Source organism: Odontesthes bonariensis, chromosome 10, assembly GCF_027942865.1.
Source record: "Odontesthes bonariensis isolate fOdoBon6 chromosome 10, fOdoBon6.hap1, whole genome shotgun sequence".
Taxonomy (NCBI): Eukaryota; Metazoa; Chordata; class Actinopteri; order Atheriniformes; family Atherinopsidae; genus Odontesthes; species Odontesthes bonariensis.
The window spans coordinates 11168768-11291845 of record NC_134515.1 but is presented as its reverse complement, the minus strand read 5'-3'; the positions used below and the strand labels follow the sequence as shown (position 1 = coordinate 11291845).

Below are 123078 nucleotides of genomic sequence, written 5' to 3'. Positions count from 1 at the left end.
GTACACTGGTATACTGGGAAAATGTGAGAGGTCTGTTACCTTTGAGTACTGATTCTAAAGCATATGCAGTGCCTAAGAAATCTGTAAAGTTGAAATATTAAATATTGGCTGATATCATACAAAGTCTCAAATGTGCAAAGAAAGCGGTGCTTGCTTCACTTAATGTGTAAACACGTGTGAGATAAATAGAGTAAAAACCCTGCACATGCCATTCAATCTCCTGAAAGAGCACAATTTAAGAGTCCCTTGCCTCTTGAGAAACATTACTATAATTCACCCACCCTCATATACCCACACATTCACGAGATTCCATGACCAGGGAATGTGCACTTTATTAGCAGACGGAGAAGTTCCCCCTGTGTGCTGCTGGGCCATCAGCCTCTCACTGAATGGCTTTTATGATGACGTATTGGCTTGGGCCAAGGCCTGTCACATCAGCACAGTAACAGATGAAAAATTACTGGGCCTCACACTGTAAAGACTATGCATTTGTTAAGTAATAATGGGATAGTTTGCCGATTTTCCACCCTCAGGGCATCACGTCTATAGAGCCGCTCGTGTTTTGTGCATTACTAAAGCAGCTTACTTTACTTGTCTGAGGCTGGAGGAACATCGGGGAGCTGAACTGCTAAGATGAGGTTTGTTTTTCTCTCTAGTCTGCAGTGTGCCATTCAGTAAGTGACGTCTCAGCAGGGTTGCAGTGTAATTAATCACAATCCATCACTGTGACTGACAAGGTTATACATTCTGCCAATTCATTCTTATCCATCATATTCATTTTCATGTTTGCACACAATACACATACTTGTTTTTAATTGCATTCAGACATGTGTGAATTGTAATAGCTTTACTGTATTATAGATGCCCTTTAAAGTGACCTAGCTCAACAGAAATGCAAAAGTTGTGATCCAGTCATTCTGAATGCTTGTATAGATGCTTTATATCTCAAGTACAGTCGTAAATTACAGTTCTGCTGAATTTGTACATGTGAATTTCCAATATATGGTGCTTAATGCTTTTTCCTTACTAGGTTTATCAACATTTTTATTTCGTATTTAGACTCACAAGTTTACACAGAAATATATCATTCATGATCAGAAAATATGCATAAGTATGCATAAGACTTAAATACCCACTCTGTGGAATATCTAAAACTGGCTCCATCTCAATCAGTATTACCATTGAAATCATTGGTGTAAGATACATTCAAATTCTAAGGTATTTGTACTTTATGTTAAACAGATTTCTTAAGATTTCAAATGGAAATGTTGTAATTTGACTTTCATTTTCAATAAATGCTATGGAAATGCAATAATTTGTTGGACAGAAAATAAGCCATCTAACATATATGCTGGACCAGTGAAACAAAAACAAAAAAAAAACATGGCACAGCAGAATTGTAGAACTGCATATTAATAATAAATAAGCTATCAGTAAACTATGAAACTATGTAGTATGACTTGTCATCAGGTACACCAAGTCACATTTCCATCTGTATAAAACAAGTAATAGTACTGAACCAAATCTGGTTATTCCATTTCCAGTTATATGGCAAATATCTGGATAAGAAATGCTCCTATTTCCATAGCAATAATAAATTCTAAAACATACAGAGTCAATTCAAAAGGCATGCAAGAATGCTAAAGCATTCCCTGGTGAAAAAAATCATTGCAGTGAAGATTTGTTACCAATTTTCTTTATGGGTAAAGCCAGATCTACCTCAGGCAGCTGCGACATTCAAATATTCAAGGAGTGCTTCCATGTTAATGCATTCATAGTGTAATCATGTAATTTAGAAACATACTTGTACCCCATTCTTTTTTAATAGTGATGTAAAATATCTCAGTACTCCTTCCACTGCTGGTAAACATGTTGCTTACACTGCTTATAGAAATCCAACAAAAACAGATGTCTTTTGATAGGCATTTTGCTCAGCTTAGACAATTCTGCTTCTATTATTTTGGATATTTTGTTTGAAGCAGCTATGTAAACACAATGACCCCCTGGAGAACAACTGGATGGGATGTTTTTTTATATCCTTCAGCTCATTGCATAGGTTTTCCAAATGTATGTTTTTGCATTTGCTTTCATGGTTTCATTTTTTGGCAGGAGAGTAAATTCTGGGCTTCAGTCTCTTTGCCATATAAACAAAATATTATTAGATGTTAGTGTTATATTCGCAGCTTTATAATGTAGGCTCAATTTAAGATTTAGAAGTTACTTGTGATAAAATATTAAAACTGGTAAAATAGTTAAAGGTGTTGCTGGTTCTCAGTTGTTCCTTATCTACTAAAGCCCATGATGTTGGCGTGCATCTCATGTGCTTTGACTGAAGCTTTGTGCTTATTAGCTTGTGTGATTGGCTGCCAGTTGCACAGCTCAAACAATCAACATGACTCTGGACCAAGTAAATTTCCCAAATACATATTGACCTGCTTGTTTGGTTTAGCATCTGTGAAGCTTCATATTAACTCAGTCACGCTGTCTTGTCAGCCTGCCTATCTGCAGGAATGCCTTTGGCTGGAAAACAGTTTAGTTCCACCTAGGACATGTGGCATGTGTTCACAGGGAAACACAGGTGTGCAGAATCAAATGAATGATTTGTCCCTCTCGGTTTGGGTCCTGGTATTGTGCATGTTGGGTTACTGTTAAAACTAAATGGGACAGTTGAATAGAAGAGCTGTTGTTAGTGTCATTTGTAACTACAGTGCTTTTCCCCTTTTTTCATCTACATGACAAGTAAAAATTACAGATTTGAAAATGTTCTATTTTGTGAACTTATATTATGTGTGATCCTGCTGATGTACCAGCAGTTTGGTCACATCAGAGTCATGGATGAATTAGAATTATATACAAATATGCATATATACATACATATGTGTGTGTGTGTGTGTGTGTGTGTGTATGCACATTGTGCTATATTGGATGTACTAATGCAGCTATCATTATGTAGATTTTTATTAGAAACTGCAACAAAGTAGGTTAGAGATTTAGACTGCAGCGTCTCACCAAAGTGTATAGGGAGTTCAAAACAAGAGACAGAAGGCCATAAAAAGTAAGTTAGATCACTTCAAACAAAAGTGATTAACCAAGTGTTTCTATAATCTGATAACACATTCATTAACACTTTTGGGAGATGCTTTTGTGAGATAAAAACTTTTATGGGAGTATTTACGCTTGGTGTTTGGGCAGTTTAGAAGGGCTGGTGGAATTTGTTTTTTACAGAAACAAATAGAGTTTTCCATTTCATATACACACTTGCTGTGCATGAAATACCTCATGCGTCCACATTTGACAAGCAAACAGTTGCTGTTGTGGGCAGTTCTGGTCTGTGTGTGAGATTATTGTAGCTGCGGTTTAGAAAAGGGAATTCTTAAAAGGGAGGTCAGACATGTGGTTCAACTACAGAGAAAGCAGCTAAATTTGGTAAGAGTCAATATTTTGCTTAAGGATACCTCAGCAGGGATACAGTGGGAAGTACAAATTTGCCATTTTCACTTTCCAAAAACTCCCACTCCCACAGTGCAGCGATTTTCTCGTTTTGTTAATCATGCCTGCACAAAGTTTTCCCATCAACATAGTTTTACTGGAACAGGTGGAGAATTTGTCACAGTTAATTTGCAACATTTGTTTGGGGAAAGAGCAAATTAGTGCCCCCAGAATTTATGAGAATAAACTGTGGTATATGCAAGCGGCAATGAGATTTGTAAGCTTGTATCAAACCAAGACAGGCCACAAATATTGTTGACTCGTGTTTCCAACCCTTGCTTTCCAGCCACTGGCTGTTCACTGTTAAATGCCAGCGATGAGCATGTGGTGCCTCAAAGCATCTGCTTAAATGGACCTTTTCTTCTGCAAACTATTCCAACAGTGGGTTTATACTTCTTCTACTTTACATACTGTGTAATTATCAGAATTAAAACCTTTACACTAAACAGCGGCTACTTTGTTCTTGCATCAGGAACTTAATAAGTCCCCATAACATATATCTTTTTAGCTGCGAGATATCAGCACCAGTAAGCTTGAAAGGAGGCTCTGACATGTTGTAGCCTGCTAATTTGTGGCTGTTTTCTGCTTGGACTCACAGCAGTTTTTTCTCTGCTGCTGACCCAGTGTCACAATAGAAAACAAGATCAAAACCTCGCATCTGCTCCTCCACCGAGTCCCTGTGTACACACTGTGTTCACACATACTGATTATTTCACAGGCCTTGGCTTCATATACAACTTTTATTTTCTACAAGTGAAAACAGAGGGTTTCAGCTTTGGGTTTTGCTGCTGATTTCATTCTAATTAAAAACTCATCAGGAAGCTAAAGTAAATAATTATGTCCACACTGACTCAGATTAAATGGAAGCTTGCTGTGATGGCCGCAAATTCTATGTATGCTGGCATGAAGAACAGCATGATGATTTTTACTGTCAATGATGAGGAATAACAGAATAGATTGGATGATAAAAGAATGACACCAACCTGTCACACTGGAGATTTGTGCAAGGCGATAACTTTAAGGTAGCAGGATTACACTGTCAGGTGCGTAATGGCAATTATAGTATTAATGGTTAGTTGTTAACTGAATTATTGACACAATAATTAATTTGATTTAAGATGTATTGGCTGACATTGCAGAGGAAGATGGCGACTGTCAGAAAAGGATGCTGTTGACTGAAAAAAACTTTTCTCCAGTGTTTCTGTTGTGATGATGTTGGGAAACAAAATGAAAATTGCTCTATATATTGTTAGAAAATGATTGGTGAGAGTATTACTCTGCTGCTGACAAACATGTAGACGAGCAACTTTAGATGTAGACTAGAAAAACTGCCCCACAAGTCACAATGCTGATGCACAGAAGTAGGTACAGACTCGCTTACTTATTATTCCTGACTCACACAAACTAATGCCACGGCTACCATGTAGTGACATGTAATTTTGATGATCTGAGATCACATTTAATCCAGGTTCCTTACTATCTCTGACATTTTCGCCAAAATCTTCCCGACAGTTTCTGAGGAGGATTCTTTTTCAGGGTATATTTTAAGACTTAAGCTACTGTGCTGGACTTTCATCTCTGAAAACAGATTTATTGTACGTTTCACATTTACATGCATATTTAATGGAATTCTTATGATGACTTGGAGAAGACTGCCATGCCATATTGATAATGCCAGCTGTAATGGTCTATTTAATAGGTCTCAGTTACCAGTGCTGTTACTTCCTCCATCTTTGTTTAGTCATTATTCATCATGTCTGTTTTTTTGCTTCAAGTTTCTCCCATCATCTGGATGTCTGCTCTTTCTTGAACATAGACTGCCCTAACTCTAGGTTCTTTGTTGATATTAAATCTTAGAAGTTACCCTCATCCATCATCCTCTTCTGAATCTATTCTTGAATGTAAGCTTTGCTTGTCAATAGCATCTCTTTTGTTTCAATCTTGAGGGAGTCTGTCATCAATCATGGCATCATTTTCTGCATCAAAGACCTCCGTCTCCATTTGTTGTTCCTCATGTTCTTTGTTGTAAGTTTCTGTTTTCCTTGATCATATTTTTTGTCTCCACACCCTATGGACGATTACCTTTTCTTGGATACTTTGAATGACCACATATCCTCTGTCTAATCCTTTACTGCTTTAAGCACCATCCTTTCCTGACATTGAAGGCATTCCTTCTCTTATGTTTAACTCTGAGTTCTTTATAGTCGCATTTTCTTTTGTTTTCTTTTCTTTTTCATCAACCAAACAGCTTTTCTCGCCCTTTCCTTCAATGTAAATCTTCTTGATCATTACCACCTCTTCCTTTTTAGTCTTGAAGGACTCTGTCATCAGCCATAACATCATTGTCTGCATCAAAGGCGTCCCTCTTCATTCCTTTGTTGTAGCTGAAGTTCTTTGTTGAAAATGTGTGTTTCTTTTTGAGTTCTCCTCCAACTGTTTGGCCTCACCACGCATGCAGGTGTCTGCCCTTTCTTGAAGATTGAAACTCTTGTTTATAATCCATTTCTTTTCTGCACAGAGAGTCAGAACATATATGCATCTTCCTTCTTTTTCAGTCTAACTTGCCTTGACTTTTGTCTTAGAGATTTTCTCTCTTTGTATCTTCTCTGTCTCCAAGTGTAAAGTATTCCTTATTTCAATCATTTGGGTCGAAAGAACTCTTCCTCTCTGAAGTCAATCATAGCTTTTCCATCTCCACCTCATTATTCTTTGTGTTTATGTATGAAACAGAGGTTTTATTTGTGTTTGTTCAACAGAGAGTATTTTGGCTTCTGCCTCTGTCTGGTCCTCTAACCTGCTTTTCTGAGCAAAATGAAAATATCCTGTTGTTCCATGCAAAAATATCCTCTCTCTTTTGTTCTGGTTGGGTTACAAAGTTTACTTTGATAACCTCAGTGTTGACGGGATGATATACATACATCACAATGAATGGGAATGTTCTTGAAAAAAGTTATAATCCATGTGCTTTAAATCTTTTATGTCCTGTACTCCTTCAAGAATATCCATTTTACAAGATACAATTTAACATTTACAGTTAGTAAAAATAGTTATTCACAATTGATGTTCTCCTTGTTCTCCATAGTATACTCTATGTGGGAGAGGAGTTACAATCATCCCAGTTGTTTAAATATCATCCAATTCTCAAGCATTTTGTGCCAATCAGTTTGTCCTGTGCTTGTTCTTAATGTAATGCAGAAAATTAATCTAGAATTACAAAAGCACAGTTTTATGAGCAACTGGTTAAAGTAACCTAAACTGTTTTGTTTGCATCATACAAACTGTCTGTAGAGTCATGTGATATTATTTTAGGTACCTTTTCATCACACAATACAATCACAGCCACTTTCATTCGTCTGCAATCACAATAGTCCCAGTAAATTATAGGGACTATTTCCAGCAACAAGAAACAACTTAGAAAAATAAATATAGCAACAGATATCACCCCTACATCACCCCAGCCTTAATGATTCTATACTAATACAGTATTCATCATCATCATATTCCAAAAAGCATTACATTGAGTTTCTTTAGTATTTTGAGAAATTATATTTATTCCCATCTTTTACAGCTTCAGAAGATCTATTTATTTATTTTAAACATGTATAAAGTATAAGTTTGGACACCCTGCATGGTCATTACTTAGCAACACCAGTTTCTCAAGTATCTTCTAAACATTTTTGTTGCAGCTTACAGGTTTTGTTGGAAGGATTTTTGCTTTCTTTTCTGCAAAAAGCACCAAATTCTGTGACGATCATAGGCAATCAACCAAATTATTTTAAAGTCTATACACATATTTCTAATAGGGTTTATGAGGGCCACTGCAAAATCTTTTCTTTAAAAAAAAAAATCTACTGGGGATATTATTTTTATTTCCAAAATTAGCTCGTACTTAATTGAATCCCATTCTCTCCTCTTCCAGTGAAATTACCCCTGTGTCAGTGGTGGCAACAGTAGCCCAAAGCATGAAATTATACACCTATTTTTCCCATTTATGTCATAGCTCATTGTTACTAAAAAGTGCTTTTTTATCTTCTTAAGTCCACTGGACTTTTTCCCAAATTCCATCAGAGGTGTTTAGAGGTTGATTTTTCAAACCTTTGATGCTGTTGGCTTGTTGATCAAAAGGACATAACCTTTTATATTTTCAGTTGTTCAAAGTCAGTTGGGAGGATGAGCTGGATGAGAAATAGGGACATAGCCTATATTTTCTTTCTTTTTGTGTGTATGTCTGGACTAACCTCAAGACAAAAGATGTGAACATTCCATTAATGCAGGGAAAAACCATTATGATGGAACAGAGTGGCGCGAGATGCTAATACATCACACCAGTCATGTGTGATGTATATGTGGCGACACATTCGCCATTATTGTTTACGGTTTGCGGCTCTGGGACTCACAGGGATTGTTGGATAGAATCTGAGCTCGAACACAATCTGTTTAAACAACTAAACAGATTTAAGAGGGATGGTAATGGCAGGAAAAATTCTCATATTTAGAACTTGCATTCAGTTAATCTGACAACACAAGATGGCAGATTCTATTCTGTTGTATTGTCTTCCTCATAAATAGAGATTGAATTAGCATTTACCCACATATGCATCAGCCAGATGACAACCTTAGAACATATAAAAAAAAGCGTATATAATGCATTTCATAACAGCTTACACTGATGATGATCCCTTTTTTTCTTTTATCTTTTTTTTATTCAAAGTATGCTGCCTAAATATTTTGTAGAAAAGTTTCTGGTTTGGCCTCACAGGATTATCTAGCTGCTCGAATGCCTGAACACAAACACAAAAATACAGAAGTATGTCTGCTTTATTCATGGTCACTGTTCTGTAATCATGCTGCAGCAAGTAATTTAGTTTTGAGGAATAATTTCTCTTATAATGGAGGTTTGTTTTGACAATATATTTAAATGTGTGATATTTATGTATTTGATGCATATTATATGCATTAGAGAATGTACTCCTATTTGTCTGTCATTAGTTTTCTTACACGGTTTGATGTTTCAAGCAGTGTGACAGATCAGAAACAACTATCAAATTGGCCCCTTTTCTTCTTCTGGATTCCTGCAGCTGGTGCTACCCCCAGCAGCTGAGTAGGTGACAAAGTGTGTGCCAATAAGTGTCCTAAGGTAAAAGATTGAATATGTTTGTTGACCATCTATGGAGGGCAAACAAAGTGTAAAACAAATCTACCATCGAGGTGAGGTGCTCTCTTCAATTGCTAACACAGCAGGAATGCAGTGTGATAGCAGCTAATATTGCTATAGATTTTTTTAGATGCATGCTTTCAATTTTTTTCATTATTATTAACCTGTTGATCAAAATATAATTTATATGGCAAACAAGTGTTTAAACCCCCCCTCCTAATGTAGCAAGGTGTGCAAAATTGTTGTTCTCTGAAGGGTCATATGGAGCTGGCTCTAAAGCTATTCCCCATAGACTTCCATGTAAAAAGGTCCAAGCTAACAGCAAAAACAAATACAGTTTAGTACAAAGAAAAGAAGTGGTTTCTCTAGCTCTCACATGATGGGGTGAATTTCTGCATAACTTATTTAGTTTGTATTAAAACGAATGCATACTGCTAGTTGAGGCCCTTTTCAGTGTCAAGTGTCGGCTGTGGATGCTGTCAAAATAGATGAGCATTGTGCACGTGGCTTCTTAGTCAAATCCATCTCTTGCAAGTAACTTCCAGGTGCCAAAGCACATACTGGAATGCCTATGACAAACTACAAGCTTAAAACAGAAGGGATGGGAGAGATAATCAAATCTTAAAGGGGATAGAGAATCAAAATCGTCTTTTTCTCGTTTTTGGTGTTAGTTCTGAGTCTCCCCGCTGTGGGGAGTACACACGAAGTGCCAGCAAGTGTCAGAACCTCTGTTTCACGTACTCCCCTTTTTTGAATATCCCCCAGAAAAAGTGCCAATCTGTTTTTGTGAAAAAGTGATGTCACTTTTTCAGCAATCGCCCCCCCCCCCACCCAAATCCACAGCCAGCCCGTTTCAGACACGCCCCTTCGGCGAGAAACAGGAACAGGTGAGCCTTCCAAGGCTGTGAAAGCGGACTACGGTCGTTACATATTCTTCCCCCGGAAAGCAATGTTCGCGATCAATGGCTTTTATTTATTTTTAACAGCATCCCCAGTACATACAACCGCCGACTTTTCCTTTGCGCTGCGCATTTCACGGAGTACAGTTTCACAAAGCTTGCACGATTCCGAGCAGGCTTCAGGCGGAATTTTGCTCAGTAGATGGTCAGTTCCGACAGGGACAGACAGACTGCAGCGAGCTGTGCGCTCCGCTGAGAAGCTGATCGGCTGCAGCCTCCCATCTATCCATGACCTGCACGTCTCCAGGACTATGGGGCGAGCAGGTCGGATCACAGCTGACCCTTCTCTATTTGCACCACTCCCCTCGGGCAGGAGGCTTCGGTCCCTTCGGACCAGAACCTCCCGTCACAAAAACAGTTTTTTCCCCCTTGCAGTTGGACTTATGAACACTTCATAATCACCTCATAACCTGCCCCAGTCACTTTACCATCATTAAAATTGCACTAATGAAGCTGCACTGTTGTTGCTCTGTATATTGGATACTGTGTATTGTTGTACACACCTTGTACATTTTATATTCATATATTTTTATTCTTTATTTTTTATTATTATATCCTATGTTACATGTTTGCACCTTACACCGCAGCAAATTCCTAGTTAGTGAACACTGTTCACTAACAATGGCAATAAAACAAATTCTGATTCTGATGAGCTTTCTTTTCAGTCAGTGTATTACTCTATTGCTCTGTTTTCAGTGAGAGCAAGGGCAGCCAATCAAGCAACGGCAACCGAATAGCGCCAACACCGACCTGCATTTCATAATGAGGTTGCCAGATAAGCTCTGAAACGACGCCAATAAGGGAAACCGACGCATTCTAAACCCAGCATAGTAACATAGCTGTTTCAGAGAGCCTTTTAGGGAGGTTCTGAGCCATTACAGACCCAACCAATTTTTTTTGGGCTACATATCACATCACAGAACAAGGATTAATACCCCATTCAACCATTCTCTAGCACCTTTAAATGCATCAAAACGCAGATGTGGAAGATTCTGATTTCATTCACAAATGTCAAAAAATGGACGTAAAGGGAGGGAGAGGGAGTTTGGAAAAAGTATTAGTGAAACACTTTGAAAGTCTATGGTATACACAAGTTGGCTGAGTAAGTAATAGGCACCCTTTGCATTTAAGATCACTTTGGTTCAGAGGTGTGACCAGAATGGCATGTGTGGGTGGGCAGTTAGCTCATCTGGGGGGGGCAGAAAACAATACCTGAAAAAAAATCGGTGGAAAACCACTACTACAACTTCAAGCATAATAATAATAAAAATAATAATAATAATAATAATAGTAATAATTCAATTCGGTATTGAAAATATGGTCACACTAGCATAAATCATGACCGTCAATTTTGTTAATAGTGTGGAATTTTTTTACGAAGTTTTTTTTTTTGTTTGTTTTTGTAAAGAAATGTAGAACTTGTATGATGCATGCAAACGCACCATTACAACGCCATCAGGGTCACAAGAAATGTGTTCACCAAGTAACTGCTAAAGAGAAGAAATAAAGCTGAGAGTACCAGAATACTATTACCCTCCAGTCCTGTTGTATACCAGAACTAAAATCTGCATTCATTGTCCAGCAGAAGAACAAAGTGTTCAACACTCAGAGGCATGGTTAAGGTAAGAGAGGATGAAACCCAACTACCACTCTATCTAGGCAATTTCAAGACAGTCACATCCATCTGGAATACTTTTGTGGCTCAGTGGAATTTTTTTTATGAAGTTTTCTCAGGGGGGCAGGACTTGTTCCTGGGGGGGCAGTGCCCCCCCGGCCCCCTCCGTAGCCACCCCCCTGCTTTGGTTTCTATGGACTAAAATATTTTGGATCGTGAGAAACAACTTTCATTTCAGAAAGCATTGAGAATCGCTCTAATGGTGATGTCATGCTGACAATCTTCTCTCTGTAGTCTTTGATGAGCAATAGAACAAAAAATGAACAGAGTGGAGCTTTAACACTTTACCCACTATGTAATGCGTCTGCTCTGTTTAGCTGGAAATCCTTTGCTCACTTCAATTTAAAATAATTTCCTGTTAAGGTTAGATAAACAAGACCCCACTGTACATGTGTCCTAGTAACCAATTTAAGAAATATTCGGTAAGTAGCCACGGTGTTGACAGAGGCCAGAGTATTTGCAGTGTAATGAGCATGCATTCAATCAAATCAATTTTTTTTTGTCCCAGTTCAAACATTTTCTTCTCATACATTTGTGACTTACATTGGGGCAGATCATCCCTGGTAAATTTGAGTCTAATTGTATTTTTCTATAAATTCTGTGTGCAATCACCCAGCCTTTAAAATTTGCATAATTTTCTGCCTGAACACAGACTAAAATATGAACAACATGACTTTGAAGAAATCTACATAAAATAAATAACTATGCAAAGAAGGCAGAGACTGCATTTTGTATCTTTTGTATCAAAATTTATAAACATAAGTCCATGGCATTTTAATAAACATTTAGTCACAAAAAAGAAAAAAAAAACAGGCTACCAATTAAAATCAATGTCATGGTTGACATTGTTTGCAGTGCTCATACAGTGCAAGTATACAGAAAGAGCCTCCAACCCATTAAAATGAGTAAAACATGCAAAACATGCAAGCCCTAAGGACCCTGACAGCGTGATCCTGGCGTGTGACCTGCGGATAGTCACAGCAGCCCTCAGCTCTGCCTTCTGAAATAACTCTCCATATTCCATATGAATGTCTGCTTGGTTTTTACAAGCAGAACTCTCATCTCCCTTCCTTCATCCGAAAAATGCGAGTGCCATGCCAGTCAGAGGGGACATGGACTGGACCCCTTTTCCTGCTCTGCTGGACAGGGAGTCATGTTGACAAGTTGCTATAGAAAGGCGAAGGAGCATCTGTCCTTTTAAGGTGTAGCGGACCTTGAAGGAACAAACTCAAACAAAATTGAGTGGAACATCAAGGCTTCATGGGTAGTTATTGAAGGTGCAACATGCCCCCTTATAATGATTAGGTGTGAAAAGATTTTGCCTCTTCTTATTTATCATCTCTACATGACACCAAGAAGTACTAATCTGCAGCCACGCTCACAGACTGCACGTCTGCATGTACCTCCTAAAAAAAAGAATTTAAAAAATCAAAGGGTTATTTAATGAGGACGTTTTCAGAAGTGTAAACATCTGTTTTTCAGTCTCTTATACAACACTGACAGAAACAAAACACAACATGCCCTGCTACAAAAACTTGGGGGCAATAATCTGTTCAGAATAGCAGAAGTTTTACAGGTTCACATAGTTTTGCATATGATAATATTTGCATGCATTAAAATACTTATGTGCTTTGGCATGAGTAATGTGGGAATAAGAATTGCGCAGTTGATTATGAATTATACAGGCTGATGTAATGAAGCAATTAGATATGTTGGTTAGCAACAAGATAAAATAATCAAACAGCTATCCGGCAGTTATTCCAACAATGTTACAGTACCCACCCTTTTAAATACTGTTGTTGTCTCATGTTGTCCCATTTTGATGAGATTATTCTGAATATTTTAATAAAATGTCAAAGGGCCGTGAACAAAAAGAGAAAGCAGAAACAAAAGTTCCCTAACTGTTTAATAATACAACACAAAATGTACATTAGACACAACTATTTTTCTTCATCACTAACATTTGATTTCAGACCCTATAAAAACTTATACTTATGGTAGTATTTTCTGCCACTCTCCCAATGCTATGCATTGAAGCTCCTTATGCATTCAACTCAACTTTATTTATAAAGCCCTTTAAAAACAGCCGTTGCTGAAACCTAAGTGCTGAACATGAATAACGACACGAATTATAAGACATAAAACATAAGAACAATATAAAAACAATATAAAAACAATAACAAACGATAACAATATTAAAACAGTAAAGCAAAACAGAAACAAAGTCTCATGTTGGGTTATAAGCCAGGAAATAAAAATGGGTTTTAAGACGAGTTTTAAAAATGGAGAGTGAATTGCCCATTTAAAGATTTAAAAACAAATGAAAGAATCTTAAAATGGACTCTAAAATGCACAGGCAGTCAGTGAAGGGAGGCTAAAATGGGAGTAATGTGCTCCCTCTTATGTGTTCCAGTTAGGAGGTGAGCGGCAGCAATTTGGACTAACTGGAGACGTGCGAGGGAGGACTGGCTGTTACACAGTTTTTATGTGAGACTACTTTGCCTAAAAGCAGCAGAGCAGCCCCTCAGTATGATAGATCTTCCACCATGTTTTAGTGTAGTTAGTGTCCTTTCCCTCATTGTACCCAAGCCCCCCAAAAAAGCAGGGCACTGCATTTCAAAGAGTTCTGTTTTAATTCCTTATATCCATATTTAATCATTATTCCAGAAAGACTGTGACTTAGTCGCACATTTCTCTGCCTTCTTTTTAACAATCATGTCCTCTTTGGCTGTCCTCCATGAAGCTTGACTTTGTTCACCCTGTGATACAGGCTACACTCCAAACTGCTCCAGGTCAGCCTGAAGCTTTTTAAATTCCTTCTGTAATATTTTGTTTTAACCTTAAGACTTATCTAAATTAGTTTCTTAATAGTGCTGCATGCTTGAAGCATCCTCTAAGCTTAATGATGAATTTTTGAAAAATAATCTTGACAATGAACTGTTGAAACAGGGATTCCTGTTGTCACGCTGTTAAATAGCAATGTGCTCCAACAATTAAATTAAAAGAAAATAATGAAAAGGGTGCCAATATTTGAAGCACACATTTTAATCCATATACATAATAAATGTAACATTCCACTGTATGCAAATATTGTCTGTTATCAAAATATCAAGATTATAGATAATTGGTTGATCAGCATTTATTTATGCAGATATCTGTGCTTACAACTCAGGGATGGCAGTAAATCCGACCAGGACTGTACACTCATATTGACAAGTGATCTCAGTAATATAAACATGACAGTAAAATCCAGAGATAAAGGATTTTGTTGGATCTACACAAATCCATTTCAACTTGACATAGAGCCTGTTATTACCCCCATCGGTCCACAGGGCTCAGACAGAGGTTGTTCAGGGTTAGAATTGTTAACTAGTAATATTGACCTTCTGACTCCATATGAGTTGTGGTGATGTGGGGTGTCAGATCAATAGCTCTGAGTCAATGAAGGGACAGTGATTTCCAACACCACCCCACAGTTACTGTTTGTGATTTACTGACCTGATTGCATGTGGAATAGAGCCTCTGAGAACATTTCAATTACTGTGTTTTTTCTTATCTGTCCCCTCTCACTTAGTTTGGAGCTAAACACAAACTTTGGAAATTCAATACTATGCCATGTCCTGAGAAATTCAGCTATTTTCTGGTCTGTCAAATTCTGAACTGTTAGCACTGATAGCCCAATAAAAAGGAAAGAAAAAAAAAGATGAGGCAAGATGTGGAGCTCTTTTATTTTCAGGCTCCACCAACTGTGCACCCATTGTTGATGCTACTTATTGTTCTACAGGAACTGTGGCTTTGGAGTGTTTATTTTTGATTAGGAATGTTTAATGGCCTCAGCACATTCAATTATCAGCAGTCTGCTCCACCAGTCGATAGTCTTTCTCTCATTAATGGCCCAGAACTGATTACCAAGGACAGAGAGAGAAAACTGTGAGATGTTATTCATTCAAAGCGCTAATTAAATCCTGCTAGGTGGGACTTCCAATCCCACTAGAAACTCTTTACAACATTTCACTAAGCGCAACCAATAGTGACAATATGCTTAAAAATAGAAATTGCAGGGAAAAAAAAAAGAATATGCCTCTCAGTTTCTCTTCTTCCTCGTATAAACAGCTCTCTGTGCTGTTGTCACTGACAGAGAACATAGTGAGTTATGGCTGCACTTTTTAAATGTAACTCAGATACAAACCTCTCAGACAAAAACTTTGTATCAAGGAGCACGGCTCAAATTGTAGAGCAAACAGAGTCGAACTTTTGTCTTGTTGCTTTAGTTCTTTTTGCTGAACACAGCATTGAGGAGGAAACGGTTCAAAAATATTTTCATGTCATTGCTTTTCAAGTAAAGGGTGTGCAGCTCTTTCTTGTTCTTCTTTATTCTTGCCGGAATAACAGAACTCACTACACTAAGGAAAAAAGAAACAAGCTGAAAGATCATTGCTAATTAACACATTCCTCTCTGTCCTGGATCAAAAGGCTTTCTGCACATCTTCGTAGAGCATTCCTGCTAAAAGTAGTCATGTTGCCAGTGATCTAATAATCTGGGTGTCTTAATTTGAGCGTTTTTTACCAACACGGGAAGGAGAGGATTCACATGGGCATGCATACAAAATGTCTATTTATAAATGAATGCTGGCAGAAGTAGTACAAACATTTTTGTACCTACTGGCAAACAAAAGTTTACCTTACTGCCATGACACACCAACAGTTTAAGCTATAGAAGGTAATAAAGGACATTCAACTACAGTCATTTTCCCTCCCCAATTAACAGGCTCTTCCATCTTTGTGGCTTTTTTTGTCCCCTTCATTTCAACTTAATTGAAACATGAGAAGAGATGTTCTATACCTATAGAGGATGCTATAATTGCTTTGCATGTTTAGATGATTCATTAAACATGAAATATTTAATACAATTAAAGGAAGCAAAAAAGAGACCAAGAAGAAAACATAGTAAAGAATCTATCAGGATTTTGCATCTCAGTCCATGAACGGATAACTGAGCATATCAAGTCCAGGTTAGTGTGCACAAATTTTCAGATGTGACAATTTTAATTCAGAAATTCAAAACACTGCGTACAAATTGTGGAGAAGTTTCACAATAATCTACAGTACGTATTGTCATCAAAAGATTCAGAGAAAAAGTCTCTGTGCAAAGGGACAGAGCTGAAAGTCAATACCGGATGTCTGTGATCTTTGGGCCCTCAGGCAGCACTGCATTAAAAACAGACATGATTCTGACATGAAAATCACTGCATGGGCTGAGGAACACTTCCAGAAATCAATGTCTGTGAACACAGTTCACAGTGCTATCCATAAATGCAGGTTAAAGCTATATCATGCAAAGAAGAAGACTTATGTGAACATGATCCAGAAACACATCCATCTTCTCTGAGCCAAAGTAAATTTAAAATGAACTGAGAAAAGGCAGAAAACTGTTATGCGGACAGACAAATTCAAATTTGAAATCCTTTTTTAAAATTGTGGATGTCACAGCTTGGAGACCGAAGAGGAGAGGAATCATCCAGCTTGTTGTCAGTGCTCACTTAAAAAAAATGTCCCAACTTTTTTTTTGACATGTTACTGCCATCAAATTCAAGATGTGCTAAAATTTTTCATGAAATGGTAAAATAACATCCTGCTCTTTTCTATTGATAATAATTGCAGTGGATTAATGGGCCTCCATAAAAAGGCTTCAACATTCAGTATGGGTTAAATGTCATAGCTTGGTATTTATCTAAGAGCACAGTAAAATTTAATAAACAGAAGATAAAGGAGTGAACTGGGAGTCGTATTATGGCAGAGAAACCAACCACCCACAAACTATTTCACAATGAAAAATGGATGAACTCCAAGCACGCTGACCACACCTGTGACTAGAGGCCACCACAAGCTGCAGTGCAAGAAGCGAGAGATTTAGGCTCCGATGAATAATACAAATGACCAGATAAATAAGGGTAAAATGCTCTTTTTTGCACCAAAAGAAAGATTAAAATAAAAAGCAGTCAGTGCTATGTGTACTGACAGAATGAAAGTGGTCCTGATCTAGTTTCAGTGTCCCAATCATGAATCTTTAAAAAGTTTAATACCATAGAAAGTTGCAGCCTTAATTTACATAAATGATAAGATGATAAAAAGAATATGGAATGATCAAGGATCATGAGTGACAATGAAAAAACATATGCTTGGCGTATCACAGGCACAAGCACAGAGAGGGCTGCCTGTCATACAATATGAAAGAGCTGAGCCTCTTTATGTTTTGCATGAATACTGTAAAGAAACCAGCGGGTCAAGAACTGGAGCTCATATATTGTAAATGAGAGTGGAAATCATGTCTGATGGAGCACATTTTATTCTTCTCTGACAGCACTGAGACTGGACCTCATCATGATGAATGATGCAGACATGTCAATGTACATATGTCCAAAGTCTGCAAAGACTCAGTAAGTCAGTCAGTGCTGACAGAAACCAGCGAAGCACAAGTAAAGAAGACTCAAATAATGACTTTGTAGTGTCTGTTACACAGCTTTGATAGTTTATGTTGATACTGGCCACCGGATCAGGACAAGTTAACTGTGGCAGCGATGCCCCTCAGTATAATTTAATTTAATTTAATTCATTGCTTGTGCATCTTTTTCAAATTTGTAAGACAACTATGTGTAATTTAATATTTCACAAGACACAGCCTCACCTTTAAAATGGACATATCATCAAAAATGTCACAAAGGGATCTTTTTGTTGTACAGTACTTCTGTTCTATTCTGTTCCAGTTTGACCAAAGCATGCCACAGACATTTCATGTAAACATCACGAAATTGAGTCGACTTACAAAAGAATATTAATGCATAAAACGTCTACTCTGATGTCACATTTGAGTGATATTGTGCTGTGTACAGTTATGGCCGCATACATGTCTAATAAAAATAGGAAACACATGTTTTGACATCACATAACTGCTTCAGGCAAAGCATCTAGACATCAACGGCACCCTGTAAATGTTTGAGATTCGCAGGTTTACTTTGCAGTCTAGAATTTCCATGGACTGATCAAACACAACTGAAAGAATAAACATCATTTCTAAACTTCCAAACTAGATTCTTCTACGGGTGCTCTGTTTACTGTGGAGGAGATGTTGTGACAGTCAGCAGTAGTTGCTGCTGCATGTGCACCGGTATCACTTACTCGCAACCCTGAAACATTTACTGCCTTATGTCTACAAGGCAGCCGTGACCGCATCCTCTGCCCATCTCTACCCCATAGAAACATGCCACTTTGGATTTCCATCAGGGCTGCATTTAATGGGAGCCGTTGTAATCACCGCCTGTAGGCCTACGGGCGTCTCTGGTTTAATCTTGGTTCAAAACTTCTCAGGCCCCAGGCTCCCTTGTGTGTCAGTCCTGTTTTCATCACACAAGGAATACTCAACATGGGGCAGTGAATACTTACAAAACCACTGAAATATGTATAAGCATACCCTGAAACCGACAAATGTTTTTGGTTTGTGCAAGCTGAGTGGGGGACTTGAGCGCCTTGAATTTCAACTCCGTGCAACAGCACCTACATGCTGTGTTCCACTTTGGTCTTTACCTCCAACAGAAGGGGAAAGAGATGTGTGACAGCGCTTACCGTCATAGCTGAGAAAAGCAACAGAGACAATCAAGAGTGCAACAGTACGGTAACAAAGTGTCTCTGGCTTGTTTTTTTTCCCTCCGTCTCTCTCGTTTCTGTCTATCTTTCCTTTGATGCGTTTCCATGAGAACAGCGAGACAGAGCAGGTAGGTGTTGTTGCCCCTGGTGTAAAACAACCAAACTAAAGTCTAAAGAAGTGCTGGAAGATTTTTGTTGTCTGACTCTTTCCAGCATAAGCAGTACAAAGCAATTCAATGCTGGGCTTTATTTGAGTATACAACTGGCATTGTACATGCACAAAGTCCAAGGAGATAAATGCACCCCCTGAAATGATGCACATATCAAAGATGATTTCTTCATATTGATTATGCATGTTTGGTCTCAATATTTACGTCCTCCTGTGATTGTGAAAGTCAAATGAGACGCATGCAAATATTTCTTCTCTGAATGTCAAGCAAGCAACAGTACCCACAAGAGACTTTAAAACTCATGGGAATGTTTGCATCTGACTACTTTTAAAGATTCAGCTTGTTTTGTACATATTAGGTTACACAAGGCTGCTGAGATCCTATTTATGAGAGCCTGAGAGTCTCTCAATGCCATTTAGAGCCTTCTTCGACACCATGACAAAGTGGAGTTGTGCAGCAACATTCATCTTCCAGCTGTGGCCAGGAGCCTCTGACACCCAAGCAGACAGAGGGAAATGAAAAGAGGCTGCAGCAGCCAATGGCACCGTACTTTATCTACTGAACGACTTGGCTTATCCCCCAGCTGTGTGGGCACTGCCTTTGAATCCAAACAATATGGCTGCAGAATGTAGGGCAGACAAGAAAAGAGGCTTGCATGGTTAAGATGTGGTTGCCTTAATGGGTTTTGCTAACAAACTCTCCAACAGAGGATTTAGAGGTGGGGATATCTTTAAATTGGTGGCATTTGCTCGACTGAACTTAGTGTTAAGAATCATCATTTTAAAGGATAAATCTGGTTTTATTACAAGCTGGCTTTGGTCATATTCCTATTGGTTATCATGTAGACCACCAAAAATAAGAAGAGGTAAGAAACACAAGCATCCTTGCAAATTATATATAATTATATATAATTGTATAAGTATCTGATTTAAGTAGAGATTTGTCTTTTATTTTAAAGCTAACTTCCACAATGAAGGTACACAGTGTAATGAGCCAGAATTATCTTTCAAGAAGCCTGCATTGACCAACAATGTTCCACAAGGCAATCACTATGCAAAGTCACTCCTGTCACTGTGAAACTCATTTTTAATTTCCATCAGGCAAAGACAAGCCTGTATTTCCTCCACAGCGTGATTAGCCAGCAGGTAGGCGCTCACTCCTTCAGACTTCAAGTAACAAGTGGAATTGATAGGCTACACTGAATCATTTCTCCAGTAAAAGTGTGAATTACAAAGATCACTTTTTGATGATCTTCTACAGCAATTTAAATCCTATCTGTCTATGTAAAAGCTGCTGAAATGATAGGCAGTAATTTAATCTGTGCTCCTGAAACTGCACTTTGAGAGAGACAGAGAGGAGGAGAGGGATAAGCACAGGGCATCTCATAGGACATATGTTGGCTTTGAAATGAGTTGAATCAAAGTCCCCCAAATGTGCTACTCATGTTTGTTGTAGTCAGACATTAATGTTGTAATACATGGAAATGAGAAAACTTGCACAGGCTGTTCAATACCCTGTGGTACCACTGCACTCAGTACCTCTGATCTGCAAAACTTAAAAAGCGGATATGCTTTTGGGGTATGTGCCTTCCCTGCAATGTGTTAAATATATTCTTTGTGCAAAGTCCCCAGAAAAAAAGGGAGTTGTTCTCTCTCTCTCTCAGAAGTCACTGCTCCTGCTCCTTATAGGCATCTTGTCTAGTCTCTTCTTCAGTTACTCATTACTGGGATTGATGTAAAGAGAAAACCTACGCTATCGGGCTTCAACAGACTTTAACCAAGTATTGTCCTATATTAGAGACATAGAGATACGGTTCAGATGATAAAACGACCGTCTCCCCGATGCAATGATTTTGATTACCTTTTTAAGACACAGAAGTACGGTTTACAAAATAACAGACTGTTCATATGAAAGGGAAAAAATGCACAAACGATTAGTAGGTGAAAAATCTGAATGAAAAATGTTTGTTCAACCTGTCGCAGCATCCACAGTCTTCACTTAAAAAAACACAGGAAAAACTATATTCTCTCAGAATATAACTATAATATGCCCAACTGCCCCATAAAATCCAGTATAAAAGAGAAAACCAAAAGAAGTTTTTTACTTGCCTGTATGTCTGCTGTACGTTTTCTGTTTTTTAGAAACACAAATAGCCCACCGATGTATGCGGGTATCCTCTGTGGTGCTGACGGTGGCAAAATTATATCAATAGGAGTTACAAGTTGTTGTTTTTTTTAAATGCACGAATTCAAGAAAGTTTTAGCAAATTTTCAGTCTGGGTTGAAAAGTAGGCTGCACTTCACGTCACCATGGCAACCTCAACTGCATCTTGGAACTCACAGCTGATGAGCTGAAAGACATTTTTCAAACAAGAGTTTTTCTGTTCACACTGAATTCGATAGATTCAGCTTAATGTTTTTAGCCATTAGCAATAGACAAGAAACAAGTAGTTTCATCACCGCAAATTTCCCCTGAAACTAAACATTATTCTACAAGTCTGAGAGAGATAAATAACCTAAGTTTAAAATACAACTGCTATAAAACTTTCCTGACAGAGAGAGCACATCTCAAACGTGAATCTAATAAAACCACGTCAGCTGGTGAAAAAACACAAGGTGAGAGATACAGGAGTGTAGTATTTCATGTTGATCTTTTCACACCAGAAACTATGTGAGGGCTCTGTCGTTAGTATAATCTTTCTCTATACGTGCCCACTGTAATTACTTTGTTTATTTTCAGCCATGGAGTTAAACTGTAGTGTGGCAGCCAGCCAGGCGCACAGGCACAGTAGGAAGTTTGTATTTGCTTGTCAAGCAGTCAGAGGGAAAGTGACTCAACCGTCCTGCAACAGCAGTCTCTGCAGCTCCCCCTCATGTTGTCTAGCTCTCTGCAGCGCACATTAACATTTTATGGAGGAGCAGTCGATGCATCTGCAAATTAAAAGAAAAAAAAATCTAATTGGAATCTGTAGTGGAAATTTTTTTGCCATGGTGACGTTTGCCATTCATGCTCATTTCACCTCCCTCAGGAGCTTGTGCTCTATTGTTGCAGAAATCACAGCGCTGTCCACTTAAATGTCGGACGGCTGAATCCTTTACTTTGTATAGAGATTATAATGACTCATCCTCTCTCAGAAGAGCTAATCTTAGCCTCCATTTAGCAAAGAAGTGTTTCACCATTATGACAAGTGACCCCTATTTCTTTTCATGGAAACGACTGCTTCCTGCCTGAATCAGAATGGCCAGAAGGCACATAATTCAAATAATGTCCAGAAAAGTGCTGTGGCAGCAGATTACAAAGGAGGCCTTGAACTGCATGAAATATTAAAGCATAAAGATTAGATGGGGAATAATGGCACAAGATCTCACCAAACTGGTGACAGAGGTGGCTGGCCTTCCTCTGTGATAGGGGACTCTGTATAAACTGCAGAGAGTGGAGACTGCATTTAAAGATTTATTTAGAGATTTGGAGGCAGATGGCAACAGGCTGAGCAGCACAAATGTAGGAAGGGCCCGTTGCAAATAAGACATTATATAGTCTGTTATTACATTCTTTGAAAAAAAAAAAAAAAAAAACATAAGGATATAAATGAAGAAAAGAAGGAGAGAAATAAAGCTAAAGAGATTAAATGAAAAAAGGCACAAAGTGTAGCAATAAAAAGGTGGGGGAGCAAAAACTCAGATCACGGGTAATCAAGCATGAGGCAGTTGTGCAAAATTTACAGCTGTAATTTGGAATCCCACACTCATGGCATCTGGATGAAAAGGGAGGTGCAACAGATTCTCATTTGCCAGAAATGGTCCACGCTCGGTGGGCATTTCTGTCACTGCCTCCCTCTCCCCCTCCTCCTCTGCTCTCTCCGTCTCTGGAGTGCTTTTCCTTCCTGCACGGAGCACAAATGAAACCTGCGTCAAATGATAGGCAGCATATCTCCTCTGTACCTGAGCAGTCAGCCTTGAAGACTACACCGTGAGGGATTATTTCAATTGTAGGGGACAAAATGAAAATGTGAATTGATTGACCCAAAAGACAAAGAGAAGGACATGTTTGGTCCTGTTCAAAGGGCAGTGCTATTTTAGGCTTTTATTTTAAGTATAACAGTCGGAAATATCTTTACATCCATCCAACATATAAATATGCTCACGGGAATATTTTTCTCCTTTTTCAGGGGCCCTATGAGTGCATGGAATGGCCAGGGATTTTCAATATGCACTATTTCGGGGCCCAAAGAGAACCATTTCCATGGGGCCAAGACTTACTAGCAGTATCCCTGGAGGAAGAGTGCACAAGATAGAGAAAGCCAGTGACCACTGTGGTAATTCATTCTTCTGTTTAATTTCCCAGAGGGGCGCTGTAGAATCCAAGAGATAAAGTGCATTTTTTATACCTGCATTTATAAAAATGAACTGCCTAATGAACTCTCCTAGTAGATGACATTTACCTGCACTAAAACAGAATTCATTCATAGTCGCTTGCTTGCACATGTCTTCGTACGGCCTCTGGAAGAGTTTCCAGGTCATATAGGATGCATGGATTCTAACTCTGAGCTTGGTTTCTACGTCAGCCCTCCTCGCAGGTGATTAAGGACCTTTGGATTCCCAAGAGCCAAGTTATGTCAGAAACATAATACTTCTCCTCTGATCTTTTCAGAAGTATTTAAAATGGATCTGACCGTAAAGGTGAAGCGAAAAGTCAAGCGACATTGAGAGTAGGAGATGGCATACAGTAAGGACAATAAGTATTTGATACACCACCGATTTTACAAGCTTTTCCCACTTACAAAGAATGGAGAGGTCTGTAATTTTCATCATAGGTACACTTCAACTGTTAGAGACAGAATCTAAAAAAAATCCAGAAAAATCAAATTGTATGATTATAATATAATTTAATTTGTATTACATAATTAATATGTATCACAGTCGAAGTATACTTACGATGAAAATTACAGACCTCTCCATTCTTTGTAAGTGGGAAAACTTGCAAAATCGGCGGTGTATCAAATACTTATTTTCCCCATTGTATGTATTCAAATGCAGTACCAATAATCTCTTTTCAACTGGAATTATTGTGTTGCTCTTGTTTAGTTAAACAAAAGTGATAAAACTATTGTAATCTGTATGAAATCAGCATGGATCTGTGTTAATATCATATTAACATAATATTAATATAAGATAAACAGTACAATATTAAAATGGTGCTGCAGTAGTGGCAGCCTGCTGCAAACAAAGCTTTTAAAAACATTTTTTCTATGCTGCTTTGGGTGCTGTGTTGCTGGAGGGATTTCTGTTGGTGACTCTGGCAACTCTTTACATCCGTTATGATGCATAATCTTGGCAACAGGAAAAATGTTTGAAAGTGGGAGAAGCTGATTGAGCATCCCAAAGCCCAAGTAATGCCTGTATAAGACCCCAAATCCAGAAGAATAGAAGAGAAGATGTCAAGGATTCAGAGTAGGAACCAAACGTAGAAAAAATGAGAAAGTCTGAATAATTTAGTTTTCAGCCGATTTTTATTCTATTTTGTTATTTTATCTATTGTTATCTAGCTATTCCAATGGCTTATCTTTGATAATAATTTATAATGCAGCAATATAATTTCCCTTTGGCGATTAACAAAGTTTTATTGAATTACTTCATTTCATTTCAGTTGAGTTGAATTAAATTATATTGAATTGAATTAGTGACAGATCTGGTTTTGGCAAGTTACAGAGAATGAGATCAAAACAGAATTCTGATGCCTTAAAGCACCTCATCTAGCTCTTCTTAAACAAAGCATGACACCAGCTGTGTAGCATAGTGGTGACTGCAGTGTTGCTATGTGGTCAGCTCTCTTTTGGCAGCACTGAGAGCTCAATAAACAATCAACACACATAAGTTTAATTTAAGAAGAAAAGCGGGTGATGCACAAACCGTTAATACGACTGGTTTAGACAGTTGTAAACTGACAGGCCAAAAGATTATGATCTACTGCCAAATATAGAGCAGTATCATATACAGCTGGTGCAAATGGGCTTTTTATCTTTTTATAATAAAAAGGGCTTGTGTGATCTTTGCTTGTGAAGTACATTATTTGGATATACAGTATATATTGTATTAAATTGCAAATAACTATGAGCAAGACCTTAAGGCACTAAAAGTCATTCCATTCTTGAGCAGCAATATAATAAAAAAATAAATAAAACAAAGAGAGGGTAGTTTTTCCAGATAGCTGGCCACATCTGCAGAGCAGTAACCCAGGCACTGCTTGATGAGGCCAAAGAACTCCATCTTCAGCAAAAAAGAGCGATTCAGTGCAACGGTCAAGAATCTGGATGCTTTCCAATCCTCAAGCACACAAAACTGTCAAATCACAATCTTACCTGTACAGTCTAAAAATACGGAGCAAACCTTTAGTGTTCTCAACAGCGTTTTTGGCTTCAGCTACCACAAAAAAGTGTCTGTCATTTGCATTTCAAATACTGCACAGGGTCTTGTGAGACTGACTGCAACAGAGCAGAAAAACAAAAATCAGTCACTATTCTTTTCAACAGCTTCAAGTTGCTATGAGAATTTAAGGAGTCTGAGCCACAGGATATAAGCCAAAGTTATTTGACAAGAAAGTTTTTATCGTATCCATGTTGCTCTGAAAAACTTTTTGTATTGGACAATACAGCGATCTCCATATGCTTTCACTTCTAATCTGTCAGAGCATTTGATCATGACTTATTACTTTAAAGTTATTTTTCTCTTGCATCTCATGAATATAACAGCAAGGTCATTTGTAAAGTACGACAACCTACATAGGAACAAAGTCTGCTGTCGATAACATTTAAATAAAATAAAAAAAACAACAGCTAAACTGGGGGCACATTTCATTACCACACCAGTGATATTCATTTAAATTAATGGCTAAGTGCTGCATATTCACTTCACAGCTTTCAAATTCTGGTTACTCAGAAGAACAGCCAGCAGTTTAATTAGAAAGCTTTTGGCTCCATTGTGGGGAGGGGAGGGTGGATAAGGGAGAAGGAGGAGGAGGAGGTAGTAGTCACTGATTGAGCATTCTGGCTTTGAACTTATTTAGAAGTCAAGAACTCTGGAAGAAAGCTGAAGGAGGCCAAACAAAGGAGGATGCGGGGAGGTGAAAAAGTAGAAGCTGGGGTCATTGAATACCTGTAAGGGGAGAGGATGGGCAGTCTTCTTCTTAAGTAAGAAGCTCCATCCAAGTAGAAGATTTCAGTCATTAGTCTTATTGGTCTTGAAGTGAATTAAAATCCCAGATCTCTGCCACTGTTTCACGTGCAGCCAAACCTGCCAGTACATCACACTTGGCTTGCAGCAATTCAAATAAGGTGCATATGTTGACTGCTCTGTGTGGCTGTGTTGCCCCATGGATAACAAGCCCAGCGATTGGCACCTATGCCACCACTGTCCTCACTGGACCTGCAGGAGTATCGAGTAAATGCCATAATGCTTCCATGATGTCTTCCTATGGAGGGAGTGGGCCACCGCTGCCTGCCCGCCTGTGGTTTTGCTGTGTAATGAAATATGTCTCCCTTGATGTATGGCTGCAGGAGAAGCCCAAATCGAAGATTGAATCACACTAACTTAATTTGTGGTTGGGGCAATCAAATTACTTGTTTTGGCTTCAGTGCTGACGATGAATTCATCTTTGTGACAAAGCTGTCGCGGCAGCGTAAAAGGGGGGCGGAGAAAATGGAGTGAATATGTGTGTGTATGTACTGTACTGGGTAATGGTGAAAATAAACAAGCGGAGGAATTTGCCACGAGTGCTAATGTGTGCTGTACTCTGCCAGTGGGGTGAATTTGCTGTCAGTAAAAAGCATGAAGTTTTCAGAAATGTTGATAATACCAACAATACAACTTTTGTAAGCAGCAAATGTAAGCAGCTTAAACAGGCTTGGGTTTCCCTGTGGAGTGGTTACAAGAAAAAGTGTCAGAAAATGCTGGCATCCAGAGTACGTGTTCATTTCTACTGCAGCTGAACAGCTTGACATCAGTGCCTTAAGACCCAAAACTTCACATGGCTGCAGTAAGGCTGAGCTCAGATTCTCATTAAAGGATCAGTTCATGGAAAAGGCAAGAAAGACCATATCCTCACTTACTCTTTGCTTGGCACTACATAAATATCTGCCCAGCATGTGATGGCATCAATCTCCAATTTACAATGGAGTCTAATTAAAGCCCAAAACATGGGTATTGCTAGCTTTTTAATTAGAAGTCAAGGCCTTCATAATATTCTAAGAGGGGTGGACAAGTGGGAACACAATAGTGAAGGATGCAAAGTGGTCAGCCAGCCAATGGGAGCAACTTTGGGTTCAGTATCTTGGCAAACAGACTTTAACAGGTGGAGGGTCCTGGGATTGAACAGCCAATTTTGCAAATACTGGACAAGCTGCTATTACACCTGAGAAACAAATACCCCATAACTGCAATTACTTTGGCAGGTCATAAACCAAAGTATTGGAAAAACTGCACTAAAAACATTATCCGATAATTTATGTAGTTATTATTCGAGGAAGATCAATGTTGGAGCCACATTTCCCTGGAATCCATTTAATATATTGTTAAGACATATGTCTCTGAAGCACAAACATCAATTTGTTGGTGGAGCTAGAGATTGAAAGTCAAGGGATGACCAAAGTCATCCTCTGGGGAGCTTGAAAGTCTGCGGAGAATTTGGATTGTCCTTGCGTCCATCCATTGACTGATGAGTTACTTTTTTTGTGAGCCAAAGTGATTAAGAACCTTTGAAGCCATCTTCCCAACAGGCTGTTCATGTTGAAGAAATGTATGGTGATGATAGTGATGCGTTGTACCTTTAACAGGTCATTTTATGAGCTGTTTGGGGTCAGTCTGGCAGGTTCAAACTCAGCAGTAAACTTTTTCTGGAAATGAGGTTGACAAGAAGAGACACAGAAAGGTGTGGGCAGTGTTCGTTTCACTCCATCTTCGTTCCCTTCACTTCACACATTGAGAAAACAAATGCCGCAGGCACAGAATAGTTCCACACTGAATAATTCCCATAAAAGCAGAAATAACAGGGTTTTTTTTTTCCATTCACTGAGGTGAACACGCAGAGCAGAATTAACGAGTTGCAAAATTTGTCCTGTGTTCAACCAATTTCCTCAATTCCAAATGAGTGTGTGATGGGCCGGTGAAACTAAAGCTTGTGCATGCATTTACGTTTACTTCACATACGGACTATGCAATAAACATAAGAACTTTCAAAAGGACGGATACCCTTTTATTTTGATCCTCGGGGAGTAAATGATGACCAAGCAGAAAATATGCAAAATGACTCGATGGTCAAACTCACTGTGATGGATAAACATGCTTGTATCCAAACTGTTTCATAAGTTCAAACTCAACACAAACAAGGCACATCAACATCCATAAAGCATACTCGCATGCTCTACTACATGTAGTTGGGAAGGAGACATTGCGGGGCGTGTTGCAGTAAGGGGTTGTGGAGGCATATCTTTAAAACTAGTATGCATATCTGATCATTCCAGGAGGATTTTTTATTTTTCATGCATTAAATTTTCCAGAGACTGAATGTTACTTCAACCTTACTTCTTACTTAATTTGCTAAACCAGTTTATGGTCTCAGACATTAGTTTGATGTCCTCCTCGATGCAGCATGACATTTATGTAGTAATCTGTGGCTTTATTTTGAATGAAGTAGACAATGAAGTGAGGTATACCTTAGCATCTAAAACCAAAGGTTAAGAATGGCAGTTTTTAATTCCAGTCACAAGACTCAAACTTTGATTTGTTAGTGTGAAGTTATGTGGCAAGTTAAGAGTGAGAGAATGTCCAAATTACACTAGTAAAAATAATTCTTATGTTTGTCAGACCAAAATTGGTCGCACTATTTTCTTAGCGGTGGCGGAGTAATATCAACGAACATCCAGTACAAAATGTCAAATAAAACACGACAGAAGCAACTTTTCGCCACGAAATTTGATATGGATTACCAGTGCACACCAGTAACCACTCCGGTGAGTTGATGATTTTGAAAACTGACGTTTATGGTGCTTTTACGGACCTTTTAAGCAGGTTGAGATGAATCAAAATTAGGCAAATACCGGAGACAGCAGTAACATCAAAAAAGCGGCGAGGGGGGTTCTAAAACATTGCAGACGACTCAGAAAAGAGGCTTAATGTTGAAAATACCGCAGTTCCCCTTTAAACATGTCAGTTCACCTGAAATCATATGACATCAAACTTATCAAAACGTATCCAGTTGGGCACTGAATCTCTCTCCCTGCACATGTTCAAAAGTTTCCTCTTTTTGAATTTTTTTTAAAGACATTAAAGAATAATGAATATTAATAGAGCCAAATTCCCAATAAAGCCGCTCTCATTCACATATTGACTTTTATTTGTCAAACTGCTAAACATGTCAGATCCTGCGACTGAAAATCAGCCCATTAAGACTACATGTCAACTTGTGTTTACTTAAAGCATTTCCAGGGTTTTGCTCTGCTCTAATAAAATCCTAATTTTATAACCAAAGTTTCATCTGACAAAATCCCCACTGAAGACAACATCTGTACAGTGAATTAATCTATACTTACATGTTGCATGATCTCCCACAGAGAGAAATAGAAGCAGCAGAATGTCTTGAACATTTTCTCACACAGTCCACAGCGTACTTCACTCAATAATTAGATTTCTCTTTCCATGCATGTATTCAGGGACAAGGATGGTGGTCCAATTGACTGGCCTTGTTGAGCTATAACTGTGGCTCCACTTAGCTGAGCATGTAACCATAGAGATTGAAAATGTGTTACCAATTGTCTACAAGGTCATCGCAAAAGCAACCTTTTTCAGACGCTGAAAACTTCTATTATTTACTGCTAAGTAGAAGTGATTTCTAGTGAATGGGATCAAATACACAGAATATCTGATATGGTCCATTCAAATGTATTCAATAAGTTATAACAGGATGCCACAGCAGAAACAGTGTAGCCTCCTTTTTACGCAACACCTGACATATCATTACACCTGATGGAAATTGGCTCCCAGCAGCACACACTTTCATCCAAACCACCCACAAGTCTCATTATCCGCCCCAGCATAATAAAACAGTCCTCTCAACAGCTTGATTTTGCACTCATACACAGCAACCACACTGCTTTTGGTTTCTTAAGGACAGACAACAGCAACCCCAAAATAGTTCTTGTTTACCCTCCTGTGCTTTGTTGGCCTTGTGTCCTGCTGTGACTCTCTATGACAGCGCCCTCTTTTTGCATTGCCTGTGTCACCTTCAATCACCTTAAGAGGATTGCACGGAGATGAGCTGTGACTGGAGGGAAAAGGGTGGATGCGAATGACTCGACATGGGTGACACTTAGAGATGGAGAGATTTAAAATGAAATAAAGAAAAAGTAGGGAAATGGAGAGGAGACTGCAGCAGAGTCAAACATGAAAGAAAACATTTGGACGGGTGAGGGGAGGACTTTGGAGGTTTAAAAAGAGACAGCTTTTAGAAAGTGAAAGGGATAGAGGTCGAGACTGAGAGGGAAAATCGCTCCTGGGAGAGCACAGAGATGGAGTTTTACTGGAGAGAGAGAGAGAGAGAGAGAGAGAGAGAGAGAGAGAGAGAGAGAGAGAGAGAGAGAGAGAGAGAGAGAGAAGTTGGAGGAGGTGGGGTATATAAAAAAAAAAGGCAATGCTCTTTTTAGAGCTCTCTTCATGTTCCGGTAGGGCACCACTCTGCTGTCAGGTCCACCTTCCCCGGACAAGAACTGCTTGTCACGTTAATGGCCTGGAAGGAAGACTGTGTCACTTTATCACCTCGCTACAACACCAACATGGCCGTGTCTTTGTCTCCTCAGCTCCCTCTCTGCTACACAACTCCCTGGAAGTGACTAATTGATCCTGGGAGACAGTCTTTTTTGTGTCTTGCGGGCTGATGAACAATGTGAGAAAAAGCCGCTGATAAAGGGGTAGAAAAAAGAAAAAAGAAAGCAGGATGTGCGCTCAGCTCTGGATAATGTAGCCCACTGTCTGCTGCAGTGCTATCTCATTTCCTCACACAAAAGTAACATCGGCACTTTGTAAATGAAAGCCAGTCAGGCGAAAGATGCCCCTCACGCTCTGGCAGCCTCTTCTTGAGATAATGGGCGCATGCACATTATTTCTGTAGACACAAAATCAGCTCAGAAAAAGCAGTATGTGAGTAGTAAATGAAATTAATTCAAGTGTGTGTGTGGCTCCTGTATCCAACCCTTTTACAGTAGCATTCCAAAGTATTCTTAGTGCAATGATGAGAATGAGTGGTGGGCTTATACCCTGAAACATGCATCCAACTGTTTCACAGTGCGACTCCCTATCTCTTCCCTTCTGGATCCCATTCCTTCTTGTCTGAGGCTACTACAGGAGTTATTGTTTACTTTGCCTGCATGATGTTGTTAAATGCCTTGGGATGCAGACAAGCAGGGTAGAAAGAAATGGTTGAGCAAACAATGGAAAAACACATGGAAAAAAATTGAAAGAAGAAACAGCTCCATTTCTACAGGGAGGGGGCTTAGGCCACGGAGCGCCTGTGGAAATAAGCCAAGAGAACAGAAGGGTGGAAAGCTATCTAAAGGAGGTGAGAATTCTCCCCCTTCCTTCAATAGCCCTGGCCTTGTCAGATATGGTTATGCTTATTGGAGACACGGGCGAGGGGGGTCACTGCACCAGCATGCCTCAGAACATCACTGTGCCCAGGCTATGATAAGAATAGTGCACTGAATCATAGCTTACTGTGCACTTATGTGTATTTCCACAACAATTCTCTACGTGTATGGATGATGCATGGTGAACCAATTGAAGATAAGACCAAGGAGCTCTATGGGCTGGACAAAGCTACTCTTCTCTACAAAGCAGTGTGTCAATGAAGATCTATTCAGCTTCAGGAATCATTGGGAGACTGATTTACACATAAAAGGGATTTTAGTTTTATTTAATCCCTTACTCTCCTTATGTTCCCAAATCAAAACGTAGGGGCAATGAGAAAAAGACTGTAGACTGCTGTTTTAAAGCTGCAAGTTCAGCACTTACCTCACACCACATTCAGCTTTTGCTGCCTGAAATTAGGTATAAGGAATGGACCGGTTCTCTAAGTGAGAATCAGTAGACATGTCCATCTATTTAGTTACTCACCTGAGGCCCACAGCATACTCACCCATAATGAAGAAGTTTAAGCCTAGACTTCCATGTTATAGTAGCCTATTATAACACAGTCTGTGCATGACATGTTTGGAGCTCACCTCGTGTGGTCATTCAAGAAGCTGCATATCTGCTTTGACTTCATCTCTCAGTCTGGGGGGCTGTTACTTCCAAGTTTGTTTTATGGAACTTAAAAGGATTTTGAAAAAAACAAAAAAATGTATTTCTTTTCTTCAACCCTAACTGAGTATTTTGTTGCAAGAAGGTCTGCAACATGTATCACCATCTCTCCAACCTCCAAATGAATTTTTGTTTACCGTGTAAGGCACCTGCTCGTGCAGGGCAAGGCGCACAATCGCATTGGTTGCTTGCAAAATGGTTGCTCATATGAGACAAAATAGCATTGCAAAAAACTTTGACATTATATGTATCGTTAGTGTCCACAAATGTAAAATGGCAATATTTTACTCTGATGACAAAGTTGGAATGGGCCGAGGAAGCAAACAACAAATGCGTAAGTACTTAAGATTTATGTCCAACATTTAGGGCAAACTATTGACAGAAATGCTATATGACCATCATTATCCTATTATTTTTCACAAAAAGAAGCGCAAATGAAGTCTACAAATTACCATCAGAGATCGACATGTAACTTCAGTGTTTCCATCATCGCCCCGAATGCACAATTCAAAAACTAATGGGGAGAATTCATCGTTGGTTATGATCATTTTAAGGGATTTGAAGACATAGAACATCTGGAATGATTTTGAGTTTTTATTTAGTTTTCAAAATCTTTGTTTGTGAGCTTCACGGTTAGTTTTACTTCTGCCTGTCCTCTTAACGTTGCCTTTTGCAACTTTTTTTTTTGTTGACTGCCTTCACATCTTTTCGACTGCTTTTATGGAATTCATCTTTTGGACTTTTTTTTTTTAAACTTCAAGTTGTTGAATGTCTCTGTTTCTGGTTCCTTTGCCTCTAAAATCATCACATCCCATTAACAAAACTGTTGGACTGACATTTTCTGTCAGATGATGAGCATTGAATGAACTTAGTTATCTTGGAAGATGCAGCTCGACACAGGCACCAGGAAAAGTACCTGGAACAGGTCAGTAAGTTACAGCAGTCAGCCAGCGTGAACGCCACCAGAGCCTTGGGAAGTCTGCAGAGTCTGCCAGAGTCTACAGTGAGAAAGGCTTTTTTTTCATTGACTTCAGTGACTCTTGGTCCTCAGTGTTTTAGCTCACATTTCAGTCTGAGCTGAGAGTTCTCCTTTTGTGAGACACTGATTGGTGCAACCTGCAGCGACCCTTTAGAGCAACTTCAGCAATGACTGCAGATTGAAGAAAAATAAGCAAAAAGGTCAGATCAACAGTCGTGAACCCACATTAACTTCTCATCTATTTCCTACTATTGCTTCATCACACTTCATCCCATCCCCACCCTACCCTCACTCCCTTGTTCACACCCTAATCACTGAGACTTACAGAAAAATCCATTTCCACTACCCGGTGGAAAAGCCCAATGTTTCACCAGTGTGTCTGATTGATGATGCGCAGACGCCATCTCACACCCCACTGCTTTTTATAGCGCCTCGCAGTTGGTCAGCATTCAGCACATTTTTATGTCAAATAATAACAGGAGATGTAATAGCTATTCCCTCTGGTGAGTAAATCTGAGCAGGGAGACAAGTGGATGGCCCACCCAGACAGTTGGAGGTCTGTCCCACGTCAACAAGTTACTTAGCCTGAATGATTGTGTACATGGCTGAGAAGGGCTGTGGAGAGCCCAACAATCAAATGTGAAGGTTGGGTCTGAGATCACGGACATGAAATCTGAGCTTTCAGCTCTGTCGAGGGACAACGATGTTCGTGGCTTTAATGATGAAGAATGGCCATTTTATCAGGTGCACCTTAGATACCTCAGTTTCATTAATAACAGGGCTTACGGATGCTTCTAAGAAGAAGCTCTATGAAGACACAAGGAGAGGACATGTGACTGAAATGGGCTCAAGTGTTTCTCAGAAAGATCCACTCCAGAGATTTGCACATATCCCCTGAACATGGTGTGAAAACAACAACATGCATACTGTGACAGCTATGAGGAAGGTGAAACCTTGTCTGTGAGACAAGTAAGAGAATGACCAGACACAAGTACAAGCCCAAAGGAATGCTGATCAGGGACTGCGACCAATAAATTATCTTGCAAAGGAAGAATAAATCAGTTTGACATTATGATATGAGTTATGACCATTTACTTATTGCACAATGACCTGTCAAACCAAAATCTACTTTATCGTATCATCCAGTGTTGTTCAGCTTTACTCTTCTGAATGAATGCAAACCGAGAGCTGGAAGTAATAAACGGTGGAACCATAATTTCCGGATTCTGATCCAGACATGAGAAAACCTTTTTAAACCCTCACTGAAGACTTTTCTATCAAAGAATTATCTGTGAGAGCATATGGCCATGCTGAAAAATAAGAATAAAAAAGGTTTGGTGTACAAGTTCACTTGAACTGAAACTTACAAAAGTAACAGCTGGAAACTATAACTTTACTTTACTTAAAATTTAGATATTTCCATCAGATTTACCACACATATTTGAACATTTCTTGTCATTTATTTCAGTAGTCTTCAGGGATAGTTCTGATGTTGAGGTCTGGGCTCTGGAAAGTATTCATCACTCCGTAAGACATGTTGCCACTGAGTTTCTGTCCAGTTCTTATGTCATTGGGCAAACCTTAGCCTTTTCTCCGCAATTTCCCTCCAAATATGGCTTCTTTCCATGGAGGCTTCACTGAACAGTAGATGGACCAGCTGAAGGGTCAGATGCATTTCTCAGATCCTGCGTCGTCTTTAATGGATTTTTTCCTTTCAGATGCCGTTAATTTGCTGTAGATATTTTTATTAGGTTTGACGGTTCTTCTTTTGTCCTCCACTTGTCCAGTTTCCAGTTGCTGAAATATGCCAAGTTTTCGAGTACAAGGATTGGACTCAGAATAAGTGGAAAAGCAGCCAATGTTAAAAGCAAATCTTTGAAAGACCTTTGGAAAGCCTGGAGAACTGTTGCTCAAAACCACTTTGAAGACTACAAGAAATTCTGGCTCCTTGAAGGATGATGGATGGATGACCTTGGAGTTCCATAGCAAAGGAGCGGATAATCAGAGCAATTATTTGTTCTAGTTTGACAAAGTCCTGATATTTGCATAACAGCAGTGGACAGATACCTTGAATAAGTGCTGTGATAGTCTAGTTCAGTTTTTCAAGACATTTGGATGGAGTCTAGTTGTTGTTAGGATAGAGAGATAATATAGGGAGCATCTTTTTTTTTTTTTTTTCAGAAAGACTGAGAAAGGGAATTGTCATTAAACTACTAATTTAGCCACAAAGTGTTTTAGCTAAAAGATTGATCTATTTCTGGTGACTTGGGTTCATTTTCCTGAACCAGTTGTAGAAATTTACTGGGAAAGAACAGGAAGGCAAAGCTTACTCCTTCTTCTTCAACATCACTGAAGTGTTAAGTGAGCAAGGCACTCAATCTCACTTGTTCGTTGAGCTTCTTGGAGGGGAAAGAAAGGAGCCTCGACCTCAGTGAAGTTACCCATGTTACAAAAAAACACTTGAAAATTTAAAGGGAGAATAAAAAAGTAAACCCACAACATTTAGATGTGTGCTTGAGCTGCTGTGTTGGAGACACAAGCTGGTGAACTGGTGAGTGCAGTGATGTCTTGGCTCCCCTGATGCAATTTGTTCTTAATTGTACCTCAAAATTAAGATTTGAACCCTGTAGCATACACAGGTTCATGATTGATAACATCATAACTGATTAACAAACTGGTTAAGCCGTAGCCATGCACTTGTAGTCTGTGTACATTCTATTGTCACAGTGTTCTGCTCTGGTCTGATTCTCTGCTGCAGTCGTTTACTTTATTTTTTTACACAGTGAAAATGGGTTTTTAAAGTGTCAGGCGAGGCGTCTGTCTCCTATCTCTCTGCAATCTTATAAAGTTGAAACGCAATAGAAATGTCAAATTGAATAGCGTCAGTCGCCGCCGCGACCGGCAGCGCGACTGCATCTACAGCCAGTACTGAGACAAACAATGCTTTAACAATCTTTATTTATCCTGGGAAAGATTCTGCTGAGCGTGCAGCCTCTCTGAACACATTCATACATTTCCAAACACTCACACCTGGGAGCTGTCACACACAGCTGCAGACGGCTGCTTGCACAGTGCTGCATTCAGCTCAGGAAAATACAAAACACTGAGATCAGAGAGTCTACAACTGAATCAAATTTAGAGTAATATTATTAGCCTTACAGTCCTTTGACTGCTGTACAACAACATAGCCTATGTCTGTGTTTCTGCCCAATATACCACAGTGTTGACACTACAGTGTGACTCAAGCTCCAGTCTCACGGCTAATGCAGACCTTTACCTTTCTGTGACCTGCCCCGTGTCACCAGGGTATGCATGCGTAAGTGGGAGGAAATGTTGGTCCGTTACCAAGATGCAATCAAATACTAGCTAGCATCAAGAAAGAATTGGTCTGTCTTTGCTTTGACCTCTAAATGAAATGGTGACCTGATTATCTGACCATCTGGTGCTGGAAACACCGCTGCATCTCCAGATCTCAAAGTACAAAACAATACATAAACTTTTATATCTATCAAAGTAGGCCTAGTATGACTAATAGCGGATCTGAACTATCTTCATAGATAGTTTATGGTTTCAAGACTCTATTTCAGATTATGTATTCAGCATCCTTTGCTTTCTACTCTGTTTAGGTGTGTCTAACCAGAGCCTGCTCACACATCATCGCAAAATAGCTCTGCTCAGAAAAGGTCTACCTACTTCTGGTACCAATCTTTGTATTTCTATATGCAGATTTACCTTCATAGAGATTAAAATGCGTCAAGAAATTTAGTAAATGTCTTTAAAGAGAGAAAAAAAAAAAGGAAGAAGACCTAAAGAAAACCAAAGTCCACACTGTTGGACTTAAAAAACATACACACTGAACTTTGATGAACATGACTTTTGTTTGTAAAACCTGTTTCCACCACATCCAGCATCACTGCTTGATGCGATGACTCGGAAGCATTCATGGCCGCTCATGGAGCCACACCCACCAGTGGCATTATGGTGCCCCTGAGTATGCTCACACATCATGGTAGCAAGTTGAGAAGTTTAAACATGGAGAGTCAGCAAAAACAGGATTTTCAGTGGATGGGGTGTCTTTCACAGCAGGATCTGCCAGTCAGAAGCTCCAAACTCCTGCCCTGTTGTGCTGTTTCTATACCCACACTTGCTACATTTGTGTGGATTTTCAAGCACCATCAGGGAAGTTGTCTTTTGTTTTCCGCCTTATCTTATTTGTTAAGGCATCCAATGAAAAGATCAAAACAGACAAATCTGGATCAATATGAGGTATTTCCTATATTTCAACCACCCTTAAAAATAGTAGCCATACGTCTCTAATCCGTTTCAATGTTATTCAAAAGTAAGGGGACCATTGTGAGTTTTTTTCTTTGTTTTCAGAAATTTCAATAAAAATTGTGGGAAGATTTAAATAATATATGGCCTTTGTTAATTTTGAAACAGTTTTAAATAATTACAAAATTATAATAAATAAATGAAATGCCGATCATATAAACTATATCCTCTTAGCTAAAGGTCAGCGCTTTCCATTACAAATATATTCAGCTGAAGACAAAGCGTCAGCGAAAAGTGTTGCCCATCTAGGTGGATTATTCAGAAGAAAAGGTACATTGTTCATGCAAGGTACCACTTGAAGTAAATGCCAAGATTTGCATCATCTTTTCCCAGAGCTCTGCTCTTCATGACATCACAGTTTAAACTCTACAGTACTTACCAGCAATGACAAAGAATAACAATTTAAAGGTGAACTCCAATCAGTAAATTTGCACAAATACACAATGTAAGACTGCACATGTCCTGATCAGCAGACATTTATCATGTTGTTGTTAAATAGAATATTTAATAATATTTTAATATACAATCATTGTAAATGTTAATAATAATAAAGTTTTTTGAGCTACTTGACTAATTTGAATTTCCCTCATTGGGGGATGAATAAAGTATTTTTCTATTCTATTCTATTTAGGTGTAAATGGAGAAAAGGGAAACTTGTACTCACCAGTTAAAGCTGTGCCTCTGAATGTAATAGAAAGCATTACAAACAAGTGGATTTGGTCAACACAAACAAACAAAAGCACACGGTGTGCCATTTAAGGACGTCACCGAGTATTAAACTTGTAATTTTTCAACTAGTTAGCAACAGCACGGTGCATAGATTGTATGCAGAGCGTCATTTGGAGCTGGCAACATGCAAAACACCCAGTGCAAGCTGACTTTGAACTGTCCTAGTTTTTCCATCTTCCTTATCCTTGACCTGCTTCTATTTTAACGGTAGTTTAACAATTTTTAGAGAAAAATTATATTTCTTTCTCCATCTATACAGCTTACTTTCACACACTCATCCAAATAAGCCATAATGCATTTGTCAATTACTTCCATAACACATGGATTTTAGGAACAGATCTCTAGAAAAACAGATAAACTTTCCTCAGGCGTTTCTGATGTCCCAGCTCTGAGCAACATTAACAGTCAGGGTAAACAAGGCTAAAGCTGGCAGGAGAATGCCTCTGAACTGTCCTCTGAGAGCAGCAGATCTCAGACGGGCTAAACTGCTGTCAAGTTCATCGATACTGGCTTTTACACCACAGTGCACAGAGACAGAGACTGGCTGCAGGCTCCAGCTTTCAACAACTCCAGAGCCTGCTATCGAACTGCTCTGGTTGCCTGTCAATATCGCCTCTGTCCCTCTTCACAGCTGTTAGCCATGCCAAAGATGGAGTTGGAGGGGTGTTGTGTAGCATGAGAGGCAAAGTGTTCTCATAACAATATGCAGAAGGTGTTTTTTTTTTTTTTTGGTAAGTCAGGAGCATGGAGTTGACTTGTTCTGGACTCTAACTTAAACTTCTTACGAAAGCTCGACTCCTTCACGCCTGATTAACACAACTATAAAAGAGCTCCACATTAACACGACACCTTAATTAGATCCAGTGCAGTCGTCAAGCTGAAGCAGAGGCCTGTGCTCCGTCCCACATCACCTGCGATCCCTGAAGAGAAAATTAATTGTGTCCCTGATTGAGAGGTTCACACTCGACTGTCTGCACATTAATTCTTCTGTTACTCTGCATTTCTGAAAACCATTAGTCTTAAAAGGGAACAAAACTTTTTAAAATTAGGATCACTTTGGAGGTTTGAAGAGAATCTATAGGCCTGATGTCATATCTCTGCTCTTCACTTCTGGGGATGAGGTCTCACTGAGGGTTTTTCTGAGGTCTCCCATTCTGTTAAGGTTTCATGGCCTCCTTTTCATGTCAGAGTATTGATCATTTACTGTATTTTGCTTTTTTTGCATGTGCATAGTGTAGACTCAGATATTTAAAGTGCAGTGTTTACCTTCGTGTGTAATTTATGGCTTTCATATGATCATAGTGAGAATTTTAATGAAATGTTATGCTTTTACTAAGAAACCAGAAAGCTCCTCGTTGTAGGTGCGTGTTCTGCTATGTGCGACTGCACTCGAGACACGGCAAGAGTCGGATGGAGCGTTTATCAAATCTCGAGGGGTTATGCGAAGCTAAAGATGGATGTGGAATGGATGTGCATGGATGTGGAATAACATCCGGAGGGGAGCTCTTGTGGAGAAACACAAGATCAAGGATGGAGAAAAGACTTACACGCTAGAGAAAAAGACTTGGATCCCAGCGGGGGAGCAAATAGTAGAAAAAGTATCGCGATAACCCATCTTTCTTAATGTCTTGGCTCAGGTTGCCGGGCCCGGTCGGCTTCATGTGACAACCTGAAAGGCTGATGGAGCGAGTCCCCCTGCATCCCTAGCCTCCACTGCCAAGCCTTTCACCTTCCCTCATTTTGGGGGCATTGTCTGCCAATGAGTATCATTTGTCACCATTGACCTGCTTCACAGAGACACCTCGGCTGTTTTTCTATGGCCCAAGCCCATTTCCACAGTTGGTAAACAGCTAAATCCCTCTCCCAATCAATGCAGCCTATTTAACTTGAGCTATCGACTTACCTGCTCCTCACCAGACTTGAGGCTGAAAAAAAGTACAAACAAATTAGATGAGAGAGAAGGAACAACAGAAATGGTGGCCCTGACTATGAAAAGTCACATTTTCGATAATGAGGTTTCGGTAGCAGGAGGGAAGAAAATGATAGAGTAGAGCCATATGAAGGAAAGAAAGGGAAAAAGAGAGGGAAAACAGAGGAGGAATCGATCGATATGAACAGATAATCACCAGACCTCTGTTCCAATGTGTAAATAGTGTGACATTGCAGAGGTGGGCACGGCAGGGAAGAGATCAATGGGCTGCTTTTTGTTGATCCCTAATCCTTAACTATCTATAAGTAATTAACCTTCAGAGGAGAATGCAGGGGAGAAATAAATGGATAAATAAGTGTGGGAATAAAAATTAGCACAAATAAAACAGAAGCTACCCTGAACTCACCAGATAACTGCGCAGGCAACTGAATTATTAGTTGTCTCCAGTGCTGCCTCTGCAATTTGCAACATCTGAATCAATTTAGCTTCTATCAAAGACTACAGTCGCTGAAATGTATGCACCTCACTGTAGCCGAGAGATGACAATGAACATAGTAGTTGATGTAAGAACAAGCAATCTCATTTCTGTTCAAGAGCACATGTTCACAATCCAGTATTCCATTCTGGTTTTAGGATCTAATCTGCTCTTGTGTCACCGTCTCCGGCCTCCCGAGAGCATGTTCGCCCGAAGGCTTGCTTGAGAAGATGGAGGAAAACCCATTTTATCAGGAGTCAAGAGTGCCCTCTGTGGGTGTCAGAGGAAAAACAAGGAAAGACGGAACAAAAAGCCTGTCTGACTACATTTTTCCAAATAATGCATGTCCCTTTTTATTGTTAACTGCTTAACAAGCGAAGCCAAATGAAGGACCTGCTCGGTTAAATGAACACAGTAAAATCACAGTGGTATCTGTACAGAGTTTAATGGCACACAGGTGCCCTTACAGCACATTATGATCATCTCACATCGACTTTTTCTCATGTCTGTTCACGGACAATCTTTAAAGGATGTTTAACTTAGAGACGGGCAAACAATATAATTGAAATTTTCACGTTAATACACAATGATACAACAGTGTGGTGGGTTTGTAAGAAGCGTACAGTGTGCATGAAGTAAGAAATATCTTCAGTTATTACAATATGGCCACTGTAGAAAAGCTTTTAGCAAGTATTTATGATGTTAAAAATGAGGACAGTTGGTTTTAGCAGTGACTACAGCGTGCAGCACTAAATCATGATGATCAGTGGAAACAGAGCGCTCAAGGTACATGTTACCGGTAAAGTTACAACAAAAAGAAACAAACAAAACATAAAACAAAGTAATTCTCTTGAGGTTCTGCACAATTAAGGACATTTTTTCAGTCAGTTACTACGTGAGTTGAGTGCTCTGTCTTTGTTTATCAGAGAGAAAGAATTTCAAGTGTAACCTTGGATGAAAGAGACTGTTCTTCACCAAAATGGGCACCTGGAAATAAAAAGCAAAGTTTAAGTCAAATAAAGATTTGTGCAGTGATAAATAAAAGAGAGCTGGCATCATAACTACTCTTATCTCATGATGACATAATGCATATATAAGTCAGATCTGAAGCAACTACGAAGCAGAAAGAAGTACTGACCATCCGATGTAGCACTGGCACAGGTTTTCATGTGATGTGGCCTGCTTGATGAGGAGCTCCACTTGTGTTGGCACATCTAGCGTCTCATCATGAGAGAAGTCTCGACCTTTGGGAAACAACGCTCATTACAACGTTTGACATTTTATCTAAATTCCTTCATATTTTGAAAAATGTTATCAGTAAAGATTCTGATGCTGCTTTTTACAGAAAATGATGGTGTGTTGGCCTACATTCTTTTGTTTTAGTCAAACATCTGGCCATTTTTAGATTTGTATTTCAACAGCAGCCTACAATAACATGGTATCTCTGTGGGCAACATCGAAAAGCACAATTCAGGTTTATCATGTGCATCGTTCATGAAACAATTTGAATTTAGTTTAGAACCCACTTGACAAGCAGGTATACCTTAAAACCTTTCCACTTTAACCAGGTCATCTATATTTCCTGCAGCAGCTTGTGGAGGAAGACTGAAAAGCAATACAACTGCGTGTCCTGTTGAGAGCTGCAAAACATACCTGTAAGTTTGTCCCGCACTCTGTTGATAATCTGAATAGCTTTCTTGTTGAGAGCCTCAGGCTGCACTAGACCGTCTCCAACTAACAAAACACAGACAACGGCATCAACATCAACAACTACTGACAATTTCAGAAAAACAAATTGTGCCCTCTCCCTATAGCAAGCCTCTCTGCAGCAGAAGAAAATCAAAGCAGATGTAAGTGCTGTCTTATAAGACTGCTGCACCAATCATCATGTCATCATTTATGACAAGACACAAGCTTGGCACTGTTGTGGTAAAGTGAGCAGAGAAAAAACAAAAGGTCTTGTAGAAAAACATTTACACCAAGAGAGGCCAAACAAAAAAAAAAAAAAAGGTAACTCACTGAAGGAGTGAATGGATTCAGGCACTGTGGTTCCTGCTTTCTTGTGAGTGGTCTCTCCAAGGTCTATTCCCTCAAGTGCTTCTGCAGGTGACACCACACGGTCGCATGATTAAACATGTATTTGTGTTGAATATAAAACAGGAAAAAGTTTGGGCTGAAGTTTGTGCTGCAGACTGACCCACTGACTGTCCAGCGGTGTAGGAGTCCGTCCTGGTGCGGGAACGCTTGGTGCCTTTGGTGTTTGCTGTGTGTGAGACAGACAAAGTGCGTGAGATGTAGTATTTTCCATGATATCACGGAATCATCATTATAGATTTCTTTCATCACATGAGGCAGCAGCATTATTCTGATCTTTATAAAGACAGAAAAAAAGGAATAAATCTTAAAAATGGCCTCCCGGGTTGCATTTCCTTCTGCACGAGACATACTGTCGGCATACTTTATTTTAATTAAGGTCTTCTAGTGCTGTTGACACTATAGAAAATAATTACAGTAGTACAACAGACTTACAAAACACTAATGAGCTTCTTACTCAGCAGCCGGTGCGGGATTCCTGGATAATTTCTTATTATTTAAATGAAATCATTTTAATGAAACCCGCCGTGTTCTATTGTTGTGAAATGAATGTGTTGCTGAAGGGAAACTGAGCAGCATTAGCTGTCTGAATGCCACAGAGATTCATTTAACACTTGAAACTGGCAACCTCCTTTTACTTTGTCTCGTCAGACTCTTCAGGTTCACTTCCAGCTGAAAATTTAACCAAGAACATGTAATGCCCACAATACTATTGTAACCGTTTGGTCAGTTCCTTTCCATACCAATGAAATAGAAGTCTGACACGACTGACTGCACTGAGCCGCATGAAATTATCTTAAAAGTCTGAGCTAGCAAAAGGCCAACTTATTACGAGGTCACCGAGTGACATTCTTCATGAGGATACCTTAAAGCTGCAGTCTGCAACTCTTTTTCAAGCATAATGCCTGGAACTGTCCGGGGATTCTGAAAGTAGTACATTAAATACCCCAATACAAAAAAAAAAGAGTTCTCTAGGTCTGCTGGTTTGTTTACAAAATTGCAGACCGGACCGGTAAAAGGTAACCAATCAGGTTTACGAGCTGGGCTCTGCTGCCTGTCAATCACCGATTGTGCACGCGCGATACAAGGTAGACTCGTCCCCACGCTTATTTATCTAGACTATTGAACTTCATTACGGGCTAGTCTACTTACTGTGTCTTCCATGATCGCAAATGACAGGTGAGTTGATGAATGAGGAGTCGTGTGGGCGCATCTGGCGTGCACGTAGATGTGCACGAGTTCTCATGTGTTTTGATGGGGCGGGACAGGAAGTTGAATAACTTTTTATTTTTCGGTTAAAAAATAAGCATTTCTTGCATTTTGCGACTACGGAGGTCACCGTTTTCAACTTCAAGCGTTCTGATAGATCATGTAAACTCTTAAAATGCCAAAAATTAGGACTTTACGTATGACAACAACAAATCCTGCAGACTGCAGCTTTAAGTAGTAATACATATATAAACTCAGTTGTATGTGTGCTTTGAAACGGACTGAAACAGAGAACAACAGCTTACTGTCCATGAGCCTCCAGTTGAGCAGGGGGTCGTAGACGAAGGCCTCCAGCACAGCCATGACGCTGTCCCTGTGCTCCCTCAACACTTCCATCACTGTGTGGCAAGTGATCCTGTAGTTACCATCCAGGCCCGTGACCTGCCACACAACCACACACAGACATTTTACAACCTCAGATAATCAGCCTTCTGTCTTTATTTCACTGGTAGTTAAAAGCAGGATTCACTGCATTTCTTTTTTTTCTTGCATAGTGGTGGTAAGGCCCTCTGCTTTAAATTTAGATCACAGATTTTTGCTTTAAGAGACTATTTAAACATATCCCTGACTTAAAAGAACACTTCTTCCCGTAGCTTAAGAGATGACTCAGTTTAAAGCTCTCACAAAGTTGAACTTTATTTATTCATGCTTTCATTTTTAATTCCTTTAATCCTTTGCTCATTACGTACAAGATGCAGTGAGTCATGTCTTCTGATAAAAATTCAGAACGCTTGAAAAAGCCTCGTAATTATTTTGTTCAAAGGACAAAGAAGAAGCAGCTCAGAAATGATTCTTGGACAACAGAGAGCTATTTGTGGAGATTAGACTGCGGACACTTGTGTAACTGGCTTTGCAAGATGAGGCAAACAGCCTAACTGGTTTTAGCAAATCCACACACATTAATAATGCACACGTATGTAAATCCAAGCATTGGAAAGAGTTCCGCACCTCCATAGCATTGGTCAGCATTCTCGTCAGTCGGAACGGGATCTTTTCAGGGAACTTTTCTCTGGTCATGGCCACCTGTTGAACATTTATGTAAGGTTCAGATAAATCATGGAAAAGTGAAGGTTAAGAAAAGTTGATGATGTGCAGAAGGAAAATTTACACTCACTTCAAAACAGTCTCCAAAATCAATGTGGAGAATCTTGCCACTTAACCGGTCTAACATCAAGTTGGAAGGATGCCTGGAGAGTTAGAACATTATCTTCTTATCAATATTTATGATGTGTATTGTCATCATTCTAACAGTCAGTGTATTAAAGACCATGCGAGACTTCCTCTTTTGCGGTGAGGAGCTCACCTGTCACCCAAGCCGAGGATGTAGCCCACCATGGACATCACAGCCAGGGAGCGAGTGTAGTTGGTCCTCCTGTCAAACCACACCTGAAGGAGAAATCACATTTGTATCATGAAAGGTTTTTTTCTTCATAATAACTGAACAGAATAGTGTAGAAAACTGAACTGGATATCTGCTGTATGCTGTTGAAAACAATCTTTCCAGACACTGCGACATGTAGAACACGAGGTACTTATGTTTCTAAAATAATTAGTCATGGTCCGTGGAGGAAATACAACCCCCCCCCCTCCAAATAAAAGCGTTCTATGGGGAAAATAAAAAGAGTTCTATTATTGAGAACTCTTGACATTTTTCCCAGAAACTACTGAAATATGAGGCTGGGTACAGAAAAGATCAAGTACCCTCAATCATCATCCCCAGAGAAAAGAAGTGGAGCATCTCACCTCAGAGCTCGGGCTCTTGAGCCACAAGAGCTTGGCCAGGTCGTCTCCGGCGGTGTTGTTGACAGCGTGCTCAAAGACCTCCACCTTTTCCATCAGCGTCAGGTGGTCGTAGTCTGGGGCCATCTAAAATAGGCACATTTCAAACTCACTCACCTCTATCCAAATTCAGTTCAAAGTGAAGGTGCTGAAGTGCAGCAGCATAAAAACACAAAAATAAATGGAAGAGCTCAAGGGAGTCATTAAAAAAAAAAACAGCTATTCTTATATTAACTTGAGCTGTCACCTCATTGCAATTGTGTCATCACTTACTTCACAGCAGGGTGTGATGTCATTTCACTTAGAAGAAGCTCTGCTGAGACTATGCACCCTGAGGGCATATGCCATTTCAAAAGGAAATCAAAAAACTTTTCTTCACTATTTTTTGTCTGCATATATTTAGCTAGCTGCTGAATTACATTTTGATACTTAGTTGGTTGACTTCCCTTTGCCATATATTACTAAATATGTTGACATATGTACTACTTGTGAAATATAAGCGAGATATGCCACAAAATATATTGGTCCAAACATATCCCTACATGGTCTGCATATCAAAATAAGTGCAAGTGATGAAGACGGCTGTGTGCACACTGTAACTATTCATGATTTCCGTTAGTTTTTCATTATGGACTCTGTTTCTAAACAAAAGGCACAGGCTTTTATTTAAAACCTTGTATTACCTTGAATATGGGACAAACACAGTGTGCCAAAGGTTGAAACTGAGAAATGTTACTGTATGATATGTTAGGACATGTTACTGTATGACGTGTGAGACAAATATTTTCAATGACAGGTCTGGCCTGCAGTTGAACCAACTCACAACCTGGATTATTTAGCACAGAGCCATGCTGTTAAAATAACTACATAATGCAGTGTGGCATTGTCTTGCTGTAACAAATGAGGCCATCTCTGTAAAACAAGGCGTCTGAGTGGCAGCGTTTGTCACTCCAAAACCTTTACATATCATTCATCAGTAAGAGTGCCTTCACAGAAATGCAACATATCCATATCATGTGCACTAAAGCTGCCTTATGTCATCACATCACATATGCTGGCTTTTAAACGTGCACTGACAACAAGCCAGACAATCCCTGTTATTAGTACTAACACTGTCTTCTCTAAGCATTACTTACACTGGAGTCACTCATTGTTGCACTCTGATCATCTAGCTGAGGTCAACATACATATCATAACATAACATATCTTATTTTGGAAGGGTTTAACAGAACGAAACATATCATCAATAACAAACTTAAGCGATCCAAAAACATGCAGTGTTATAGATGCCTGTTATTTTCCTGTTTGTCTACTCACAGTTAGACAAAGGGTAGTTTTTTCCTCCACTATGCTAGTACATCATACTCATGGCAAATCATGGTGTAATCTTTCTTCTTTTTCATTGTTGTGATGCTTTTTCGAGTGTAAAGTTTCAATCAAAGCACTCGCTCCTGACCTTTGCAGGGCTAATGTAAAGGTCTCTTTCCTCAAATTTCATCGAAGACATTTCTTTTACTTGCTGTGTGGTACAATATAGTAAAGCATAATGTTTGAATTATGTTTGTTCTCTGACTAACTGGGAACTCGGAGGAAGAAATATGTAGTTAATTTGCAGCAATCAAGGCCCTGTGAATGTGTTTTGATTAAGGAGAGATTGGCACTCTGCGATATAATTACTGAAAACAGATGTTTTCAGTAGACTCAATGAATTCATTTAGTGTGGATGATTTTTATATGAAAACCACAAGTTTAGAAATATTTTCCGAGCGAGACCAACTGCTAGCACAAATCAGTAGATAATATGTGACTAAATAAGCTCATTTACATCTGAATCTGCATGATCCATCATGGGAATGTGATTGTTTCTACCATTTAGATATTACTAAGAAATCTAATTGACCAAAAGTGAAACAACTGTGCTCTAACAATGGAAATAAACACAACCGTAGTGAGTAAAAACATATTCTTTCTCTTTTCACTCATCTAAATGGTAGAAGTATAAACCTATTGAATCTTAGTGGTGATCTCTCACCCTGAGCATGATGCGATGTTCAATGTTGAGCAAAATCTTCTTCTTCTCTCTGTAGTCTCTGATGAGGGCATGGAGGGTGTCACAGTGGGGCACCCAGCCAATCAGGCCTGAGTTGGTGGACAAGGGGATCACTGCATAGCGCTGAATGCTGAAAGAGCCAAAGCACAGCCAAGAAAAGCACAAACACACACACACACACAAACACACACATTTCTTTGTTAGCAGTGCATGCTTAAGATGTGTAAAACCTAGTCATCTACAATCAAAAGCTATGTCTAGACATTACTTGGAGGGTCTGTAAACAAACATAAATGTTCAAGTAAGTCTGAGCAGACGACATGCAGAGGTTAGCCAACCAGCTCCCTGGTATAAAGTGGATAGTGTTCAAATGAGCCCATTTATGAATGGAGCATCTGCTGCTTTTCTCTGACCTGCCTGTTTATCACGCATACGTTGGTATCCATTCTTGCTGTACAGATAAACATTGCAATTTCTACAGTCTATGTTTTGCACCAAGCACTCAAAACAAGCATCATTTTGGAATATTTCCAAGTGGTGAGAATGCATGTCAAACAGAAATGTTCTTGTCTCATAAATATGAGAAAGTCCAGAAGATTCTCAGAACATTGCCCGGGCATCATGGGTGGAATTGGCTTGTGCAAATGTGTGATGTTTGTGTGTGTTGACTTGATTGCGACTGTGTGTCTACCTCAGATTCTTGCGCAAGGACGCAGGGTCGTTAGCCAGCAGTGTGTTGACCAAACCAAACAGCTGCATGACTCTCTCATCCTGCCTCAGGTCCTCATGGCCCTTCAACAGGAACATGAACTCATGGCCATTACTACCTGTAGATGGAGCCATAAAATACAGAATTGATGCATTTCTCAAAGCATCGTGTCAAGACCATTACATGGTTGAATTTGTGCTGCTCTGCAGCTGCATCTCAATCATCATTACCCGAGGCGAGTTTCAGCGGAAAATAAATGATATTATATGAACCATGTTATTCCTGAAGCAGGGTTTATGGAAACACTCTCACATTACTGGAATTCATAACAAGGAAACAATAACTCGAAAAACATCAATATTCCAATACGATTTCTGATACTTCAAGGACAACCTGTCACAAAAATGTGGGCACTGAATTCAATGATATTCTAGATATTTAACAAAAGACAAGCAGCGCTGGTGCATTTTTTTCTCCATTATCTCCAAAACAAGTGATGAGAGAAAGAAAACACTGCAACTGAGCGATGGAAGGCGGAGCTACACTGCGCCGTGCGTGACAATACCCTGTCAAAGCAAATGGAGCGTTAGAGCACAACTGGTGTCTTTGAATGAATACTAAGAAAAGCAGGAATGAAACAATCTTAAACATTCAAGCATGACATGTACTTCAAAGTAAATACATAAACCTGAGTTTGGATAACTGTCCAAAATTACCTTACGACTGAAAGAATCTGGCCGTAATTTATCATTTTGGCAAGTGCTTTGTTAAGTTCGTCGGACGATTATGACCGAGGAATATTTTCAGTTTTCATTATGACAGAGAGAAGGTACAGATGATGTCACTCACCTGATTATTACACTACTTCAGTACTGTAACTGCCAAATGACCTTTCATGGCCTACATTTATATCTTTAGTGGAAACAGTAAAGCAGCGTCCCTGCTCCACCTCAGGTCTGCCTCTAAAGATAATCCCAGTAAGCAACATGTTGAGTGCCACAAAGAGGACAAAGCCCCAACAGTAAATCTAAGCTGCCTGCAGAGGATGACAGGTCTTAATCTGAAGTCTTGCTCCAGAGGTCAGCTGATTTATTGGCTATCATCTCTTACACTGTGGGTTGTGTAACACTGATGGGATAGATCAGAACAAGGTATTGCCCTATCCAGTGATAGAGAGTGTGAAGCAGAGCGAACCATTATTGATTGATAATGTGTGGATTTGGCTTCAAGACAAGGTGACTTTATAGTGCAGTGCCATTTCAGAAACTCTTCACCGTCATATTCCATTTCGCACAGCAGAGTCGGTCATAAAGTGAAAGAATTCTTTATTTCTATTCAATTCAATGCCAAAGCAGAATGTAAGGAGGGTTCTTGACAAATCAATCTGTGGGACAGAAAATGAAAAATACATTACTTCTTTGGTGCAGAGCTGACTGAACACCGAGCCTGGTTCTTCTGTGGGGACTGGGATTCAGTTTTGGATTTAATTCATCACTGTTTTGATCTCGCCTCAAATGGTGAGGAGGATTCTTATTCTCATGTATGACCACACACAGATCTTTGGCTTGACTGATGAATTCTAAATAAATCCCAACCCTGAGGCTATTTGTCATTTTGACAAAGTTCCTATTGATACTGAATCTTCTCTAATAGCATGGGCCACCCCTACTGAAAGCTTAACACTAGAACTATTGTTTTATCCATTTTTCTCACATAATAGAATCAGAGCCTCAAGGCCTGTGCAGTATTCTTTTTTTCTTACCCATGATAGTCAGTTTGCGAGGGCGCTGCTTGGAGGTGATGACCTGCAGGGAGGCGGCGATGGACTGGATGCGAATGATTGGCTGGTTGGGGTCATAAGTGCCAGGAACGGCGAGCTCCAGGTCCCGACACATGAGCAACTTTGGAGACACATATTGGAGCTCCAGGGAGGTCAGCTGTGTGGAGAGTTGATGAGGTGAGGATGTTGCACAGAAAGAGACAATTAGTTTTTAGTGTGCTGTTTAAAAAAAAAAACACAGCCTAAAGCAATATGCAGATTGTACAAGAGACTGGCTTACACCCAAATCAAGGTTTTGTCTGGCAAAAGTGATAAATAGGAAACCCTCGACTAACCACTCTGAAACCTTATTAATCCATTTACCTCCTGTCTACATCCAGCCATCTGAAAGATTCATATTTGATATAAAGATTTTTATGGTCTTAATGTTGATGCATGGTGACTATGCGTGGTTACAGCCCGAGCCGGCTCTATATCTGCTGTGTGGGTGCATCCTGGAGATGATTTATTTCTATGTTAATGCCCTGTGGAGGAATATTTGCACTGCTCTCAGCATGTTATTATATTGCTGTGTATTTCATGCTGCGTACTGTAATATTCCCGCAAGCACGGCCACGTCACCACGCCAAATAGCATTACCATCTCCATTTATTACATGGAATACGAGCTGCTGACAGAACTATTTTTACTGTCCCTTCAACAACGTGATGATAGCTGAGGGAAATGACATCTATAAGTTGAGTTTCATCCTCACTCCAGAAGCAAAAAGACACCTGGTATTTAAGTTTTATTCCTCGACTCAAGATGATGAACAAAATCAATGAAGACACAGACCATGTGCTCAGTATCTACATCACTAACAATATACAGTTTCAATATTTGTTTACCCGTAAAAGATAAGCACACTTTATATGCACGTGGCTCGACATATGCAAACAAAAAGTAGTAATTGAGGATGAAAGAAAATGTGGGGAAAAAAAGAAAACAGTTTGAGCTTATATCATAGTATCATAAGACAGGGTGTGACAACAATTTTAAATGATGTTCTGCCTTTCTTCCATTCCTCACTGTCTCATCACATGCTTTCACCACTATTTTGGCGTGTTGTTTCATGACTTCATCCAGACACGTGAGACCAAAGGGAGTTTTTAGTTTCTAAACCATCTTTCATTCAGTTATTTTTCCAATATTCTTTTTTTCCCTAATTCTGCCGACAGAAAACACTGCGCTCCACTTTCGCATCGCTTCTCCATTATGCCGACATGACTAAGAGAGTGTGTTTCATCAGTGTGTCACATTTACTCGTCACAAGATCAAAGACTCAGTGAGGAAATCTCTCCTCACATCTGATGAGAGACTGGAGCGGACAAAGAAACCAAGAAGTGGTTGGATATAAGCTCCAAATTTCTCAAGAGCCATTCAAATATGTGCCGCTTCAGTGGATTTTTTTTTCAATGATATTTGTCTGATTTTAATTAGTTTGCAAAGATGAGATTCAATAGTTTAGGTTGATTTCTCTTTCTATTATGCTGAAGAATACCCTGCTTTCATATCACTACGGTATATTTTTATATACCTGCAGGTATATATTCCTACCTGAGCCGTACTTTAATGACTATGAACAAGGTGGTTTATACAGAAAGAAGAAAGGGAAAAAAAATGAAAAAAAAGGCAGTGTAGACTGATTGCAGTGGCGACATTCTCACTCACCTGAGGTAGCTGTTTGGAAATGCGTCTGAATACATGGTAGTAGAGGTCCCAGGCCTGGGTCAGGTCTTTTACATTTCCAGAGCGCATGTACTTCCTGCACCAGTCTTGAGCCTCCATCAAATCCCTGCCGTAAGCCTACGACAAATACATGTGCGAGGACATTCATGAGGAGCTAAATGCTGACTTCGTGTATTTGTCTTTTCCATTACATGGCAGCAGCAAAAACTGCCGTTGTCAAGATAAATAAGATCAATTTGTGGCTAAATCTTCTCACACAAGATGACAAACTATCAGGCAAATCCACATTGGAGCTCACAGTTTTCTGCTGCTGTACTCATCAAAATCTCATAATTACATGACACGCACCTGGTTAAAAGAGGTCTCTTTGAGGGTCTGCGGGCCCCTCTCCATCATGGCATGTAAAGGTTCCAACACGGCAAACATGCCCTTGACGTTGCGCTCGCCAAAGTAAAGACGTGAAGCTTCCTCAAGTCCCTCATGCCACATTTCATGCCACAGGATGGCCACTCGGATAAGCTCTTCACTCACCTGGGTAAAGAAAGATGAGAGATAAAAGGTAAGACTGCAATCTTAAGCCTTATGACACATATTTGAGCCTTTTAAACAACAGCAACACCTAATTCTATCATTTCGGGCAGATTCTTACAAATCGTACCAAAAATGATTTTAAATTGGATGAAAAGGTGGTTGAAAATGAAAGGGTAAGGGTGTTAGATTAGCTGATCCAGCCACACAAAGAAGAAACAACACTTTTTTCTGGTGGGGCATTACAGACTGAAGAGCTTTATATTTGTTACAGTAAATCTTAATAATCGAATCACTCTACCATCATGGCTTGCTGAACCAGAGTGTTGCAATGTTCACACATGTTCTTCAGGATCTTGTTCGCAGCATTATGGCGGGCGGTGGTGGTAGACTTGGATGCCACAGTCAGTGGGTAGATCAAAGCCTGAAGGTGAACAGACAGAGAGAACACTGATTAACTGCTTAATTACCCTAAGATACCTTAAAAGTGGGGTCTTGGCTCTGCTCTGCATGGCTGATGAAAACCTGTGGCAGATGTACCTGGGGATGATACCGTCCAATGTCTGTTAGGAGTTGGTGGATGAGACGACCCACCAGGGCTCGAGGGGTGTCGATTCGAGCTATAAGCTGAGGAATAACCTGCAAAGAGAGAGAAAAAAAAAGATACAAAGAGAAAAATAGAGTAAAACTGGGTTAGCGTGAAAATTATACAAAATAACTTTTCATAGGTATTTATTAATTCCACTTCTCAGCCACTACCACATCAAATATGCTTGTGTGTGCATTACCTGCAGCCAAGTGTCTATTTGAATGGTCTTGATGCCCTCCACCAATGCCTCATTCACCTCAGGCCAATGACCGTAGTCAAACCATAGAGTCAAAACCCTGAGCAGTTTAAAAAAAAAACCCAACAAAACAACAAAAGCAAGATCAGAATCTATCTATCAGATTAACATGGACCATTTTTGCTAGAAACCCCATCAGCCACTAGAGGTCCTCCTAGACTCAAATAGCAAATCTGCAAGATTTTCATAAATATGGGTGAAGTTGGGGTCCTTCGACTACTCGCCCAGTGTGTTACAGTCATTTAACTCACCTAAGTGTGTCCTGCAGGTTGTTTCCTCTGGATAGGGAAATGGAGCGGAAGAAACCTTGAACGGCAGGTACAGTGTATAGGAGCAAAGTCTTTGAGAGATCCTGCAGAGGACAGCATACAACATGTGCTGTTTAAATTCATCGAGAGGAGAAATAGATTTCTGTGGTGGCTAAACTAAAAAAAAAAGATTTTCTGCGACTCTCACCTCATTGTACTTTTTCTGGCCCGGGGAGGGTACAGGACTGTGATCAGTGCTGTCGACCTCACTGTCACTGTTGCTGGCTTCACTATTAGCACTGGCGCCGCTTGCATGCCGCAGCTTCTTCTTCTCATCACGTCCTTGGTTCTGGTGTTTGTAATGCAGCACCGCCTCAAAATTCATCACAGCCCAGGCGTGCCAGGCCTACCGAGAGATGGCACAAAGTGGGTAAAATTGCCTCTAATAGCTAGTAATTTGAAATCACTTTCACATTTGTTTGTGTGGTAATTTTCCAGTTTCTATTGGACAAATATTTCCCAGGGGGATGAAATGTAAGATCCACACATATGAGTTTGATGTTTGCTGTGTTACACAGCCAGCTACTCAAAAGTTGAAAGCTAAAAAGAGTGGGTGAACATAGACAGAGAGAGGATAAGAACAGTTACATTTGTAGTTTGCAGCACAAAGGCAGAGATGTTATCAGCTTTATTACCACCTGATACCTTAGAGGCAGACAGAACAGGAACCCAAATTACAGCCACCTAATGAGCAATAAAATGATCCACAAAGACAAAAAAAAACAGAAACTAAAATTTGACTTTACAACCACCAAAACATTTCTGTTTGATATACAGTAAAATGGGAGTCTGGATGGTTTCCTAATGACATGTCACTGCGGGGGCTATCTCTTGCTGAGACAGCTGGAATTTAACTGCAGCCAGAGAGAAGTCAAAAGTGAAAGGTTAGATTTGAGAGGGAGGCACTGACCTTGTACCAGTTGCGGTCATGCTCAGTCGAATTGCTGTAATACTGCAGAACCTTGGGGATGGTGCTCTCATTGATGCCCTGCAGACTGAGCTGCCACTCCCCCAGCTTCAAGAAACATCTGCATGATCAAAAAGTAATCCCCAAAAGGGGGAGATTTAGTCTGATAAGAAATACATGCTCGCATACTGTCTTTATTTACAGAAAAAAAAATGGTGCAGCACAGACGAAAAGGCTTATGTGAGCCATAAAACTTTGTGTGGTAGAAAGAAAGAAAAACATTTTCTAGCTTTCAGTGGAAAAAAACATGAAACATTTTCGTGGACTATTAAAGTTACTGATGTCAGAGGTCAACGTCATTAACGGCAGTTTTGTTGAGGAAAGTCTTTCAATGACTACATTAGTAGGCAGGAAACAACTGCTCTATTGGGTCAGTTGGAGTTTCTATGCATCCTCATGTTGTCATTCTGGTAAAAGGTTTGCAGTGGTTTTCGGTAACTCCAAGGGCAGCTCACTAAGAAGTCATATAATGATATAAGACTTGGAAATCTTACAGCCATTTATCAAAACTATTGCTACTTAAGTCAGCAGAGCATTTATCTGCTGACAAGTGGTGGGATTACATGTGGAGTTTTTCAATTATCCAATCCAATTTTCCTTCCACTTAAGCGACAGTGAGCATCCCTGAGGAAGACTTGGCTCGATCCATCACCTACAAACACAGATGCTTACAGGCAAAAGTCAAACCAGCAATGCTTGGCAGGGCCAGGAGTTACAACTCATACAGCTACACTAAAAAGTGTAAATGGCAAACACTATTGTTGATCAATCCATCCATCAATAGTCCAAATACTGTTTGCAGATCATCTCCTATAAATCTTATTCTGCCATTACGTCATTTCCAGTGAGCACTTCTCCATGCGAAAGTACAGTTTGGGTTCAGAGCAAACAGTGCACGCTGTTTTCAAAATCTGTTAACGAGTTCAACTTTTCTCAGATGACGTGTAAAAGCTGGAGGACAGGGTGTCTAACGGCTCTCGAGACAACAAAAAGCAGAGTTGTTTATCCCATTTAAAGCCTCTGTTGAATTACCCTGGATTCTTTTAGGAGAGAGTGGAGGTGTCTGTGCGACTGTGTTAAGAGTCTAACTGTGCAGTCCAGGTGTGCTCCATTCCATGTAGCTGACCTGTATTCATGAAAGTGTGTGAAAATGTCTGGAGAGAACCCGTCCCGACTGACACTATACAGGTGTTTTCTCTCAAACGCATTCCTTAGACTGCCAGAGTCATCGTGTGGAAGATGCAAAAATGAAAGAAGCCCCTTCTGCCTGTTGTCACGCTTGTGTCTAGTCACGTTTGATTTATGAGATGGGAGGGTACACATGATTGCTGTATGTTGGTGCATATGGCCAGATGACACTCCTGTATGATTTAGCGTACCTGGGATTTTACATGTCTGATCTTATGTTGGAGTTGTCTAACCTACATGAAAAACAGTGCAATGCAGAATTTGTCTGCATTGCATCCCGTTTTCAGAACAGGAAAGTAGCTGACTTTTAAAAAAAAAAATCAAAAATATTTTGATGAGAAAAAATAGAGCACTTAAACCACTTGTTTTAGGACTTTGATGACATTCGAGTCATTTTTGTGAACATCAAATTTTCCATTTGCTAATACACTGACTCATAAAACATGCATTAGTTATTAGAATGCCAACTTCTTTTCTTTTTTAAATCTGTAGTTGTGTTGATAAGTGTTTAAACAGACTTCATACTGTATCTTTTCCAACAGTGAGGTGAGGTGATAGTAATGGAAAATTGTCATGGCTGTGCCAAGAATGAAGAGTGCAACACCCACAGGAGGAGGTATTGGAGCAAACCACCAGCACTGTGGAGGAGACACACCTGGTGATACCTTTATTGGCACATTTACGACCAAAAGGATTGTTTTATTGAGAAGTTTGAGGTGAGAAATGCAGAAAAGCTGGGCAGTCTTGAGAAAGACCACAGGACATCAGTGGACTTGTAAAAGATGCTATGCCACAATGGGTCATTCTCATGGAAAAGAGGCAAAATGCACTGCACATGAACCCTGTGTGTTCGCATCACGAGTGAATAAAATACATGAGGCTACTTTTTCCTTGCTTCTGCATGTTGCTAAGTGTTTTCTCTGCCATGCCAAAGGGAGTCAATAGACTAACAAAACATACAATAAAGTCTTAGCTTGACCATTGGTTAAATGTAATGACATAGCACAATAAATGTACATTAAAAATACACGTACACTAACAAAATGTAACTTTCAGGACTTCCTTTTCATTCCCCTCCTCCTCCACATATCTGTAAAGAGACCTGTGTTCCACTGACATTTGCATTGGGCCATCACGTGATAAAATAATTCACACCCACTGTAGGGCAGGTGTTAGGAATAACATTGATGAAGCCTCTGAGCAATTAACTGTCAGAGTGAGTCATGGCAGAGAACCAGACTGCTAAAGACCGTGCAGGTGAACAAAAAAAAAAAATCAAAAAAATCAATACAGAATTGATCCATAATGGATTTTATTGTTTGCGCCTGCAATTTTCCTCTTTGACACGTCTCTTGCTCCTCTTCATTAGTGTCGCTTGCAGTAGAAAGATGAGAAAAGTTAAACTTTATTTCAAATCGGTAGCAGAGATGCCAGCCTGTGAAATTGCCCGACTAATCGTGTGTCTGATCTTGTGATTGATTGTAGCTACAGTTCCAATGCCCACTCGCCCGTCACTAAAGGGTTGAGTCTGTACGAATCCTGCCTAAGAGTTTTATTAAGCTGTTACAACAGCTGCTGTTATTGTGGTTCCAAAAAGAGACCGACCTGGCCATCAGTTTGTGGAGCTCCTGCTTGCTCTGATGGTCCTCTGCTGCGATGGCATGTTGCGCTTGCTGCTGCACCCCCTGAACAAAATGCTGCATGTGCTGGAAGGCATCGATCTGGAGGGATACAACACAATCACCAAAACTAAGAAATCTGTTTGTCTGTGGTGGTTTGGACCTTCATGATATCACTTTACACATTCTGCACACTTTAGCATGGGTCTGTAGTAAGAGTCCAAGTGCTAACCGGCCTGCCCACAGTCCAGACCTCACACCCACTGAAAGAAATAGTGCATTATGGAGCAACAGTAAGACTAACTACCTAGCATTAGCAAGATTTTTTTTAATTGCTAAAAAGCTAACATCCCATATCAAGCCAAAATGGAATTGATATATTCGTTGTGCTGTTTTCAATTAAATATCGGGTTTAAAATCATTTACTTATCACTGCTTTCCCCATTTTTAAGTTGCATTAAAACTTGAGGCTGGAAGCAAATACGGATCTCATCTCAAATAAACCAGCTCGTTTCAACTCAAGTTACTGATGCTGGGCTTTGTTTCCTTCAGCTGTGCCAAATTTAGCAGACAATTTGCAGACTTAACCTGTAACATAATAATGTCCCCACACCTATGATTACAATAATGAAACTAGTTTGGAAAAGATGTATTAGCCTATCTGAAGACTAAATTACCTCCAGGCTGGCTGCCTCCAATGGCTATTGTAGGAATTCGCCAATCAATGTAACAGCAAGAGGTCATTAGATTGTTAATAAAAAGCAGTTTTAAACATCCAATTGCTGATTTTTTGGCTAGTAGATAATTATCCAGTAATCATGAGAAACATGATCATTTATTTGGAATTACGTGCCAAGAGTGTACACACATCATTCAACTCTTTCAGCATTAGTCTTTGGTCTCCACCTACTCATTTGAGAACATTCTGGATCTTTAGGTGCTATATATACCACAATAATCACAAAGTGTTCTTACTTAAATTATAAACAATCTGCTTGAGGCAATGTATTTCAGGCTCTTTCCTTTGCTAAATTTAAAGTAAGTAAAAGTTATTTTTTCTGCAATATGTATTTTATTTATATCTATTATTCAATTTAAACAGAAATAATGTTACTCGTGTGACATAAAGATCACTGTAATCCAAGTCCTCCTTGAAAGTTGGACCACTGCCTCATGTTGCGTACAAAGGTGATCATCAGACTCTGGAATCTCAACCATCTACAGAAACCTGGATTTTTCCTACCTTGCGGGCGCTCTTCCACATGTACTTCATATATGCGTATGTGACGTGTGGATGGGTGGTTGGCAGTGGGTGATCAAGCTGCTTGGAGGGGTCAACGCCCAGAAGAAGCACCAATGTCTTATGGGCCAGTGCCTAGAGGGATGAGATTAGCAACAAAGGGATAAGGAGTAACTGAACTGTAACAGACTTCATTTCTCAGGAGGAACTCAGATTCTGAATAGAGGTTGCTCACACTGACCTTCATTCTCCCTTTGGAATAAAAGATTAAAAGAAGTAAAAGCATGAATACATACTTAAAATTTTATGAATGAAGCATGTTTAAAAGTGCAAAAGACAAAGAAGGAAACTCATATGATATTGTGAAGGATTTTTCAATGTATGATAAGGTTAACTAAAGCTGAACATATGTATTAGGGGTTAGAGCGGTAATCTATTTGATCTATTTTGTTTTGGGAACTGTTAGATGGAAAGAAGGCAGTTTTGTATAATCAGGACAAGCCGACCCCAGAGAGATAATCTGAAGAGGGAGGCGGCATGTTTTCCATTGCTGAGACAGGGAGTGTGTTGACATGCAGACAGTCAGCTTTCACAGGACAGAGGAGGCTGTCTACATCTGAATATGAGTGAACTTTACACACACGACCTGGCAGAAGTTAGTGTGCAGTTCTTATGTGTGGCCTTCCATGCTTCTCCCCAGCTAGGCAGCTGTAATGTAACCAAAGAGTTTTCCCCTCAGCCCTGATCTCCCAAATTAGATTTTCCAGCTTTAGCAAAAATTCCAAAACACATATCAATCAACAAGGTGCAATTTTTTCATCTCCTGCACATCACATGTCCTGCCACGTTTGCTGGTTTCCAGTCACATCGCTCTCTCCCCCCCAGTTCCAGCAGTGGTGGGGATTTGTGGCACCCTGAATGTTTGTGCTTAAATACAACATGAGTCTTAGCCATCTTCTGCAACCAATTAGAATAACAGTGAGGTTTAGATGGAAAAACTGAACTGGAGTGCTTTAATTGAGCAGATTTGCAGGTTCAGGTTTCTAAACAGTGTGATTTAGGATGAGGTGTTAATTACATTAGTGGCAGCTAGAAACGGGGTGAAATGAAGTTTCAATCATGGCTGCACACAGCTTTCCTTTCTGGACTGACAAAACTGATTTAATCAGACACGAAAGATTAATCCTGAATGCAATGGAATTCTAATCAATAAGGAGAATCCTGAGAAGCTTTATACAAATGTGTTAATGTACTGACCAGGCGTCCACTCTTTCCACAAAGGCTGGCATATTTCAACCAGGTCCTCATGTCCTCATGGGGGCTGATAACCAGAGACCGAACCATCAGGATCCTTTGCCAGTCCTCTACAATACGCTGACAACCCTGGAGAAAAACATACAAAAAAACGAATTATTCTATTGTTCACCTCTTAAAAAAAAAAGAAAGAAAAGAAAAAAGAGGCACCTACTTGTGAAACTAAAGAATGAACACATAGAGGAGAGGTACTCTTTAACCCTGGAGGCTACTGTTCCTACCAAATGTCCATCTTTTTAACATACCCATATATGAGTACAGGCTCACAAACTAGTGAAAAGAGGCACACACAGATTAGTAATCTCTGCTAAATAATCTCATCACCTAGATATCATAACATAACACATACTAAGAGACGGTAGTATCATAAAAAAATGACACAAAATATTGTGTATAATCCTGATTTAAGGCAAACCTAGAGGGGTCAGACAGAGTAACATAATCTGATTACAATTTACAGCAAAGACTGATTATTATTAAGATATTGGGATATTTGCCACCTAGCAATTACAATTTTTTACAAAGTCCTGTTTCTGACATCTTTCAACTTTCCTCAGAGGGTAAAAGTATGTTGGGACCGGTCCAGTCTTACACTCAGGTGTATGGACACTTAAGTTTCTAAAGTAATGTTAGCATGACGGGATGACGGGCCAATTGCAGTTATTATCTGGCAGAAGCTATGCTAGATGATTACAATGACAAGAGCCTATTTCACAAAGATTGCACTACAACACCACAAAGAAGATTCCTGTTAAACCTTTCTCCTTCACAGTGTCAAAGCACAGCATGCCATATTGTGAAATCACAGCCATGATTAGTGTAATTACACCAGTGCAGATGTCTAATGTCTGCCATGCTGGCTCTACTATTCATGAACACACTGCTTCAGCTCAGTGGCTGCTTCTGCTGCTGGCGCAGCGACGGAACCAAAAATTTCTTCCCTAAAAATGTCTCTCCGTAAACTTAGACACAGAACAGCAAGGTGCAACACTCCTGCCTGGAACACGCTGTGTGAATGAAGATTAAGACGTTTTTCACAGGGTTTAACTGCAAGAAATAGTTGATTCTGCTGTGAAAGTACACAAACATAGCAAGAAATAATAGTCCAGTTATTTTGGTTTTGCTAACGGGATCAAATCCATATCAATGGGGGGCGTCATTGTGGGTGTATGGTGTAAGATATGTACCTCATTCCTCTCTCTTAGGAAAAGAGTTAACTTTTATTTTCTAAAGCACAAATATTAAACACATCCACAACAGAAACCAGCAGGAAGAAGAAGCATACATATTTCTTTTAATCCAATTCCCTTTTCATTTAACCAGTGTCTTTACTGTATATAACATAACAAGACAAAGCAGAGAGAGTAAACACTTTTTTAAGGGGGTTGCTATGTTTTAATAGAGCTCATAACCAAATATTTGCTCATGGCTACACATTCATTGTCCAAAGGTTGGAGTCCAGAAACAGATTTGTACAAATTTGTAGAAAAAGATGATAATATGAAAACAAAGGCAAAGCTCTGGCAGGGTGCTTGCTCTTTTTCCAAATTAAAATTCCAGACTTTTTCCAGACTTTTTTAAAACTGATACTTTTTTCCCCCCCCAAGACCTTAACTTTATGTACTTGTAACTTGTGTGCCTACTGCCTACTTCATTGGTTGAGATTGTACCAACTGTGTTTATTAGAAATGTTCATTTTTTTAGGCTAGTATTCAATGAACAAATGCATTATTCACAGTAAATTATGCTTTTACATATGAAAACATTTCAAAACATGAAAATCACAAGTACATGAATTTCACATCAAACAAGTGTCACAAAAAATCTTTAAAAAAAAAATGAATGGATGGATGAATGTATGTAGAATTCAGTCTCTTCACTCACATCTCATCCCATTAGGCTAATACAGTACGTGACCAGTTAGTAAAATTATAGTTTTATAGCCTACCTTCCTATTTCTCATTTCACAATGCCTTTGAGGATACTGTAAAATTCTACCATACATTTATTTTCCATACTTTATTAAGACTTTCACACAAAATTCAAGACTTTTCAAGGTCTGGAAAACAAAATTCCATACTTATTAAGACTTTCAAGACTTGCGCAAGCACCCTGTCTGGGTCTCTGCAGACTAAGTAGTGCCTCAAAGTTTCAGAACCCCGGAGACTTGTCTATGTTTCAGCACTGATATAACCTAAATATGTATTAGAATTTCATATGCAAGTTCTAGTAAAATTAGATATGGAGAATCTAAAAAAGTAAGGAGATTTCTAAAAACACTTGTTTAATCTCAATGAGGGGAAAACGGGGCCAAAAAATTTGGATTCCACCAATCCACAGTCAGAGATTGTTAAATGAAATGGTAGTAGCATCATAATTTGAGCCATCTTTGGTTTTTATGAGCTAGTATAACTCATCTATAAAGATTAGCTATCCTATGGCTTTTTTGTTGGTTTGTTTTAAGGAAAATTCTGCTTGTTTTGTTTTCTATAATTAATTTGAACAACTTTTCAAGTGTTAGTAACATAACTTTTTACTACTTTTGATGGACAAAGAGCCCCTTGAGGTCTAATAATATAAACCACCTTCAAACAATAATTATAAATACTTTAAAGAGCAGATTGCTTAAATTAGCAAGGGAAAAAGTTATACTGTAAGTTCGGGAAATTGGCAAAATAAATAATGCACATTAATTTCTGAAGTATTTTCTACAAAGAATATTAAAACAGTTGATGATCCGTTTGTTCACAGCAGTGCAAGAAATCACTGGGATGCATTTAAAGAGAGACAGTGGGGCACTGAGCTTCCATGTGCCCTTTGCCATTTATCCAGATTGTTAAAGGAAGAAAGGAGAAGTAAGGGGGCAGGACAGTGTGTCCTCCTGCAGATGTGTGAAGTTAACCTCCAATAAATCACAACTGGGAAACACAGCCTATTGGGCATTGCTCCCCCTGCTCTGACAGGCCATTATGAGGCCGGCCTGTTTGTTCAGAAAAGCTCCGCTTGATTCCAAATATTTCCCCTGACCAACCTATATCATGACTTTTACAATGCAAAAGTCATTGTGATTAAGAGTATCTTAATTTTTACTGCGTAGTAAAATGAAAGGTCAAGTTAATTTCATGGAAACCTTAGAAAAAAAGAAGTAGTTTCAGTTAGGTGCATTACAGGAGACACCAGTTATTCATCTTTAAGGAAATATTAAGTCAAAAAATGTATTGCACTTCATAAAACCACAACGCAAAGATTCTCAATTAAACTCTTGATCTACATTCATATGCAACAGCTGTTCCTAAGATTTTTAAAATTTTGTTTCCTGGTTTTCGGGAATAAAGAACCAATTCATTTTTATCCAAGGGATAATGCATTTTTATAATATCAATTGTCTTCTATTACATACAGCTCGGGCACTTCTTGTTTTGTTTTTTTTCCTCACATAATCTCACATTGTGGCCTTCTGCAGTGGGTCGACCTACCTTGTGAGTCTACGGTCCCTAGAAACAATTTGCCAAAGCTTTTTGAAGAGTGCTCCTGCATTTGAAAGTTTTTGCCACATGGTCACATGGATTGCATGTAATGGACGCAATGAAAAACATAAATATGTTATCCTAATGTTTGGCTGCGTCATGTATTCGCATGTTTTGTCTGAAGACGTAGTGTGTCGAGCTCTCTTGGCCTCTTTATAAGTCAGAAGATTCACAATATCATGATCAAGATAAAGTCCATCTTGCAAGGATGAAGCTGTATGGCAACAGTCCACAGTATCAGAATCCTACACTGGCAGCTGCTAATAAGTCTTCAAGTGTGACTGCAGTGGTTACCCTTTGTTTGCCCATAATTAAGTTGTGCAGGTTAACAGAAATAACATAATTATGTGGTTTTGCTACAAAGAGCAAGAGCTATTTATATATTTGATAAATTGAAGATTTGGAGCAACCCAATGCTGGCTCCAAAGACCCAAAATGGCTCCAGACAATGACAAACAACTCAGCTGGCATTACCACCGTATTCAACACTGTGTTAGACTAAACCAAATGTCATACACAGCAACAACAGTCTGTGGTTTGGGTAAACAATGATATAGGTTTTCCTTTTCTGATGAAGAAAGCAGGGCTGCAGGGGAAGAAATGTAAGCTGGGTCTGACCTTAATTAACCTCACACATGCTGCATTAAACTGACCGGCTTGTTCATGGTGTAAAAAGTCAGGACTGGGGCACCACAAATCAAAAGCGGAACAGTTTATATCCTTCACTGCGTTTTTTCCTTCAACATGCACATAAAAGGCTGAGGCGCATTTTGATTCAGTACTAATGGCAATATGGAAAAACTAATTGGATGGTAATGACTTCAATTTCCAAAGACTTGGCAGATGATAAATATTCCTCGACTTGATGTGGAATTAATGTTCTTCAACATTTACCCATTTCTCATTCAAATGCAAAACATATAGATTGTGTAAAACTATAATCCCAATTAATAACAATAACTGGAACCATAATCTCAAAGAAAACAAACAAAACAAAGCTCTTTTACATACTTACATCCTTCTCTTTTCAAGTATGTAAGCGTGTTTGATGGTCAATTTATTCCGGTAAGACTAAGCTCATGACTGAGTCCATGTGCTGAAGGTTAAACTACTGTGAAATTTAAACGCTTTGACTATGAACTACAAATAGACTTGTTTTTGCTGAGAGTGGAATGTGTAAAACATCTTTAACTTTACTGCTGTTGACCGTCTTCTTAATGTTTAGTGCAAACACAGAAAAGGTCAATTTACCCGGGTACCCTTTCCATATTTATTGTTGCTTCCTTCAAATGACTTTCCCATTTAGAAACGGGCACTAAGGGGGCCTTTGTTACTTGGTGTGTGTCTCTGCATGCCCTCATAGTGGTTGTTTTCCATTAGTTACAGTAGCTTTTCCAACATCTGCTCTACATTGCATTTGCACACGTGAGAGAGTGTCCACACACGTGTGTGTGTGTGTGTGTGTATTTGTGGGTCCATACATCATGTGTTATATTTACCTGAAGTCTCTCCCACCACGTTTCCATGATGATGTCCCTCCTCTCTGGCACCAGCTTATACTGTATTACTTCCTCTAGCTCTGACAGCATCTGACAAGATACCATGGCCTTGGAAACAAACGCACACAGACTCACATTATCCACACATTATCCACACATTCATTATAAAAGTTGCAACATTTATATTTCCCAAATGAAGCAAAAGTCTCATCTGGACTATGTAAAAGAATCATTAAAATCTGTAAATTAATCAGAATCTGCAAAGAACACATTGAACATCCCACTGGACTCACTCGCATGGTATCGGGTGCAAAAGGTTAGTTCTCTCCATCTCAAGAATTTGTTTACATTTTTGCCATTTTAAAGACCAACTCTCAGAATCTAAATCCCAGTTGAGATGTGCCTGATGTTAGTCTTTATAGACGTCAGCATTGTGCATTAATATACTTGTATCAATGGTTCTCGTGAGAATGTTGTTCTAAGACATGTGTGTTAGAAGAACATTGCTGCTTTTCATTTTAAGCTGTTGATTTGAGTCGAGTTTGGATATCCACACATGCATCTGATTGTAAGAAAGAAACACAGACCGTTGTTTAGACTTCCAGTGAATGGGGGTTAGAGACTTTATATAATCACCAACAATATTTTGTTGCTATGAAATAATCTCAGCACACATGAATGCTAGGAAAAGTGAGATGTGCAAGTGAAGCCAGACGTTGGTTTTTTTTTCAGCTGTCTCGGAGGAACACTTACCCCATAAGCACGACTGTAGCTCTCTCCAGCCATGGCCGTCAGCTCAGCATCCAGAAGGTCTCTCGCTTTATCAATACACTACATAAAAAACACATTTATATTGTATTCTTAAATCAAAAGACTTTATCATCATTTATATCGTCTTTTTTTCCCCTTTTACGAGTCACCCTTAGTGCAACTGAGCCTCTTCATTCCCTTTAAATCTATGTCATCAGTAAAACTACTTTGACACTTTTAACTCAAAGGTAAAGCCAACTATCATTATTTCCTCAGGTTAGCAGAATGTCCCCAGAATGTACCGTTACACAACATCAAGGTACCTCTTAAAACTACCTCATCGGAACGAGCCCCGTTCGGACCAATGCCAGCGAATAAAACACTTTGTACAAATAAATGTAGGTGTGTTGCTGCTCGTCGCTCACACCCTTTTCACTCAGGAGCTGCCAGACACTAGGACTTAGAATGCCTGCTTGTTTAGGGAAAGCATTTGACGTATTACTGTATGCCAAATGTTTTATGATGAGAGGGAAATTATGCGTTGAGAGCAACAGGGCAAGAGTTATGTAAGAGTCGGAAGAGCTTCAGAAAACAACTTAAAATAAATGCAGAGAGACAGAGAGAGGAAGTGGAGGGGGACAAAGAAGAATTCATAATGGGACCTGTTAGTCGCTGCTCCTGCCTTCTCCCGTTTTTCAGTGCCAATGCTACCAACTCATTTGCATGGTTCCAGGTCTCTGACATTTCCTGTCAGAACTACATTTCTCTAAATTCCCAGATACGGTAGACATTCCATCACCAGTCAGTACCCGGAGGGTCGGAAAAACAGTAACAGAGAAAGAGCTGATACAAAGTAGTAAAAGGGACAAACAGGGACACCAGCAGTGCAGCTGAAAGTGCACCAATTTCTTGGGCTTCTTCAGTCAGTGCTTTTGGGAACTGTTATTAGTGGGATGGTAAAATGAGGGAGAAGAGTGAGGAAGCTCTCCGAGGCCAGGACACACAGCTGTTTCAGACAGACTCCCACCAATTATTTTTTTTCAAGGGGGGGGGTATGGCGTGCCAAAACACCTCCTGAAGCACGCACAACTAGAGGTGGGGTTATGGAAGGGTGGTTGCTACGAGGTGACAATGAGGCTGCTTCTTTATAGTCTCCACACAGTTATAGTCCTGTTTACTCGTGAATTACTGAGCTGGGGCCTCACTGGAAATGTGCAGTCCAGACGACTCCTGATAAATGCAGTGTCTGGTTTCTGGCAGCACAAACAACAAGCAACCCAATCTTCTATTCTCTTATGTAAAGATTACACTTATGTACAAAGGCTCCATTGATATCACTTTATAATTGCAGTGTGGCATGGAGGCCTGTTTGTTAATGGTTAGGCCCAAGCTTTAATTATAGAGAACATGAAACAAAGATAAAATATAGTGCGAAGTCAAAAGACCCATCAAACACTTTGCAAATCAAGCACAAACCGGAGGACTGGATGTATTATAAATCTTGGCAAAGCAAACTGCCTCACTGACAGGGAGCATGTCTATATGCCATCAGTGAAACAGTTCAAACATTGAGATTTATAAAGTAAAGCAATCTAAGACCATTTACACAGACCCACGCCAAGACTCACTGAGCACATGTCTCGTTGTTAGATGTATAGAGGAAAGAAAGAACCAGCCCTATGGAGTCAGAAGGACTTAAGTGTTATTATCAACCACATCCGGAAGACCAGACTGAGCTCATGTTGACATTTAAGCTTTAACCCTCGCTCCATCTGCTTCATATTCTTCTTCATCCATTGTGAGTAGTCTATTGTCTGCAAGAGTCACAAGTCGGATTTTTGCACTTAATCCAGAAATTAGAGGGTGGGAGCAAGAGAGCAAGTCTCTGGGGCTTTAAAGAGAAAAGATGACTAAGAGGATGAGTACAAGGCAATCGGATGAGCAGGTGTTTACTATTGTCATCGCTGATGGGCTGGCACAGAGCATGAACAGATCAAGCTCCAGGGACTGAGCTCATCTACAATTCCCAAACTTCATCAAATGAGGAAACTATTACGATGACCTCAACCAGACCTTGTTGAAAGGCAGACGGGAGGAGAAACAGGCTCTTGATGTGTTTAAGGCTTAATGCTTCAGCGATTCACAATTTAAAATGTTACATAACATTTCCACACCAAGGAGGTACCGCATTTTGAAAGACAAAAACAAACAAACCTAGTGCCTTTTATTACTTTTAATGAGAAGCAAGAGCCGACGACGGGAATTCAATCCTCTCTGGAATAGTTGTAAAGCCATTTTATGCTGCTTTACAGTATTGGCTTACAGTAGACTTCAACTTCTCATATTTTGCTGTGAAGACTAATAAAACTTCCAGGAGCTAGAAGAACAGGCCAAATGCCACAGATTATGTCTTTAACGAGTTGCTGACTAAGAATATAAACATTCTATGTACATTTTCTCCATTGTGTATATTGCTGAGTAATGATGTAACCCACCTGCTGGGCCAATGAGAAGAGGTCCTGATGTAAAGCTAGCACTGCTCTATAAAAAGCCCCATCATGTGTGTCTCTTGGGATCATACATGTGTACTCCTCCATGCTGTCCCAGTGTCCTTGAGAAAGAAACATCAAGTAAAGGAAAAGAACATGGACAGGATTAAGCTCACATATGTCAACATGTGTTGTGCCACCTACTAAATTACTTACGATAGAACTCTATCATGGTTGATTTGAACCATACTTCACCCCAGCAAGCTTCAATATAAATAATTGCAACTTTATCATTTTGCTTTCACACATATTCAGACAGGTAGGCCTGCCGGTCAGGTGTCACTTCAATGTTTACGACTGAGCTTAAAAAGTTAAAGCCAGAGACTACACACATCTAAGGCAGCCTCTGCAATCTAGCCCCTGCTTTTATCCACCATTGCACATTACGGTATGTCAGTGTTATGACTGGACACCATTCACATCTGGTTATGCAAGGGAGACTTGGCGAGAGCTTTCAGTGTTTTCACAGCTTCATTGTGACTCTGAGTCAGAGAAATGCCCAAATGCTCCGTGCCCATCTTTTGATGCGACGCACTGCTATACCATTGCTCACTGTTAGCAATTTCCTAAAATTAGTCATTTTTGATCAGTCATTTATAAAACTAGTCATATGAGGCTTAGTAATGCTTACCTAGCCCCCAGGCAGCAGCAGCAGCCATACGAGCCATTTTGGCCTGGGTTTCCTCACTGACCAGCGTCCACTCTTCACAGCACTGCTGGTGCAGCTGACCCCTGGAAAACATTAACAGCACTCTTGAGATGGTAGAGAAAGCAAATTTGGAGTTTTTCTGTGCCATGTTCACACAGATGACCTCAGATAGTCCAAAGTGATTATTAGTTTAATTTCAGTTGGTCTTATTGATCAGATAACTTGATGCAGATATTATTACTGTTGACTATAGTATTGGCACAGAGACTTCATAGACACTGAACCACAGAGGCACAAACAAACATCAACTGTGTACTTTTTTGGTACATTTTGATAATAATTGCATATCACACTGTGTCTAAACGTCATGTGAAAAATGACTTTTACTTGAAATATAAAAGAAAATAAGGGTTAAACTGGCTGACAGGTTAAGATGAGTAATGGTTTCATCCGGACCAAATGGACAGCTGCTTTAAAACATTCCCAATAGTGATGTTATATCATACTGGTCTTCCTCACTGATGCTGCCACATTTGTGAATCTGGGACATATTAAAAGCGACACATATTCTGAGCTCATCTGACGCCTATGAATTAAAACATACAATTTTGCTTCTCTTTTTTTTTTCCTCACCAGAACAGCAAAGAACTTTTGGCCAAGGATGAAAAGGAAGCTGACCGGAGATAAGAACAGCTTTCTGTAACATCTGCAGTTATTTATTTATTCATTTATTCTTACAGATGAACATCTTACATCAGTGTACTACTTCATATGGATCTGATACAATCAAGTATTCCAGAAAACAGATGAATGTTCCCATAGGGGACAAATGTGTCTAACCAAGACTAATTCTTCATTGACAGAAATCAATGCATTGTGCAGGGGAAGATCAAACCCACTGCATGTGTTTACCAGGCAGGATGCTGGAACTCGTTTAGACGAGAAAAAGCCAGTGGGGGTTAGTGAAGTCATTTTCCATCTGTCTACTGAATAAAAAAACTCTGGTACACTGGCATGCATGTCTACAGCAGAGCATCAAAGTCCAGGAGAAGGAAAACTGTGAGCTGAGAGACACTATTTAGCAATGAAACTCATTTTAAAAGATAAACTACATTTTCTGATTTGTATAGTACGAAATGCACAGGAGATAAATGATGGTTAGATTTGATCAATTCTTCCAGAAATCCATGTCAATGATCCAGTTTAAAGTTTTTAAATTTTGGTGGGTGTGCCGACTAATCAAAGTAACATACTTCCAACCACAGGCTGGTCATAGACAAGTCATAAGATGGACATAACTACCAGGTCAGAGGTAAAACCAATGCATAAGCTTCCTAAAATGCAATGCAGTCTAGTCACTGATTAAATCTTCTGATGAATATGCAACTGGTCATTTATAATATTATCTATAACTGAGTCTACATTTGGCCTAAAAGAAATGTATACTTGTACGGTGAGCCTTTAATTACCACTTTCTACTTTTAAGCTCTTGATCTAAAAGAACATCTAGATCAAAACAGCAATAGTCTAATACCAAAGTCAAGGCTTCACAGTCATACTCCTTAAACAGTTATTTACCATTAAGCATGAGGCAAAATACCTTTAAATCAATAAGAACCAACCCGACTCAAAATCTGTCCATGAAAACAATGAACAGAAACATGTAAAATATGACATGGCACTGTAGCAGTGATAGGTTATTTACGTCTAAAGAGTTTGATAATGTTTGATAATGGTCTGGCTCGATGGAAGAATTTTTTTTTTAAATGGTGCCAACTCTCCACTTAGATTTGAGTTGGACTCTAAATGACATGAAATGCACTTTGAACAATCTCTCCAACCAGTTTTGGATGAGTCCAAGGTGCACCTGTACAATGGGAGTTAAGTAAAAACGCCTTGTCTGTACTTTCTTGGCTGCGGCTGAATCGTCTTCTTGTGAAATGAATCATTGAGTCCACAACAATGACACAAAGATGACAGGTTACATAATAAAATTAACATCTGCTTTGCGTCATGAGTTCTGTTGTGATCCAGAAATTTGGACACTTTGGACATCCTGTGACTTCCTTTTTCCTTAAAATGTTCTTTGAAAGTGGGCGGTTGTTCTGAAGTTGAGCCTCAGCTGTGGGGAGGTTTCACTTAAGTGGCGGCGCCTCTTTCTGGCGTTGGACGTGAGTTCATGCATTTCCCAGTTAAAATGCTTCAGTCAACTCAGAGGAATCAAAAGACAGAGCTGTCAGGATTCATTGGAATAGGCTACATATGCATAGAGCAGAAGTAAAAGTGGGAAACAGAAGAGCTTGCAGTCTTTATTCATTTCAACCGAGGTTAAAAACTGAAAACCCCCAAAAAGGTATTCATTCATGGGCCAAAATGTGTTAGACAAAACAAATTATGGTAAGGTAAAAAGTAGTCAATGCAAATTCTGACTCTATCCATCTACTATCAGTGAAATGACAAAATATATCAATGTAACAGTAACTTAAAAGAATTTCAGATACCATACTGACACTACTGAAAGTAGAATAGATATGACTAAGGACGTACCACTCTCCCAGGGCCTCTAAGCAGCGCATTCTGCCCAGGATGAGCTCTGGATCTTCTTTGTTCATGTCGATCTTCTTGTCATATGCCACCAGGGCGTCCTCCCACTCATGAAGCTTCTCGTACCAGGTGGCTTGGATTTCCTAATTGCAAAAAAAACAAAAGAAGAATAAAAGGGTTTGTGCTTCATGTCTACACAAATGCACAGCAGTACAGATGCAGAGACATCGGTATGTTTAATTTAACATAAAGATGATATTTATACTGTCGTCCAGACATCCAGCCATGCCTGATGCTTTATACTGATTTTATATTGTTCTTATTTCTTTCTTTTTGTTTACAATTTAAATCATGCTTTTTATTTCTCTGATTTTATCTATTTTTTTATTTTTATTATTTTATTATTTCTTTTTAATGCCTTCTTGTGATTTTATATAGCTGTGAAGCACTTTGAATTGCATTGTGTATGAATTGTGCTCTATAAATAAAATTGCCTTGCCTTGCCTTGCCTTTATGTACGCATCAACGTAGCTTACACACAAACATATGTCAAAGTTCTGAAGTTTTTCCAATGCTAACCAAAGCCAAAAGTTTGACTAAATTAAGCTTTTTAGCTTGTTTAGAGTGAATGTCACTTTCTCTGGAACAGAGTAGGGTTGTGAACATTGAAAAGAATTCAATTAATTTCAGTTCATTCATAAAGCACAAACTCACAGCAAAAGCCATCTCGGCGCACTTTAAAGAGAAAGTTAACAAGTTCAATACGAGTCCAGTTAAGCCTGATTCTTACTCGGCGCAACCGCGCAACTGTTCTGGCTCGAGAACCATTAATGACGTCATCGAAAGCGCCAGCCCCTTCACAGTTCCTTCAGCTCATAAGCGCAGTTTGCGCCGAGTATGCGTCACATTTGCAGTTCTCTCCAGACCAGCGGGCGTCACTGTTGAGGAAACAAGCTGAAAAGCATACGAAGAAAGCATACACAATGCCACCTGTGGTGTCACGAGGCTGGCACATCTGATGCGGATGCGGAATGAATTTACTCTGGGTGTAGAACTGTATATGTATCTCAGAGCTAAGCGGCTGCGGCAAAAACAGAAGAGAAGGTGGAATGTTCGTCCTTTGCAACAAGACGAACTTTGTCAAACGTTGTCCCAGTGTAACTTCATAGACGTGTCGTACAGATGTTTGTAGAGGCGCACCCTCTCGGTCACCGCGGTCTCTGCAGTGTTCATGTTTCCTTTCTCTCGGTCAGCTGTTTCCGGTTGAGCTCGCGCGAAGTCAGAAAAAAAAGTTGTGTGCACGACCTTGCGACGCGCGAGGATTTTTTTAGCTTGCGACGGGGGGCGTGGCGGAATTTTGGGTCACATGACCGTTTGCGCCATTTGCGACCAGCTAGTAAGAATGGGTCAAAGCGAGGTTGCGCCGAGTAAGAATCAGGCTTTAGATGTTTCATTGTTGCTGTGGAACCATTTGCTCATTCCAACTTGAGTTGCATTTCATTTTGAGTCATTGAAAGAAATGTCTGACTAAAGTAGTTATGTAATGTATTCAGTGCAGAAGCAGAGGCCCGCAGGACAAATTACAACAGTGCTGCTTTCTTTCCCTGCACATTTGTTCTGATATCAAAGCACAGCATCAATTCTCTAACAACGTTTTTGCTCCATTGTTTTTCTCTCAAGCTGAACAGTTCAACAATTTAGTAAATCATTTTTCTTTTTAAGAGATTTGAAGCAATATTCCTTGTCCATTTCTATCCTAATTAAAACTTTGGGAACTGACTTGGATGACTTAAGATTTCCAACCTCATTGACTCATCCTCAACATGTTGCATCTAACTGACTTATTTAGGTAACCATCAACCAATGACTGACAGCACAGTTTCCCTTCCGTTGCTTTTGATTCTTAATAGTTAAGTTAACTAAACGAGAAAACCCTGCATCATCACACAACATAGGTTTTTTTATTTCAAATGGTCACATCATTTCCCTTATTCACCTTATAATATATATTACACACACACACATATATAGATATACAAAATCAGGAAATAGATAGGTAAATATGAAAAGACATTAATATACAAGCCTAAATAATTCAGTCTGGTTGATTTTACAGGGTAAACAAAAAACACATTTAGTAATGATGTCATTTTGGTAAAAGAGAGGGAGACAGATGTTACAAAATAACAAAACTTTATTTTCGCCTGATGTAATCAGTCTGGAAATTCTGTGTAATTATGTCCACTGTTTGACATTTATTTGATATGTGGACCAGGTCCATCTACTGTTAACTCAAAATAACCCAGTCTGCAGTAATATTAAAGAGCTGCAGTTCTCTCTGTCAACAGGAAAAAAAAAAATCAAGAGACAAAAACTTATATGAATAATATGAAAGATTCAGACTGCGAGGTAGCTAACAGGTTTGCTACACTGACCTCAGGTCAAAAACTGACCGAGTAAACCCTTAGAATCATTGTTAAGATAGAGAGACTGTTTGTGTTTGTTGGGATGAAGAATTACGTCCTTTTACATCAGTGGAAACCTCCCCGTAGTCCAAAGCAAGATTTGAAAAATACACAGCTGAGAAACATAAAGGCTGTGCAAAATGTAGGAAAATCCAAACATCCTGTCAATTAAACAAGAAAGGTCCATAATTCTCCTCCTAGCCCTTGACTTCCGATCAGTGTAGCAGATGGCTTTACCACATGCTGCACGTTGAGAACAGTGTGTTCTTAATGCTTGGCATGTGGAAAAGCAAATAACCTCAAATAACCATCGTCTCCATGGTAAAAAATGTATATCAGGAGAGGATACCTGGACAGGCGTACGCAGACGAGAAATCTTATATAATGCAGCCAAATAGGAACATATTTAGTCGATATATGTATAGGGAAATGCAAGGGTCTGAGCACTTGTGGGCCCGTGTTAGTTTCTAAAGACAGAATGAGATAACAACCCATGAGTGCCATCTAAAAAAAAAAAAAATCCAGAAAAGAGTAGCTCCACCACAAAGACACTATAAAGACTCTATAAAAAAAAAAAACATCCATCCATTTTATACCATCCATATTCTATACCCGTTTAATCCAACTGTAGGGTTGTGTGTCCTACGCATACACGGGGAGAACATGCAAACTCCACACAAGAAGGTCCCAGCCGGGAACCCAGCCGGGAACCCAGCCGGGAACCCAGCCGGGAACCCAGCCGGGAACCCAGCCGGGAACCCAGCCGGGAATCCTCTTGCTGTGAGGCGGCAGTGCTAACCACCACTCCACCGTGCAGCCCGTGAAAAAAAACTCTCAGCTGTGTGCACAAGTAAAACTTGGGATACTGTTTGCTTGCTATGGTTGGAGTAAAAAAAAAAACAAAAAAAAACCAACAACAAAAAACTGACAAACAAAAACAAAGGGGGTATGAAAAAAAAAATGAAAAAAAAGGACTCACCAATTCACCAAAATGCTTCATGGCATATTCCAGCACTCCCGATGCCGCCTCTGGCTGCTGCAATTTATTGTTGATGCTGCAAAATGTGGCAAAAAAAACAATGACAGAATATTAGGTTTATTTGTAGACAAATCCAGGAGCACTGTTTCACAGGAGATCCATGGAGGACAATATATGAATGTAGTAACCACTGTGAAGTAGAAAAGAATTTAGGCAAGATGTATGGATAAAAAGATGCCAAATTAAAGAGAAAAAAACAATGTTAAATCACGACAGAAATATTTTACCACTCGACTCTGCAGAATGCATTCATCTGCCTTCTGACTGTAAAAACCAGGACATTTGAGGCACAGATTGCTTACAAAGTCACTTCCATATTTTCTTGTGACCTTGATTTAAAAATCAGAACAAGCTGGGTCTGATCAGCAGTTCTTATAAAAGCCAACAACAATGATGTTATTTACTTAATTATGACTCGTAGCACACCTGTCCAGACGATTCTGCTTTTTTGTTGCGTCTCCCCTCATTCAGTTGGGTTTTTTGTTTTACTTGCCATCTGTTTGTATGTCTAAAAAGGGCCATTTATTGTTCAATTAAAGATCCTGCTTTGAAACTTTATGACTGAACAAGGATTTGCACAACCTCCTTATGAGTTCATTTATGTTGGTATGAGGTTGAGTAGGTGTTAAAAGTCTAAAAATCTTTTGAAACCTTGAATGTGTTCTCAAAGCTACAGCTAAAATGAGTTTTTATGACTTATCGTGCGATACTGTTAACACCACCTTTCACCTGAGGAGGGTGTTGGGACCTGGTCATCAGCCAGTACAGTCACAACGAACCACTCAGAACTGACCGGTTGGAGTGAGCAGAGCTGAGACAGGGCTGGGATTCCTCACTTCCTTCCCAACCACAAACAGTGCTGACTAATCCTCAGGGCAATAGAAACACCTTCAAACTGAAGTCCCTGTTTCCACATGACATCCATGTTCCTTCAAGGAAACGCATTCGCAAAACAACGAGGCTCTCTTTCCATGATCAGTCAACTAAAAACCTGCCTCAATAAATTCTGAGCACAGAAAATAAATGTTTCATCTACCTGTGAAGGTGTTTATTGTGAAAGGTAAATGCTCCTCGTTTGAGAAATGATGCGTTATCTGTCACGACACAGTTCCCGTTTGTGCACCTTCCACTCACCCGCACCGCCAGAACATCTGGAAACACTCGTATGAATCACAAGTCTATTATATTTCCTCAACTGCAAAACCCCTGTGCAGCCCCAGCCAATACATCTGTAAAATGTAGCGTTTGAGGAGCACTGGTATGCAGTTGAGTTCCTGAGGACAGCAGAAAAAAGTTGATACAGGACATTTGAGCAAATGCGTCAGACTCCTGGTTGGACGTAGAGTAAAGGCTAAGAATGTGATGAAATGGCACCGCAAGAGGTCATGCTAAAGGTGACACATATCTGCAGGATAATAAAAAAGAAATGATAATAAATTTATAAGTTTTAATAAATAAAGTTGTTTTTTTTTTTAATCACAAATGGAAGTATCATATACATTAGTTGAAAACAAGAGACAAAGTGCACTTCATGACAGTGGCCACTAGGTGCCTGAAGTTGCTAAAACAAATTAAATGAGCCAGAGCATTAGCACAACTTGTTCCACATTTTTGCAGTTTGGTGGTAAAAGGTTAGGACTTTATCTTGTTGGACTGCACAAACAGAATGGGATCCATCAGAAAATGTAAATAATTCATGCCCACAAAGCTAGAAAAGGATAGTAGAGGATATCAATTTTCTGCAGGCAGTGGTTTCTTTCAAGAAGTAGTAGAAGGTCGAGCTGATGCCCGAAAGACAAAATCAAACTTTCTTAGGAAACTATTTGTGGGATTGCAACAAAAATTGTTCAAATGTCCCTTTTGCCACAAAGACCATCAAGAAGATTGCGCAGACTCTAGAATGGCAGTGTGATGTTCTTCTGCACATCAGCATCTGCACAAATATGGTCTTTGTGGCGGGGGGTGTAGGTATCAAGTCACCTACAGCATATCCGAAACATACAGTCAAATCATGAAGTTAAAACATTTAGGCCACCACAAGGAGAGTTTAGAGGGAAAAAAAATGATATGCACCTTAATTATAAGAGCATCTTTACAGCGGTTAGGCATGGGGGTGGAAGTATCATACTTTGAGCTTGTGGTGCAGCACAAAACAACAAAAACTGAGCTTAAAACATTAAAGATGTGTCATGTTTAACTTTGGGCCTTTGGTGAATCATGTCAGCTTTAACTTGGAGTTACAGAAACGCTGACCAGTGGCGCCCAAACTTGTGTATGCTGCTGTCCAACAAAGAAAATGTTGTTTCCAAATAAAAGGTATCGGCCCATAATAGTATTACTGAAGTGCTTATCCTTAGAACTTCCAGAAGAATAAATCCTGTTGTTTGGCACACAAAGTGTAAGAGTAAATTACCTCAAGGAAATCAAACCGGACAAAGTGTGATCGCATGACATGAGAAAATGAGCTAAATTTAGTAAATGACCATTTGTATGTGACTGTCACGGAGCATGATGGAGTGCCTTGCTCCGTTTCAGCACTCAATTAAATAACTATCCCAAAGACTCCAATAAACACAACTTCCATCGGGCCATCTGACTAACACTGACAATATGACATGGGTGTGTTGTGTATATTTGAGCATTGAAATCAGACAGACAAACAACTTTGTCTGTGGTGAAATAATCAACTTTCAAACACCATATGCCACCATCTCCCACCACACAAACGCTGCACAAGCATGCTGAAGCTGCCCAGATGTGGTTTTATCTGAGCGGACTCATCAGAATAAGGGTGCTATCATCTGCAGACCCAGGAGATTTCATTGTCCCTCAGCTGAAGCCATCTGGCTACCAGTTCCAAGCACACAGAATCTAAATATATCCAGATGACAAGCCCCACGGAACGTTCTCCTCAAGTAAAAAATTATTAGCTTGCAGAAAACCTATTTAAATCACTATCAAGGCTGAGTTCATCAGCAGGGCCACAAGTATCACTTCCTAACTTTTCCCCGGTCGCCAAAAGAGCTCGAGCGGGGGTTCGCAACTGTAAAAACTGTCAGTATTTATTACATCTTACCGTGAAATTTAGACAATCTGCTGTGCACCCTGACCCATTTTTTATGTTTAATTGTAAACCCTGAAGGAGGTTAGCAGATTCTTCCACAGTAGTTCAGGGAGAAATATACCAGTCGTTTCATACACAAGGCCTGCAATTGACTTCATAATCTGAACATTTAAAACTACTGTTGTATGAAAGTGGTATAATTTCTTTTCTTCTTTTTTTTTTATCATATATTAAAACAGAAATGTTGTTACTCAAAATGGAAACAAGTGTAATTACATATTTGTTTAGTTAGATATCCTGTGAAATATCAGTAGAGGTTATCAATGGAAATTTATTTTTATATACAAAATCATCACTCAAGTCAGATATACTGACATGTGTGCTGTAAAAGAAAGCTCAATGTTCATGAGATCTGACAAGCCCAATGATACTGTAGAGGGATGCAAAACCTGAAGAACTTTTGAATTAGACTACACAGGTCAGGCCTAATATGGGCAAGTCACATATAGGCCGTAAGGTGAACCTCGAAAACTCCTTCAGAACACCAGGCTTGTTCCGCGCTCTCCGAACCAAACACGCTTCAGCTCATAAAAAGATTTGAGTTATGTTGAGGTTTAAAAAAAAGTTTCGCCGCTCAGAACACAGTACTTTTTTAGTTCGCAACGTTTAAAGGAATAACTAGTGCCTGTCAAGGCGTATGTACATATTCGGCAGGCGTAATAACAGTTTGGCTCGCGAGAGGTGCCACGGTTGAGACGTCATCAGAATGGACGAATCGGATAGCTGGTATGTCAGCTGAGCTGGTAAACAGAAGCAGTACCGCAGTGGAAGCGCGATCATCCAGCAGTACCGAAGAAGACGAAATTTCGATTGAAAATGTTATAAAAAAGAAATCTTCCAAACGTAATATTTGTTACATGCACATATCTTCTGTTAAGCATGAGGAAACACAGAATTTCACCTGCACAAGGTGGAATGGAAGGAATCAGAAGGAACAAATAAAGAAGCACTTGCTGAGTTCTTATACGATGCGTGGCTGATCTTACAGCAGTGGGAAGAAACCTCAGCTGTACATAGCACAGCAACATGTCACTGTGTGACTGTACTGGAAGGTGTGCAGTCTGTTCATGCTGTGGAAGACCTGCAGTGTGACCACGAAGAATGTGACACTGGTGTTTTTGCATGCACAACATGCTGCACAGGAACATAAGACTGTCATTATTAAGAGCCCTGACACTGATGTAGCAGTCATTGCTGTGAGTCTGCAGAAAGATTTGCCATGCAGCTTGTACTTTTTCACAGGGACGGGCAACAGAACACGCATAATGGACATTACCAAGGTGTCATCAGCTCTCGGAGCCAGTGTGTGTTCAGCCTTGATTGGGATCCATACATTCACTGGGTGTGACACCACAAGGCAAAAAGAAGACATTTGCTGTGGCATGCGAGAAAGATGTCTACCTGAACTTTCAGAAATCTGGGGACTGAATTTAACTTGGACCACTCTACATTTGCATTACTTTGCAAATATGTATGCCATTTATACCATCAGCCAACCGCAGAAAACATCAATGAGGCTAGGTACAAAGCTTTCTGTGTGGCATCATCAGCCTTGCCAGAATTATCTATCCCCCCAACAAGTGATGCCCTCCACCAGCACTGCAAAAGGGCAAATTATCAGGCTAAAATAATGAGGTCATGTGTAAAGCAAAAGATTGGACTCATTTGAATCGGTGGTGGAGAGGAGGACACTGAACAAACTGTTATCCATCATGGATAACCCCACCCATCCTCTCCACCAGCTGCTGGTTAACCAGCAGAGCTCCTTTTCCAACAGGCTCATCCAGCTCCACTGTGACAAGGACCGTTTCAGGAAATCCTTCCTACCAGCAGCCATCACCATATACAACACCTCCCCTCTGGCTGGAAGAGAACTTCAACCTCAATAGGCTTGAAGTCTCTCCTAAAAAACAATAACAAAAAACAAAAAATACTGTAGATTTGTACATAGCAAATGTTTATTCACTATTTTATATTATTTTATTTTATTTTATATTTATTTTATTCTATTCTATTTGCTTGTTTTTTACTACTTTAATTGTTTTCATATACTGTATGCTGCTGCAACAAAACAATTTCCCAAATTGGGATTAATAAAGTATTATTAAAGTAGACTTGTGCAGGTGTTCCAGCTGTTCAAACACCACAAAGGAAACAGAGGATAAAGAAGATGACAGCTGCCCTGACACTGACAGTGAGCAATAGTGTATGTGTGTGCGCGCGCGTTTTTTTTTTTTTTTTTACCTTTATTCTATTCCATTTCCTTTTATTATGGTTATGTATATAAGTTTATGCCGGTTGATGTGTATGCCCTACTTGTTTTGATTTTGTTATGTGTTGTATAGTTATTAGTGAATAAATCAGTAAATGAATACCTGAATGGTAAATGGCTAAATTGGCTCAATTCAGAAATACATGAATGAGCATTATCGTTGATAATTATTATTTTATTTTCACTTTAAAATGATATTTTGCGAGATTCCTTTCTGTAGGTTAGTTTTGACAGCACCAGGCAGGTTGTCATTTTTCCAGTTTGTTGTCGTAAATCGGCAACGTGATTGGTCCAGCGCGGTCACGTGGTGTCTTGTGACGTCAAAATCGTCATTCAGCCCTGCGGAAAATATCTTCAGAAAACGTCTCGGTTTAAAAAAAGTACAGGATTCTGTGACGCGAAACTTTTTTTATATGTGCAAAATAAGTTGGTCATTTTTATCAGCTAACGGGCATGTAGTTCGGAGAGCACGGAGCGAACCTAAACGAAAACGGGGTTCACCTTACGGCCTAATATGGAAAATAATTAGCATGCTTGGCCAAAGTTGTAGAAATAGCCATGACGGAAGCATGGAGCTGTCACTCAGGTGAAGTGGAGCTGGGTAATGAATGACTTTGCAAGCGAGAGAGAAGCTTCTTGGAAATGTTGTAACATGTTTGGCTTAAGTTTGATTTGGTTAAAGGTTGTTGGAGAACAGGCTTTGGACACCAGGACTAATAAGTAAAAATCCTGACTCGTCCGCTATTAGCCAGCAACAGCTTCCAATACAAGGACAGAAAAATGGCAGTCTAACACTTCTCATGTATTTGCACTTACAGAAGTGTACATGTGCAGGGCAGCCAAAATGCAATCAACAATATTCTGAGGAAGTAAAGAACTGACCAATTTAGCACCTTGAGGGAGTTCTTTCCACAGCGCATGCCTTGTGCTCGTAGACAACAGATGAGAACACATTGAAAATACCACTGTCTCTGAAACAAAGACCTCCGGGGCAAAAGGCTATTTGGAGAAATTATAAGGAACAGCCAAGATGAGCTCATGTTTACCAGAAAATAAGTCAAGCAGTAGGAGAGCCTGAATTGAGAACGGATGGCCGGTGTTTAGAGATAATTCTCAAAGATACGTCCAACACACTGAGAACACAGCAGTGATAAAGAAGAGCAAAATCAACCTCGAACACTTGCAGATGACATCTTGGTAAAACTAGAAAAAAAAAAAAAAAGTTCATTTTCCACTTCTTATGAAGAAATCCTAATTTCCTCCTAAATTGTTCAGTTTATTATAGTGACCAGTTCAACTTTATGTTTAGCTTTATATTCCCTCTTTGTCCAAAAACAAAACAAACAAAAAAAACTTGCACAGACAATCACATTCAGACATCAGTCATGGGCAATTGGAAAATGGCTGACATTAATGGGTTCGAATTTTTTTTATTTTTCCAGGTGGATATATTTTTTAGAGCCATGACAGAGCTGTGAAAGAAATACACTGTACTGTACTGCTGATTATTGACATGTGAATCAGACGTGAACGAAGGCAAGGCAAGGAAGTATATTTGTATAGTCCGTCTCCAACAAAGAAACACAGTGGTCCAATTAAACGGCCAGGTCGAACTTTACCCATAGCTCAACTTAACTGTGCATGTTACCGTACCGAGTGTTTTTCACACAAGGCATTAAAATAAACTGAAATGATAAATTGGGGGGGGGGGGGGGGGGTCGTCGTCTGAAGGCATGCGAGTCCTGAACAGTCTGACTTCAAAGTCCAAAAACTAGAGATTAAAGATAAAGATAAATGCTGTGATATAACAAATACTCCATCCAAGGATTGAGCAATATTGCCAAACACTGATCTGATATAGAAGGATGCAGGGAAAGTGCTTATCTCAGGCTAAAGATGTCACAATAGCAGAAATTCAAATTTAAACACAATACTGTAATATTCAAGATCATTTTTTGGTGCAGTGAAGAAAAACTGTTACAATAAAGGCATAAACATTCTTTTTTCTTTTTTTTTTTTTTAAAGTACTCCAAAACAAAATTGGGTTCGACCAAAAATTAGTCACGAGAGGGAACCAGCAAAGTGAGTGTGAGGCCAATGATATGTGGGCACTGAGATAGGAGTGTGGGAACATGTTGTTGGAGAAAAGAAAGAACGAAAAAGCAATGCATGTGTCAGTGTATTGATACAGCAAAAAAAAAAAAAAAATTTAAATTGTGAATATTCTGAATTAATAAGTATTAAAAAAAAATCTGCATATATTTCTGGAAACAATACTTCAGTCAGTATGATGTGTGAGGCCGAAAGAAGCTGAATTCTTCAAACACTGTCTGATGAGCCCACTGCCTCGTGTTTCTCAACAAATAACATTAAAATAAAAGGCAGTTGTTTTGCCAGTGGTGCACACGGAAACATCCACTCTGACAACTACTCACAACCAAGCTGATCGTGTGTGTGTTTATCATGGTGGTGACGTGATAGCACACCAACTTAACAGGGATTTCCTGAAAGCGTGGGGAGCAAATTGCAAATTGAGGAGAAAAGCTGTGATGGTTTGGGTTAGGTCATGGGCTAGGGAATGCATTGTGTCAATGGATTATCTCCGCGGGGATATAAAAACAAACACGTGTGTGTATCTGTCTGTCTATCTGTGCGCCGAAACTAAAAGCCAAAAATGATGCAAATGCAACACAAAAACGTGCCTGTTGAAATTATACCCCCTGAGGAAAAATGGGTCACTCAACAATTACATAACTCTACATGACATTTTTATGTTTTTCCCTCTTCTCAAGTAAGTTAGGCGTGTTAGGGGGCCATTGAGACATCAGTCGGAGAAACCATTCCTTTTTTCTTTTTGCACCAGACAATCACCACATTGGGACACTGCTGTAGTATGTGACCCCTGGGTTCATCACCTTTAGGTCAAGAGGCCAACGGAACAAAGCATCTCTGGTGGCCCAAGAAAAAAAAAGCCTCACCATCACCTTACTGGAATGCTCCTGTTGCTATGTGGACAAACATACAATTTTTTTTTTCGAGTAACTGTAGCTTCTGCAGGTCACAAATCATCTATATATATATTTTTTTTTTATCAAATTCACCATATTTCCTATTAAATATTCCAGTTATTTGATACATTCATGTTGCTGTATTCACTTTAAATTCAATCATGCTCTGACTTTTGCCCCGAACAATGGAAACAAGCAGAAGATGCAGTGATCTAATTCGAGCCAAAGAATTACACCAGTCAAAAAGCAAACAAGTTACTTTTACAGTATTCAAACTTAAACTGGTAATTGAAGAATGTATTCCAAAGACATGGAAACAGACATCCAAACAGTTAGGTTTTACTAATTTCCATCAGTGGTAAGGATGTTATGTAAGCTAGAGATCATTATCTTTGACAAAAGGCTCATTGTTGGCAAGAAAAATGAAAGAAGAAAGAAAACAAAAGAATTGTTCAACTGTTGCCACGTGGCTAAACTGGCAGTGAAAACTATTGTAAAAGGAGAGTAGCTAATCTATCCTCTTCCCCTCCAGTGCTGTTTGCCCCAAGATTGATTAGTAGGATGGTGCACAGGCGGCCGCAGCCTGGCCTGCATTCAGCTCATGACAACGGACACCACACCTGGCAACCATCCCTCGCTTAAGCCATCAGACGTTTTGTTGGTCTTCCAGTGCATGAGGTCTGCCACTTTTAAGGCTGAAGGATTCCCCGGTGCATATCGTGTCCCTCATTATGGAAAATATGGTACAGTTTACTTTCCCCCTATACGTGACCGGGTTTAACAGAGTTACAGGTAATTATTCACTGTATTATGTTTGAAATTTAAATCCATAGTAACCAGACTGATTGCCTCAAGAGTCAACTGTGCTATAGTCAAGCTTGCCCAACAAAGTAAATAACCCCACAAACTGCAGAAAAATGGGATCCCGTTTCCACTATGCACTCCGGTACGGGTCGGTTCAGAACGGTTCGCTTATTTCAGTGTTTCCACTACCATGAAAGCGTACCGGTCCCATGGAACCCGTTACCATTTTTGTAACCCTTCTGCTCGGGGTACCGAGCACACAGGACCGGTTCCAGGCTCTGCTCTCCGTTGTTGGTGAGGAGGCTGTGCAGCGGGAGCTCGAAAAAGTTTTCCAGCTGATTGCCGCAAATATGGCAGACAGTGGTTTCAACCGGACCGCGAGCCAGTGTCGCATTAAGCTGAAGAAGCTTGGAGGTTGTTCGAAATTGTGGATGTTATTTGCTGTTATTTGCTATTTACGCTTCGGCACGCACTCCGCCCACCCCTGAGGGTCCCCTTTGTACAGTGGGACCGCAAGCTGACCCCAAAGTGACCCGACCCGTACCGTACCGTACCTAAAAGGTACAAAAGTTCACTGCTTTAGTTCAAACTAACTCATTGACCAGATAACAAAGTGAATCACAATCTACTGCTATTGAAAGGGCTTTAGAGAACTTGCTCCAATTAAGGATGAAGGGGGCCCACAGTACACTGTAGAGTGATAAGTAATATGATAAGCAATACACTAAAAAACTGGCTTTAGACCAAATAACAAACCTATTTTCAAATGTATCTATTCAGTGATCTGCCTCATGTTATCTCAATCATCAAAGGTCAATCAAATTTTGATAGCACAATAATGCAACTTATGGAAAAGAAAGAGTTACTTTTTTCCCTAAAGTCTTTTGTTATTCGGGAAAAAAACCCAAGGTGCTTAAAAAAAAGCATACAGATGTTAGAGTTTACTGTTAATGAAGATTGTCTGAGGTGAGTTTTCACCTTTTACCTTTCCTATAATTGAGCTCTCTCTGCCGACAGCGTGGCCCCCCGAGTATAATCAAAGAGTGGTCACCGTGATTACAGAACGTTTTTCCAATATTTTTGGGGACAAAAATTGCCTGTGGACATATTCGGGGAAAAAAAACTCCACTTTGTTTTGTCAGCTCACATTAATAAAAGGTAGACGACTATTGCAATTAGCACAGCAGGGTGAGCAACGTGTATCTAGGGGCAAAGGGGAAAAAAAAAAACAATCAATGAAATGTGTGGGCTTCCCCAGGAAGTAATTTAAGATGGGGACACTTTGAATAAACTTCAGTGAACACTTCTAATGTTAAATGATCTTTAAATAAGCTATTTAGAAGGGGAAAATAGCATGATTCCACACAGGATCCACCTGCAAGCTTGTAAAAACAACACTGAGGGCCAGAGGAACAGGATGCCTCTGGACTGAGATGTGACTCACAGAGAAGTTAGAGCAATGACAAAATCCAGGAAAGCAAACGATCCTCACTTTTCCGAAAGACACTGACGCATATCAATGCCTCAACTTTAGGATTTACAGGAAGGTCAACAGGTAGCATGCATCGTCAAACATTATGAATTTGAGCAGTTAAAAGACATTTGACAAGAGCAAGAAATAACATTTAGACAGGTGCTTCGTGGAAAATGATAAAAACAGACCGAACCTTTTCTGCTGCCTCTATGTTGGCCGCTGAAGTGGAAATGTAGACTAGTTTCTACTGTGACTCAATTATATTTGAGAGATGGCACAAAAGGTATTCAACTTAAGCAAATTACCCTTAAAGAGTATCTTATAGATAATCATAAAGAAAAAGTGAAAATTCTGGATATCCAGGATTGCGTGGGAATTCAGCTTCACTTGCATGTTGCATCATCACATTGTTTTATGTTGAAAGCACAGTTTATACACGTAACTGAGCAACATATATATATATAAAGGCTGATCATAATATCATGGAAAATATTATCAACTGAAGGGGATCAAATGTACAATCGAATCATCTTAGAAATGATGAGAGAATTAAAAGCGTCCCACAAACTCAACATGAAGTCAGTCATATCTTTCTACGATGCTCCTATAAAAAGGACAAACGGTTTATCACTCCCACACGTGTCTGACAAATCAAGCAAATACAGGAAACCAAAAGCACATGCCGACATTCAAAGACAACTGCAAAAAGAAAAGAAAAGAAAAGAAAAGAAAAGAAAAGAAAAGAAAAGAAAAAATATATGAAAGGAGCAAAGAGGAAATTTCAAAGCAGTGACCAAATCGAAAAAAAAGGGGCCAGCAACATTCAGGGAACACGAAGCCTCGGAAAAAGAAGCTCCGGACATCCAAATATTTAGTGCCAACAAGGTGACAAATCGCAATGACGAAAGACTGATTATCATGCAATTCTCTGGAATGAAGAAAGTCATCTCTTAATGTATTCTCATACGTGTGCCGAAGGTTGCATGATTTAAAAAAAAAAGGATGGTGATGATGTGCAGAACGTGGTGCTTAACTGTTTCCTTATTTGTTTGCCTTACCAAGTGGGAAAAAATGAGAGATGTCTGCCAAGCATATTGCTTTTAAGAAACTGCAAAAGCCTGAGCTTATTCAAAAGGCAAAGTCGAACTGGTTGATTACCTGATGCTACAAAAGATGAGCGTTAAAGTGACAAACTGACAGACTGTTTGAAAAATAAACATCTTTTCTCTGCTGAGTTTGAGTTTTTATGTGGTGTACATCACAAACGTGCAACCTGAGGGTCATGTTCTTTTAAATCAATGCAATTCAATTAAGTGCAGCCAAATCCCAACAAATATACCTCAAGGCACTTTAAAGAGAAAGTAAACAAGGTCAAAATACCTCATAACTACAATAACTAAATAACAAAGCGGGCACGGGGGATTGAATTTGATCCACCGCTGATGACCCAGTGAGCCAGCATGGGAGATGGTCACAGAGGCAAAATGGTGAGCGATGTGCGTACGGCGGGGCTACCCAAATCCGGTCCTCGAGGGCCGACGTCCTGCAGGTTTTGGATGTTTCCCTGCTCCATCACACCTGATTCAGATCGATGCTTCATCAGCTTTTGAAGAGCTCCATTTCATCTGAATCAGCTGTGTTGAAGCAGGGAAACATCTGAAACCTGCAGGACGTCGGCCCTCGAGGACCGGATTTGGGTAGCCCTGGTGTACGGCGTGCCTGCATTGGGGAACACGCCACCCCAACCACTAACAGTTGTCACTCAGCGGATTAAGAGCCGCTGGTGTAAGCGCACACACACCCATGCAGAGCTGACCTGCCTCTGCTTTGCATGTGTCAGATATCAAAGACAAACAGTCTGTTTTTCTTTTTTCTTTACTGTAAAGGCCCAACCGGTGCAAAGGGCTACAGACACATAATTACTGTTGTAATAAAGACACATTTCACAGTTCCGTGCCTGAAACACAGCTTCAGTATTTTAAGCCTTAATTCATCTCATCTTTCTCCTCAGTGTCATTGGAATCAAACAGTAAAGACAGTCTTTTCATGTTGACCAATAGCACTTCGCAAACATCAGGTAAAATTAAATATTTCATGTACTTTTGATAAAATATCACCAGACCATTGTTCCGGTTGCCATTTCACTACTGTAATTAGGATTTGTAAGTCAAAATGCCTGTTTGGTCCATTAATATGAGTCTTAAATTGTGAAGAGAAGAGTAATCATGTGATTCCCTCTTATGAAGGTAGGAGGTGCAGCAACACAGAATAAAATAAGTTTATTATGGTATCCCTCCAAATCCTCACAATTATCCCTTTGGTGATTTCTCCTCCTAGATGGCAACTCCTTTAAGTTGGAAGGGCTGGCAGCTCATTAGGGACCATGTGATGAGACTAAAAGGAGACTTAAGAGAACCTTCTTGATGTTCGCAAAGTCCTCATCTTGACCCGTGTCCAGTGCCTACCGTGTTGTAAATTTTAAGAGGGAAGGGAAGAACTTAGAAGTGGGAATTTGGCGAAAATTGTTTTGAGCCACGTTTGGTTGCGTTACAAGGAAAACATTAGTTGGCCAAAGGGCTGCTTTATATGCTCTGCAAATACAGGTGTTAAAAAACTCCAACTCCCAACTTCAAAAGTTATTTTAAAACAAGTGTTTTCACTCCCAGAAGTTTTTTCTCCCCCTGAAAAAATATATAAACTGCATTTCTAAAACCACTGAGTTAATTAGCCAATCTAGCCCACCACAAACCACAGCATGGAGCTCATTAACGCCGGCTGTCAACTTCTATGCATTTGCCAATTAATTAGGGTGGCCGATATATATTGTTGATATCATCTTTCTGTTGTATGGCATCTATTGAAGAACAACAATTTTATTTTGAATAACAAACAAGACACAGGACTGCTGTATGTTTAATTAACAGTTTGTATTTGTAGTTATTCTGCATTCTGTCTGCAGAGGACAGGACAGTCATAAGGTCAAAACTGCACTAATTAAGGTTTTCAAAGAAAAGAAAAAAAAGAGGGAAAAGTTGACTTTTTTCTAGTTCTGTAAGATGGACTAATTGCTTAACTCAACCATTCATTCTGTGCTTTCCAACACTTGGTTTTAAAGTACTTCCTACCATGTGAAGTGTTTTCTGTGCTATGACAAAAAAGTTTATTTCTCTGTTGACCATCGAACCACACGAATATCACTTCCTTTTGATGTTTTGTGGTCCTCAGTGAGTAACCAACACACTACCTAAGCTGCATAAAAAGGACGTGTGCGGTGGCGTAACGTCAGGGTTTACACATGTATATTAAGAGTTAGCCAGCCTTGATTTGAACATTTTCCTGCATCTAAATTCAAACTGTATCTTGGTGTGAATGGTTTTCTTTTCTTCTTGTATTAACACACCTACTTGTGATTCTGAAGACCTGCTTAAACATCTGCCAAAAAGGGTAGCTTTTACAGGACACATAACCTACAATTAAGAGTACTTAGTGACTTCACACATTTTTTTTTGCAAGTGAAGACCAAATTTACAGGAAAAACGGTTAGCCTCAAGGATAAAGTAAAATCTGTCATTAACATGATCATTTAGGTGTGACAACAGACAGGGAAATTACCTACAGCTGTTCCACAGCACAATAAAGGTATCAGATGTTTAAACCGTGTTTCTGTTCGTTTAGTAATTCAACATGAAGTAGAAGTTGAAGCATTTAAAGAGTTTGCCTTCTCAAAGACTAACAAGTCTGAAAAAATGGAGGTATAACGAGTTCAGACAGTAGCCCTTGTTTTATTTCCTCACCCTTAAGATGTTCTTCCAGGCAGAGGTAAAACATAATTACTGCCCAGAAACCTTCCCACTTGACAAAAAACAGAGAGAAATGTCGCCAAACCCTCTCCAGCACGAGTGAAAGTAAGATGAGGGGTGACGCATAGGAGGAAAGGGGGGAAAGGGTTGAAAAAAAGTCCTCCACCCACAGGGTTGGAGAGGGTCAGCAGCGTGACTGGTGAACACCAGTAAAGAGGGGGAGGACCCACATGCATAATATTTAAGATGCTCAGGCAGAGGAGGGCTTCACTGGAGAAATAAGACAGACTGGGAGTGAGCCGCTGGTCAAAAGGAGAGTTTCAACTTAACTGGTCAACACTTTTGTTAGCTCCACTAATCTGGTGTCTTTAATATTTTCAGATAAACAGGAGCCGATTTCCTTTCACACCAAGACCATCAAAGAGATACCAAAAAACCGTGGAAAGAACTTCTACGTCTAGAAATGGCTCAAATAAATTGGGGCATCGTGACTTTAGGGGTCGCACTGCTCCTGTTGGCAGAGGCTCGGGCTCAGAATCCCAGAAAGAGACTGGCACCTCCAAAGACCCCTAAGGGTCAGTGCTGCGACGAGGTGCGCTCGCTCAAAGTTCAGGTGGCAAATCTGACCAGTCTCCTTGAGGAGCTGGGTCGCAAGCAGGAGACAGACTTGATGAACATTGTGAGGCAAATAATGGAGCTGGACCAGCAAAACAGGCAGCAAGAAGCCCGGGTCACAGAGGCCGAGAGCAAGTACTCAGAGATCAACAACCGAGTGGAGATCATGCAGCTGCAAACTCTGCAGTCTGCAACTCAGACTTCATCAGGTGAGTTCTCAGTTCACAGCTGTTAGGAGAGCAGGAACGACATTTGCAATTGGTTTCTGTCGAAACATTTAAAAAAAAAAAATGTACTTAAAGTTTTCTGTATTTCAATCATGTGCATGAAATAGTCATGAAAAGAAGTTGATCTGTGATTAGATGTTTCTTACTGTCTCCAGCCTGTTAAAACTCCATCTACTGTGAAAATATCAACGCAGAGGTAACCAAAATCAAAAACCGACATTTTAAAAGATGTTTTCACTCAATTTTGAATCTTTAAAATTCGGGTTCAGTTTTATTCATTAGGAAGTTTATTTTCTTTAGTAAGAGTGCTCATTTCTAAACATTTAAAAGACAGACTCCATGAGCTAAACACAGGCTATCATCTCACTAGAATGTGAACAGTTCTCCAATAGCCAATATTCTACACGAACAGAATCATATATTTATTTTAGCTGCAAAGTACTATAATCAGCCTTGTCTGTTGCTTTCTGGGCCCCCCGTCAGCTCCTGTGAGTTAGTCGTCGGGTTGATTACAGTGCACTGACAGTAAAAAGCATTCATTTGTAGTCACAGAGTCCCATCTGCAGGGCTGTCAATAAATAGCTCCATCAAAGGCATATCGTTAGCCACCATTTAACTAAACTTCAGCACACCACTAATCAGCACTGGCTGCCGCACAGTAGTTAATCGAGCATTACGTCGGTTATCACTTCGATACCTAAACTGTGTGGTCTAACAGAGCCACATTTACGATAGAAGCAAAGAGAACAGAGACCTTTTTCAAACTCAAATCGGAACAGGAGAGCAGGAAGGGGTGCAAAGATTAGAGCAAGTAGAAGGGTTCCATATCTCGCTAAGTACTGGGCACATTGCCCCATGGTGACCTCACAGTCCTAATGGCATCACCATACTCAGACAAGAGTCAACAGGTGACCGACGCAGAACTCTGAGCACGCTGTGCAAACTGTTTTTTTTTTTTGCTTTTGAAAGGAGCCAAAAGGTCATTTTTTCATCTGTCAAGTCATTCAGATACACATAAGCTGTATTTCACAGCAGTCACATTTCCAAAGACTGCTCACAAAACTACATATGGTGTTAAAATAACTTTATATATTCTTTTTTTTTCCCAGATGCCATCTATGACTGTGCATCACTCTACACCAAAAACTACAAAATCTCGGGCGAGTACAAACTGCCTAAAGATGAGTTTCTGGGTGCCCCCGAGCTCAGTGTAAGTTAGACTTGAATTTTGTGTGTGGATCTTACAGATCCTATTTGTAAACTTTTTGGTTCAACATGTTTACCTCTTCCCTCGGTTTTCTATTGCAATATGGTAAATAGATGTTCTTTTGTTTCAGGTCTTCTGTGACATGGAGACAAAGGGAGGTGGTTGGACTCTGATTCAGCGACGCAAGGTTGGTCTTACATCCTTCAACCGTGACTGGAAGCAGTACAAAAATGGATTTGGGTCCATCCGTGGAGATTTCTGGCTGGGCAATGACCACATCTTCCGCCTAACAAGGCAGCCCACTACGCTCAGGATTGAGATGGAGGTACGTGTTGGAAAACCGTCATGTGGCCTTGGGCTGAGACCGTGGAGAGCGTTAAGCATGCATGAACCATTTCATAGTCAGATGTAAGAGGGCATAAACACAGATGAACCGATTTATAACTTTAGTATAGTATTTAGAGTAAGAAAATTGCCTTTCTTGCAGACCATCAGAGCCAATATTCCCAGTTTCTTTCACTGTCATTCTCTAAATGATGACATGTGTTTTCCAATGCAGGACTGGGAAGGAGAGACACGCTATGCAGAGTACGGCTTTTTCACTGTGGGTAATGAGCTAAACAGCTTCAAGCTCTTCCTGGCCAACTATAGTGGAAATGCTGGAGACTCCTTACGCTACCACAACAACACCAACTTCAGCACCAACAACAAGGACAATGACAAATGTGTGGATGATTGTGCCTCCCTGCGTAAAGGTAATTCTGAAGGCGAATCTTATCAAAACAAACTGGGGAAACAATACAACTTGATGGGTCCTTTTCTTCTCCAACCATGAGTCTAATTCCTTTTCCTTATCTCCTCACAGGTGGTTACTGGTACAACTGCTGCACTGACTCCAACCTGAATGGCGTTTTTTACCGCTATGGTGCGCACAAAAAGAACACAGATGGGATCACTTGGTACGGCTGGCATGGCCCCAACTACTCTCTCAAGCGAGTGGAGATGAAGGTCCGGCCAGTGGGTTTTCGACCATAAGTGCTTCAGCTGCGTCTCCTGGAGCAAGATCATACGCATAAATATCAAGAGATCTCTCTAATACCTGTTCAATCAAATGGTGGCTTTCCCTCGACTGCGAAAGGAATGAAATAGCTGTTTTGGATGGTCTGATTAAACTTCAGTCAGATGAATGTGTAATGATTTTACAGTGTTTGATTGTAAATTGTAGTTGATTTAGTGTATTTATCAGTAAAATGTTTTATTTTTCAAAGCCTTTAATAGATGCTGTTGTCCTTACGGGCTACTGGATTCGGATTCTTTTTTTCATTTGTCACTTAAGCACTAGTGTGTATTTTAGTTAACACAGACTAAAATCAGTCCAGACTGTTCTGGTTCAGCTATAAAACATTATGAGTGGTCAGAGCTAATTACCAAAGGTTTGTCAGTCGCTGGGGCATGGCCTACCACTAAAGGCATTTCTAATAAATCACGCTGCATTTTTTTTTCTGTTGTAAAACCTTCCACCATTCCTGGTGGAAATGTGTCATTTGTAAAATGTGTACAGCTCTTTAATTATGTTGTTTTATGTGACAGAAAATTAAATATTTTTAAAAGAAACTAAGCATACAGCCTGTCTCTAGCGTGGCTAAATAGTTGCAATGCCACAAATACAAGGACTCGAAAAGCAAATTAAGTTCTTCTGTTCATTCAAGTCCAGTTGCATATTTGCCTTGAGCAACTAACCTCTAACACTTGAGTCATCTCCTGACATCCTGGCCAAAAAGTCCCGAGGCACCAAAGCCAAATAAATGAGTGAAGACCACACACACACTTCACTCTGCCATCTAGTTAAATGCCCTGGGTTTACTACCTTGAAACAGTAAAAACCATTTTATAATGCTTAGAGACAACAAAGAATTCCTTTAAGTATGCAAATACCTATAGACAGCGAGCATTGGACCGAAGAGACTCAGTGGTCAGATTCACGGCTTTTCACAAGGTGACACATTCGGTGAGGGAAACATCACTGCAGCTGCACATTTATCATGTCCCTCCAGCAGAAATGACCACAGCAGACTACAGGGAACATAACCAGGTCCTTGGATGGTAGCAAAGCCATTCTATTAAATGTCCAGGGTGTTCAAATGTGTGCCCCCTACAGCAATAGCTGGCTTTAAGCAGTGGTGGACAGCAACTGTAAAGAGGCCAGTTATCACCGGTGTAAACGTTGTCTCAATAGAAGGAGTTTTGATGGTTAGTATGTTTTCTTTAGAAAACTTAACTGCTGTGCATAAAAAGCTTTTTTGTTTCAGGGAACTTAAATTTGAGAATTACGCTGCCAAAAGTGCCGATCGTTATTCAACAGTGATACTGTGTAAAGGTGACTGCGGGTTGACATCTGGTCTCCTTGAGCGAAATGAAATCCACAGAATCGTAAGAAATATCCAGTGAAAATGGAAGGAACTAAAAACAGAAGTATATCAAATGTTCATCACATTTTTTTGAACTGAAATGAAGATTTCATGTGAAAGAAGAAGTCTGCACATCTTGACTCTTTTATGATCAACTGGAATGCAATGATACTGCAAGAGATACCACCTTTGGAATAGTCCTGGGTTTTACTCCAAGGTAACTTTTAAGGCCTCAGTTTTTCTCGTCGTTAAACAGAACTGCATTAAATGGTTTTACTGGTTTTCATTAGAAGGTCAGCCAATCAGGGATAATGGATGAAATATCCAACGGTTAACATAGTTTGTGAATTGCTGAGATAATCGACTTCACACTTCACCTCTCCCACTCAATGGCTTTAAGTCTATTTGAGCAGTTAAGTGGTATAATAATGCTTAAAAGCTACACCGTTGCCGTTTCAGTGAAGATAAGAGTTTTCCTAACAGCTTGCAGACCACATCTGAATATATTCAACTGTATTCAAAATTCCATTTCCAAGCAAATCCTTGCACCCAGTTACACTGACTACAGCAACACGTATATTATCAACACATGGCCCACATGCGGCAATGCATGGCTCCAGCTGCTACTGATGCGATGGAATCATCAAAGTCATGCTAAGTTTTACTGACCTTTACAATACCCATCACACAGATTTGACCCAATCACTGCGTCACATCAATGAAGAATATTTCCAAAAATGAGATTCTTAAATCTGAACCAAATCACTTTCCTACAGATTCACTAAGAGACACAAAATTATGGAGCAATAACGCCAATACCAGGGGCAAAAAGATCAATTAACACCATTATTACGTTGTTAGAAATGATGAAGAAAATCTTTCTTAATCCATAGCTCTAAGGTCTGAAAAATAGTCAAACCACTAATTCTTAAGATTTTGATCAAATTCCTTACATGTTATTCATGTAAATTAGATTAAATTTGCACTAATTTGAATCGTGTGTGCTACTCAAAAAGATTTAATACACTGACTTTTAACTAAAGATACGTATCAAGAATACCAAGAACATCTCCGGAAATAGTGACAAAGTCATCAAACACAACGCCTCACATCAGCCACTTACTGAAAATAGCGATGACAATGCTTCCTTGTCATCAAAACAGGGGCAGCACATACGAACACATTATTTAACACAACCACAACTAAGTAAAGCAAGGCTTTCGCAGTGCTTTTGCACAGCAGAGTCTAAATCTTTTATGGGAAATCCTAGAGAGGTGAGAACCAGATGGGGATAACACCAGAGTGCTGGCTCCCATCATTCATCATCATCAAGGCTCCCAAGAAATTGAAAACAGGCCCCAGAGAAATACAAGCCCAGACACTCATAGATGAAAAGGGGGCAAGCGTCCAATTAGATGCCTGGAAAACAGATTTCTCCATTCCATGCCAAAGGTACAGAAATGAAAAAGAACGAGAAAATGGGATGGAAAAGATGACAGGAGATATCAAAGGGTTGTTGGGCAAGATGATATGCATGATATTATTTCTATGACTATCTATTAGATGAAAAATTGAATATGAGCGGGGTAGTGTGTTTGTTTTGACAATGAATTCAAATGCACTGGCTGTTTATAGCCAACAGACTTTCTACAACACAACCAAAGCAGTTAGGTAGACCATTAAATACAATGTTTTTTATTTGCCCCCCCCCCCAGTCCATGTAAATAAAAATGAGTGCTTGCTGTTTTCAGTTAGATTATGTGGCTTACACAGATTTCCACCTCTTACATTTACAAAGGACATGGTTGGTTCTAATTAAAGCAATTGATTTGTTCCTTAAATATTTTGCGCTCCTACCTGATAAGAGACTCCAAGATGAGAGGAGAGGCACCTTTCTGAAACTCCAGCTCTTTGTAGTGCAGCGCCTTGGCGTAGGCACGACATTTGGCAGCTCTCTCACCAAGTAGCACAATGCCATTATCGTCTCTGAGGGGTAGAGGGCCCTGGAAAAGGAAACAGTCCGTATAAAATAACCAAGGTTTTCATTTTCAAATTACAATTGAGTGAACGGTTGTCTGTGATCTATACCGTCCTCAAATGGTAATTAGTAGCTAAAGCTGTTATTTTAACTGGCACGGAATGGCACGTTTTATATGTGCTTCGACTGAAGGCTCACAACAAGGGGTCCCTGCTAAAATGTTAAATAATGACCAAACCATGAGAGTCTCAGCCCCAAAAGTAACAGTATCATTGCTGATTAGCTCAACATGTGTGGTCAAACAGGGAAGTGGGGAAAAAATTCCCCATCTGGAAACGCTTGCTCCGTTAATCTTTGAGTAGCTTAGCGACACCTCAGTGACAAAGAATCACTGTGGCTTTAAGTGTTACCTTCTATGTTTCTGTTTTTTCACCCAATCTTATTGTGATCATCTGTTAACTGTTCAAATGTATCATGAATTCCAGTACAGGCTAAATTGTACTTTTTAAAACTATGTTTCAACTACACTTAAGACCACTTAATGTGTGCCACAGTTGCTCATAGAAAAGCGTGATGCGTTTGTCGAAATTCAAGTTAACTGCAGCATTTAGTTTGGAGCGTAACTAAAACGAGGGCAAATTGAGCATTCAGCCACCGACCCACCTTCTTTATATCTGGTTTACCATTTAACTCTTCTGACAGAGGCACCCATCAAAATACTTTTTCTAGTCAACTTCATTTAATTTGTGAATACACATCAGTTTTTGAATGTTTAGGCCTGCAGAGTATTACAAAAAAAAAGTTTGGGAAAACTTTTAACATTTCTTAGTGTTGCCATTCCTTCTCACAACATGACATTCTGGCACTGAGAAGCAAAGAAGAGTTTCAGGTGCCATTTTGTTTGTCTGCAGCTATACCTCTTTAACATGTGTAGAATGTGATTTTGCACTGTTTTGCTGACATTTTCTTTTTTAAAGCTGTGGTCTTGAATGCAGCAACATGTTGCATTAAAAACACTCGATGGGCTTTTCTGGGTTAATGCTGCCCTCACAGATGTGTAGATGAGCTTTCCAAAGAGCACTCATACATCCTCATACCATCACAGAACCTGGCTTTTGGACTTGTTGCTGACAACAGTATTGATGGTCTTTTTCATCTTTAGTCCAGAGCAGACATCATCAGTTTCTTCCAAAACAAATCACGATGCACGTTTTCTGTGCGATGGTCCATCCCAGAGGCCTCCAAGACCCGAGAAGTCAACACCACCTCTTGGCAAGGTTTACTTAATCTTCTTAAGCTTCTTCTTCCTTTTTTTTGGTGTAAGTTTTTAGTGACATTTGTGAATGGGAATTTGTACTGGAGTGCCAGACAAGGGGTTTCCACAGTAATCCCTTGCACATGTTGTTACATCAGCTGTTGATGAATGCAGTGCATTGTGAGGGAACAAAGATCACAGGTATCCAACTTAGGCTTCTGCCGTTGTTATTTATACATTGAAAGTCCAAATCATTTCATCCCCTATTGAGGCCAAAAATCTATCCAATTCTTCTGAAAGAAAAAAATCTTTTTTTCAATGATTTTGTTATTCATCTGTTTGTCAATGTTTCATTTACTTAGAAATCAATTCAGAAGGACAACTTCAAATTAGGTTTTTTGAAGACTTGAATGAAACTTAAAAAAAAAGCACCTGACACGCAGTTTTGTTCAATCGTTGAGCCTAAATTACACTACAGAGATTCTGTGATGTAATTTAGGTCATTGCTTACCTTGTCACTGTGCTCCATGAACTCTGCCAAGTTAAGAAGTGTCTGTGTGACCTCAGCAATGTCTTGGGAGGTGAGAGCCAACTCAATGCTGCGGATGAGCTCATCCTGCTGGTCCTCACTCAGCTCAGACCAACAAGACAGAAAGGCTGCATTGAACAGGTCTCTGTGGGCCAATTAAGGCATTTATAGATTAAAACAAAGATGCACAATGTGAGAGAGAAGTATCTAAGTTGAGATATTTTTCAGAAGCAGGCACCAATACAAAGAGCTGTGTATTTTTTTAAGACAAAAACATAACTTTAGATTTCCTTATGTCTCTGCCTTACAATGAATGATGTGAATGGTTTTTAGCTATTTTGCTTTATCGCAGATGTGAAACATAAAAGAACACAGACAGAAAAAAAAAAAGTGGACATGTGGGAGGGCTAGAAAATAAGACAAGACCGCAGTGGTGTACCTGGCAAGAGGGATGTAAGTTTGTGCCAATGACCAGCACGATCGCAGGGCTGGGGAGGAAGACTCTTTGAGCAGGACAACACTCAAGCGCCTCAGCCATTCCAGCCAGTCATCTTTGGAAACCTTCCTAGCAGCACCCCAAGCCTGTACAGTGGGATAAATCATCAGTTTCAGAGGCCGTTGAACTGTGTGGGAGCATCAGTTTCTCTAGACTTGAGTGTCAAAGTTAATGTGTGTGGGATACTGTTGCATCAATGCATTCGTAACATTTTAGCTCCAGGTAACAACAGCATTGTACCAAAATACTGCCTTTTCTACTGTCAGACTACAGAGCACACATCAGATTATTCTCATATTCAAACTGTTCCATGACCCTGTGCACTCCAAAAGTAAGCATCTGCATTAATTGTGTTCATTTGCTGAGGTTTTTGTTTTCATCGATCTGTTGATTCAGATGCCATCACCAGGATTAAACTAAGGGTTTGCACTCAGCACAGTTTACTGTAAGCAATTTCAACACCTCCAACAATGCCAGTAAGCAAACACTGGAATTGTATATGCCATCTGTCCCCAAGAGGGTATAAATAAGAATGCGATTTTCAAAGAAAAATGTCCAATTATCCCCTCTGACCTTTTGAAGTGCAGTAGTGCTGACATGAAGCTTCTTCATTGGGCCCGCCTCCACAGGCCCGCTGACCAGGGTGTCACCTTGGTTACGAAGCTGGCGATTTTGGAAGATTAGAGGGTCCTCTTCCTCCTCTGCCAGAGTATAACCCTATTATGGCCACAAATGTGCACACACACGCAGTGATGCAAACGCAGGCCACACACAAACAGCCCACACACATGCAAAGAGTTGAGCCAACCATCAAAACAGGTTTCACCAATGGAGAAGTGCATTTCCCTCCAGAGGAAGTGTTGATAAACAGAACATTCGAATGACTGCCTCATGGAGCATTGAACGTGAAACGTTTATTCTATGATCATGTGATGTAATGCTTAGCCATGCGCAGTCGTTTTGTGTCATGAAGAGTTATGTTTTGGCTTTATAAAAGGAGAAACAAAGAACAATCTTTCGGGAATTCATGGGACATTATGGAAATTTGTGTGCCATCGACTGATATGACATGTTAATTTGAACATATTTGAGGTACTTACTTTGACAATGCGACATATGAGTATGTCATAACGCTGGTGATTGATCCGGTGTTTCAGCATTACTTTGTTCACCATAGGAATGAAGATTTGGTACTGAAGATAAAATGAAAGGAATGGAAAGTAAATAAAAACTGCACATGTGCTTTATGTGGTTTAGTGTGGATATGTCTTTTCCTTCACCATAAAGTAAATAACTGGGTATCCAGAACTAGCATATAATCTCTATGAGTCTTAGATCAAAAGCGTCTGCTACGTGTTTGTTGCCAGGCATAGCTAGAAGCAGGGCTGGCGGTTCTGAGGTTAGACCTCAAAACAATACAAGGGTGTTGGGATAAGAGGTGCAAGGCTTGTGAGGAAAGGCAGGGGTAAATATGACCTCATCCCGTCTCATAAACACCACCCCCTGCTGGCAAACACTCAGTGACATAAGCAGTCTGGCAGGAAATAACAGAGACCGGGGGATGAGGGTTACAAAAATGCAGTTCATGTGAAGCCAACAGTAGGAAAGCAACTCTACGAAGGGGAGCTCATGAGACAGATATGACTACCTTCTTTCCCAACTGGAATACCAGCGAGGACAGGGTGTCCATAGAGGTAGAACGCAGCTCAGGAGTGTTGTCAAGTGTCCTAACAATAGGGTGTATAATGCGTGAAGCATAGTCTGTGAAGTCCAAAGACTCTGTCAGCCGGTCAAGTGTCTCCAAGGCAACCCTGAGTTATAGACGAAAACAGAAAACGCTCAGCTTTACTTGAAAATATTAAGAGCACAGAGACAGACATACTGCAGCCGAAAACTTTAAAACAGCCAAAGAGACATATGAAAGGGTTGAAGTACTTTGCAGTTATAGTCTTTAACAGTGTAAAAATCACAGGGCTGATCCAATTCAATTCTTTAGCCAAAAACCAACTGAACTCCAACCTAACCTAAGTGACTACATTCCACTGTGGAATCATTTGAGAACGGTTTTAAACTTTGCACTAAATCTTTCATCAAAATGAGCCACGTGTGGTACTGACTTGCGGGCCTGCGGGGGAACATCCGTGGCATCAAACAGTTTGACAATGGGGGGCAACAACAAGTGCAGGTAGTCGTCCAGGTTGGCACCAAACAGCTGGATGGCATTGAGCAGCTGGAAAGGAGAGCACAGAGTTGCTTAAAATGACACATTTAAATGGGAGTTTTAATAAGCTTTTATGGTTTCATAACAAAACACTCAGCTAAGAGCTTTAGAATTCAAGTGTTCAAATCGTTAACTAGAAATTTTACTGGTTGCTGTAAAACTGAAAAAACAAAACAAAAATGATAATGCATCTTAACATATGATATTATTCATTTTGTTTGCTGCAAAAAAAAGACTCAGAATTTAACAGCTGTGACTGCCATGTTACCTGATCACGTTTGGACAGTTACAAAAATAAAACTAGTTTCAAGCTCGATCTGTTTTAAGAACATGTATCATTTATGTGCCCATTTTATTTAGCAAAGAAGTCCAATCAGACGTATAGTTTTATATAAAAAGGTGAGGGTCAAGTGACAATGTGCAGTATCCACCTGTCCAAAAGCTTAAAATTTCAGAAAATTACTCATTTTATCATCAAATTTCCTTATGTTGTGAGCTACCCATACAAAGCACCAGTGGAGAAGTTAAAAAGCAAACCTTTCTTAGTGCTGCATTTTCTAAACTTGCAATGAGTATTTAAATAGGAAATCATGCAGAACATTTCTAATGGAGCACTCTCTGAAAGCTGAAGAACCAAAATTGTCTTATTTTGTTATCCTCTGTAAATAAATGTCTTCTCCTGTTTAAGAGATACTTTCCTAATACTAAAAAAAAAAAAAAAAAAAAAAAAAAAAGCACACAATGGAGGTCACACTACAGACACCTTTTTGAAAAATAAAAACCAGTTCTGTGGAACATGTGTGCACGTGGTGGGTGGATATATGGTGGTCTTAAAAAGTCAAGGGTCCTGGCCCCCAAAACATACTGTGATCACTTCTGCTCCCTAGACCTCCAACTCATGTCTAAAGCACACGGCGAGACAGCAGGAAGCTGAGGTGAAGGTGTACAAGTATTTATGCGTGTCAGTGGAGTGGGGGATGCTAGACTGAACAACTTCTTGAAATGACGAAAGTTTTCTTTTCTTTTTTTTTTTTTTTTTCGACCAGAAAGTAACCCAATTCCCACTCCCCATATTTCATGACCCCAACTCTGTGCTACAGATTAGGCTCCAGGCTCAGAGCTGAGTTATAGGCTATCCAGATTGTGGGTTGCTGAATTATCTAACGGAGCAGAGGTTGAGACAAAGTGGCATCAAAGAAGAGAAGCCTAGATGACTCTACTTCTTGTGATTTCGTCTTTGTGGTCTCTGCCCAAACTATGATTTAGGGTTTGAGAGAAAACTCTGACAACTGCTGGCATCAGCTGCTGAAACCCGAGAGTGCGCTACTTACAGGTCTATGTTGTCTTTGAACTGATGTATTACAAGGAAATGTATTAAGCCTGAATGGTCTAGATGAATACTGAAGGAAACCGCAAACAGAAAACAGCACCCCAATAAGTCAACTGTGGGCCGAGCTCCTGTGCCTTGTGCAAGAGTGTTGAGTGATGGGAGCCCTTTTTAAACACTCATCTTCTTGGCAGCACTAGCAAAGTGAATTTATTGACTAAAATCTGAAATATGAGCTTTTCAATCCAGCTACTGGGCTTTCAGCACAAGATTTATGACACGTGACATGTCACCTTATGTCACCGCAGGTCTAAGATGTCAAGGTAAGCAGTCAACTCTGGCTGACAAAAATTCATTAAGAAACACCATTTAGGGTCATGCTATACTGAGACTGTGCGTGCTGCTCATTAATTACGGGCACTAAACATTCATCTCCTTCAATATAGCCACCTCATATTTTCATAAGTATACACAGAGCACATACTTCAGGTTCCATTATCCAGACTTTACTTGGGTCTTTGCATTTATTGATGACTACTAAAGCAAATCTAAAAGTGAGTATTTTTCCTCTTTCCTGTACTTCTTGCAAAAGGTTCGTCATGCTAAGAGAATTCTTCTCCTGCAGTAAGATATCCCCAATGTGGGCTATGCATAAAAAAAAATTACTCCATATCACTGCGAGTGGTCTAAAAGGATGACAAAATGGATTTGAATTCCGTGTCAATAGGTTCTAATCTAGATCGGTTCTGTAGTACTGTTAGTACTTTGTTGTCAACAAGGAAAGCTGAAAATGAAAAATACGAGAAGAACGGATGCAAACCACCAGACTTGCAAACGGTGACAAACTATGACAATACACCAGTAGTCTCTGTCCTCATTTACTGTACAGATGCTGAGGCAATCCTATGTTCTGGAAGCACATGATCAAACCGGTTTTAAAAGGACTGAGTAATTCACATCCATGTCGACTACAAAGAAAGCTGGAGATACATTTCAACTAAATTCTCCAGTTGAATTGTTTAAAAAGAAACACAAAGATATCATGGTGCACGATCAATGAGTACATAAACAATAGGCTCTCCTGTAAAAAAGCCACCAATGAGCAAGCACTCTACCAGACAATCAACCAAGCACCTTTAACAAAATATTTGATTTCTATTCCAGATTGAGGTGTGACCACATTGTCAGTTGCAGCTTAAACAAATTCATTTCTGTCACCTCTTGTCTTGTTTCGCCGTGACACCCATGTTCCCTTTTTCACTGCAGATTTATTCTAGAAGTTGTTTTTGGTACTATGGCCAATTATCACTCATTTTACCAAAAAGTAATCTGTAATTCTGACATGTTAAACCTTGATGTGTCGCAGGTAATGTCTCAATCTGGAGTCTCGGCAATATAAACAGCTTTCACCTTCAGACAGGCAATTGAGAATTTTATTTGCAGCTGTAAAGAAGCCCTTCAGGGAATATATATCAACAGACTCGTTAAAAACATGAGATAAAAATTGCATCACCTACTTTCGTCGGAGACAGGATATTATAGACCAGTGTGATGCTTTAGTTCTCTGAACTCACCTTGATGGTAACACTGCGGCCAGTGCTGTTGTCGTGCATGAAGACACGCAGCATGTGTGGGATGAGCTGGGGCAAATAGAGCTTGAACTCTCCACCCAATGCCACCACAATCTGCTCAATTAGAAGGATGATAGTGTTCTGCATGGGGTTGTTTGGTGTCCAGTACTCCTGAAACACAGATCATAATATGTCGTTATTGATTAGAATAATTCACGTATCATTTCTTTAAATTCTTATGATCTTTGTCCTGTTTTCTATTAGAGTTGGAAGGGAGACTACAATCAATCAAATGAAGAGAATAATATATATGACTGTACATATATACACGTATACATATCTATACATCTATAGATATATATGTATGACATCTCCTTGCCGTTCCAATCATTTTGCCTAGGGTTGTAAAAGACAGATTTGATGGTAAATGTTTGCACCAAATAAATGGCCTAAATCAACAGAAGTCCAAATTCAGAATATAAACTATTACAATATTAGGAGGGCGCGTACAAAGCACTTTGCACCAAGCACTACCTCATCCAAACTGTTCCATTATAGTGCTGGGGTTTTTATTTGGGTCTGCAGAAGTGGGTCAAAATGTGTTTCCAGCAATAAGCCGAGTGTGAGAGAAATGTCTGGACAGAAATTTCTCACGATTTACACAGCTTTAAGTTGCCAGAAGCAGCGAGAGAGCATCACAATACTAGATGGTGAGGAACGGGGGCAATTTCCTCTCAAATGGAACACTTTGTGTTGCTTATGACACCGTTTTAGAAAGTGTAGCCATATCCACTGTGTACACTAGAAATAATAGCAATGGTCGTTAAGGTGGAGGACCTCAAGTCACGAAATATGTTGATCAGTCAATGGCCTTCAGCTATGAGATCTGGCAAAAGTGTTTTGTCAGTTACCAGAGATCTCAAGCATCCCCCAACTTCCTGCCTTCCCTGCCTGTGGCAGCTGACTGGAGAGCAAGTGAGAATACATCCTGAATTGCTATACCAGCCCCCTCATCTGGATGCAGGAGCTGAACTGGAGCAAAAAAAATGAATAGATTCTTTGTTTCACTTGCCCTTTATTAATTCTTTGGGATTACAGGCACAGCAGTTGAGCACTCTGAATTACTTTCCATTAGGAGGAGTTCTCTGCATTGCAAAAGTTTCAGTAACAGTGTTACCAAGATTCTGATACAACAACAGTCATATGATATTTTTGCCATGCCATACGATTCTGTGCTAGACAAGTGTGTTTGTGCAAGTGCAGGGACGATGGCTTTAGCAGTTGCAGCACATCATGTGATGAGGGTGAATGTCACGAGTCATCCGCAGTTTCCACTTCATGAATTGTTACTGGAAACAAACTTCGGGGCCAAATTTAACACTGCAGTCAGAAAGTCTTATTCTAAACAATGGAGAGTAAAGTGCAAATCATCTCTCATTATCTAAGGCCCGCAGCCTGTTTAATCTCGTTCGTCAAGTCAAACACCAAAAATGTTGTGTATGCTGTACATGGGGCTGGGCTTTAACCAGGGGCCCTGAACACATTAGCCGCTTTCGGACTGTAGGAACCTTTGGCAGTTCTAATAACCTTTTAATCCGCGGGGCCGTTTTCTCCCGTGTTCGGACATACAGGAACTCGGGGCTTTCTCCCTTAGTTCCTATAACTATTTAGCTCCTTCTCCGAGGTCGGGTCTTTTCATGGTTCTATAGAACGATCTGAAGGAGGTGTGTGGTGGTCGGTAGCTACGCCCCATGTCATGCTATCACGGCTGAAATGTTTCCTCATATGACACAGACACAACCGGCGGGTGTTTAATAAGTTAAACTTACACTGGTCTCATTTGTCTGCAGCGCTCTGCTCTCCTTTCTTCCTTCATGAAATAAAAAAGTATCGTCTCCTGACTCTCTCTGTGAGCTTTTCCAGCCTCGATATTAGACGCCTGATGTGATTGATGTCCATGATTAATATCACCATCATGCAGATCATAAACACAGTGGCCTCCCCGCTCTCCATATTAGCTTCTTGGTGGTGTTTTTTCTACTCTCCTTACTTTTACCGTTTTGTTTTGTGTTTGAATGTAGCGCTAAACGGCTAACGGCTAACACGTCACTGAAGCAGACGGCTGCGCGCGGCGCATCAGTCCCTATCAGGTCCCGACTCATGTGCGAATGCAGACTGAAACAGTTCCGCTGGGGAAGGATAGTTATCAGAACGAAATTCGAGGAGGGTAGTTCTGATAACTACTTTCTTAGAACGGTCTGTCCGAAAGCGGCTAATACTTCTAATGAAGAAAGTCAAAAGCGCAACTGAAAGCAATTAAGCGTTTGCAGCTGTTTGCCTCACTAACAGGAAACTAAGAAGGGGCAATGTGATGGTTGTTTAGAGATAAGTGACCAGTGGGAACAGAGGGTTACTCACTCTTATGAGGGTGAAGATATCGTCCATGTATGGGCGGATGTGAATCTTCACAAAGCACACCACCATTCCCATCTGCTGAAAGAGGAACTGGAAGACAGCACAGACAAAGAGAAGAGCATTAAAACTTACAAACTGACATTACCAAGCAGGAAGTTTCTCTCCCCTCATTTCAAACTGCTGCCTACCTCTCGGATGCTGGCATCACAGACTCGGATGACATTGAGGAAGGTGGGCATGACCTGCGGGAGGAACTGAACACACTTCAGGCCCAGAGACTTGAAGATGAAGGTGACCGCTTGGACTACCATGGTATGGTGGTTGGAGAGTGAAGGATCTCTAAGGATGCGCATTAAAGTGACAATTGCCACAGCAGGGTAAAACTCATCAAGAGGCAGGTTGCCCATGTTCACCAGCATTTCACTGGTGCTGTAGTCCGCTGTGGGTGAAAGAAATAAAAATAAAAATCACAGCTTCGAGTCAGATAGGAGATTGATTAAAAGCAAGTTACCCAATATCTGATTGTCAACCGTCATTTTCATTTTACAATTTGCATTAATCTGCAGGCCAAGGCTGACTTTGGAGCCACACAAGCAAGGGGTCAGTCATTTCCAGTTTTAGAAGCTCAGTCAAATTTTCAAATTAAGGAATAACACATTGTTATATCATCTGCATACACCTTAGAATGGATAATCACATCAAATGTAGACTCATATTCCTCAAATATTAAAGATGGACTGAACTGGTGACCACGAAGGGTCTCCATCTGTGGAGTCCGAAATGAAAGGGCACTACAATTTGCATTTCTGAAAAAGAGAAACACTACTTTCAGTAATGTCTTTGTGACAGAAAATACAGATGGAATCTCTTCGTCCATTTATCTATGTAGGGCTATTGAATTTTACAAGGCATCTGAGAATGCAGATGTCTGGTGCTGAGCGTTTTACTCCGCTGTACAGTTTCAGCTGCTCCAGCTGTCTCCCCACAGACTCAGAGGACATAACTTCTTAGACTTAAATAAGCAGCTTTACAGTTGGATCTTTTATTATTTCAATCTTCACCCAGTAAAGTTAAATGACTGAGATAGACGACTAAACATCTGCAACTTTACAGCTCACAAACAGCCATTAGTGAAGCTCAGTGGGGCAGTGGTGCTGTTGTAATTCAGCCTTCAGCTGAAAGCTTCCCCAGTCATAACACACATAAAAACTGTTTTATAACTTACTAAGAGAGCGTGTGCAGCCTTTAATAGTTTTTTTTTAATTTTTTTTTACTCTTTGTGATTAGTATGATTTGCAGTCCGGTGAGGAGATGGACTTATCAAATATCCTCTCGCATAACAAAGAACACTGTCAAAAGTACCAGTGCTCCAGACGGTGATTCTGACAAATCCGCCAACAGATATATAGCCTCCAGTTCTCGTCACAGTCCATTTAGAGCAAGAACAAACTGGTAAAACCATTACCATACTGTCCAAGGTCACACTTTGAGACACAAGACAGAACCAGAAAAGCAGAGGCCTGCAGCCTCAGCACACATTACCAAAGACAGATGTACGTTTTCTTTGTCATTCTCAGGGACTGTCGGGACGTCCAGGAAAATGAATGAGTGACGACATGAGATTTCATATTAAAATCCTCCTGAATTACCATGACAGTTTCTGCAGTTAGTCACAGCAAGCAGTGAAACAATAGATACAAAAAAAACATAATCGATTTCATATTTCTTTCATTAAGTAAGGAGTAAAGAAAATTACACCTCATTGTTACTTGGCTTAAGGTTCTCATCATCAGTACTTGAGTTCATAAAAAAGGACAACCCGACAAGAATTTAGCAATTTAGCAAAGTGTCTAATGGGCCAAAGTTAACACAGGACAGACAGGAAGACTTCACATTTCCAAGGTAAGAAAATGTCTCTGCAGCTGCATTTTAGTCATATATAGGTCATTTTTCTTCTAATTACCTGTCACAGCTAACGCATTTCAACCTATATCAACTGCATAAGAAAGAACTTTTCCCACATAAAAACTGTGAAGTAAATCAATGAAAGACTGGACACTTGAAATCTGTCTGCAGGGTATCACCTTAAATCAAAAACCTCCACATTAAAAAGTCCCCAATCCAGTTGTGGCTGTGACATTTCCCTCTGAACTGGAGGAGCCCCATTCTCAGGTATATTTAGTTGGGTTCAGATCACACAGGAGCCAGAAATTAAAATCTAGGGAATGGAGCTTTATACAGAGCCACATACAGAGACACTGCTGACTTTTCAAATGTAGGATTAAGACAAATTGTGTTTTGTCTTGGCTGCGTAGACATATCGCTTCACTATGCTCACATTTCTAATGAGGTGCAGATTTAGAAAATGTTCAGGAGCCAAACTATAAGAAAATGTTTTTGGACAGACATGATTTAATTGGTTTATGCTAGCCAGATTCAACAATTCCTGTGATTGAAGACAAAAGCAATGCCTCTCCAAAGCGATTACAATTTGTTCCACGTAGAAATGTGGTGAAAGGCTTGTAGGCCTGTTGCAATTATTACAGAACTGCCTGATTGCAATTCTTTGAGCTCATCATTTTCCAAAATCAGGTAAATTCTTCTGCCATTTCCCTTTTCTCCCAAAATAACAGTTGGAAAAAAACTAGGAATTTCCTATTTCTATTCGTGCTTCCACTACGTTTTCGTTTCATTTCGTCGTGTGCCTTTCTTCTGCTGCGATCTTGTGGCATCTGAGAGGAGAATTGACACCGCTTCCTGTTTCTCAAGGGACTTGTTTCAACTGTTCATTGATCGTATTTTCATCAGCATCTATGCATCTATCAACTTGAGCATCATGGATTCGGTCGCGAAGCCAAACACAATAATACTGCAGTGAGCACATTTGGTTTTAGGGTCAATTAAAAAGAAGTGCCCGATACTCATTAGATTTGCAGCAAAAGGGTAGCTGTTAAATACATTAATGACCCCAATCACGTAAACCAATCTGTGAATCCACTGTTCCACTCAGTTAACAGACTTTGGAGAAGCAGCTGCATTTAAGCTGCAATCCAAGCCACGACAGCCCGACAGCATTTTCTTTTTAATTACAAAGGTTAACGGGAAAAGAAAAATTTGTTTTTTATTTACATGACTATTAACTGTTTGACTTAAATGAGTTGTGACATGCCTCAGAGTGTGTTAAATTCACAACTCATTCCACAACACTGACCTGTAACTAACCAAAGGGATTCTGAATGTAAGTTAACTGAAAATAATTCCACATATGTACAGGCGTTAATAAATAAACCCCATAATTAAGCTGAGTATCCACTTCAATTGAACATATATATATATATATATATAAATTCCTTTTCTTGTAGTTTTTCTTGTCACTTAAAGTTTGTCAGTTCCCACTGTAATAATGTGAGTAGTCCAAGGCAAAGAGAGTTTAAGGCCCAATATATAAAAACTAAAACGAAAATATTCACCAGACTGACACAGACATCACATCAGCAGTCCCGAGGTTCCCAGTGAACAGACTCCCACAGCGTGCTCTTAAAAAGCTTCATAATAATTTAGAGATTTTCCAGCTGTTCTAAAAATTTGATACTGTTGTGAATAAAAGGAATGTCCATGAAAAGTTCATTTAATTCACAGTGTGGCTATTGGTGAAAACATATTCCCCGTTGTTAATAAGAGTGATCACAGGCCTACCTGAGTCCTGACTGGACTTGGATTCAGAAAGACTGACAGCCGAGGCATCTCGAGACTGGTCAATCATGCCTATGTTCACCTTGTGTTTGTATGGGTCCAGAGCACCAAGAAGACCCAGAACACGTATGGCCTGCCGGAGACACAGACAGCAATCCTCCATTGAGTTTCTTTCGTATGATCTCTATATCTCTGTAGCTTTGTTAAGACAAATTCCAAATTACTTTGCAACATAATGACAATGCACATCAACAGCAGATATAGCAAGAGTGCTTTCAGAAATGCACTTAAGTCTTCATCTAGCTTAACATGTCCTGTTCAGTGAGAGAACATATACGCTCTGCGCCTCACATAATAAATTATAACAATATCTAACCTCATCACTGCTAAAGAACTACAAAATTATATGGAAAACGTTTGGCATAATAATAAACAATGTGCATAGTGTTTACATTTTAAATTCAACACTTCAACAGACGATCTATTTATTTCATGTTGACTGACATTTCCGTCCTTGTAAAGAGTCTGAGAGGGAGACAGAGGTGGGTTCTCGTTGCTAAATAAAGCAAACAGTTAAAAGCCTAGATGCAGACATGCATACCTCTCTCCTGATACCCTGGTTTTGCTCAGTCTTGAGGAAGTTGAGCAGCACCTCTAGAAGGGATGGGTACTTGCGGTAGGGCTCCACCACATAGCCGGTGCTGGCCACCTGCTGGCCCAAAGTCCAGAGCGCCACCTGGAGGAATGTCAGAGGCAGATTCCACTTGAACAACGCAGCACCAGAGAATCATAAAGGTGTAATGTTTGGGATACAGTTTTATTTGCACTGTGAACAAACATTCAGATGGTGCAAAATTATTTCTGTATTCTTATATTCAAGCCAAAATATTAAAACCAGTTTTTAATTTTCTGACATACCTGTCGTTTAGCCAATGAAGACGAGTCTTGCAGCATGTCCATGATGATTGGAAAAAGCTCGTCCATCCACTTCCTCATTTCTAGGCCGCTCACCTGACGTGTCAGACACACAACCAATCAAATTGCAGAAGTCTTAAAGCTGCAGTCTGCAACTCTTTTTCAAGCATAATGCCTGGAACTGTCCGGGGATTCTGAAAGTAGTACATTAAATACCCCAATACAAAAACAAAATGAGTTCTCTAGGTCCCCTATATGTCCCGCTAGGTCCCTTCAAAGCCAGCAGGTTTGTTTACAAAATTGCAGACCGGACCGGTAAAAGGTAACCAATCAGGTTTACGAGCTGGGCTCTGCTGCCTGTCAATCACCGATTGTGCCCGCGCGATACAAGGTAGGCTCGTCCCCACGCTTATTTATCTAGACTATTGAACTTCATTACGGGCTAGTCTACTTACTGTGTCTTCCATGATCGCAAATGACAGGTGAGTTGATGAATGAGGAGTCGTGTACGCGCATCTGGCGTGCACGTAGACGTGCACGAGTTCTCATGTGTTTTGATGGGGCGGGACAGGAAGTTGAATAACTTTTTATTTTTCGGTTAAAAAATAAGCATTTCTTGCATTTTGCGACTACGGAGGTCACCGTTTTCAACTTCAAGCGTTCTGATAGATCATGTAAACTCTTAAAATGCCAAAAAGTAGGACTTTACGTATGACAACAACAAATCCTGCAGACTGCAGCTTTAAATATCATCCAATTACCGTCAATAGAATCTTCTAAAATCCAAAAAGGGTTTAGATGGAAGAAATCCAGAAATCTCATAAAGTCAGATGCGTTTTACCGATTCAAATTTCATTTATTTATCGTTACGCATCAACACCACACAACATTGTATGATATTATCATCCAGGTCTGTCATTTCTGTGTCGCCAATTAAACTTAACTCAACAAACTCAACGTTATTAAAGGGAATGAATAACCGTTCTGTGTGATATCACATTAAAATGAACAGTTCGTCTATTCAATTCCTCCTTATCAACTGATAGTGTCTTAGTGTAGAACTCGGATGTTATTCAAGCACTTGTAACAATACTCTGACGGCAAATTGGCGCCTGTTTGTGGAAATTGCCTGTGAAGTTTTCTACTACTCCAATCCAACTTTGTCCATGATAAACACACATCAACCGTTAACACAGTCTTTATTCTTTTTCAGCAAAGCATGCAAGATGACATGTCTGTCAGCGTCTATCATCTGCATTCCCTACACTCTCGTGTGTCTTCTTTGTTTGTTGCTTCCTCAACAGCTGGGCCTTTGCCTCTTCCTGGCCTGAGTCCGCTGTGTACACCTGGTCTACCTGAGCATCTCCTGCACTCTGTCTGCACTGCAAAGTCTGCCTGTCTTTATTTGTGCTCTCCTGAGTTTTCTGTGGGAACCATTTAACAACATAGACATGGGTAAAGTAAGGCAAACATCCAGTGAGTGAAGCAACACACTATACTTTCAGACAAACATGTGCTTAGATTGTGCTAGATAGATAGTGCTTTATTTAGTTTCAATAAGCAACAGATGTAAAAATCCACACAAAACACAAGGTAATCTCCCAAAAAGCTAATTGAACAAATAGCCTTACCTGAGCCAACTCTCCAATTGTTGCAAGGACACTAATCACCACTCCAGGGTTGGGATCTGGGTCTTTAAGCTTGAGGATGAGAGCCTGCACACAGAAAGGTAAGTAGGTCCCTGAATCACAGTTGTGATTGTTTTTATCTTTGAAATTAGTAGAATAAAATATTTTCAAGGAGCTGAGCCTTTACTTTAGCCTAGTTCAAGCTACAAAATTTTAAGCCAGATTTTTCACGTTGCAGACAAATGTTGAGGTCGCTGACAAGAGGCCAAATCAGTGATAAGACTGTGTAAATTACCAGGAGCTACGTATATCATAGTGTAATATCAATGTCAAGAGAGGTACTGGTCTGCATGCCAGTTGGAACTGCGTGAAAGAGATCAGTCTGATGAGTTGGGGGGCTAAGCTTGGCAAAAAATCTGGTAGTGTGTGCCTCCCTGTTACATATCAGCTGTGTAGGTAACACCCAGGATAAATGTGTTGTGTAGTGCGAACAATACAACAACACTGAAAATCTGGAGGCTTCATTTAGAGAAAGTTTACAGAATACATATGCTCTTCTTAGATAGAAGCCTAGTTTAAAATGATACACTTGTAAATCTTCGCGATGAAGAATCTGCAGTTTTACCTTGAGGATGGGTTCCATATATGGTCGTATGAGGCGGGGGGCATTCGAGACCAGGTGACCAAGCATACGAGCACTTTGCTCTTTGTTCCTGCCAACACCACTGTGCTCCAACTCTGTTAAGATCTGCAACACAATGAACCGTAGAGTACGCATAAAAACACTCAATGGTATCTGTAGGGGTGGAAGCATGTTGCACATTATGATGCAAGTGGGCAAAACTAAGAAACTTTGTGTTTAATAGGGATACTTTAAAATATGGGCTTTGCTGCCCTCTACAGGTAACTAACCAAAACAGCAGACAACAAGATCTCCCAAAGAGCAAATACAGCAGATTTACAGTAGATTTGAACACAAATGTAAATGATGAATTGCATTCATCCGTTCATTTTTCTATGCCCGATCAATCCAAGTCAGAGAAACAGGGGGGCTGGAGCCTATCCCAGCTGCCATTGAGCGAGAGGCGGGGTGCACCCTGGCCAGGTCGCCAGTCCATCACACGGCTGAGGAATTTAGCTTTTGATTTGTAATAGTTACCAAATATATTATGTTATATATAACTCATGTTAGAATTACTAAAAACTGATTACAAACTGAGGGTTTGTGAATTCTTTCTGAACACAAAGTATTTATTTATGTGCATCTGGCACTACTGACAGTCTTGAGTTTTCTTTGGAATTTTCCTCCAAGCTTGGGACAACTTTCTCTTGAAAGTCTCCCCACATTCTCTTTTGCAGAATCATTCAGCCGTTTGTCGTGACAGAGGGTCTGAAACTTATGTTAATGGAATATTTCAGTCTCACTCATAAAATCCAAGACCAGCACAAAACATTTAGGCAAATCAACTAAAGTAATATTTTTTCCCTTTAATCACCGCAGCTGTTAAACAACGAGCTTTGACCTTTCTGGGTAAGTCGATGTGTAGATTGAAAGGTCCTTGTAATGTTTTGAGCAGCAGCAGAACAATTAAACGGCTAACTCCCCCCTAATGGGATGAAAACTCATTACAGGACGTTTAACACACTAAATCATTAATAGCAAGCCATCTGTTCTGCCTCTCCTACCTGAATTAGCATCTTGCGAAGGAAGGGCATGACAAAGGCTGGATTCATGCTGCTGAGGCGTCCAATTGTGCAGATGGCCAGCTCTCTGATCTCAAACACCTCATCATTCAGAGCAACAAACAACGCCTGTAGGTTCTCGGCCTGGGCTAGGTGTGCATCAAAACGTTCATCAAGAGAAGCCAGTACACAGTATCGAATATCTGGATCTACAGGGGAGTGAGGATAACAAAAAAAATAAATAAATAATCAGATATTTTGACTTCATGGTGATAGACTAAAGTACATTCATTGCACATTACAGATGAGAAACCAGGTCCAACCCTTTTCCACGACTCTTTTACCTGGATCAGTGATGCCAACAACTAGCAGCTTGCTGAGCACGTCTGCAACAACCTGCACAGCAGTCTGGCTGACAACATGGCCACTGATCAGGTGGATGGAGGGGGTAAGCAGGCGTGAACAGGTCCGGGCCGCTTCCATACGGATTTCCTTATGTTCACTGTTCAGGAAGTGATCAGCACAGTGACGCACAAACTGGGTCAAAGAGTGTCCTGGGGAAATAAAGGTTAAGTTAGAATACTGAATCAATTGGAAGAAATGGAATTAAGACCACTTTTACAGTATCATTCCTATAGCTGTCCAAGGAGATGACAACAAAGATTATAAATGTAGTTTAACATTCATTTAAAGGCTATTACCTTCAAATTCAAAGCTACCAAGCGTGCGCAGGGCCAGGGTGATACTGCCGACATCACTGGCCTCTGGAATGTTTGTAAGGCTTGGTGAAGCCAGCTGGTGAGCCAGGCCTTTGGGCATGCCGGGGTGTCGCAGTGGCTTGTGCATTAATACCAGGGAGAGCATCTTCAGCAAACCATCCTGGATGTCTTTTTTCAACTGGGGGATTTGGCGGCTCAGATCATACAGAACTGCCGTAAGCGCAGGACTAGACAGAGAAAATAAACAAACAATAACCACATCAAAATCTGTGAGTTGGTTTAAAAAAAAAAAAAAAAAGAAGAAAATGATTGTTTAGGGAAATGCAAAAATAATAAAAAATACCCTGTCTGTCTTACCTGAGGCCCACTGTCAGCATTGGCTCCAGCAGCTCCTTGATGTCTGGTTGGATGCTGGGACCCATGGCTCTAGAAAGCATGCTGATGCAAGTGAACACTGTGGCATCCACCTGCATTGTCTTCTGCCTCCTAAAGACAAAAAAGTGTCTCTATGTTTAGTGTATTGTCAAGTAAAAGACAGCATCCCAAAATAACTTTTTTTTTTTAACTCAACCTCACCTAACGCCTTAGAGATTAAGGAGCATCTCACCCCACACAGCATTATCAAAGCACTCTCAGAACAGCCAAGTTCTTACTGATAATAATGCACACTAACATCTGAAGACAATCACATACCATTTACAAAACATAAACAATAAACCGTTTTCAGTTACTGACTTGTGTGCAAAGTCCTTGGGTGGCAGGGCAGCCTTGATGATCTCAAGGATCTTTGAGAGGTACGGCTGGATTTCTGTCCTGACAGCTACAACCAGCAGCCCCAAAGCTTGGAAAGCTGCCGTCCGTTCCTTTTCCTTCTTCAGACAGCCCAGCAGGTATCCCATCGTGTCTGACAGGTACTGGTCTGCACCGTGAACAGACAACCACAGAGCACATTATTTAACTCGCTTAAAGGAGTCTACAGACTGTAGCATGTTACATCAACCAAAGACTTTATCACAACAATGTAGATTAATATTTTCTAAAATCACAACCACAAAACAGGACCGTGGTTACAGTGATGAACAGCTTTCAGTTAAATATCTCGTAGTCTTACCTGTAAAGGTATGTGGCTGGAAGGCAGCTAAGCGCGGGAGCAGGTTGAGGGTGGTCATCTGGATCAGAGGGTTTTTACTGGTCCTGTATTTCAACACCCACCGACACACCTGGTTGCACAAAGCACGTGTTAAAAAAAATCTGTGTCTGGTGAATAAATCAGCTCTGGCCTTGTGTTGTCGACACCTTGCATGGTTGCAGGAGCAAGGTAGCATCATCACTGATATAAAATCCAAGGAAAACTTCTTTACCGTCATTTAAAACAATACCCAAAGTCAGTCTATTATACAAAATACAAAATTTCTGCCCACTCAGCTTTCATCTGGAATATATGCTAGAAACTCAGTTGTCCCACACATCTACACTGCAGCTTCTTTGGTTATTCATTCAGAAGATCACAGAAATAAGTTTAGTTAGGGAATTAAATTAGTGAAGACACTAACCCACAGATGACAAAAGCATTGCAAATACTGACACTCAGTCAATGTTCATGGAAAAAATTACATTTTCTTATCCCAAAAAGACAAAACTCAAACATTTCAGATCATTTCTGTAACTTTATGTTGTCTTTCATTCCTGGGAAAGTAACACCAATGCTGTAACATCTACCTGGTCGAATCTCTCCTCCATCAGCTCACGGCAGTATCGACTCTCCACCAGGGAGCTCTTGGCGGGTACTGGTGTGGCCCCGAAGCTGAGGAAACCCTGAGGCGTGCTGTAGCCCAACAAGCCCAGAAGGGCGTTTGACTGCTGTGGCTGCACCGACTGGAAGCTAGTGAAGGGTGTAATATGGCGGGGCTTGGCTCCAAATCCCATCAGCTCCTTGCAGTACTTGTCATGGACCAGCTGCTGCTGTGTGATCTCCTCCATCTCCTCACGCATACGCTGGAGAAAAATTAAGACCGTGTGCTGAATATTAAGCTTCTTGGCACGAGGATGTATCCACAGTGAAATCTTACTTAAGTGAGAACTTACTTCTCCCTCCATGCTGCTGATGCGAACCAGCTCATTCAGGATCAGAAGAGCACCGTGGACCCTGTCATCACGATTCATCCCTTTCTCTTTGGCTAAAGTCTCATCGAAGCCTTTTTCAGCCTCCTCAAAGGTTTGCTGTTTCACAAAACACAAACATTCCCGTTACCTAAAACCAAAGGTAACCATAAATTCTGCCCGGATATTCCTGAATAACATACGGGACTCATGAATACACAGTCGAACACCTTACTTTGTACCACTGTGGTTTCTGCATTTCTTTGGTCTCCCTCTGTGTGGTGAGGATGAGACAGGCCCGCAGTGCGGACACCGCACCTTCTCGGATAGCCTGCTTTGGGTCCCATACTGCATAAAAGATGTTATCAAAGAAGGGCTGCACTTGCTGAAAGAAGAAGGTGGGTGCACTCACAGCCAGCTCCCTCAACACTAAGACCTGGAAGAAATACACACACAAAAAAATAACTTTTATGCCATCCCCTTTAGTTTTACTTTTTTAAAGTTTATATAAATAAAATGTTCAATCAACAGATCAGGAGTTATTTCGGGGCTTTAAAATGTACAACTGGAAAAAAAAATGAGTTTGAACTGCAATAGCCGTCTTTGTGAGACTCTTGTGAAACTTTTTCTCCTGGTATTGATTGAACCCTTTAAAAATCATCTTTGTTCACCTAAATTATATATTCTAAATATTTTTTAATGAAAAAGATTCGAAATGACTTAGATGCAACTAATTTCCCTCATTAAATAAGCTGGGATGTGTCACGATGCAAATCATTTAGAACACATTTCCAATATTCCCACATAAACCTGTGGTTTGTTAAAAGTCCAGCTGACAAAACTTTGTATTGAAGAAACATCGGGAAAAAAAGCCCCTTAAAAAGCTGCAGTGTATGGGATAAGTGAGGGTGTAACAAGTAATAACAATGCATTTACCCCAAAACACACTATGTGAAGTAAAGACAGTAATCATATGGGATTTAGGTGTTTGTTCAACAGAAATAGCAATGTTAACACGGACAAGTATTCCCTCAATCTAATTGAAATCATTGTGACTTCCCAAATGTTTACCTGAACACTAAATAAAGAAATCAAAAAGTTGAGTGTTAGCTGCAAAGCATTTAATCTGAATTAAACTCTTTTGCAATGGTAAATGGGCCTGGCTGCTAATCTGCAGCAGATATAACAAAATAGGGGGAAAAAGGCCAACTTCTGCAGTCCCTTATCAAACAGAGACTGAAAGTAGACCTTTACAGCTCAGTTCGCTCTGTGCCCCATCCAGGAGCCTGTGGATGAAACTCAGAGCTGTGCTTACTCAATTTACATTTCAAGGATGGAGCACTGTAAAAATATTTCATCAAGATCTTCAACAATCCTGAATTCTTCCAATGTCTTTTGGAATTCTTCTGAGGTCTTTAACCAAATGTTTCTGTCACAAACCAGTTTAGTTTTGTTGCTGCCAAGTTTCAACCCCGGAGAAACTCTTGCCCCCTTACCCCCACGTGGTTTTAGCATGTAAAAAACAAAATGACATTTAATCAATTTAAAGAGAAACAGTAAGAACAAGTGTATACATGGTAAAAAAAAGGTTGTTGACTATCAAAAGGTTTAAACCATCCCTCTTGATCTGATTAAAGATGAGAATGATCAGATCAATACTAGGGGCATTTTTATTATTCTAATTAGACCGTTAATCTGACTAAAAGTGTTCCATGTAAACACAGCTGATGATTTATATTTCTGTCCAAAGTGAGATGATCCAATAACAAATAGGATTTGTTTTCTAAGTTAAAGGATAAGCGGTATTTTCAACACCAGTAACCACTCCGGTGAGTTGATTATTTTGAAAACGGACGTTTATTGTGCTTTTACGGACCTTTCTAGACATGCGCATGACTTGCCGTTCTGAAGCAGGTTGAGAAGAATCAAAATTAGGCAAATACCGGAGACAGCAGTTAACATCAAAAAAGCGGTGAGGGGGGTTCTAAAACATTGCAGACGACTCAGAAAAGAGGCTTAATGTTGAAAATACCGCAGTTCTCCTTTAAGATATAAATAAGAAGCAATGATGCAATGGGGCTATACCAGAATAGACTGTTATCTGCCCTTGTAACCACCACAAAGTGATGGTATTTGAACAACAAACACCACCTGTTGTGTGCTAGCGACTTACTGCTGCGTGGCGTCTGCCTTCATTTCTGTCTGCTCCCAGCCACTCCAGAGCCCTCTTGACCTCAAACTCCACATACTCAGCAGTAAAGGTGTCTCCAGCCATAGAAAGGTGGCCCATGGCTTTTGAGGCCATCTCCATCACCACAGGATCGCTGGAAGGCAGCAGGTTGCGGAGGTAGTTGGCAAACCGGCTGATCCTTGTGGCATTGCCACCTTCGACTCCAATCAGACTCACTGGAACAAAATCATCCCAGCAGAATAATATTCCACACAAACAATGTGCACGCGGCTAAGCAGTGTTTCATGTTATAAACTTCTATGGCAGAGACTTGCGTTTAAAGCTTACCTATTGCAAGAATGCCTCCTTTCTTCTCATTCACATCAGAGCTGGATACCAGCTCAAATATGTGGTGATTTAGCTCATCATAGAATGTGGTGGCTTCATCTTGGCTTAACTGTTGCAAAAAACAGCATCAGAAAGTAAACATAAAGAATAGTATCGTTGCTGACAGCAACTTGTGTATAATATGAAAACATAGGAGTCTACTGTAAGCAGTCACATTGCATTACTACTCATGTTCTATAGCATTTACAAACAAACTAATGTGTGGAGTCATGTCAAGCTCTGAAAAAATGTCACCAGCATCTCACTACAGCTCTTGAGAGCCAAAGTGTACATTTAGTATATTCAATGTTATCTTCACGATAGGTTTAGGAGCAACTTTACGTGTGCTGGTACCTCTCTGAGTTCTGTAGTCACATAATGCTGCAGATCTTTGGCAGATTTTGCTCTGGTGTCTTCATTTCGACTCTTCAGCCCACTTACAAACTGTTGAAGCACAGTGGCTGTGCCTGATATATTCACCATGGTCTAACCTGTAAAGAAACAATTTAACTGTGTGATCTTTCAATTAGTACATCCTGGGTCATCAGAAAGTATACCTGTAACGGAATAAACGACTATGTATATAAACAAAATGTGTTTTTGCGTAGTTTGGTCAATGATAACACACATCAGGTCAGTGTTGTTTACAGTTAGCTAGCTTGCTAACGTGTCAGATAAGCGAGTGAAGCAATTTGCTAACATTGCTGGTTTTTTACACATAGCAAACAAAGAATCTACTCTAAGCGATACCGCTACGGTTTCTTATATTGCTATTACACGACTGACATGTCCAGGTACTGTGAGTTAGGTAAAGACGAATTTGTCTCATGTATCGTGCTTGTTCTGTTGAGCTAACACTAGCTCATGCTAACCTTTAGCTATCTCACGTTGCCTTCAGTTAACAAAGTAGGAACGTTGGGTCACTTACGTGTTTATATTAATATATCCAACACTTAAATGCTATTCTGCTTACGCAGAATATCTCTCATTTTACGATAACCTTGCTAGCACAACGTAAGGGTGGCTAGCTGAGGTATGTCTGAGTTGGATCGAGTCCAGCAGGACATACACAGGAAAGCTCAAAAAGCGCTCAGCTGCGCAACCGGCGCAGCGCTGAACGCAGCTCTGACGCTCTTGGAGCATTGGCTCCGTATTTTTCTATGTGTCAGACAGTATGTGAAGACAGTTAACGTTGTATGTGAAAAATGTTCTTATACCGATTTAGCTTTGTCGTTGCTATATGCTACATTTCACACATAATTGAAAATGCAACTCTGAAATGAATAGATAAATAAGTTTGGACGCTTTGCAAAATGTAAATAAAACTAAAAAAATTGCTGTTCCTGCGAAACAGCTGTGAGAATGCATTATTTTGGAGTTAATAAATTAAAAAAAAAAAAAAAGGAACACCAGTATTTTCTTGGGAACACCTAGTATTTTTTTTCTGGCTATGCCACTGCTGTTGCTTCTAATGTAATCACGTTACACTATGACTGTAAAATACAAATACACTGTCCATTCAGGAGAATCTACACCATGCATATATGTATGCATACACATTGCAAGTGTAGGTGTGAATAATAAAACTTTAAAGGTATGGAAATTCTTGCATTTTCTCATCTCATTTTGAGAAAAATGTATATTTTTTGTCTTTATTTTCAAGCCTTTGTATTCAAAACTTGGTCTAAAATTTACAGTTTTTAGACGCTAAAACATTGTTTCACATTTGTTTTAAATGTGATGTTATATTCAGCAAGTACGGTGGCCCTGATACCGCCACATTCAACAACAAAATAAAACAAAACAAAACCCTAGAGAAGAAAAAACAGCACAAAGATGCTAATATGGAGAGCGGGGAGGCCACCGTGTTCATGGTCTGCATGATGGTGATATTAATCATGGACGATCACATCAGGCGTCTAATATCGAGGCTGGAAGAGCACACAGAGAGAGTCAGGATCAAGCGCAGGCTATACTTCTTTGTTTCATGAAGGAAAAAAGGAGAGCAGAGCGCCGCAGACAGTTTACAAAACAATTATTCAAGTTCAAGGATTTAAAACATTACAACAATATTACTGGGCATGTATTGTTGTAATGTTTTAAATACTTGAACGAAGTTTTTCTAGAGAAGATAATTGTTTTGTATATGGGATTATCGTCCATTGAGTCTTTTGGGCTTTCACATGCGCGCGCATACCGATAACCGGTAAGTGACATGCTGTTTGTAAAGTTGTTTTGTAACGTCCCCATGCAAGTAATGTGTGAACCATGCATATGGTTTTGATGGTAAGGCTTGTGACTTTATTGTCGGATGGTTTATAAAGTGGTGTGACGTTTCTGCAGTGTGCAAGTTGTTGTTTTACGTGGAAGGTTTAGCACTTGCCCCTTGGCCACCACGTATTAGCCTCGCATGACAGGCTGCGCAAACAGCGCAATCACCGCACAGGGAGCGCCGATTTGCACCTCTCTGTGTCCTACTATCAGTATTTGACAACCTCTAGCAATGGGATTGCGCTTCAAATGCCCCGGAGTTCCCCTTTAAGGAAACTTACCGCTACATGTTGAGTTTTTGAATGCTGAAATGTCCGTTTGCTTTGGTTGACACAAGACACATAATGCAGCTGCTGTTTTGCACTCTTTGTAAGGTAAACATGCTTTCAGTATGAGGCCTCGTCTGCGTCTTCATTTCCCACCGTTGATTCTGACATTTTTCATCTGTTTCTTTGTTTGTTTGCTACGACTGTAAACTGTAAAGCTAACCCGTCCCGCCACTGAGATTGAGTATGGTCACGTGACCAGACTGCACGGCTACGTTTGATTGGTGAAACACAGTCAGGTGGTAGAGCCTTTGGCGGAAGTATCTCTCTCTGTCAGAATAAAATGTTAAAATGAGGCGTACGCGGGGGGATAAAAATAATGAGGCGTAGAATACCAAAGAGGTAATAAGAAAAGTAACAAGCTCATTGTAGCCTAATGTAGCGGAGTAAGAGGACAGTTTCTGCTGCACAAATCTACTCAAGTAAAAGTAAAAAGTATAGAGATTTAAAACTACTCCTAAAAGTACAATTTTTTCAAAAACATACTCAATTAAATGTAACTCGTTACTACCCACCTCTGCATACAGTTGTTTTCAAAGGCTTCGCAAAGTAACACAAACCATCATGAGTAAAGAGGCCTTAATGCATGAACTGGGGGTATACCTCTCTAAGCCCAAAATTCTCCTGATTACAACATTGATTCTGTAAAAAATCTTTACAAAAGTGACAGAAGACACACTCCTCATGTCTACCAAACTGATTCTGTATCACTAATTGGGTTTATATAATGTTTGAATTTTGTTTGTTAATCATGTTAGTCTGACTGAGGTCGTGCTAAAATGAAGCTTTCAAAGTTAAAGCGGGTTAGAAATGGACTTACTTCTGTAAGTATGCGTTCGGTTGAACCCAAACTGGCCTCGGCCCAGTCAAAGGGAATATATTAGCACCCACCCTGGTCACACAGATTTTCCAGAGTCTTTCTGTCTCTTTCTCACACTTTTAAGGCTTCCGTTTAGCAAAAGTTCGTTAGAAACACCACAGGAAATTACACAACTAATCAAACAGGAATCCCTCGGCAGTCATCCAGTCGTCCGCACACATCACACACACTGCGTGCCAGGCTTGGAGACAGACTGAGAAAGATGGATAAAGGAGGCTGACACGCATCCATTCAGATAAGGGAGCACTGGAGGAGATA

At 39.9% G+C, this 123078-nt stretch overlaps 2 protein-coding genes across 2 annotated transcripts; one reads left to right on the top strand and one right to left on the bottom strand.

Annotated features, from left to right (window-relative positions):
* Positions 1 to 41303: 41303 nt before the first annotated feature.
* mtor (mechanistic target of rapamycin kinase) lies at positions 41304 to 120434 on the bottom strand. The gene is made up of 58 exons (XM_075476243.1): positions 120272 to 120434; positions 119698 to 119834; positions 119305 to 119413; positions 118960 to 119192; positions 117022 to 117222; positions 116772 to 116906; positions 116406 to 116681; positions 115798 to 115906; positions 115422 to 115605; positions 115044 to 115172; positions 114669 to 114913; positions 114312 to 114521; positions 113971 to 114176; positions 112910 to 113032; positions 112288 to 112371; positions 110660 to 110752; positions 110343 to 110477; positions 109745 to 109874; positions 106237 to 106487; positions 106052 to 106138; positions 103637 to 103804; positions 100632 to 100744; positions 100163 to 100325; positions 99615 to 99707; positions 99088 to 99231; positions 98458 to 98600; positions 98001 to 98163; positions 96114 to 96259; positions 75258 to 75333; positions 71817 to 71956; positions 69252 to 69352; positions 68567 to 68682; positions 66075 to 66152; positions 65322 to 65429; positions 60239 to 60364; positions 58985 to 59116; positions 57728 to 57843; positions 54878 to 54995; positions 54116 to 54313; positions 53911 to 54011; positions 53603 to 53699; positions 53355 to 53453; positions 53116 to 53238; positions 52635 to 52817; positions 52269 to 52403; positions 50541 to 50715; positions 48761 to 48896; positions 48052 to 48199; positions 45984 to 46106; positions 45544 to 45626; positions 45355 to 45427; positions 45189 to 45263; positions 44486 to 44621; positions 43075 to 43140; positions 42897 to 42977; positions 42531 to 42611; positions 42016 to 42121; positions 41304 to 41864 (listed from the first exon to the last, which is right to left on the bottom strand). Exons 2-58 carry the CDS (start codon positions 119824 to 119826, stop codon positions 41849 to 41851), a joined length of 7548 nt encoding a protein of 2515 aa, XP_075332358.1. The 5' UTR covers positions 119827 to 119834; positions 120272 to 120434; the 3' UTR covers positions 41304 to 41848.
* Positions 90050 to 93462, top strand: angptl7 (angiopoietin-like 7). Its single transcript, XM_075475584.1, has 5 exons — positions 90050 to 90623; positions 91751 to 91851; positions 91979 to 92173; positions 92408 to 92603; positions 92714 to 93462. The coding sequence occupies exons 1-5, from the start codon at positions 90263 to 90265 to the stop codon at positions 92881 to 92883; spliced, it is 1023 nt and encodes a 340-aa protein (XP_075331699.1). The 5' UTR covers positions 90050 to 90262; the 3' UTR covers positions 92884 to 93462.
* Positions 120435 to 123078: the final 2644 nt, after the last annotated feature.

Bases quoted from the DNA above. Each gene is read 5' to 3' on its own strand.
- angptl7 (XM_075475584.1), top strand. From the start codon at position 90,263: ATGGCTCAAATAAATTGGGGCATCGTGACTTTAGGGGTCGCACTGCTC. The intron at 91,852-91,978 runs GTAAGTTAGACT...CTTTTGTTTCAG, and splicing joins TGGGTGCCCCCGAGCTCAGT to GTCTTCTGTGACATGGAGAC. The intron at 92,174-92,407 runs GTACGTGTTGGA...TTTCCAATGCAG, and splicing joins CGCTCAGGATTGAGATGGAG to GACTGGGAAGGAGAGACACG.
- mtor (XM_075476243.1), bottom strand. From the start codon at position 119,826: ATGGTGAATATATCAGGCACAGCCACTGTGCTTCAACAGTTTGTAAGT. The intron at 106,139-106,236 runs GTAGGCAGCAGT...GCTGTCTTCCAG, and splicing joins GTGATGCCAGCATCCGAGAG to TTCCTCTTTCAGCAGATGGG. The intron at 68,683-69,251 runs GTAAGCATTACT...TTCTTTCTCAAG, and splicing joins TGCTGCTGCCTGGGGGCTAG to GACACTGGGACAGCATGGAG.